The sequence below is a fragment of the Oryctolagus cuniculus genome, chromosome 2 (genome assembly GCF_051225735.1).
Source record: "Oryctolagus cuniculus isolate XC-2025 breed Fujian yellow rabbit chromosome 2, ASM5122573v1, whole genome shotgun sequence".
Classification (NCBI taxonomy): domain Eukaryota; kingdom Metazoa; phylum Chordata; class Mammalia; order Lagomorpha; family Leporidae; genus Oryctolagus; species Oryctolagus cuniculus.
The window spans coordinates 164568361-164690764 of record NC_142868.1 but is presented as its reverse complement, the minus strand read 5'-3'; the positions used below and the strand labels follow the sequence as shown (position 1 = coordinate 164690764).

The window sequence follows — 122404 nt, the reverse complement described above, 5'->3', positions numbered from 1 at the left end:
ACAAGAATTCCTATCTGGCAAGAGCTATTTCTAACCAGAGGAAAATAGGGCCCCCCCCGCCCGCCCTCCCCACCGCCAGAGAAAGAATGGTTTCTAAAAATGTCCCAGGCAGCCAGCAGAGCGCAGGTGTGCGGGGCAGTGAAGGTGGGGCTGGGGTCCCTGCGGGCCTGGGGCCTCTCCAGCCACCCCGCCTTCGGCTCTGACCTGGCCGCTGCCCTGCAGGAAGCGGAAGCCCAGTGGCCTCACTTCCGGGTTTTGAATGCAGTTTTTAAACTTGAAAGAGGCCTGTGTTTCCTCTTTAGACTTTGGTAACGCCCCGTCCCCCACAGAAATACCTGCACACATGCAGACCCAAACCCATAGCAATGCTCTCAGCTCCCCACACGGCCACCTGAACCGAAACCAACCCTCACACATAGGTCCACTCACAGCCCCATGGACACACCTGCCCACCACACACACACACACACACACACACACACATGGTGAGGCACAGAGCTCATGGAGAGTGCGATTTAAAGATACTTTTATTTGGTACAAAAAGTTTTGAACTTCATTTTTCCACAAACTTCTTGAGGTACCCTCCTGTACACATACACCTGCAAACACACTGAACCCCCACATCACAACACACCCCTATAGACCCCAGACACATCTCAACATCCGTATAGAGCACACACACTCACACACACACACAGTACCTGCCTACATGTATGTAACACATAGCAGGACAACGTGCACACAGACACCTGCTGCACACACACACACACACACACACACTGGTGTGCTCACACTGATGGAGAAGCACATGGGCACACCTCCATGGACCTCCCCTCCCCATCCCTGGATACGCAGACATATACTTCAAGGTCTGCCCAAGACTGCCTGGACAGGACTGTGCCCTGTTGGAGCTGTGGCTTCCAGCTGCTGGGCTCTCTCACCTCCCTCTGCAGGGCTTAGCGGGGAAGGCTGCCCCGCCACCATGCACCACGGGGCCCTGGCCCCACCCTCCCTCCTTGGCCTTCCTGGCAGCAGGGAACTGGAACTGTCCCAGATGGCCACAGCTCTGCACAGCTCCCTGGGAGTGCGAACAAGAAAACAGAAATACAGTTCAATGAGGCAGCAGTAACACAGAGGGGCCGGGGCCCTGCCGGAGGTGAGCCTGCCCGGCCTGAACCCCGCAGCCAGTCAGCCTCTCAGGGTTGTGCAACTTCCGGTTTCAAGCAAACCTGGTGACAGTCACATCTGCCCTCGCTGTCACCACAAATAAGCCGGAGTAGAGTGGGTTCCTGGGGACGGCTCCCTCCAAGGTCGGTGGCTTTCTAGCAGGCTTCCTCCCTTGCAGGCTCACCTGGGCTTTTTCTTTTCTTTTTTTAAAAACTTATTTGAAAGGCAGAGTGAGAGATCTTCCATCCACTGGTTCATTCCCCAGATGGCCAGGCCAGGGCTGGACCAGGCTGAAGCCAAGAGCTTCTTCCGGGTCTCCCACGTGGGCGCAGGGGGCCAGACACTTGGGCCATTCTCTGCTGCTTTCCCAGGCGCATTAGCAGGGAGCTGGATTGGAAGTGGAGCAGCCAGAACCGGTGCTCTGAAATGGGAAGCGAGACTTTTTCTGAGGGACGCTTCCGTGTCCAGGCAAGTTTTAACATGGAGCGTCAGACTTCTCCCGCATCACGGCCACCAAGCCTGGCCCTGCAATCGGGGCTCCTGAGCTGTCCCAGGGCTCACAGCCCTCCATCTCCTCCCATGGCTGGAGCCGCTGTGTGTGTGTGTGTGTGTGTCCCTCTCACACAATCAGCAGTGGATTCAGACAGCATGAGCGGTGGGAGCTGCGCACGCACAAGCATCTTTGCTCTGGAGCTCAGGTGACACACGGTCGCGGGCTGCTTGAAAACACACCTTGTTCTTTCGTCTGGGAGATGCCACACTCTCACAGTCTGCGCCTGCTGTCACAACGCAGCAGGAAAGGACTTACCTGGACTCCATCCGCTCCAGCTCTGTTCCCCAGGCCGGGATGCCCTGTTAGTCCTTGCGAGCAATTTTTTGCTTCTATTTCCTTCACTTGCAAGAAAGCTTTGCCAGGGGCAGTCAGGCCCCCATGGCATTGTGCTTTGCTGTCCACCCCAGCCGGGGCCCTTCCCCCCGCCCCCCACAGGGCTGCAGCAAGAGGAAACCGCCTGGCGACACCCTCTACCCCCACCCCAGGTTTTGAAGACATCAAACTTCAGCTGCCAGCAGTCGGTCTTTCCAACAAGCCAAGTTTGAAACAGTGCTGGTTTAGAAAAGTAAGTTTGGGAACGGAGTGGAAGCAAGGCCTTTGAAATGCAGTTTGGCCTAAACAGCACCACGCTGTAGACATTTCCTCCTTGCTGCATTTTCTTCATGATGGAGAGGCCAGGGAGCCTGCAGGGTCTTTGCACCTCCCCCTTGCCCTGAAACTCCCCCCCCCCACCAGTGGAGACTTTCAGCCATCCACCCCCGCCCCCGCCCCTGCATCTGGGAGAACTCTGATTCAGTTCCCCAGCCCCTTTGGCAGAGCGCGCCAAGCCCCAAAACGCTCCAGTTAACACCAGTGCAATCATTGTTAACGCGAACCAGCTGCCCCAGGCCTGGGGCTGCACCAGCGCGCCCCCGCCCCTCCCTCTCAGCTGTGAGTCACAGGAGACCCAGGCTGATGCAGGGCCCACGGGAGGGGTGCAGGCAGGGGTTGATAAGGCCCAGCTGTTGCAGAGAAGTGAGCAACCCGGGGCTGAATCTCTTACCTCCTTTTGCGAAGTGTTAGGCCGTGTGTGTGTGGGAAGGGGGATGGGGAAGAAAAGACATGATTTATGAACCTCATTTTTGAAGTTTTTAAAGTAGTGTTTTAAAAAGAATGGAGGAGTCATCACAGCAAGATTTTGTTCAACTGTTTGAGAATCAGCAGGCAATCAATGCAGTCTTTTCCCTTTTCCAGAGACCGGCTTTCTGGTCACTTAGACACATCCAGCCCCGACACCAACTCCTCTTGCATAAGTAACTTGTCTGTGCTCACTCCCAGAGGAAGTTGTCTGCGTAAACAAACATCACCCAGATCCAAGTTTAATCTGCTCAATCCTCCTGCCCGTCCCTCCCAGCAAGGACACTGTCAAGCCTTCCGAAGTCCAGCCAAAGCCACCCTTCTCCCACCCAGGCTGGCCTGGCTGTCCACCTCAGCTCAGGCCCCAGGCCCAGTGGGCCTGGGCTGGCAGAGCGAGCCTCTGCCCCTTCCCCACCAAGCAGTTCTGCTTCCTGGGTGTCCCAGCAGGAAAGGAAAAAAAAAAAAAAAAGGACCTTCAGCTGCCACTGCGGCCACGTGACCCGTTCAGTGACTCATGCAGACCACGCCCCCTGAGGGCTCCCGCCAGGCTCAGCCCGTTGGCCCAGGCCGGGATGCATCTTATTAGCAAAGGGGACAGTTAACCAGTGCCGCTCATAGTCCCAGTAACTACTTCCCCTCAGCTAAAGGAATTCGTCATAAAAAACACAGGTTCCTGTGGAGTTAGGCTCCACCAGCGTGCTCCCCTCCGACGCCCAACACCTGGGCCGTGCCTGACATGCCCACAGCAGAGAGAGCCAGACTTTGCTGCTTAAAAAGAGAACTGCTTCCACAGGACCAGTTTTTTTCCCAAAAATTTTATTGGGGGAAAACTACAAAACATTTACAGTACAATGTTTACAGTCACAATTTGTAGTGAACTGATTCCCCAAAATATATTACAACTCAAGTTGACTTCTCTTGTTACATTCAAACACCTACTTCCGCGAGAGCAGTCCAAGGGTGCGCGCGTGGTGCTCCAGCCACCTGTACCTACACACACTAGAGCGACCGCCCATTCCATCCACTGTCCACGAAGGCTCGGGAAACGTCCCTGCCCTTCTACACGGAAAAAAATAGAATAGTACAAGTTTTGGAATTTTCTGTAATCAAACAAGGCATATTCATGTACTAGATATCATTTCAGCGCTAAGAGGTGGCCTCTTTGTATCTCTATAAAAAAAGTGGTAAAGATCTCTTCCTTTTGTGCAGTTGAACCCATCCTACATTCAGATTCTCAAGCACTAACAAAATACTTATTTGGTTGAGGAAGATTTAAGGCAAGTTCGGGCCCTTTCGAAGGCACTGAGACTACCCCCCCCCCCATTATTGCTACATGTCTGTATACTCCAGAGTGTCACAGTAGAAGTGGTGAAACAAGCAAACAAAATACTTTTTTTTTGCTAGTTTATAAAGGTGGAATTAGAAAAAAAGCATGCCACACTTAAGCCTGATTGCAAAGCATGGTCATTTTTTTTTTCTATAAACTTGGATGGGCTACAACCATTATACATTCTAAGAAAACTCCTAAGATAGTCCTCAAACTACTTCCACAGCATCAACATAGATTTCTGTAAAGAAATCATGCAATCTTTCAAAATTTACGTAAACAAGGAAAGAAATTAATGAAATAAATATTACATACAATCTCTTAAATTAAGATTTGTTTTACTCATTTACAATAAAATAACCAAGTGAAGTTACAAAAGGCATATATTACTGTGAAAAGAACATACACTCCACGTTTTGCCGATTAATAATGGCAATCATAATTTAACATAATAAAAGAATATATATCTATTGCTTCTCATCATACTTGATAAATACAGTATGAACAAAATTTTCAATGTATACTTTTCACAAGATAATAAATAAGTTAAATAGTTTTTTTTTTCATGAGTTGTGGTGCAGTGGTGCGAATCAACTCAAAACAGCTAAAAATTCAGCAGTTATTCCCCAACGATTACAAACTAAGCTCTGCCCACGACTTCCAGAGAGCAGACAGCAATGGTTCTAAACTAAACATCCACTAAGTGGTGGCAATGAACCCAGTAACCAGTATGAAACTTTGGAATGCAAGGGTTTGTTTTCTTCCCCCAGATGTACGCCTAACTATGTTAAAAAAAAAAAACAAAGAAAGAAACGAAACGAAACTATGAGGGCTCCTATCAAGGCATATTCTTGGCAGAAATACTGGATTCTAAAAGCCCATAGGTTAGCAAGGTGGTGGCTGGCGGCCCCCGTTCCAGGCAGGGGTCTGCATCCGGACCGGACCCGCCGCATTTCAAGTGAGGACTGGAATGGTGGCTGGCAGCTGCTGTGCTGGGCGGACGTGAGTCCCAGTCTCACCGGAGACCTAAAAGAGTTTCAAAGGTTTGGCTTTTTTGTTCTATTCGCATCACAACTGCCCTGTTGCATTTTGTTCATCCATACAAAAAGTTCGTTGGCTTTTTGTTGCTCAACAAGACTTGAAAACTTGGTAATAATAATAATAAAAATAATAATTATAAAAAAAAAGAGGAAACCGAAAGGCGGGGGGAGGAGTGCGGACCCCTCCCCGCACACAGTTCGAGTCCAGGCTCTCGGGTCGGGCCTGCGGCCTTCGGCCCGCCGCCCTCCAGCTCCCCCACGGCGGCCTTCCCTTCCTCCTCCTCCTCCTCACTGGCGCCCTCTTGCCTCAGTCGTCGGAGATGGAGAGGCGGCTGAAGATGGGCAGGCGGCGGCCGGGGTCCAGGCTGGGGGACTCGGAGCCGCTGAGGCTGCCCGAGCTCAGGGAGCCGCTCAGGTAGCTGTCGCGGTCCGAGAGCGAGTCCGGGGGGCTGGGGGGCGCGTCGAACACCGGCGACTCGGACAGGCGGCGCGGCAGCTGGAAGGCGAAGGGCGGCGAGGGCGGCGCGGCGGCCGCGGCGCTGGCGGGGAGGGGCGCGCTGGGCGGCGCCGGGGGCTGCGCGGGGGGCGCCAGGCCCTGCTGCTGGCTGCGGTAGTAGGCGGCGGCCGCGGCGGCGGCGGCGAAGTTGTGGGTCTGGATGGCGAGCGGCGTGATGAGGCTGCTCAGCTCCGGGCCGAAGGCGAAGGCGTTGTTGGCGCACGAGGCGGCCGAGCAGGCGGCGCAGGGCGCGCCGGTGGCCAGCAGGTCCTCGGCGCCCCCGGAGCCGTAGAGCAGCGCGGCCGCGGCCGCCGCTGCCGCCGCCGAGGCGCAGCACGTCGGGGCGCCCGAGGGCGTGGAGGCCGCCGAGGCCGAGGAGGAGCAGGAGGAGGCCGAGGAGGAGCAGGACGAGGCCGAGGAGCAGGAGGGCGGCGGCGGCGTGCGCGACGTGGGGCTGTCCAGCAGCAGCGGCGACTCGAGGCCCCCCGGGGGCTGGTGGTGGCCCGACGGGAAGCCCGAGAAGCTGAGGCTGTGGTGCAGCTTGGGCCGCGGCTCCCGCGCGAAGCCCAGGTGCAGCGCATCGCGCGCGCTGAAGGCGCGCAGGTCCCCGGAGGCGCCCCCCGACGGCGCGGGCCGCCGCTCGTCGGCATTGTGGATGAAGTGGCAGCGCGGCCCGTAGGGGCAGAAGCCGATGGTGTGGAAGGTGCGGCACAGCTCCGTCTTGTACTTGGGGTGCCGCGTCAGGCTGCGCAGCTCGTGGAAGCCGTGCGCGAACTGGCACTTCTCGCCGTACTTGCACGTGCCGCTCTCCTCGAAGGGCCGGCACAGCTCGGTCTTGTAGCGGGTCGAGTTGATCTGGGAGCCGCCGGCTCCCTTCTGTTGTTGCTGCTGCTGCTGCTGCTGCTGCAGGTGCAGGAGGTGCTGGCTGCGCTCGCCGTTCTCGCTGAACGAGCGGTCCCGGAATTTGTTCTCCTTGTTGAGCAGGGCCGTGCCGCCGCCGCCGCCCCCCGACGGCTCCTTGAGGGTGCCATAGGAGGCCGGGCCACCGGCCGCCGCGCTGCCGCCGTTAGCGGCGCCCGGGAACTTGGGCGAGCAGCTGCCGGGACTCGGCGCGGGGTGCGCCAGGGCGTGCAGGTTGCTGGCCGAGTGCCGTCGGAGGAAGCCCGGCGCGAAGCCCGAGGTGGGGGCGGCGGCCACGGGCGTCCCCACCGCCTTCTTGTCCAGCATGTTGTTCAGATTGAGGTTGGCCAGGGATTTCTCCGTCTGCCGGGGAGGGGAGAGCGAGCGGGGAAGGGATGAAAAGACGGACGGGGAGGCTAGCTGCACAGTCAGCCCCAACCTCTGGCTTCTTCTTTCCCAGCTCCTTTTCGCCCCATTTTTTTTTTTTTTTTTTTTTGCAGGCTTCGCCTCGGCCTCCGCCCTCCTCCACCCGTACACACGCGCAAAAGAGCAGCAAGTTTGCGAGCAAGGCCGGCGAGGGCGGAGGCCGCCCAGCCTGGCCGCGCTGGGCTCCGACATGTGATCTGCAGCCCGCGGGCCGCCGGGTGGGCGGCGCAAACACCGTCCGGGAAGCCCCGGGCAGCGTGGCCGCCGCCGGCTCCTCCCCGCCCACAAGGCTCGAGCACACCCGGCTGCAAGCGGCGGGACTCTTCCCCGCCGGGAAAGTCACGGCGCGGAGGGGTCGCCCCGACGCGGGGGCGGCAGACGCGCCACGTCCGAGACGGCCCGGGGCCTCCGCTGGCCCGCGCGCCCGCCTCTCCCTCCCTGCTGCCCCGCGTACCTTGCACAAGAAGTCGATGTCGTAGAAGGCGGACAGAAGTGTGGTCGACATGTTTCTGGGTCCCGTAATGGTCGGAGCCGCAGGCGGGGAGGTCGGGAGGAGCCCTCGGGGCGGCGCGGCCGGCCTCGAGCCACGACGAATAACGGGCGAGGGGCGGGCAGGGGCCGAAAGTTTGCCGCGGGGCGAGCGGAGAAGCGGCGCGGACCGGGCAGGGGCTGCCCTGGAGTGCGGAGCGGGGCGGGGGGGAAGAGGAGAGGGAAGCAGAGCGCGCTCCTCCGCGCCCCGGGGTGCCGGCCCGCCCCCCGCGCGGAGCCGACGGCAGCTCGCGGACTGCTGGAACTCGGCGGCCCGCGAGCGCGCGCCCTATATAGAGCCCGCGCGCCCGGCCGCGGCGGGGCGGGCGCGCGGGGGGCGGGGACACCGCGCTGACCCCGCCGGGGTCTCCAGGCAACGCCGCCCGCCGGCTCGCGGACGTCAGGCGCCTTCCCGGCTTCCCATTGGCCGCCGCCAATTTTTTTCCTCCGGAGGGGGGAGGGAGCGGGGAGACTTCGGGGCGGGGCCGGCCGCCGGGGCGCCCGGGGCGGCACGGAGAGCTCGGCCGGGCTGGGTGCTGCTGGGTGGGTGGCGGCCGGCGGACGCGGCTCTCGCCCTCTGCTGGGGCTGCCGTGGTGGAAAGCCCCAGCACGTGTAACGTGATCAGGGCTCTGCAGTCCTGGACGGGTCTGTCCCCGCCCGCTCCTGCGAGGCGGATTTGCCAAGTTATTATCTGCTACTCTGGGTTTTGTGTTGGGCGCGGGAATTGCAAAATGCGCGAATCTTGCCAACCGTCCGCGAGGCCCGTCTGGTTTGCAAAGGGTGCTCAGGACGGAGGGCGGGGGCTCCGGCCGGGCTGCACGTGGAGCGACGCGTTGGGGGTGGGGGCGGCAGCGGCCACGCGGGCGGCCGGCCGCCGTCTTGCCCGGAGGCTCCCGAGCTGGTTTCTCCGCCCCTCTCCCCGCCCAGGCTCAGTAAACAGGGCTGGAGCGCCGGGGCCTGCCGGGCAGGGCTGAGTGTCTGAGGACAAGGCGCTGGCTTTGCTAATCACATCACAAGACCTTGAGCCGGGGCCAAAGGCGTGGAGTGGCGCGGGGCGTCCCGGGCGGGGGAGCGGACTCGGAGGACGCGGGGAGAAGCTGGGTGAGCCGTGCAGGCGCGGAGGTAGCTTCCCGCCGGCCTCCCGGGGCGTTGGGGGTGCCGCGGCCGCCGAGGGTCCGCGCCCAGCGCAGTCTGGGCCTGTCGCGCGCTCCAGGCCACTTCCCATCCCCGGCCGAGCCAGACCTGCGGCCCCGGTGGGGCACCCCCTTCGCTCTTCAGCTCCACGCCCCAACAGTTTGCACTGAGAAATGCGGTTTGCCGAAGGGTGCGCCGTCCCTGTTTGGGTACGGGGCAGACACCCGCCCGCAGCGCCGAGAGGCGAAAGCCACTGAAAGCACCTTCTCGCTCAGTCTGCACTGGCTGCCAAAAAGCTGGGGCCAGGCCCGCGCTGTCGTCCACCTGGCAGCCTGCACCCCAGCCGCGCTTAGCTGGAAGGTCCAGGGCGCTCAGGGAAGGAAGTTTACCTGGCCCCCACCCCTCCCCGAGTGGATCTCCCCACTTGCTGTGTCCGCACTAAGTTCGTTCCTTTTGGTGATCATTGTGTCAGTTAACCTGGAACAAAACGAGCTAGGCGGGTCGCTCAGGGCCCTGTGTGCCTTCCCCATGCTCTGCTCCCCTCCCTGCCCAGGGAGCTAGAGTCCAGGGTAGGGCTGGAGTTTAGCCCCCCCACCCCCCGGCATGTGGTCTTGAGCGAATCACATGGCGAGTTGGTGCTTGGGTTTCCTTGCTTGTAAAACTCAAGATAAAATGCATGCTTTTCTCACCTCTCACCTTTTGTCAAGGTGCAAATGAGGTATCTGCGAAGGTGTCTAAAAGATAAAACAAGTACAAGCCATCTTATGCATGAAAGTGACAAAGCATAAAGAGGAAGCCAGGCCCTGTGGGTGGGGGTCCTCAGAATAGTGAGTGTGGCGGAGCTGGGGAGCGGGGCGAGCACCCAAGTCCTGGCCCCTAGAGTTTGGAGCCAGGGGCAGGCAGAGACGTGGGAGAGGTGAGAGCTGCCCCACGTGGCTGGGCGAGGGCTGGCCCTGTTTTGAGCTTTGTCTGGTGGCCTCCAGAGCCTGTCCGCCTTCTGTTTCTCCTGGGGAATGCATCAGCAAAGTGTAAAACAGCCTTTCCCCTAACCACTGCCGTTAGGGGAGCAACAAGATTTCAGATACAAAACCAGTGGGAACATCTGTTCCTCCTGCCTTCGAGGCTGGCTGCAGCCAGCAGAGATCAAAATCGGGGGTAATTCCCAGGCCGCAGCAGCGAGAACACCCACTCTGCAGACGTGGTGGCAGGATTCTGGGGACGACATGTAAACATGGTAGGAACATGCTTTGGTACGGAGTACCTGCGTGTACAAAATACTCCCATCGTTATGTAACTGCTTTTATTTCACTTGAAATGGAGAAAACAGGAGCACTGGCCTTTTCCAGTGAGCTGGGCTTTGCTGGGCCGGGTTCGTCATTATTCTCCCGTGCTTATCACCACGTCACGCCACTAAGGCCCTGACTTCTCACCAGGCAGGTCTTAGAACAGAAAAGTGTGAGGTTGGCAACTTTCCATCAGGTGTGGGCTACACAGATGCCTAGCTAGGTAATTATTTCAGGATCACAAAAAAAACACATTTGGGGCTGCCTGGTTGCAAAACCAGCCAGGGAGTTTCCTGTTCGCTTTAGGACAGGACTCTGGCGCTGAGTTAACTTTCTTCCTGCCCTGCTGCGGAGGCCTTTGTGCTTCGGCCTTGGCTGCATGTCAGTGGCAGCGAGCTTCTTCCAGAGACAGATTACACTCGAGACATCACCTTTTCTGCCGCAGGAGACGGACATGTGAAAATCCCTCTTCTCTAACGTGCACCGTCAGACCCTCATACAAAAAGATCCTTTGAAATGACCTCCCCTCTGAGAAGTACTTAAAAATATTTACAGACCCTAAAACCTTGAACTGGTTTATAGGCTATGAGCAAAATGGCCTTTTCAGATACCTAGGCTGAAAATGAATGTGGATGAAGCTATGGCCCATCTAAGCTATGCATTTCAAGATAACAGCCTGTGGGAAACATTTACTCTGAAATTATAGATTAAGGAAAAAAGAGCAGCAGCAAAAAGTATGCAAGAGCGCCACCTGCTGGCTGTGTCAGGAAGAGTGCTTGGGCTGGACTTGGAAAAACAGAAAACCCTAAGGTTTCTCAGAACAGATCAGTGCAATGGAGAACTGTGTTTCCCCGGGTCTTAGATGGGAATCGTTCTTGTTGCCACCAAACAAATGATGGTACACAGTATAGGCATTGAGTTCTTTACTCTGGCTCTCTTTCTCCAGGTTCCTTCCAATTTGCTTTCACCGCGTGCCAAAGTCAGGTTTCCTAGCATTCGCATAGGTATGGGGTGGGGGTGGTTAGGGGAGCTCTCAATGGCTCTTTGAATAATTAGGATGGAATGTGTAGGTCACTGCAGGACTTATACATGCAGACAATAAAAACAAAATTATTTCTATGAGGTTGATCCTTACTTAATTCTCCCAGGATCCAACATGTGGAACATATTTCTACTTTGCTAAAATGGAATAAAATTTAGAAACCTGACCAATTGGGCTGTTTGCCAACGACTCCAGCGCCTACAAACAGCCAGAAGGGGCGGCGGGGCTCATGGGTGTGTTAGAACTCAGTTCTGTGTAGTCGATTCACAGAAATGCTGGGTGGCTACGCTTGGATGTTAGAGGCCCCGGGGGACGGAAGAGGCTCCCGCAGGCCTGCAGGTGGCCTGCACCTGGGAACAGAGGAAAGATTCAGCGGGGCAGCCTCACTTCCTACAGTAGCTGCAATAAACGAGGCTGCCTGGGATGAATGAACTGAGGGAACACTCCTCAGTAAGAAAGAAGCCACGGAACACTGGACCAGCCACGGAAGTGGGCCAGGCCTGGAGCGGAGAAAAACCAGCTTTCTGTTCAACACGTTTCCAACAGGCACCCCCGGCCCCCTGTCTCTTCTCTTCAACACCCTTTCTGTTCCCGGGAGGGTCCACTGACTCGCCTCTGCGGGGGCTCCCGCAGCCCCGGGAGCTGGGGGTCTCCTCCCTGCCCGGCCAGAGAGGCCAGCAGCCTCAGGCCAGCCAAAGTCCTCTCCTCCTGAACACGCAGTCTGCTGAACTCCACTGTCTTCCGAAACTCTGCAGCGGGCGGGAGCTCTCTGAAGAGCTGGGCCAGGAGCTGGCGCTGCCCCGACAGCGTCCCCCGCAGGTGACACAGCCAGTCAGGGCTGGGGGGGCGCCAGCCGGTCTTGGAGAGCAGACTGTGGAGGTGCTTGCAGAGGTGCTTCACAAACATCAGGGGCTCGGCCCAGAAGTTGACCTCCGCCTTCTCGAACAGGTGGTCGTCTTCCACCTACATCCGACGAAAACACCCGAGAGCAGTCATCCAGGGAGTGGTGACAAGCCCAGGCCGGACCAGCCAAGCTCTGCCAGATGCCCAAGAGGTATGCCCCTCCCCCAGCTGCCAGAGGGCCCACTGTGGCCCGTCCACACCCACACGTGCGCGCCACTCGCAGCCTTGAAGGCCACCTTCTATTTTCACTTGCTGTGCCACTCCGACACAGAGGAATTTCCCCCAGACTTAACATGACCTTTGATAAGGATGTGTTTGTGGTTCAAAGCCAAGGTGTTTTGGGGGCCTGATGTGGCGAGGGGGCTCTGGGCAGCTCCGGGCAGGGAGTGAGCCCTGGGCCATCCGAGAGGCAGGGAAGAGGGAAAGCCCGGCGGCAGTGTGATGAGCGCAGGATCGCCCAACACGAGAGCCCGGTCTGCACGTGGGGCCGGGTCGCTGTGAGGCCGCAGCCTTTCAAGGTGGTTTTATCACAAACGCTTTATCACGGCTGTGCATTTCCCCTAACAGGTTGCCTCTGAACTGCTGGCCTGCAGGGTGACAAGAAGGCCAGCTGAGTCGGCCACTGGTGGCCGTGGATTCTGGCTCCCGGGCTGCGTTTCCCCGGGACTGCCCCCGCGTGCCTCCAGAGAAGGGGTTCATCGTTTTCTCCAAGCAGCAAGTCCCTGGGAGGCCCCTGAGCACGCCACTCTCAGGCCTAACTGTGGGGGTGGCCCTGGTTAATTCACACCCGCTAGTAAGCCTCTGTAACTAAACTCCCATGTCCAAGGGGCTTCTTCCAGAGTTCTCTCCCCTGGCTGATCTGAACCCTCCAAGGCAGCATGGCAGCGTGCCCAGCACCCACAGCAGCGCCCGGCAGGTGACGTCCCCGCTGGTGCTAAGTGTCCCGAAGCACACTTTCACAAGCTCACTGGGCCAGCCCTGCCACCCCGCCCCGAGACCCCGGGCTTACCTGATCTGTGCTCTCCACACAGACCACGGGCTCGTCACCCTCTCCCAAAAGCCACCCCAGCAGGATGGGCAGTCCAGGAGCCAGCTGGTCCCACTGCTGGAGCAGGTCACACAGGACAGCCAGGGCCAGGGCCAAAGCGATGGAGGCGTCCACTTGGCAGAAGGCGAATTCTGCAGACAGGAGACAGGGGAGCAGTGGTGGTGCTGCTCAGGACCAGCCCACGGGGCCCACGGGGCTCTGGGACTCACTGCCACCAGCCAAGCAGGGAAGCTGGGGCAGGGAGTCTCAGTGCCCTGAGTCCTGCTGTCTACACAGCTAGAGGGAGTCACAGGCCTGAAGCCCACCGTCTCTGTGCCCCCCATCTCATTGTGGACAGAGCAGCCCCACCTGTGGGCCCACACAGCCCTCTCCCCGCCACCCTTCATGGGGAACCCTCCCCGCCAGCATCTCGTTGCTCTCGCCCATCCCACTGGGTGGCCCCCTCCTTGGAAAACAGACCCTGCTGGGCACATATCACGTTGAATCTCTAACATCTTAGAGCAGAGCATGCGCTTACTTCTCTTTACAGGGCCTGAGAGGACGAATCATCCCTTGCTTAACTACTGGGATACGCTCTGAGAAACACACTGTGAGGCGATTTGTCATTGTGTGAATGTCACCGAGCCCATGAACACAAACTAGACGGCCGCAGTGTCACCAGGCTGCAGACTTCGGTGGGACCGCCACTGTATACGCAGCCCGTCCTCAATCCATTTAGGACCTGGAAGGCCACGAGGTCTGAGACACCTCCACAACTCGGCCCAAAGCAGCCGCAGCCAATCCGTACAAGGACGGGTGTGGCTGGGTTCCAAGCTCACTTGATTGCCGACACTGCAATTTGAATTTCATGTGCCCCAAAATAATAATATTCTTTTGATTTTCTCAACCACTGAAGAAATGAGCTATTTGTAGCTCGCGGACTCTACAGAAGCAGCTGGGAGACTGGGTGAGGCTCGTGTTCTGCTGCCCTCTGTCCTGGCCTGAATCCACTAACAGAGTAGGAGTGGGGTGCAGAAAGAGGAAGTGGGGCGCCTTGGGGAAACCATTGCTGATTTCACCACCAGCCCTAGGCAGTCCTAAATATGGGTTTGTAGGAAGGCTTAGGGTGTTGACATTTCCGCTAACAACCCTGCCCCTGCCATCCCAACCTGGAGGAGGCCTGGAATCCCCTCACTCAGACAACGGGCTGCAACAGCTCCTCCTGCCCCAACAGCTGCCTTTCTTTTTAATTTTTATTTTTTAAAGATTTAATTTATTTGAGAGGTGGAGTTACAGAGAGAGAGAGGGAGACACAGAAAGGTCTTCCATCCGCTGGTTCACTCCCCAGATGGCCAAAACAGCTGGAGCTTTGCTGATCCGAAGCCAGGAGCCAGGAGCTTCTTCCAGGTTTCCCACACGGGTGCCGGGGCCCAAGCACTTGGGCCATCTTGCACTGCTTTCCCAGGCCATAGCAGAGAGCTGGATTGGAAGTGGAGCAGCCGGGACTCAAACTGGAGCCCAAATGGGATGCTGGCACTGCAGGCAGAGGCTTAGCCCACTACGCCACGGCGCCGGCCCCTCCAGTGCCTGCCTTTCGATCACATACTTCTGTTCAGCCCTCAGCTCTCCCGACTCCACATTTCCCACTTCAGCTCGCGGCCGCGTTCCTGACCATCTGGCCCCCAAGGAGACTGGCTCAGCATAGGCAGGGAAGGCTGAAAGTGTGCAATAGAAGGCGCAGCCCTCTAGGGTGCTGAATCAGGCTGCTGAGGGTGGCCCCGCTGAGGGCCCAGGAGGTGCTGGGTTTTGAATCACTGCTCCATCTCCAATCTTTCCAACATTCTCTGAGTGCAGAATTGCCACCCCCACTGTACAGCTAAGGAATCTGGGCTCAGAAAGGCTAACTGATTTGTGTGCAATCACAGAACTCTAAGCAGGGCAGGTGCTGTGGAGAGCTGCAGCTTGGGACACCCACATCCCATGCTGGAGTGCCTGGGATCGAGTCCCACCTCCGCTTCTGATCCAACTTCCTGCTTATGTGCTTGGGAGGCAGACAATGGCCCAAGTGCTTGGGTTTCTGCCACCCACATCGGAGACCTGGTTGGAGTTCCTGGCTCCTGGCTTCAGCCTGGCTGAGCTTCAGCTGTTGTGGGCATTGGGGGAGTGAACCAGCAGATGGAATTTCTCTCTCTGTCCCTTTGCTTTTCAAATAAAAAAAAAGTGGCTACTAAAGAAAACAGAATTGCTAATAAGCTTCGTGGTGCATGCAGAGCTCAGATTTGGAGAATGAGCATCACCACCGCAGATGCAGGTTTTCATGGTGAGATAAGCAGGGTTGGTGATCCTGCAGCGGGGCCAGGACAAGTTAGAGGCCGCAAAGCAGAACCTAGCTTCATGTAAGCAGCCAAAACGACTGATTTCATGACCGTCAGAGGCACAGATAAATCTCCTAGGATCCCTGCCCTTTAGTGTCCCTGTACTCCCTGCTACTAACTCTGCAGCCAGGAACCGGGATTTAACCCGGGGAAGAGGAAGAGGAGAAGGGTGTGGGGGGTGGAGAGGTGCAGGTGCATTTTGGCTTAGACCTGAGCTATGTGTTGGCCAGGCCTTTGCCTACAAGACAACCACCACCCGACTCATCTGTGTGGCTCTTAATTGGCTGAGAATCTGTATGGGGAGATGGGTCTAAATCCAGTGACCTCTTTCAAACCCCCAGAGAACTGAAAATAGGATTCAACAGGCAGAAGATGCTCAAAACATACTTGTTTATGGGTCTGGAGATGATGACATATTTTCTTTTATCCCACTTGATTTAATTTAGGCATTAGCATGGGGACTGGCACGGCGAACGTGCTCCGTGAATAGTGACTGGCACCACTGTTGATGATACACACACTTGACTCTCACTGGGTCCCTATCCTGTGTGGGAGGTGTCCTCGTGTAGCCAGTGTGGAAGCCGTGTTAGTGGAGACTGTCCCAGGGCCTGCCTGCCCGCCACCCCTCAGCCTGCAGCACCCTTGGAGATGAAGTCAGGATTGATTTTATCCCTTTTAGTCATTTTAGTCATGTTCTGAAAAAAGATCCAAGCTATCAGCCCTTAGATTGTGGAACCTTCAGTAGGTCAGCTGCTTTGAGACCTTACAGAAAAACCTACCCTCTGATTCACTCCCCACCGCCCACATTTTTTTTTTTAAATAAATCTTCTGAAGACAAGGGTTGAAAGCTCTGTAGGGAAGAAGAAAAGTTTCATCCACCAGCAAAATTAGTGCCTGCAGCTCAGGACATGCTGGGTGCATAAAGAACAGGGAGGGGCACCAGTGGTGCGGCGGGTTAAGCCGCCACTTGCAATGCTGGCATCCACCTTTTTTTTTGTTTTTTTAAGATTTATTTATTTACTTGAGAGGCAGAGTTACAGACAGAGAGAGGGAGAGACAGAGAGAAAGGTCTTCCATCCATTGGTTCACTCCCCAGATGGCTGCAATGACTAGAGCTAGGCTGATCCAAAGCCAAGAGCTTCTTCCAGTCTCCCACGCAGGTACAGGGGCCCAAGCATTTGGATCATCTTCTACTGCTTTCCCAGGCCATAGCAGAGAGCTGGATCAGAGTGGAGCAGCTGGGACCCTGCATCCCCTATGGGATGCTGGCGCCACAGGTGGAGGCTTGGCCTGCCATGCCACAGTGCCAGCCCCTGGCATCTGCTTCTGATCCAGTTCCCTGCTAACTGCCTGGGAAGGCAATGGATGATGGCCCAGGAACTCGGGCCGTGCCACCGTTGTGGGAGATCCGGATGGGGTTCCTGGCTCCTGGCTTCAGCTTCAGTGTGGCCCAGACCTGGCTGTTGTGGCCATTTGGAGAGTGAACCAGCGAATTAAAGTGCACTCGCGCTCCCCCTCCCCCAACTCCCTCTGATGCTCTTTCCAATCAATAAATCAATATTGAAAAAAACCACAAAACGCATACCCAGGGTCACCAGGGCTGGCGCTGGGAAGGCCCATCTGACAGGCCAGCCAGCCCCGCTCCGGCATCGTTTTGGAAGGGGCAGGAGAGCGATGGGATGAGCTGGTGCCTGGCTGCAAGCAGGGGATCTGTATGGAGTGTTCACTATTGTAAATGCTCCCGCTGCGGGCTGAGGACGAGGAGGAGGGAAAGCTGGAGTGTTCTGGGGCGGCAGGGGAAGAAGGATTAGTTGGGTGATGTACTTTTGTAGTGCAGAGAGATCTTCCATCTACAGGTTCATTCCCCAAATGCCCACAGCAGCCAGAACTAGGCAAGTCTGAAACCAGGAATCCAGACTTCAATCTAAGCCATTTGGAAGTGAGTAACAGGACCCTAGTAGTTGAGTCTGCTGCTTCCCAGGGTACATGGTAGCAGGAAGCGGGATTGGAAGTAGAGGAGCCAAGACTTGAACCAGCATTCTATCAAGGGATGCTGGCATGCCAAATACATGCCCCATGTTGATGTTTGATTTGACATTTATATACGGTGTTAGGTAGGAGTCCAATTCCCTTCTTTTGCATATCTACAACCAGTTATCCCAGCATCATTGGTTGAAAAGACTATTCTTCCCGAGCTAATTGTTTGGCATCTTTGTCAGAACTCAGTGGGGGGGTTGGCACTATGGTGTAGTGGGCCAAGCCTCTGCCTGTGGTGTCGGTATCCCATGTGGGTGCCAGTTCATGTCCTGGCTGCTCCTCTTCTGATCCAGCTCCCTGCCAATAGGAAAGCAGCAGAAGGTAGCCCAAGTGCTTGGGCCCACATAGCAGGCCTGGAAGAAGCTCCTGGCTTCAGATCAATCCAGTTCCGGCCATTGCAATCATGTGGGGAGTGAACCAGGGATGGATGACCTTTCTCTCTGTCTCCTTCTCTCTCTGTAACACTACCTCTCAAGTAAATAAGTAAAATTTTAAATCTACCTCTCAAAGTAATTAAAATTTTTTAAAAAGTCAATTGAGTGGTGCAGTGGGTTAAGCCACTGCAAGCCATGCCAGCATCCCATACAGGTACCAGTTTGAGTCCTGGCTATTCTACTTCCATTCAGCTCCCTGCTAATGTACCTGGGAAGGCAGCAAAAGATGGCCCGCGGCTCAATAGGCTAATCCTCCGCCTTGTGGCGCCAGCACACAGGGTTCTAGTCCTGGTCGGGGCACCGGATTCTGTCCCGGTTGCCCCTCTTCCAGGCCAGCTCTCTGCTGTGGCCCAGGAGTGCAGTGGAGGATGGCTCAAGTGCTTGGTCCCTGCACCCCATGGGAGACCAGGAGAAGCACCTGGCTCCTGGCTTTGGATCAGCACAGTGCGCTAGCCGTAGCAGCCATTTGGGGAGTGAATCAATGGAAAAGGAAGACCTTTCTGTCTCTCTCTCTCACTGTCTAACTCAGCCTGTCAAAAAAAAAAAAAAAAAAAAGTATATCAAACACCTAATGTAAGAGCTAAAATTATAAAACTAATAGAATAAAACATAGGAGTAAATACATACAAACTTGCAACAGTTTCTTAGACATGACATTGAAAACACAACCACAGAAGAAAAGTCGAACTTCATCAAAATGCCTATGCTTCAAAGGGTAACATCAACAAAGTTCAAGGACAACTCACAGAAGGGAAGAAAATATTTGCAAATCATATCTGACAGGAGACTTGTGTCTAGAATACATAAACAACTTTTCAAACTCAATGCTAAAAGCCCAGTTGAATTAAAATGTGTGCAAAGGATGTAACTATCTTTTCTGGAGAAGACATACCAATGACAAGTAACCACAGGAAAAGAGGCACGGCATCATCAACTCTCAGAAAAATGCAAAGCAGAACCACAATGCAATAAAAAAGACAAGTTTTGGCAAAAGTGTGCAGACACCAGGCCCCTCACATGTATGCTGGTGGTAATAGAAAATGATGCAGCCTCTTTAGAAAACAGTCTCACAGTTCCTCAGCCTAGCATGCCCCAACAATTCCGCTCCTGGGAATGAACGTGAGAGAGAGAACAACTGTGTCCACACAAACACCTGATGTGGTACGGCAGCCCACAGTGAAGCTCCTCAAACGCCCCTCCCCCAGAGAACGGATCAGTACGATGTGGCAAGGCCACACAGCAGAACAGTGCTCAGCGGCGTAGGCAACGGTGAGGACATCGGGTGTTCAATGGCGTGGCCCGGATCCCAAGGGATGGGGATGATGGGCGGGAAGAGGTCAGTGTGGGAAATAAATAATTTTGGAGACTCCTCTTCCTGCTGGCTACCCAGCTACGGCAAGATGCAATGTGCCCTGGAGCCTCCTGGAGAGCTTCAAAATGGGTGGGGTTTGCTGGGACACTCCTGACTGGCCGTCTGCACAAGGTGATTAACATCCCATCACTTGGAATCATGTCGCAAACCCAACAAATCAACATTTAGAGCTGGCAACCCAGGCCTTCCAGCCTTGTGAATGGAGAACTCGAGCGACCGTGGCAGGGGGAGCCAGCCTGTGCCTCCAGGGCTGCTGCCAGCGGCAGCAAGGCTCTCCTGCGGAGAGCTCTAGTCCTGTCTGACTGTCCTGTGCTGCTTCCTTCCCACCTCCTGCAGAGGGCCCACCTCGGGGCTGGCCCCCCAGCCCACGTTCCCATTCACTTCTGGGCAGGTAGACAGGTTAAGTCACAGGCGCTGAGGTCATTCTCTAATTTTTTTAAAAAAGATTTATTTTATTTCAGAGGCAGAATGACACAGAGACAGAGACAGAGAGACACACAGAGAGATCTTCTATCCACCAGGTCAGTCCCCAAATGGTCGCTATGGCTGGGCTGTTCCAGTCCAAAGCCAGGAGCCCAGAACAATATCCAGGTCTCCCATAATACGGGTAGCAGGGACCCAAGAATGTGGGCCATTTTCTGTGGCCTTCCTAGGTACGTTAGCAGGGAGCTGGATTGTTAGCGGAGCAGCTGAGACTAGAACCAGTGCCCCAGTATAGGATGCCCACGTTGCAAGTGGCGGCTTAACCCACTGCGCCACAACGCCAGTCCCTGGGGCCATTTTCAATGGTATGATTAAAATGAAAATGCCAACTTGGATTCTTTCCAGGTGCCAACCTTGAAAGCTATTTCAGACTGTGGAATAAAGGTCCACAGTGTGATTCTGTAGGGCCACTGCCTCAAGTCTCCTCTCTGTGGAGAACAAGTCAGCACAGTATATACTGCACAAATGGCAATGGGTTGAACTCTCCCTTGTTTGCAGCACTGGAGGGTCCTGTGTCAGGCACTTGCCTGGCTCTGTCATCCAACCAGCTCTCCACCCACCCATTCAGCCGATGCTCACTCATCAACTCGAGCTTGTATCTCCCCTCAAGGGTTTATTGCCCACCTGCTGGCAGGCAGCACTGGGAGACACATGACAAACACCCCTAGTCCCTTCTCACAGAGAGTGCAGAGCTGACACGTACGTGTCAGGAGGAAGCGGGCAAGGCTGCAGAGCAGGTTAAGCCACCACTTACGATGCCCACATCCCAGATCAGAGTGCTGGCTCAAGTCACAGATACACTGCTTCTGATCCAGCTTCCTGCTAATGCATTCTGGGAAGCAGCAGATGATGGCTCAGGTGCTTGGGTCCCCGCTACCTGTGTGGAAGAACTGGATGGGGTTCCAGGCTCTTGGCTTTGCCAGGGTCCAGCCCAGGCTGTTGTGGGAAGTGAGAGGGTGGGCAAGAGTAAAGAAGCATCAGGACGCTGGCATACGAGAGATGAATGACAGCAGCACTAGCAGGAACGAAAGGCTGGAAAAGGAAAACACACACGTGGCACGAGGTGGGAGGACTTCGGCTGGGCTGAAAGGGAGGGGCCCGGAGTTGGAGTAGCAGGAAAACCAGACCTGCCTGGAAGAGGAACGTCTGTGAGGGGCTGGGCCAGGCCTGGCGAGGCCAACGCGGCGATTGATTGAATCTGAGTGTTACTCGGATTTCTTTTCTTTCTGAGTAAAAATATGTTCAAGTTTCACTAGGCTGTTTCCAGATAACCTCACTCTTTCTAGTCTTTTCTGTAGACGTCTTCACTTCCCCTCAGCAGGGCGAGAGCCTGTACTTTAATTAGTCACGAGACTCAAGTGTGGAACTGAAGCTTGGTTCAGCTGCTGGCTCTGCCGTTCACAGCTGTCGCCAGGGCTCTCCCTGGAAGCCTCTGCCCCTGCTTCCCCGACCCTCTGCCGCTGGGGCCTGGTGGGTTTCAGGCAGGCCGTTAGTGAACTTCATGACCATGCGGCCAAATGCTCTCATGTCAACCTTTGCCACCAAAAAGAGCTCCCAGATGACCCCTACTGGAGAAAAAGGGTGCACAGGAGTCAGGATCCCGAGGGACAGAGGGGGCGGTCCTTCTACCCAGCAGGACGACGTTCAGGTCAGGGAACAAGTGTGTTGTGGCATTGGTCTCTGTTCTTTATCTGAATGCTTCAAAAATGTCATCCAAGGAGAACAAATGTGGGGCTGGCGCCGTGGCGTAGTGGGTTAAGCTGGCATCCCCTATGGGTAATGGCTCGAGTCCTAGTTGCTCCACTTCCAATCCAGCTCCTTGCTAATGTGTGTGGGAAAGCAGCAGAGGATGTCCCAAGTGCTTAGGCCCTGCCACCCATGTGGGAGACCCGGGAGAAACTTCTGGCTCCTGGCTTTAGCCTGGCCCAGTCTTGGTCTTTGCTGCTGTTTGGGGTATGAACCAGATGGAAGCTACACTCTCTGTTTCTCTCTCTCTCTCTGTAATGCTGCCTTTCAAATCATAAGTTAAATCTTAAGAAAATAAAAAAAGCACAAATGTGCCAGTCAGAGCTTTCAAGAGCAGCCCAGTCCCAGCATGCACTGGGCCATGTGCCAGCGGCTGTGTAGCGCTGGGGCTCTTGCCCACGCTCTCACTTCCCATTTGTGCTCCATGACTACGGCCAGCCCTTCCCTCTACTCCCAAGCTGGCCACAGTGTTACAGCTGGAGGGAGACCCAGACCTTCCCCAGCCCAGGTGGACCCTCCTCCTCCCCCCCTTCCTTTTGTTTTTAAGCCCTGGAACCCATTGTTTAAAAGAAAGACCACCTGGGGCAGAACCCAGCCAAACACCAGGGCTCAGAGATGCACAGGTGTCATCACTTGCTGGGCCCCCATGGGCAGGTGAGTTTGTGACCTCAGTGGGGGAGAACTGAGGAATGCAGCTGACCCCACGCCAACCCTCTGCCTGGACAGGTGAGGACACGGAGACCCCCAACCGCAGTCATCCTCTCAATGGTCTCCCTTGCTGCTGTGCAGGCCCTGCCTCTCCCTCCAGCTCTCCTGGCTCTGATTACTGGCCATTCTCCCTCTGGCAGGCCCACCCGTCGCCCAGGACCCACCCAGGGCCTGTGTTCAGTGGATCTTTCTCTGTTCACATCTGTGCAGTGCTCAGGTATTCAGAGATGGTGAGGGAGGGCTGGGCCCCACGTCTTTTCTCTCCCAGGACTGTCCATCAAAACAGCACTGGGCTTTCAGCAGATCCCAGCCAGGCAATGGATTGCACTTAGCACTGGACTGAAGTGACTTGTGTTTCCCCAGTGGGAAAACAGCAAGATTGTAAGAGTGAGGTCCTATAAGAAGATAGAACTGGTTACCATTTTACAGCCAAGGTTTTGAGGATTAGAGAAGTAACTTGTTCAACATCACACAAGTATTAAGTGGTAGGGCTAGACACAAACCCAAGCCTGTCTGAGCCCAGAGCCTATATTTTTGTTTTTAAGATTTATTTATTTATTTGAAAGAGTTACAGAGAAAAAGGGAGACACAGAGGGAGAGATCTTCCATCCACTGGTTCACTCCTCAGATGGATGCAACAGCCAGGGTTGGGCCAGACCGAAGCCAGGAGCCAGGAACTGCATCTGGGTTTCCCATGTGAGTGACAGGAGACCTCCACTGCTTTTCCCAGGCCATTAGCAGAGAGCTGGATCGGAGGTGGAGCAGCTGGGACATGAACCGGTGGATGTGGGCATCACAGGTGGCGGCTTTACCCACTACCCCACAATGCCGGCCCCCCGAGAGCCTACATTCTTGACCATTTTGCTAGGCTGCCAAAAAGTCCAGGATGAACGGAAGAACAGACTGATTATTTTCCATTTGCCTCCAGATCCATCCCCCTCCCCTGTCCACCCTGTCTGGTGCCCCACGACGCTGACCCTACGGACCGCAAGGCCCATTTTTTCTAGCCACCTCACTTCGAGGTGGACTCCTCAGGTGGCACGGGGACACTGATACACGGGACAGCAGGAAGACAGAGCAGTTTGGGGTGTTTCTTTCCTGCAGTCTCCCAGATTCTGGCTTCCTCTCCTGTGACAGCCAGAGCCTCTTCTGGGCAGCCCCTCCTCATTCAGCCATCCCAGGTTCTTGGCACCATTCCCTCTCCTTTCAGCTCTGGGGGTGGGGGAGCAATGTCCTGCTATTGCCTCTGGTACCTCAACATCACTATTGCTCCCCTTCATCTACGTCCTCAACCAGAGATGCTGCTGCCCCCCAGGGAAACATCTCTGGAGGACATATAGGGGTTAGAAGCCAGGGACACAGTTACACATCCTACAATGCCAAGACCGCATCCGCATGTCCACAGTGCGACGTTGGAGAAATCTTGCTTAGGCTTCCCGCAACCATGAACAGTCCCTTCATCAAAGCCCTTCCCAGAGGCACTCTTCTGTGCTCATCAGGAGCCAGAGGCTCCGGGCTCCACAGGGGCGGATGTGGGACAGAGGGGGCAGGAGGGGAAAGCAGCCTTCCTGGGTGAAGAGCTATCCCAACAAATCCTCTGACAGAAATGACTGAAGAAAAAACAAGCAAACAAAAAGAAAAAACCTTTGGGGCTGGTGCCATGGTGCAGTGGGTTAAGCCACCATCTGTAGCACTGGCATCCCACATGGGTGCTGGTTCATGTCCCAGCTGCTCCACTTCTGATCCAGCTCCTTGCTGGTGGCCTGGGAAAGCAGAGGAAGATGGCCCACATGCTTGGGCCCCTGCACTCATGTGAGAGACCTGGAGGAAGCTCCTGGCTCCTGGCTCCAGCCTGGCCCAGCCCCAGCCCTTGTGGCCACCTGGGGAGTGAATCAGCAGAAGGAAGATTCTCTCTCTCCCTCCCCCTTCTCCCATCTCTCTGCCTTTCAAATAAATATTAAAAAGAAAAAAAAAAACTTTAAAGTTAAAATAACTAATTTTTAAGATGTGTGCCCACCTCAAGTCTCTGGGTTAACACAGTTTCCCTGAACTGATTTTACAAATGGAGACAGCCAATGTGAATGAAAAGAAAGAAGCATTTTCTAAGAGTTAAAGTACGCCCTTCTTACTCAGTGGGATCCTATTTCCCTGAAAAGGGCTGGATAAACTGCAGCAGGTTAGTGATACACTCAGCTCCAAGCTTAGAGAAGTCCCTGCAGGGGTTCACTTTGAATCACCAAGGAAGGAGGCATGGATTGGAACAAACATCAACCACAAGCAACAAGGCCTGTGCAGCCTGGTGCTCTGAGACGACAGCCCGGGGAGGAGGGCTGGCAGCCCAGCAGCCTCTAAACCTTTCGGGCTACGCAAGTCTGCAGTGCTGCTTCTGGTGCCTTCTCCTGAGCGCAGGAGGGGAGGGGAAGGCATGTGTGATGAATCTGGAGCAGGATAACAAAGGCCTGAGCACAGAGCCCCGGTGTTTTGTAAAAGCGCTGGAGAGCAAGGAAGGGACCCAGCCCAGCCCACTTCGGCCTGCGCTAGGCAAGGGTTCCTTTGGCCTGACTCGTGTCAGGTCCCTCCTGGGCACGGTGCAGTCAGCCTCGTCCTGCTCTCTTCAGCCCCTTCCCCTTCACTGTACCTGCTCCTGGCTGGTTTCACCCTGCTGAGCCTCTCACGGGCTTTGGTCAGTTCCAACACCAGATGGATGGTGTCTTGTGCCTTCTTCCTCTCTCCTGTGGCTACTTACCCAAAGCACTTTTGGAAGGGGCCGATCAGATCCCCTCCCTTCTCTTCGCTGACCCTGAGTCTTGAGCCAGTGAGGGCAGGCCGATGCCACAGAGTGGGAAGTCCTCTAGGGGTGAGATCCCCTTCTATCGGCCTCCTCTTCCTCAGCCTGCCTGGGGCTCAATGGCTCTGCAGGCACAGATCTCGAAATCTCCTTTTCCTTCCTGGGACATCACTTGAGTTTTGCTTACTTTATTTTCCTCCTGTTACTTTTTATTCTTACAAGGAATTTTTTTAAAAAGATTTATTTATTTATTTGAAAGGATTACACAGAGGAGAGGCAGAGAGAGAGAGAGAGAGAGAGAGGTCCTCCATCCGATGGTTCACTCACAGGGAATTTCTTATCAGCCTGAGCTCTGTAAACACTTTTGAATTCTTTGCGAAGCTTCTTTGGCCCTCACTGTCAGCTGCCTGGTTCCCTTCTTCCCCAGGGTTCAAGGTGGACCCAGAAAGAAACCATTAAATGACTGATATCTGCTTGCACTTCAGCAAAGCTGTCAGGAGCACAGGGCACTGGGCCATCTAGCACCCCTCAACACACTGGGAGAGTACGGCGGGCAGTGGGTGTGCACGGTCCCAAAGTCTAACTGCAGACTCCACATTTGAGATCAGAGAAATTCAGGGAGCAAGCTTTTGTCTTTAGGATTGTAACATTATCATCTCCCAGCTGTGTACCATAGCTAGAAAGCTCCTTATAGGCATTGCCACCTGGCCCCAGTCTTCCATAGCCCTAATAGAATACAATAGGGTAATGGGGCAAACCAATCAAGATACAGTCACATATCGCTTAAGGATGGGGACATGTTCTGAGAAATGCTCAGCAGGAGATTTTTTTTTTTTTTTCAAGATTTAGTTACTTATTTGAAAGTCAGAGTTACACACAGAAAGAAAGAGAGAGGGAGGGAGGGAGGGAGAGAGAGAGAGAGAGAAAATGTCTTCCATCGGCTGGTTCACTCCCCAATTGGCTGCAATGGCCGGAGCTGTGCTGATCCGAAGCCAGGAGCCAGGAGCTTCTTCCGGGTCTCCCACGCGGGTGCAGGGGCCCAAGGACTTGGGCCATCCTCTACTCAGCAGGGGATTCCATCACTGTGCTAACATTCTAGAGCATATTTTACACGAAATAGGATGGTTATGTTGGGGCTAGCATTGTGCCAAAACGAGTAAAGCCACTGCCTATGACATCAGCATCCCATGTGGACGCCACTTTGTGTCCTGGCTGCTCCACTTCCCATCCAGCCCCCTGCCAATAGCCTGGAGAAAGCAGCAGAGGATGGCCCTAGTGGTTGGGCCCCTGCCACCCACATGGGGGACCTAGAAGAAGCTCCTGGCTCCAGGCTTCAGCCTGGCCCAACCCCAGCTGTTGTGGCCATTTGGAAAGTGAACCAGTGGATGGAAGATCTCCCCCTCTACTCCCTTCTTTATAACCCTTTCAAACAAATGCATAATTTTTTTTTAATGGCTATATATGTAATGGGGACAGCGTAGTGGCCCAGTCCATTATGCCACATCCCACACTGGAGTGCCAGTTTGAGTCCTGGCTGCTCTGTTTCCAGTGCAGCTCCTTGCTAATATGCCTGGGAAAGCAGCAGAAGATGGTTCAAGTATTTGTGCTCCTGCCACTCACACAGGAGACCCGGATGGTCTCTTGGCTCCTGATTTCGGCCTGTCCTAGCCCAATTGTTGCGGCCATTTGGGGAATGAAAGTAGATTAAAGATTTCTCTCTTTCCCTCCTTCCCTCTTTCTCTGTCACTCTGCCTTTCAAATAAATAAATAAATAAATAAGCAAACAAATAGCATATGACTGTATAAACAACTTTTAAACTCATAAAGTGATTTTAAGAGTTACAAACAGTGCTCAAAACATGAAGTGCTTATGATTTCAGTTTCTGGGAATTTTCTATCTTGAGACTGAGTTTACTCCCAGGCCTCTCAAGGACTTTCCTATCTGCCCCCTCTGACCACATACCCCCAGCAGCCTCCCTGGAGCGACCATCCACCCCTCCCAGAGGCCTGGGAAACAGCTGCTGACAGGGCCCAGGCTCACAGGAGTGCGGTGGCTGAGCTCACAGAAGCCTGGGCGAGAGGGAAGGGAAGGGGGTGGCCTGCAAGAGATCACCCTGTCGAGAACAGGCCAAGGAGCGGACTTGGAGAATGGAGGGCAGCCAGGCTCTAGCCTCCCGGAGACCCAACTGTTGCAGGCGGGATTTTAATTAGCTGCTAGGAAGCTCATCCTGGCTAAGACCACACAGTCCACCGCCCAGAAAAGCCCCCTTCGTTCCCACCAGTCCTCGGTGCGGAGGGCGGGGCCGGGACTGTGGGGAGGGGTGGATTGTTTCTGACCTTGCTGTGAACGTTGCCAGAAAAAATAATCAGCCAAAAACTTAACAGAAAAAGTCATTTTGTTAGCAATACAGAAAACTTCAAATAAAGATGACAACAACTACCAGGGAATTACAACTTGGTGGAAATAAAACTAAAACATATCACTGACAAAGTCTAAAACAGGGCATGGTAAATAAAATGCTCACTGACTCAAATTTTGGTGCAAAAATTAAAATTTCTTTACCAAATTTACACAGAAAAGAGCTGATACTTAAGAAAAATAAGGGAGGAGTGGGTGTTGTGGCACAGTGGGTTAAGTCGCTCCATGGGACGCCTGCATCAGAGACCCAGCTACTCTGCTTCGGATCCAGCTTTCTGCCTTGGAAACAACGGAAGATGGCCCAAGTACTTGGGTTCCCACATGGGAGACCTGGATGGAGTTCCCAGCTCCTGGCTTTGAGGGGTATTTATGGAGTGAATCAGCAGGTGGATGATGGCTTTCTCTCTGTTATTCTTTCAAATAAAATAAATAGATATGAAAAAAAAAAAAAAGACGGGGCAATGTTAAAGATGTTTTCTGTTTAGAGAATTGATCAAAGAGTTAAATCGATCTGATGGAGTTAAAATGGAAAATAATTTCTGGATGACGGTGAACCAGTATTGGTATAATCCAGATGCAAGTTTGTATTCACGGAGTCACAATGTCCTCCAAGTCCAAGTGGCGAGGGCAAAGCACACAGCATCCATAGTGAACTCTCCTTTGGCCTGAAGGGAGAGAAAGGCGGCGGCCTCGGCCCTCAGTTCTGTCTCAGGCGGCCCAGCCCTCCAGCCCCTGGCCGTGGCGCAGTCTCTGCAGCTCTCGCCTCGATGCTTCCTGGTTGTCTTTCTTCTCCGCCCTCGCCTCGGCACCCACAGCCCCCATCCTGATGACTGTACCCCCGGAAATGCCTCCCAGACTTGCTCCATCCCACTGCCACTTCCTTTAGGAACAGCAGTGGCCATCTAAGCAGGCTGCTGGCTTCCGGTGTGGCCGGCCACTCTGCCTGAGGCTATCCTGCCTGCTCAGGCCTCCATTTCAGAGCCTCAAGCGGCTCCACAAAGCCCAAATGTCCCACCTCTGTCCGTGAAAGACCCCTCTGCTGGGCCCCTGTAACCGCACAGCTGCAGGGATAAGGAGGTGTACAGCTTTCTCCTGTCACCCCCGTCCCCCTGGCAAACAGCAGGCCCGCCGCACCGTCCGTCACGCTAAGGGCTTCCCTTGCTGTGCTCAGATCTTTTCTAGAATCTTCTCGATGCCCTTTACGCTCCCCACCCTGCCCCACGGCTCCTTCTTGGGATGACCAGCATCTCACTTGTGACCTTATTTCCACAGACTCCTGCTCTCTGAAGTCTTTTCGGACCTGGCAGCCCAAGGACAGTGTGCCAATCCTCAGTGACGCAGGAGGCGGGGACAGGGTGCTGCAGGCCTGCTATGCCTGTCAGAGCGGACCTTGGGGGAACATTCAGCAAGAAAGCACCGCCAGGTACTCACAGAGCGAAACGGGGGCTTAGCATCCGGCTCCCACTCCCGCCTCTAGGAATACACGCCATGGAGTCGAAACAATGAAATTTTACTCAGCAATAAGGAGAAATAAAGTGCTGATTCATGCAACAGCACGCGGGAACCTTGTAAACATTCTGCCTGATGAAGGAAGACAAGACGGAGGGGGCGGATGGGATTCCACTTAGTTCACAGAGACCCGTGGAGACAGAAAGACTGGTGGCTTCCAGGGGCTGGGGGACAGGGAGGGAACACTGAATGCAACTAGGGTTCTTCTGTGGAGTGATGAAAATGTGTGGACCTGGACAGTGCCGCGGGCTACGCCATATTGTGAATGCACTGAATGCCGCTGAAATGCTTTGAAGTGGTGAGCCATATAATTTCACCTTAATAAAAAACAGAAAGCTGAAAAAAAGGGGAGGGGCTGGAGCCGTGGCATAGTGGGTAAAGCCGCCGCCTGCAGTGCTGGCATCCCATATAGGTGGTGGTTCGAGTCCTGGCTGCTCCACTTCTGATCCAGCTCTCTGCTATGGCCTGGGAAAGCAGTGGAAGATGGACCAAATCCTTGGGCCCCTGCACCTGCGTGGGAGACCCTGAAAGAAGCTCCTGGCTCCTGGCTTTGGATCAGCACAGCTCTGGCCATTGCAGCCAGCTGGGGAGTGAACCAGCAGATGGAAGACCTCTCTCTCTCTCCCTCTCTGCCTCTGCCTCTCTGTGACTCTGCCTTTCAAATAAAATAAACAAATCTTAAAAAAAAAAAAAAAAAAAAAAGAAGGGGAAAGGACTCCATGGGGAGGAGTAAGGGAGGGCAATGGGTAATGGGATCCTTTCCCCCCTGAAGAGGGAGTAGGTAAGACAGCGCCTCTGCCAGGCCCACAGCTCCCGGGACGCATGCCAAGTAGGCGTGGGACAGTGCACAGAAGAAGGTGTTCAGAGAGTTACAAAGAAAGTGGAAAGGGGCTCCTGCTCCTCCGCCGTGAGCTGGGACTGGGCTCACGCAGGACAAGAAGGGCTAGAAGGGTGGCAAGCCTGGAGGGTGGCCTGCATCACCACGGAGGAGTGGTTTCCTGCCCCTCGTCACGCTGGGTAACAAAGCCAGACACGTGAAGTCACCTGTGACTCCCATGTAAGTGGATCCCATGAAACAGTTTTATGCCAAGCGCAGAGATCAGATCGCAGGGCAGCAAAGGGAAAATCTCTTTACCCACTCGTCTGGTTTCCATTTCCCTGCCGAGTCTGTTTCACAGTCACGCTTTTTCATGAATGCTTTTAAGGGAGGCTGTTCCCTGACATCATGTGAAAAAAATGTCTGCGTACAATTACATTACAGAGCGGCACTCCTGGAGGAGCAGGCGGCCACAGCTTGCTGGTGTCCTGTTTCCGCTCCCTTTGCTGCTCTTGGCTCTCTGAGAGAGAAGCCCCCAGTCCCAGCTTGCTGGGCCTCTGTCTGTCAGAGCTGGGAACTGCAGCAGAGTGGGAGCTGTGGTGAGGCCTGCAAGGCACTGTGTCCAGCCTGCGCAGGCCCAGCGCCCGCCCACAGTCCTGAGCCAGCTTGTCTGATGCCACACGCCTTACACTCAAGGTGAGGGGACGCAGCCTCCCCCGACTGACTTTCTCAGGAATCTGTTCCCTCCCCTCTTGCCTGATGAAGGCTTGTCCCAGGTGCAGGGAGTAGTTTTCCCTAAGTTACCATGAAAAACAGCTCCCTCAATCCAAATCTGTTCTGTTGCGAGCAAATCCTCTGCATTTTCCATCCTTTCCACGTTTCTCCTTCCTGCTGCCAGATGCCACTGGGCTCCCAGCTCTCCTATCAAGGCTGATCCATCTACCCCGGTCTTGGACGTGGACAGACCAGCACACTCCTGCCACTCCTAACCAGCCCCTCCCCATCACTCAACACTCTCCTTCAAGTCCACCCCAACCTCAGCTAGCATCCCACGCAGTCAATGACTTCAACGGCCATCAAGTTGTCCCTGCCAATATCTGGTTTTACCACACTTCAACCTCTTCAATGCCAATTCTCCATCTCCAGTTTCACTCGGCTGCCAACATCATGTACATCTGGGGACTTGTCACTATTTACTGTTATTTCAACTCAGGATCTCAAGGTCTAGGCTTTATCATCATCACTTTGAAATGAACACTCTCAGCGTCACTGCCGATGTTCTCTGAGCACTTTGACATGAGGCATTACCCTAAGTGTTTTTAGGTACTCATTACAATGACCTTTTAAAGAAGGTTTTATGAGCTCCATCTTATAAATGAACCATAATAAAGACCCAGGTTAGGATCTGGAATTTAAACCACATAGTCTATATGCTATGACTCCCATTCCACATGGCCTCTCTAACATTTTTCTTTCTTTCTTCCTTCCTTTCTTTCTTTCTTTCTTTAAGATTTATTTATTTATTTATTTTATTTGAAAGGCAGAGTTACAGAGAGAATGGAAGAGACACAGAGAGAGGTTCCATCTACTGGTTCACTCCCTAAATGAGCACAACAGCCAAAGCCATGCCAGACCTAAACCAGGAGCCAGGAGCTTCTTCTAGTCTCCCGTGTGGGTGCAGGGGCCCATGCACATGAGCCATTTCCCTAAGTTACCATGACAAACAGCTCTCTCAGTCTGAATCTGTTCTGTTGTGAGCAAATCCTCTGCATTTTCCAACCTTTAAGATGCTACAGCTTTCCTAGGCTGTAGCAGAGCTGGATCAGAAGTGGAGGAGCTGGGACTTGAACAGACGCCCTTATGGGATGCTGGTGCTGCAGGCAGCAGCTTAGCCCACTGTGCCACAACGCCAGCCCCATCATTCCTAACACAACTGTTTCACCTTCTACCTCTTCCACTGAACCCGTCCCTTACCCTAACCCTGACCGCGTTCCTGACTCTGCCCATTCTCGCAGGCCATTTCTTGCTTCTCTCTGCATCCCAGGGCTCCCTGGCTCTGTGATACTCTTTGTGGTTTCCAGCTGCCTTGTCAGGTGGACCACTCCATAACCACCCCTCCCCGGACCCACCCTACGGTTCTCCTTGGAGCTACTCAGTCCAGCAGAACAGAGGCAGTCTGCATGACAGTTTCTCTATAACTCATGCTGCTCCATCTCAGCTGGGCTCTCGCTGCCCTTGGCCATTCTTTCAGTCACTGGTGACTCCTAACTGAACCTCTACATAAACTGTTCTCCCCGTCCCTCCATCCCACCCCTTAACCAACTGCTCATTCTCAACAGATAATCGTGAATTCTACAAAGGATTTCCAACGTAAGCCCAAACTTCCGTCCTCCCCAGCCTCAAAGTTTCTCTAATCATTCTTTTGAAATATTAGCTTGAAGGCAGAGCAGAGTCTAGGAAATGTGGTTTTAGGGCAGAGGAGTAATGTAAACATTTATGTGAGAGCGAGCCACTGGAGGCAGCGCAAGAGAGCATGAAGACCCGAGGGAGAAGGGGGAATTGTGGCTGGACAATGGTCACAGAGGCGGCATAAGGTGCAGCCTGGAGGCTATGTGGAGGGGAGGGAGGCTCCTGCTTGCTGAACTTGAGGGGAAGAGGATGAGGAGGCAGACGGTGACACACAGTAGCCCACACCTGGGCCCTTTGGTTTTATTTGCCTACCTCCTATTTACTTCTAAACTCCTGGGAGTTGACATCGGCACCCACCCCCCCAATTGCATTTTCTCTCTCAGTTCTCACTCCTGATATTTTCTCAATCTCATCCTCCTTCACCTGACCATTTGAATGTCTGGCACAGCTGACCAACCCTATCTTCTTGATGGTTTCTTCTTATGTGTGTTTCATGACATTGAAACTTCTTAATTTTGATGGTTTTCTTGCTAATTCTCATTCCAAACTATTACAATGGACTTCTAAGAATGCCCCCATCTGTAATTTCTCTCCCCTCCTCCTAATCACCCATTTGTCCTTTTTTTATTCACTCATTCAATGTATACTTATTAAGCCCTTACCACGTGCCAAGCACATGGCTGCTATTAAACTGTAGCCAAATTAATGTAAATTCATAGCTCTGATCATATTACTTAATTGTTCAAAAATCTCTATTGTAAATGATATCCAGATTCTTTGGCCTGGCATTCCAGGTTTTAAATGCCCAGCTTCTATTCCACCCTCTTTTAGAGAGCTGTGCCTCAGTCTCTCCCTGGAGAGCTGGTTCTTCCTCACCACCTTTCAGGCCATGGGATTTGAATGAGGCTAACCACCTCACTCCAGGCCTGGACACCTGCCCCAGGTCTGAGCCAATTAGGACACTGTTTTCCCTGCTCTCAAGATTGGCTCAGGGACGGGCCTAGAACTCAATGAGAGCCAATAAAATGCAGTGGAACTTTACTGACACAGGATTTGAATAAGTGAAGTTGTAAAGGCTAGAGCTGCTACAGTCACTATGAACTCCAATCTGAAAACGGAAACACCCAGAAGCAGAGGGAGCTATGGCAAGCAACCAGGTCAGGGGGACACTGTTTGAGCCCTTGAATTATGCCACATCTGAAGCCAGTCTTAGCCCTGGAATTCAGTGACAGGTCCCAGGACGGGCCTCTGTGCTGACGTGGGCTGGGTTAGACTGACCATCACGTGAGAGACAGGAGAGAACACCTGAAAGCCCTGCCTGATCCAAAGGTCCTTCTCTTCCCAGCTTCACCTCACCCTACGCTACTCATGCGTGTGATGACCTGCGCCATGCTGGCTTCCTCCTTCTGGAACAGGCCTCACACTTTGCCACTCTTTCTGGAATGCTCTCCATCTTTCCCTTAACTGCCCCTTGCAACTGTGCCGATCCAATGCACTTTCCCTTAGGCAGCCATTCATCTCGCATCTCCCGCAGTGACATTTGTTGGCTGGACAAACTGAACACACACAGACCCAGAGAAGCAGAAACCTGGGCCTCTAGCAAGCATGCTCCTCAGCCCTCAGGGCTCTGCGCTTGTTCCGTCCGCTCTCCCCCAGTCTAAATCCTTACTTCCTGCCCCTACTGGCCATCATGTCCCAAAAGATTTCCTTGGGAAACTTTTTTTTTAAAGAATGTTAGCAGATATTTAAAACCACAAACTTAAAAGTTAACAACAACAACAACAACAAAAGGTTTTAGAAATTCTGTGTTAAACAAAGACTTCTTTCGAACCCAGGGAGGTGGGGATGGAGGTGGGCAGAGTACATAGCCTTTCTCCAACCTTCTCATACAGTAGGTACCAGTGTAGCAGATGTGCCACATTTTTCCCTGAAAGCATCTTTAGGTGCAGGTAGGTGCAGGTTATTTTATGTACACATATAAATATCCTACCTCTTCTTCAAGGTGCCTATTTGCTCTGCACAGGGACCATTGTGAACACAGAGAGCACTCATTGCTGAATGTGGCATGCCAAGTGGTTTTGCTTTCTGGCAAATCTCCAAACCATAATTATGAAGGGACTGGAGCTGCTGAGGAATTCTTGGGTTGTGAGAGGCTTTGATCCTGCGCCTGCCTCCCTTCCCAGACACAGGGACCTGCACCTACGCGGGTGTGGCCGCGTCCATTGTTTCCCACTGCAGGGCTGCGGCTGGGAAGGTGACGGACTTGGGAGGGTGAGGGGGGATTTCAAGGTGGTGAGGGGATGGGAGAAGGTTCTGGCTAAATGGCTAAATCGCTCGGCCTTTCTGAGCCCCTGATGGCTGTAACCAAGGGAATGCACCAGCTCCGTCCAAGTATCGGGGTTGGAATGCTGTGGCTGCTGCTGCTCGCTTTCCCACACGCTCTGGGCACTGGGGCTCCCGGGCCTCACCCATCATGGCTTTCCAGCAGGGTCAGGCCTCCGCACTCGATGGCTGACAGGGTTCTGCTCCAGGTGGGTGAGCCTTTGTTACTCCATTCCCTTCAAAGGTACGAGAGCTGATGCCAAACAATTCTGAGCTATAGCCATTTGGCACACTCATGCGGCTGCCTCCCTTACAAGGTCAAGAAGATATCTCAACCCGGACACAAACCACTCGGTCAGACTTTTCAAAGCGCCCCACTCCTTTCCACTGCAGTCGATGATGAAATGTCAAGGACTCCTTCAGTCTCCGATGTCTTCTCCCCCGCCTGAAAAAACGCCCAGGTGCTCGCAAATCCAAGGCAGAAGGAACAAAAAGCTCCAAAAATAAAGTGGGAAGGGTCTTTAACGTGGCAAATGAAACACCAGCTTACAACAAACAGCAAGTTTTGGGGCTGGCACTGGGGCACAATGGGTGCAGCTGTTACTTGTGCTGACATCCTATACTGGAGCATCAGTTCGAGTCCTGACTGCTCTGCTTCTGATCCAGCTCCCTGCTCATGTGCCTGGAAGGCAGCAGGTGATGATGACCTGCCACCCAGGCGGGAGACCAAGATGGAGTTCCTGGCTCTTGGCTTTGGCTTGCTCCACCCCCGGCCCTCGCAGCCCTTTGTGGGAAAGAACCAGCAGATGAAAGATCTCTCTCTCTCTAACCCCCTCTACCCACTCTGCCTTTCAAATAAATCTTTTTTTTTTTTTTTTTTTTTTTTTTTTTTAAGTAGCAGGTTTCTTGTTTTCCAGTACTAAATCAATACCATTTAGCATTTGGACTGGGGATGGAACCTGGTTCACCTTTTCCCATTTGTTTTCCTTCCTATGTTAATACAGAAACTCTGTGAGATATGTAATCACTTCCATTTTACAGATGACAAAACTGAGACCAAAAGTAGAACCACCTGGGTCAGAACAGAGGTGACTCTGATTCCCAGATCAGCATTCTCTCTCCAAATGGCCCTGTGCTTCAAAGCGGGGAGACACCTCCCTGGTGTGGGTAGAGGCTCCTCTGCTGGTGGAAGAGAGTTGGAGGGGAAACAGAGGCAGAGAACATAGACATCGAACCCTCCAAGGCAGCGATTAGAAACCAGACGGTTCTAATGTAGGTAGAGGTCAGAGAATGATCCAGACTCTACCTGCTTCCTTCAGGTGTTAGCTCCTACTACGCAAGGCAGAGGGTGAAAGCAGAAGACCGCGTGGGTCTCGTTACTGGCCCCAAACTGTGCTCCTCCCTAGCAGACGCTGCTACTGGCGGGCAGCCAGGTGACGCACCGTGAAGAGAAGTGCGCGGCCCTGGTCAGCGGTGCTGAATCCCACCAGGCTAGCTTTTGGGGCAGTAAGGAGGCTTCGGAACCTCCTTCTCCCTGAATGGGCCAGTTCAGTGGGGTCCCCCAATCCCCCCCGCCTCAATAATCCCACTGCACACCCTCCCCACTGGTGTCTGTTCTAGGAAGAATGAGTTCATTCTGGACATGAGAGCCCTTTCCTCCCGCTCAGGATGAAGGTCAATGATTCACATGGCTAAAAGTGAACTTAAGGCCACCTATCAATAAAAGCAAAATGAAGCACATAAAAAAGTTAAATTCTCCAGCTATTTAAATGACAGCAAGGAACACTGAGCCTTATTTAGTAATTATAACCAACACTCAGATATGTGAACTTTAATGACATGTTGTGGACCACTGGGAGCAAGATGAGGACAGGTGCAGAGGTGAGGGTAGGGGAGAGCCACAGAAAGCAAGTCCAGAGGCAGCAGGCTAGGCCAGCTCAGAAGCAGGGAAGCAAGTGAGAGCTGGGGAGGAGGCTTGGAGGCAGGAGTGGGGGCCAGTGGGCTCCAGGGGCGAGAACTTGCTGAAGTACGGACAGTGCTCGCTGGCAAGCCAATTACCTCTTGTGACTGCTACTTGTCTTTATCCTTGACCTCTAAGATGGCGCCTGGAGAGCGAGAGCCAGGACAGCCCCTGGAGAAAGGCTGCTGGATTAAACACAGGGCACAAGCTGGGTGTGAATTTTAGATAAACAAAGAATAACTTTTTATATAAGTACTCCTATATACTGCATGGGCAGACTTACACTAGAAAATTATTCATTGTTTATATGAGGTTCAAATTTAACTGGGTATCCTGTATTTTTGTTTGCTAAAACTAGCAACCCTATACTGAAGACCAAACCATTCTTTGGACTGCAGCCTCAATGACCAGGCCAGTATTTACAAAGAAGGTCAAGGGGGACAATCAAGTTGAAGGTCACTTTTAGAAATGGGGAGTGAAGCAGCACAGAGTGTTTGCTAAACAGGAGAAATCAACAGCGGGGAGGCAGGTATCAGCCCTTGAGTTTTGTCCTCTGCTGGTTGTTTATTTCCAGCCTCTCTTCCCTGAGAGTGCCGAGTGCTGGGGCCCCTCTCCCTGCCAAGGGTCACAGAGACTCTCAAAAGAGGCCCTCTACACTGGGCTCTTGTTGGGACTGTGGGTAAGCTGTTCTGTGTGGGCCTCTAGAAGATCTGGAGGTCCCAGATAGACAACAAACTTGCAGGAACACTAAGGAACCAGCAATCCCAGAACACAACACAGGCCCTAAATTCCAGGGTGTTGAGAAAAATCTTAAACTCATGACAGAGCCTTCTGCCCCACGCCAAGGGGAGTGGGGCAATGAGGCTGCCTTCTACTAAAAGGCTCCAGGCTCCTCCGGAGAGAGCCCGTGGTGATGTCAGCGGTGGGATTGCTGCTGCCTCTGCCACAGGGCCCTAAAGAGGCTGTCGTGGGGCTGACACAGGGTTGCTGCTTCCGAGGCCTGAGCCGTGGGCCCTGGCTGGGGAATGCTGGCAAGGTGATGCATCCTGACAACTGGCGACAACTGAGAGAGCAGGTGATTTGCTGCTTGCTGCCAGTCCCTACTGCTGAGTCTAAATGCACCTCATGCATTTATGCTCCTTGCCAGGCCTCACAGGCAGCAGAGTCTGGAATGTGTAACATATAGCCTTTGAGACTCTAAAAATATTACATATTTACATATAATAATAATTATTATTATAAAGTGGAATCATTCCAGAAATTCTGTTTTGTTCCTTGCTTTTTTCAGGTAACAGTATGACAATTCACATAAATTTATTCTTTTTAACTACTACATGGTTTGTGGAGATATCTAAGTTATTTTTTAATCCTTTCATGGACATTTAGATTGCTCGTTTTTTTCCCAGCTATAAACAAGGTTGAAAAGAATCAGATTAAACACAGCTCTGCACAATTGTGCAAATATTTCTATGGGGTAAATTCCTAGTTTTGGCATGACTGACTCAACCAGTGTGTGCAATAACATTTCTATAGATATGGTTAAGCTTCCCTAAAAATGTGCCAACTGACAGTGCTGCCTGAGTGAGAGTGTGGCAGCCCTACCAAGGGACAGTGATCTTTCCATTCTGCACCAGTGACATGTGGGGAAAATGACAGGGTGTTTTTTTTTTTTTTTAAAGATTATTTATTTATTTAAAAGAGTTACACAGAGAGAGGAAGACACACAAACACACACACACACAAAGCGAGAGCGAGAGCGAGATCGAGATCTCCCACTGGTTCACTTCCCAAATGGCCGCAATGGCTGGGCCTGGGCCAGGCTGGAGCCAGGAGCCAGGAGCTTCATCCGGGTGTCCCGCAGGGTGCAGGGCCCTACTCTCCCAGGAGCATTAACAGGGAGCTAGACTGGAAGTGGAGCAGCCGGGCCTCCAACTGGCAACCAAATGGGATGCCAGCATCAATCACAGTTGGAGGCTTTACACCATAACACCGGACCTCACTTTTTTTTTTTTTAAAGATTTATTTACTTATTTGAAAGGCAGAGTGACACAAACACAGACATACACAAACACACAGAAAGAGAGAGAGAGAGAGAGAGAGAAATCTGTCCTCTGGTTTACTCCCCAAATGGCTGCAATGGCCAGGCTGAAACCAGGAAGCCATTTGGGGAGTGAACCAGCAGACGGAAGAGCTTCACTGTTGCTCTGCCTTTCAAGTAAATAAATACATAAATAAATGCTTAAAAAATTTCCTGTTTTATGAAATTTAAATTTTCTTGGTGACATAAAGTGCCAATTTTTGTAAATATTACATAGTAATTTGACATGGATGTTTATTTTCTCTTGGTAGAGAACAGGGTTTATACCTGAATTTTTAAATATAGTATTCAAATCCTTTATAATCTTATGTTTGGTCTAGTTGACCTTTTAAATTCAGAGAAAGGAAGTCAAAATATCCTGCTATGATCATAATTTTAATAGTTTTTTCCTAAAAGTTTTTGTTGTGTTTCTTGTTGGATTTTGATGCCACTTGGCCTGTTCAAAGATTTGTGCCTGTTACACTTTCTTTGGGATCCCATCCTTTATTATCATCCAAAGCTTCCTGCCTTGCTCATCACCACACATTTCCCTGCCAAATATTATTACTGCCACCTGCTATGTAACTTTGAAATGACCACACATACTTTAATGGAGTCTGCACCTGCTGTTTCCGACTGTGAGTGTGTTCTCTGCCTTGGACAGAGCCACGTGAGACATGCCCCCGTACTCAACAACTTGGTGTGAGCTCTCCTCCCATCGGGAGTCTCATCAGACCTTATCAGACAGACCCCCGTAAGTGTTTTACTGACTGCAACCACGGGGCTTGGAAATACACATACGCTTGGAGAGAGCTTCACAGACAGGCTGCTGCTTCTCCAAAGCCCAGAGCTCAGGCAGTACTAGTGCAAGACCCGTTAGCCGTGGAGCTCTGATGTCTCACTCACCAATACTGGCACCCAGCACCACCCTCTGCATAATGGACCTCACCTTTCATTGCACATCTCTGCTGTGGTGGTCAACCCAGCTCCTCTGGAGAAATGCTCACATAAAGGTACAGCCCTGACTTTAATTAGAACCCACTCTCCTTCCACCTGCATCCACTCTGAGTACATTGCCATCATTTTGGAACTCACTCCCTGTGTGGCAAGCGTACCGTGGCTACCCAGTGTTTTCCCTATGAGGTTTGCTTACATTACTCCCCCTTCTTTTAAGCACTCGAACCTAAGAAACATTTTCTGAGTCTGGCAGGACACGGTGTGACTCATGCAATCAGACGCCGATCATCTCCTCATTGCCACCACAGGCACTGCCACCCCTTCTTCCTTTTTGCTGCCATACGCCTGGAATAGCTTTATGCATCGTTTTATTTCCAACCAAGGCATGTTATTGCAGGTGCATCTCCTGTATCAAACTGACAGGTAGCTGGATGTGTTCCCTCCTTCCTTGGTAAGAGAGCTCGGGCTAAATGCGCCCAGCCCAAAAGAACCACATTTCTTTGCACATCTTGCAGCTAAATATGGCTATGTTATGAGTTGTGGCCAATAAGAGTAAACAAAAGAGTTTTATGGGACTTTGGGAGGGCTCTTGAAAAGGGGGATGGTTCCACTCTGTGCCGTCTCCTTTCTTCCCCTTTTCCTAATCTGCCGTGAGGACAGGATGGCTAATGCTTCTGGCCGCCTCCAAGGACCAAGAGGTGACCTTCAGGATGGAAGCCAGGTGCAGAGAGACAGAGAAGCCTGGGCCTAGGTCTCTCACGACGGAGAGCTGCCACTCAGCCTGGACTCCTCTTGCAGACTGCTTTTACCCCACAGAGAAACTTCCACTGTGTTTAAATCACTCTTTGGCTTTTTTGTTACATGCAGACACCAGGATTCCCAAAAGATGTATTTTGCCTTTGATTTTTTCTTAAAAAAAAAATCTAAGAGTTATCTTTTTCCTTTTAATGATTTGAAAGTCTTCATTCTTATTCTGATTATACTAGTAATTATTTTTAAAAGCTTAACAGACACATTTGCACACTGATTGCAAGAGCATCCTTTGGGGTCTTGCAATCACCCTGGTACAGTCCATTGATCATAATTACAAATAAGTAATGGGTTAAATAAATTGTTACACTTCAACATATAAAGAAGCCTTTAAATTATGTTTAAATAAATTTCCTGGTACAGTCCATTGATCAGTTACGTCCGCCTCACCTGGGATTCTGTAAGAACTACAGACTCTCCTGCCCTGCCTAGACCCATGGAACCACAACCTCGCGCTGAGCAGATTCCTGGCAGTCTGTGTACACAGCACAGTGGGAAGCCCTGTGTGCCAGGGCACTGCGGCTGCCCTGCTTCTCCTGATGTGCTCTCATCTCCACATTCTCCTGCTAGAAGTGGGCAAGACTCCCAGAGAGCTCATCCACAGCATCTTTGGCCTTTGAGGCTCTGGCCCTTCCCTTGTCCCAGTTCCAGCTTCTCCAGCCCTCCTGATGGTCACCTCACAGCCCCTTATACCTGTCATGGCACTTCCTGCTCTCCCCTTGGGGCCTGCTCAGCAGCAATCCCCCTTCCTCCGTGCTAACAAGTCCCAAGGTGACCATGGACACAGACCCGGCCCAGGAGGCATGCAGAGATACAGGCTGGGGGCTCTGGGAACATTTCTTTTGTCCTGGATAAAAGGAACCTTGAAGGGCTGGTGCTGTGGCATAACAGTAAAGCTGCTGGCATCCCATATGGGCGCTAGTTCGAATCCCAGCTGCTCTACTTCCGATCCAGCTCCCTGGTAATGGCCTGGGAAAGCAGTAGAAGACGGCCCAAGTCCTTGGGCCCCTGCACCCATGTGGGAGACCCAGAGGACACTCCTGGTTTCTGGCTTCCAGCAGGCCCAGCTCTGGCTGTTGCGGCCACCTGGGGAGTGAACCAGCAGATGGAAGATCTCTCTCTCTCTCTCTCTCTCTCTGTCTCTTCCTCTCTCTCTGTAACTCTGCCTTTCAAATAAATAAAATAAACAAATCTTTACTTAAAAAAAAGGACTCGGGATATGAACAACGGATGTTCCTGCCCCTCCTTCCTCCCAGAAGGTGCAGTGATAGCTAAGGTTCAACAGCCACCTTGGGAATGTGAGAACAAGCACGCAGGCAAACAGGCAAACAGGCTGCGGACGAGAAGCAGAGACAGAAAGAGCCAGGCCCTGGCTGAGAGCCCGTTTCTCTTTCCCTGATTCCTTCTTTCTTTTCCATATGCTCCATATCCACCTTCCCTTCTCTCTGTATGGTATAACGACACTGAGATATGTTCTAGACCGTTAGCTACATTATACCATATTCTTTAACTTATAGTACCAGCTAAGTTAAGCCTTTTGTTATAAACATCTCCTCTGTTTCCCCAGATCTCCCCACCTACCAAGTCTACCAGTCTAAAATAAGAACAGTGGGAATTTTAGTTATTTGAAAGGCAGAGTGATAGAGAGAGGGGGAGACAGAGAGAAAGAGATCTTCCATCTGCTGGTTCTTTCAAAAGGGCTCCATGACTGGGGCTGAACCAGGTGGAAGACAGGAGCCAGGAGCGTCATCCAGCTTTCCCTTGTGGGTGGCAGGGGCCCAAGTACTTGGGCCATCTTCACTGCCTCCCAGGTGTGTTGGCAGTGAGCTGGCTTGGAAGGGAGCAGCCAGGACTTGAACTGGCACTCCAGCAGGGGAAGCCGGCATTGCAGGTGGTGGTTTAACCCACTGACCACATTGCCAGTCCCATTTTATTTACTTATTTTTTTAAAGAAGCTCCAACCTTTTAAAAAAATGTTATTTATTTTCATCACCTTAAAAGGCAGAGTGAGAGTGAGAGTGAGAGAAAGAGAGAGAGAGACATACAGAGAGAGAGAGAGATCATTCGCTGGTTTACTCCCTAAATGCACACAACAGCCAGCGCTGGGCCAGGCTAAAACCAAGAGTCCAGAACTCCATCCTGTCTCTTAGGTGGGTGGCAGGGCCCCGAGCACTTGAGCCATCATGCACTGCCTCTCAGAATGCAGTAACAGGAAGCTGGATGGGAAGCAGCGTAGCTGGGACTTGAACCAGCACCGGGATATGTAGGAGATACTGACAACTCAAGCAGAGGCTTAATCTGCTGCGCCCAAACACCCCGAACAGTGGTGTTCAGTCTTCTGGAATTTCTGAAATTCCTTTCCCCTAAAGATTGGAGCCAGCCAGCTCCAATCTAGGCAAACCCACCCTCACTCTCCCCTTCTCCCCCCACTAGGCGGCTGGCCCTGGTTCTAGTAGGCTACTTTATGGGGCACCTTGTCTACGGGGAGCTAATTTTTATAAACATTTCTGTGGTTTCTGGGGAGTGGATGTTGTGCAACAGAGTAAAAAGAAATTGAAGTCTGAATTGGGTGAACTCTTCCCTACCCCTCACATGTGAATAATGACTTGCTGATAGAAGCGGCTTCTTCAAAGGTGGAAAACAATCTAAGATTTACGGTCAAGCCTGTTCAAGAAGACCCAGTGCAGCCGTGGCCAAGGTGGACACAATGTCAGGAGATTCCTAGATCTACTGTGGGCTGGGAGAAGGGGAAGGGCGGGGCCCGGGGAGAAAGAAGGCCAGAGGCTGGCGGGAAGGTCAGGCCCCTGCAGGCTGCTTAGGCCGTTCTCCGGTTCTGCAGTCCTGGGGACGCGTGCCACTCTCGGCTGTGGGGGTGAGCGAGGGAGGCGAGCCTCTGCTCACAGCGTCTGCCTAAGCACTGCAGGGCTGGCGGGGGAAAGCAGGGGGCCTGGGAACCGGCCGCGCGGCAGGGGATCCACCCTGGATCTAAAGCTGGAGCTCAGGGTGCTCACCCCTCGGTGTGTGCTTGCAGGACTCCTGCCCACTTCTCAGAGTCAAGTCTGAAATACGTGGCTGGAAGCCTGCCTGCTGCCCAGTCTCCACTCCTCCCCTCTCTGGACGGCAAGGAGTGGGAGGGGGCTGACCCGGCCCCCACGCTGCCTCTGGATGACTCCCGGCCTTGTGGGTGCAGAGCCAGCGTTTCTGGGGGTACGTTTTATAGCCACAGCTTCAAAGTATAAAAACAGAGTGTAAAAACAAGAACGGGATGCACAATCAGAGCCACGGTCCTCTTGCTGCCTAGGGAAGTTAGAGAAGCGGTGAGAGTCCCCAGGCTGAAAACGCTGAGCACCCACTTGCTCTGGCGAGGAGAAGGTGCACGGGGCCCTTCCCTGGGTGCCCGAGGCAGCTGGGCTCCCTCTGGAAACCTCTGCTCTCACTCCGGTCTCTCTGTGGAGTTACCACCGACTCTGCCCAGGCAGGAGATGCTGAGCAGGACGCCCCCAGAGGCTGCGGGTCACGCAGCCGCTCCATTGTGCTGCTCTGAACACATCCAAGCTGTAACTCAAACCTGAAAACAACCTGAATCCTTTTCCAAACACAAACCGAATCTTTTATGTCAGCTTCCTAACGCCACTCCCCACCCCACCCACCCCACAGCAGAAACCAATTTTCTTAACAGAGTAGGTTCCTGCCAGTTTTTCTCCTAAGTGGTCTCACTTGGAAAACACACACACACACACACACACACACACACACGGAGAGGGGGATGGGGGGAGGGGAGGGAGATTGTGTGTGGTGGTGGTGGGATGAGAATCTAATTTGCCTTTCTTTTACTTTTGAAAACAATGAACACCCTTGACTTTGAAGCAGGACCACTATGTTCCAGGACTGGCTTTTAAGAGAACAGGGAACTTTCCATTTCCTCGTACAATGGGACTGGATGGCTTGGGGAGAGCCCTTGTCGACCAGCCATAACCTAATGGGCTCACGGCTGGCATCACCGGGGCTCCTGGGGCATGCAGCCAGGCTGTGAGGGTGACTGTGCCCCAAGGAGAAACACCCTCCTCAAACCCCAGGGCCACCTTAACCCCAAAACCAAGCTACGCCACAGAAGCAGTATGTCAGCCTGACGTGAGCTGCTCTAGAACTGAACACGCCAGCTCTGCTGCGATGGAGACCTCTGCCCTTACAGCAGATGGGTGGCAGCAGATGTCTAGCCCAGCAATTAAGACACCAGTTAAGATGCTTGCATCCAACTGTGGTATAGCGGGTAAAGCCGCATCCTGCAGTGCTGGCATCCCATATGGGTGCTAGTTTGAGTCCCGGCTGCTCCACTTCTGATCCAGCTCTCTGCTGTGGCCTGGGAAAGCAGTGGAAGATGGCCCAAGTCCTTGGGCCCCTGCACCCATGTAGGAGACTTGGAAGAAGCTCCTGGCTCCTTGTGGCCATCTGGGGAGTGAATCAGTGGATGGAAGACTCTCTCTGCCTCTCTGTAACTCTGCCTTTCAAATAAATAAATAAATAAATAAATAAATCTTTAAAATAAAATGTGTGCATCCCATGTTGAAGTACCTGGGTTTGATACTATGCTAAGGCTCCTGACGTCAGCTTCCTGCTAATGTAGACCCTGACCCTAGAAGGCAGCAGTGATACCTCAAGTAGTTGGGTTCTACCATCCATGTGGGAGACCTTGGTTGAGTTTCTGGCTCTCAGCTTTGGCGTGGCCCAGTCCTGGCCACTGGGGGCATTTGGAGAGTAAACCACTAGATGGGAGATCTCTCTCTTTCCATCTGTCTGACTCCCAAAATAAATGTAAACATTAAAAAGATAAAAAGCTGATGTATACCCAAGAAATAACATAAGAGCTAAGTAGTGCGGATCTGACAAAAGGGAAGAGAACACCAGGCCTGAAAGGCTTTGTGGAAAGGGAGGGCCTATGGCTGGGCCTCGAACGATGGGCACTACTTAGAGAAGCTGATCAGCACAGCGAGCGTGCGCCAGGCTGAAGAACAAGGCCCAGAGGTGGGAGCGGGCAGGGCACATGTAAAGAGATAACATCTGTGCACGTGGCACAGAGGTCAGGGTGCTTCTTGGTATACGGCACCCCATATCAGAGTGCCTGGTTTAGTACTGGATGCTCTGCTTCAGATCCAGCTTCCTGCTAACGCGTACCCTGGGAGGCAGCAGGTGACGGCTCGAGTACCTGGGTCTCTGACACTCACATTGACTGAGGTCTAGACTCCCGGCTTTGACCTGTTTCAGCCTTGACTGTTTCGTGCATTTGGAGAATGAACCAGCAGATGGAATAAAATCTCTGTCTCTTTGCCATTCAAATACAATGCAAATAAACAAAGAATTTTTTTAAAAACAGAGATGACCACTCAACTCTCCATTTCCTCCTTCTTGGGTCTCTTTTAGATACACCCCCTCCCAATTAAAGAGTTATCTTTCTAGAAGATTCTAGCTATAGGTAATGTGACCACAAGGCTCATGAGGAGTCTGTGTGTGTGTATATGTGTTGGGGGGGGGGGGGACTGCTGGTCAGCAGCCTCTTTAGTCATCTTAAACCAGAGCTGAATGAGAATGGGGGTGCATTTGATCAGCTCACCCTCAACTCCTGACCCTGGCTCAGGTTCAAAAAGGAAGACTGCCTGCTGTGTGCAAAGAGAATACACCCTGCCCTGGCCTAGCTAAGGAAAGGAAAAGAAAGCGCAGAGGAGGAAGGCTGAGGCCACGAGCAGGACGGACAGCACCAGCTACAGAGCTTGCCCCAACTAATGAGGAAGACAGAGCCAGCACCAGATGGCCCTGGCCTCCACTGTGGCTTATCGCCTCCCACAGAGGCTGGTCACCTTGGGCCAGGGGGCTTGGTTTTCAGGAGCAGCAAGATGATGCAAAAGTGACCCTCATTTCCTCGAAAGGAGCCTGGTGTTGTCCCTCTGGGGCTTAGTCACTGGGAGGCCACGGAAACAAGCCCATTATCCCAGCAACCAGGCCTGGCCAGGGTGCTCACTTGGCACCCGCAAGCTGCTTCCGGATTGGAGGCAGGAGCGTTCGTTAGCATCTGCTTCGGCACATCATGGGAGCCAGCTGCCAGTGACGCACTCACCGAGACACAGGTGAACGTCAGGGGCCCCAGGTTCCCGGGCAACAGCAACGGATGGGAAATGCAATTTGGGATGCAGCCCTGGGCTCACTGTGACAGCCTGAGGTTGAAGGCCTGCCTGAATCAAGCATCTCTGTTTTGAAGGAGTAAATGGGAAAACACAACTAGTTCCTGCTCACCGACTCTCCTCCTGCAGCTGCTTCCCTCATGCTCCACCTGGTGATGCCACAGGTTTGCCTGGGGCTAGGACTGTCCTCCCTAGCTTTGCACTGCTGCCCGGAGCCCCAGCAATGCTACGGAGGAACATCCTATGCAGCCAGGGCAGGGAGGCCCAGAGAGACCGGGGCAGCAGAATTTCAAGGCCGGATTCAGGGTGTGGTTTTATTGCTGGGAGATGCCTGCTTCCCCAGAACACTCTGTTCTTCTCACCCCCGTGTTGCCGAGTGCTCCCACACCCTCCGTCCAAAGCAGCGCAGCGGCCGTCTCCCGTGCCCCTACCCGCAGCATCGTCTCATCCCGACCGCTGCACTCCACCCCAGGAGTCCAGACCTTTCTCAGCGAGCACCCCTATATCTCTGTCACTTCCTTTATAGAAATCAAGACCTGGGGCTGGGGGGCGAGGGCAGCAGAGAGAAGAGCCGTACGGGCTCTCAGGAAATCTAGGTCTCATTTTTCTGCTAATTACATGACCCCGTGGAAACCACTGCTTTCCCGGGCTTGTTTCCACATCTGAAAATCAGGGGCTCTGAACTCCTGGAGTCTCCTGCGCGTCCCTCCTTCAGGGAGGGAAACTGGACAAGAAGCAGCCATGAAGCCTTGCTGTGGGCCCACCTGCGGCCTTGTTGCGCCCACCTTCCCTGCGACAAACTCAGTTTATTTCTGCTCTGGGTTCCCCCCATCTATTCTCTTAGGCCATGATTCAGACACAACAGTGAGTTTAGAAAACCCCAGTGTTGGGGCCAGCACTGTACTGCAGTGGGTTAAAACCCCAGCCCACAGCACCAGCATCCCCTGTGGGCACTGGTTTGAGTCCTGGCTGCTCCACTTCTGATCCAGCTCCCTGCTAATGTGCCTGGGAAAGCAGCAGAGGATGGCCCAAGTACTTGGACCCCTGAACCCATGTGGGAGACCCGGATGGAGCTCCTGGTTTCAGCCTGGCCCAGCTCCGACCATTGTGGCCATTTGGGGAGTGAACCAGCAGATGGAAGATCTCTCTCTCTGTAATTCGATGTGTGTGTGTGTGTGTGTATATATATATATATATGCACATACATTTATGTATACACACACACACACACACACACACACAGAATTAAATGGAGAAAACAGGAAAGCCTCTTGTAGAGTGCTAGGAGGAATGAATGAGGCCTGCTCACATGGTGAGGACAGTCAGGGGCCCCAGAGGACAGGGCCGCCATTCTCAGAGCTGCTGCCTCCCCCAGGCCCTCCAGGTTCATTCCTCTGCACTGGCCCTAGTTCCCCACGCAGGGCCTGATGATCTGCTATCAATTCTGCCCCTGGGGAGCAATTCCCAAAGCCAGCCCTATGCTTGGTGTGTGGGTCTGAGGGCTGAAATTCTTGCCCAAGAAATTCCATCCCACACAAGACAGAAGGGAATATCAAGGAGAGAGGGAGCTGCTCCAAGTTCTGCCATTGTACCCAGTCTCAGTAGATGCTCAGTCGGTCCCTTGTTCAACTGATGTCTTAGGGAAGAGGTGGGGCCTACAGTAGCTGACTTCATCTGCAAAAGACCCAGCACTCAGCATAATTTTACCACAACACAGAATCCACATAGCTCCGCTCCTGTCCCCCAGCCAGGTCTAAAAATGCTAATATCTTTACAGTGCAACTGCTTTTTAAAAACAAATTATTTGAAAGGCAGAGTGACAGAGATCTTCCATCTGCTGGTTCACTTCCCAAACGGCCCCAACAGCTGGGGCTAGGTCAAGCTGAAGCCAGGCACCAGGAACTCTGTCTAGATCTCCCACACGGATGGCAGGAACTCAAGTACTTGAGCCACCACCTACAGCTTCCCAGAGACATTAGCAGGAAGCTGGATTGGAAGCAGAGTAGCTGGGACTTGAACCGGCACTCTCCTATGGGAGCAGTGGCTTAATTCACTGTGCCACCCACCCCTTTGTAACTGTCTTGACTGACACATTCCTCCATTCACACAATCAATTATCCAATAGTAATTTTATTGACCATTTAGTATGTGCCACGTTCTGGGAATACGGCAGTGAATAAACAGACTAAAATCTACTCTCTTGAGACTTTTATTCTGATGAGACAAGATGAAAATTAAAAACGACTGCAGAGAGTGACATCAGCAGAATGAAGTGATAGCACATTAACTGGATGGTTACTGTAGATTGAGTGGTCAAGGCAGGCTCTTTATGGAGAGGACACTGAAGTGGAGATTGGAATGGAATGATGGGGGCAGTCATGTGGACTATGGAAGACATTCCATGTGGAGGGAGCAGCTAGCGCAAAGGGCCTGAAGCTGAAATGAGCTTGGTGAACTTCAGAATTCCAAACAAGGCTGGAGTCAGGGGTGGGGGAGGTAAGGCTTTATATGCTACTGTAGGAGTCTGGGTTTTGTTCATGGTAAGATGGGAACCTGGTGCCAATGTTGCAGAGCGGGTAAAGCTGCCACCTGTAATGCTGACATCCCATAGGGATGCTGGTTCTTATCCTGGTGGCTCTACTGCCAATCAGTTCCCTGCTAATGTGCCTAGGAAAGCAGCAGCAGATGGTCCAAGTCCTTGGGCCTCTGCCATCCATGTGGGAGACACAGAGGATGCTCCTGGCTTCCGGCTCTGGCTTGGCCCAGAGCTGAGTGTTGCAGCCATCTGGGGAAGTGAACCGGCGGACAGAAGATCCCTTTCTTTCTCTCTCTCTGTCTCTCTCTCTCTGTAACTCTGCCTTTCGAATAAATGAATAAATCTTTCTTTCTTTCTTTCTTTCTTTCTTTCTTTCTTTCTTTCTTTCTTTCTTTCTTTCTTTCTTTCTTTCTTTCTTTCTTTCTTTCTTTCTTTCTTTCTTTCTTTCTTTCTTTCTTTCTTTCTTTCTTTCTCTCTTTTTTTTTTTTTTTTTTTTTGAAGATGGGAACCCAAGGGAGGGTTCTGAGCAGGAGACCAGCATCATGATTTATCCCTTAAGGAGAACCCTCCAATCATTAGCCACATGGAGAGCAGACTACAAACAGTAAAGGCAGGAAAGCCAGGTTGGTGGTTTTATTATTTTAAATTTTTATTTGCTTCTTTAAAACACACACACACACATGCATGCATACACACACACTCACAAACACACACAGAGAAATCTCCCTTACTTCCCAGATGCCCCCAAAGGCCGGGGTGGGGTGAGGGTGGGTGGGGCTGAAGCCAGCTGAGAGCAGGAACTCAATCACTTGGGCCATCAGTGCTGCTTCCCAGAGGCCATGTTAGTAGGAAGCTGGAGTCAGGAGCCAGAGCTGGGACTCAAACCCAGGCACTCTGATGTGGGGCACAATTACCCTAACCAGCATCTGAATCCCCAGGCCCAGACCCCGGGCCCAGCAGACACGACTGTGCTTTCAAAGTCTTTGCTGACTGACTGACTGACTGACTGCATCACTGCTGGAGGTGACCCTCTTGCCTCCTACTTAAACAGTGAAAGAAATACCTGTAGACCATATGGGGAGGAATGAGAGGTGGGTCGGAAAACAGTGCATCATTTTTAAATGGGCACAAAGAAGCCTGGACATAACGTGAGCTGCAGTCTGGAGCCGTACTCCGGCCACTCTGGAGGCAGCGCCCCCGGGCGGACTGTGAGAGAAGCCAGTGGAGGGCTGAGGCAGGAAGCAGCGATGCCTTTGGAAGCCCTGTCAGGGTCTGAGCTGAAAAACGCATGAGGCCTCTGCTGGGCCGGGGCTGGTGGACAGCCTTATAGGTTCTGGGGGTGAAGCATCGAGACTCAGCGCGAATCTCTACAGGCCCCACAGGCCCCACGGGTCCCACAGGCTCCACAGGCCCCATGGGTCCCACGGGTCCCACAGGTCCCACAGGCCCCACAAGCCCCACAGGTCCCACAGGTCCCACAGGCCCTGGTGTGCTGACTGAGCTGCCATCTGGGCCACTGGAAGTGTCACAGAAACCTGGGACTCCCCGCCCCGCCTGACTGGTCAAGGGCTGCGGCGTGTGAGGGGTGCTCACACTTTCACACCAGCTCTCGAGCCCTGGGGGGCATGAGGGCACACGTGTGTGCACGTGTGCATGGGAGTAGGCTGGGCAACTCTTGCCTCGTCCCGGGCTATGTGGCCATCTGGATTCAGCCTCGCCATGCTATCTGCCCACGCCTCTGCTCTGTACGTCTCACTTGGGTTTGTGCTTTCCCGCCTCCAGAGCTGTGAGCTCTGCCATTGCTTCCACATCTCCACAGGTCACAGTGCCCAGCACCGGAGGCTTCTTTGGTGTCTCCCAATTCACCCAGGGCCATGGTCCCTGGAGCGCTGGGTTGCCTCCCTGGTGCTGCAGTCTGCGCCCCAGACAGAAGAGTGAGGAAAGGCCACATCCTACAGGACTACGAGCCCCAGACAGTGCTCCAGGAAGACTGCTGCTTCGCTGCGTCTCAGTCAGCGGCCACCACTGCCCTTCTGCAGGGCCAGCGGGGGAGGTCCCTCTGTGGGCCCCCAGCTCTTCCTTGTCCCAAAGGGCACGTTCAGTCTCCTCACAGAACTCAGGACTGACGGTGGTGAAAGATCAAGCCAGTGACACTAACTGAGCGCCCATGGTAGACCTCATGGAAGACAGTCTCTAATCTCCGTATTCGTGGGCTCGATGGAGAGATAACACTGAAGCACATGAAAGAGAAAACAATAAAAGAGCAGAAAGGCAGGATGACACACGGCCAGGTGCCATGGCTGTTCAGAGAAAGGGCAACTGCTGGAGGGCGGCGGTGTTGGAAGGAGGCAGGATTTACTGCATGGCCACTGAACGTTCCTACTCAGCAGGGCGAGCAGAAATTACACGACATTTTGTGGGTGAGGGGCTTGGTGGGGGCAGGGATTGGATCAACTCATGCAGCCTGCTGGTCCCTTATCATCTTTCTCTGAGTCTCACACATGGAAACAGGGATGGAGGAGGCCATCTGGATCAGGTGGCAAAGACTGGTAGAAGCTACAAATCCTCTTGCAGAGGGAGCCAGTCTGGGGAGCACAGGAGGGCAGGCTCTTGCCCACTTGCACCCCTGGCCCGTCCAGTGCCCAGGGGCTGGTTTCTGCTCAGTGGGACACGTGGGTTCTGCCTGGGTGGTGGGGGTAGGTCTCCTGATCTAGCCACCCATGCTCACATTCCCCAGTCTCTGCAGCAGTGTAAGCTGAACTCCACCAGCCACCCTCGTCAGCGTCAAAGGGCCCTCGCACGGAAGGAAGGGCCATGCGGGAGCCCCAGCCACGGTCCTGACCACTCAGCCCTGTAGGGAGTGCCCCTCCCACAGCCCAGCCACGTGTCTGTTATGCCCTCTTCCTCCACAGGTGCCTTGATGCGTATGTACCTCCCCTGTCATTCTCATCCAGACTCTGCCCAACCTGAGAACCACACAAATTTAAAGAAAGTTCAATGCTGCCCAGGTTGTTTTCTCCCCACAGGGAAGCCCTGGCGCCAATAAAATCTGACAATAAATCCCAACGGCATAGGAAACAGAGCTGCCTGGTGGAGACGCTCTCGGGGTTTCTTGTCCTTGAACTGGAACTCTTTCCTGAGCACGCAAAAGGCTGGGGTCAAGTCAAAGCAGGGCAGGGAGTAAGGTCAGGCCTTAGTGCAGTCCTGCTCATGTACTTCTCCTAGGGCACATTTCAACCCCTGCTCCTAAGCCCTACAAACACCACTCCTCTGTGCCCCTCTGCAGGTTCTGTGACTGGTCAGGGAGAGCCTCGTGGGATCCCTCAGATCATACGTGTAAACTGCTCCACCGAGAGTTGTTCAGAGGCTGTGACTCGTGGTGTGTGAAGCACATGCAGGACAGCCAGGGTCCAGCTCTAGGGGGGGTGATCAAAACACTGAGCTACCCTTCTGGCCTCCTAGAATCATTAACCAGCAGTTCACGCCACACACTTGTACCCAAAGCCAACCTTGTGCAAAACGACATGCTAGGGAGACACACTCGGGACCAGGGGAACGCGCCTTTGCCTCTTCTCCAACAGGTCCAGGCCAGTGCCCACTGGGACCAAACTTGTCAACAAGTCTTGGGGCTCCCAGGATAGCTGGGCTGTGCTCTATAGAGGGCAGAGCCAGGACAGTTCACTCTGTTCCCACCACAGATAAAGTTTCCCTTTGGCCCTCTCAATATCCATTGCCAGTCTCTCCAAGGCCTAAAGAATACTTTGTCCCAGATCACAATGACTTGCAGCCTGAATGCCCTTCCCGGTTCCTGGTAGTTTTACTTCCTGGAATGCCGTAGCCCAACTTCTACAGCTGCGCTGTTGTTAAGGGGCTTCCCCTGGATACCTCACAGGTTTGAAATCCTCAAGCCAGCTCATACACCCTTCTCTCAGTGTTGAGCTGACACCAGCACTGTGCCTTTGAAACCTCCAAAACCATGAGCCAGACAGAGCTCCTCTTCCCGAGCAGTCTGACCAGTACAGAGACCCACAAGTCTAACCACAAACTTCCCCAAGTGCATCTTCTTCTGCTCTCCAATTCCTCACTCCTGAGGACCGCCACTACCTGCTCCCAGTGGGTCTCTGCACTGGTCAGCTTCCGGCAACTCGAGTGAAATGCTGACGCAGGGCACTCGGGAAGAGGAGCTCTGTCCAGCTCATGGTTTTGGAGGTCCAAAGGCACAGTGCTGGTGTCAGCTCAACACTGGTGGGCGCCCTCTCTCCCCTCTGCGGGACCTCACAGAGGAATGCATGGTGGAAGTGTGCCAGGTAGGCCAAGCAGTGGTAGCCTGACCAGAGGCAGAGAAAGAGGATTGGGGAGGGGGCAGGTTTGCTCCTTTAATAACAACCCTCTCTTGAGAACTCAAGGGTAGCACAAGAACTACCTGCCAAGAGCACGCCCCAGTGACCTAAGGACCTTCAATCAGGCTCCACCTCCCCATGCCTCTACCCTGGGACCAAACCTCCAATCACAATGGACTCTGGGAACCCTCTCCAGCCTCCCATCATCCACTGAGGCAGGCCACTGGCTTGGCCTTCAAGGCCATCCCAAGTGTGGGTGACCCAGCCTTTTTTAGGTTCATCTCCTGTTCCTCTCCCTTGCCTATGTTCCCTTTTCTTTCTTTCTTTCTTTCTTTCTTTCTTTCTTTCTTTCTTTCTTTCTTTCTTTCTTTCTTTCTTTCTTTCTTTCTTTTTTTTTAAAGATTGCACTTATTTATTTATGTGGCAGAGTTACAGACAGAAAGATCTCTGATCTGCTGGTTCACTCCCCAAATGGTTGCAATGGCTGGAGTTGAGCCAATCCATAACCAGGAGCCAGGACCTTCTTCCAGGTCCCCCATGTGGGTGCAGGGGCCCAAGCACTTGGGCCATCTCCTACTGCTTTCCCAGGCCATAAGCAGAGAGCTGATTGGAAGAGGAGCAGCTGGGACATGAACCAGTGCCCATATGGGATGCTGGCACTGCAGGTGGAGGCTTAACCTACTGTGCCACAGCACCAGCCCCTGGCCTGTGTTCTGATCACACAAGTGCAGTCACTGCTAACCAGTCAGCCCCCACGTTCTCACAAATCCATGCTTTGGTCTGGCTTTTTCTTCTGTGTTTTTGTGTGCCACTTATCCCTTCTTCTGGGCCTGCTCCCGGTTCTAGACCCTTCCAAGACCTCACAGGCAGCGTGCACCTCAGCTGCCACCGTGTTTCCCCAGCAGGAATTACTGGAGTCCGGGAGCAGAGCTCTGTCTGCATGAGCCCTCATTTACCACGTGAGGTCTCAGACACGTGGCCGTCTTGGATTCTTCTTTCTTTATTTGGAGGAAAAGTGGGAATGAAGTCTAATTTTTTCATTGTAATTTTGACTTCTCAAAGAAGATACAAAGTGTTAACATGATGCGATGATATGATATTATTTTACTGTTGCATTTAGTAAATCACTGATTTGGGAACAAAATAAACAACATATATTTTTAAGGTAGTCAAGATGCAATAGTGATAACTAACAAGGAACACCAGAGAAAACGCCCTGGGCAGTCTGTTCCACAGAGTCCTTGCGTGCTGAAGGAATGCGAAGAGTTAGCACCAGCGAGATATCCGTAGGAGATGCTGAAGCCAGACCCCGCACTTGTGATGAGCCAGTCAGCTCAGCCGACTCAAGAGAAAAGTCAGGGGCAGTTCCCACTCCTCGGCGTCTCTGCGGTCTGAAGCAGAGACCCGTATTGTGTGCTTGAAAACCCAGGCTGTGCCACGGAGGCTGCGAGCACCCCTCATCAGGCAGCTCAGAGCGCACCCAGGCAAGTGCCACCTGGACTGAGGGCGGGCCACGGCATGGTGCCGTTAGGTTCTGGGATCTTTACACTTGGAGAATCTGCCTTGAATTTGATTTTTCTGGATACAAAAATTCATTCAAAATGGATTTAAAAAGTAGAGGCAAGATGTTTTAATATAATTTTGGGGAAAGAAGTCACTCTGAGGGCTGAATTATTAATTGTTTAAATCAATCAAATGGTCTGCCAATATTTACTGTGTTGACCTTTTCTATTTGTAAAACTTGATTTTTAATAAAACCATTTTATTTTGAAAGAATTTCAAGCATGCAAAAAGATGTGAGTGTAGCAAATCTATAGCTCTGGTTAACATTCACATGTGTAAATCAGTTTCTTTTCCTCTCAACCATTTTAGAGTAAGTTACAGGTGTCACGTCTTGTCAGTCCTTCATATTCTAGCACATACTTCCAAAGAGCAAAAATCTCCTCTTGCAAAGTCACAATCTAGTTATCAAACTCAGGAAACCTATAATAGTGATTTTAATCCACAGACAGGATCCAATGTGTCAGTTGTTCTGATAAGTTCCTAATAGGGGTTTTCCCCCTCCAGTACAGGATCTGGAACAACTAAACTGCATTTCGCTGTTGAGGATTCTTATCTTTTCCACACCTAATATCCCCCCTTTTTAGATCCAGAGGAAAAATACAAATACTGATAAATAGCTACATTTTTATTCCTCCAGAGACCTCCTCACACCAGGAGTTTCACATGCATAAGACACTAAACATAAAATTACTTATTTCTACTTCTTGAGAAAAAACTCAGATTGGAAGGAGGAAGAACACGATTGTATATCTTTACCATAAATGAACTTGAAAAGATTCTGAAACAAAAAAAAGTAGTAGAGCAAAGACTACAGATTAAGAGGCAAGAGTCCCACCTATAAATCCACTACGAAGTCATCTTGCCCATGTTTAGTGGAGAGGGCCCGAGAGAAATCTCCCGAGCATTATATTCCACCAAATACAAACAGAGCACCTGCTGGGCACTGAGTATCCTCCCCAGACAAGCCGCCACTGGATTAAGGACGGACTCAGTACTGGGACACTTCAGACTCCCAGGACGTCTGGCAGCTTGCGGCTGGGGAGGTGCTTGTACGACACCGGGACTGCGAAGCTGCTCCTGGCTAACCTGCTCTGTATCCCTGGGAGATGACTAAAAACCAGGTGCTCCCAGGTATGCAGAGACATACACACTCCGAAACCAGAAAGTTCACACACTCTGGGAAGCTTCCAGGAAGCACTGTGCACTGCCTCAGGGACCAGCACCGGCCACGGCACGTGGGCCCCTGGCTCAGTAACAAACACTGACGGCCTCCCTCTCCCATTCTGCTGTGCACTTCTTGGCTCAGCTTTGTGACTCCCTGCCTCCAATGGTCTCACTTTCCACTGGGAGGGCTGGCTGGCCCACAGACCTTTCCTGACACGTGTCCTAAGCACAGGGAGCCTAGGTCCACCCGAGCAGTCACATTGCCAGCTGGCCACTTGTCCAGAGGCACGACCTTGCTTCTACTCCACCTGCCCCTGCCCCTGCCCCGCTGCAGCCCGTCTTCTACCCACTGCCAGAGTTCCTTTTTGCTCCCATCCCATAGCATTTGCCCTCACGCGCAGACACCCCCAGGCCAGGGCTGGCCCAGACCACACTGCGGATGTGAGCGCGGAACTGCTGTTCTTCTTGCTCTCCTCCTGTCTGCTGAGTTAATGTCACCAGCAGATGAGGAGCCAAGCCACGAAGAGGAGAAATTTAACTTACAAGTAATCATCTGTTTGTGTTGCATGTGAAAACTCACGTAGGAGCAAAAGGATGGATCTGTGATTCCTGGGTTATGTAACACAGATAATCAAGATGGCCTTATTTAAAACAGATGACAATGTAACTAGCAAAAAACCAAACAGCATTGCTTATTAAATTTCTACCTTCAAAACAACTTTTCTCTAGGATGTCCTAGAGAAGGGGTCAGCAAATTATGGATGGCAGATCAAATCTGGGGAAGCTGCCTGTTTTTGTAAATAAAGTTTTACTGGAACACAGGTATGCCCATTTACTTACCTACTGTTTACGGCTGCTTTCCCACTAAAATCATAGAATGGAGACCAGACCAAACGGTCAACAAAGCTGCCACTCTCTGGCTCTATACATAAGAGTGTACCTACTCTGTTTTCAAGCAACAGGCAAGACAAAAGGATCAGAACAAGGTACCTGTTGACTGGCAGGTATTTTCTTGTGACATGGCAGTCGTCACGGTTTCCGTGGCTGCATCTCTGACGACTTGCTCCTCGCTCTGCAGGAGGTTGAGAACACACCTCCAGAGAGCAAGTGTGTCTTGCAACTCTAGAAGACCAAAAGGAATTTGGATTACCCAGGATGCAACTGACAAGCAGGTACAAACGCTACCTCAAACCCACTGTGGGAGGGAGCAGCGCTGAATGGAAACAACAGCTGTTCCTTTTCTCCTGGTGTTGCAAGATATGAAGACTTGAGAGAGAGAGAGAAAGCGAGCGAACGAGCTCTAGGTGGGCAGGTTAGGAAGTATCTTCTTTGGGCATGGGAGAGAGGACAGGTCTTCTTGGGGCAACCAGCCCCAGGAAGGCCCCCAGAAGGTGCTGCCTGGGTACAAAAGCTTTAGGCCTAACTGTTTCCAGGTGTCATGATTCTCAAAACTTAAATTTTATGCATTAAGAGTGCTTTGAGGAAACCAGCCCCGTGTTAACCTGAGTGACTGACTCAGAAATTCTTTATTTCTGTAATTATGGAAAGTTGAAAATTTTTAAAATATTTATTTATTTACTAAAGTGGGAGAGAGAGAGAGAGAGAGAGAGAGAGAGAGAGAGAGAGAATGAATCACCCATCCACTGGTTCACACCTCAAAAGCCTACAATCGCTGGGGCTGGCCCAAACCAAGCCAGGAGCTGGGATCTATCCAGATCTCCCATGTGGGTGGCAAGAACTCAATTACTGCTGCTTCCCAGGGCCTGCATTAGCAGGAAGCTGGATCAGAAGAGGAATCAAGACTTGAACCCTGGCCCTCTGATATGGGGTGTGGGTGTCTTAACCAAGAAGCTAAAGCTCACTTGTGAGCTTACACATTCTGACAACAAATTATCATTCCAGATTATGTTTTGGGGGTAAGAATCACAAAAGGATCAGGGCCCAGGATAAGGGCAGCAGCCCGTGTCACTGTCTGTGGGGTCCACTACCTGAGTGCCATTGCTCCTGGGCACCGTCTGACGGCCTGTGCCAAGTACCGTCATGGATGACAAACAAGAAAGCAGAGCCCAGACACGGCGGTGAGTAGTCCAGAATGAAATCCTGCAGCTGTGACTCACAGCGGACTGCTGAACTGAGACAAACTTCCTGAGGGCGGGTGGAGGAGGGCGAGGTGCTGAGAGGACACCTGTGGTACAGGTGGGGTGGGGCTGGCTTGGAGCGGGTCTCCATGCAGGGCCACAGAAGACCACCACACAGCATGGCTATCCTTTCAGCAGGAGGCAGGCCTGTCCTCGGAACCCTCCCCTCCTTCCCCGATGTGTCCATGGGGAATCCGACACCAGAGTCAGAAACACTGCAGTCAAACCAAGAACAGCAACGGCTCCACATCGGGTTTCGTTTTCGTCTTTCAGTTACAAGCCTGGCTTTACATTTTGCTCAGTCTTTCAGAATCTGCCCTTTCTAATTGTTCTCTGGGGTTTAACACTTCCTTTCCTGAACATTTCCTCCTTTAATACAGGAGTTGTACCTGAGATCCTTCCCTGCTTAGTCGGTTTCCTTTTTATTAATGACTTTGCACTGCCCTTGGTTTATCCTCATGCACGCTTATGTCTTTTTTCAAAAGATTTATTTTATTTATTTGAAAGTCAGAGCTATGGGGGACTTGGGGGTCAGAGAGAGAGAGAGAGAGGTCTTCCATCCACTGGTTCACTCCCCAGATGGCTGCAATGGCCAGAGCTGGGCCAGGCCAAGCCAGGAGTCAGGAGGTCCATCCAGGTCTCCCACATTGATGCAGGGGCCCAAGGACTTGGGCCATTTTCTGTTGCTTTCCCTAGTGCATTAGCAGAGAGCTGGATCAGAAGTGGAGCAGCTGGGACTCAAACTGACGCCCATATAGGATTCTGGCAATGCAGGTGTTGTTTAACCTGATATGCCACAACGCTGACCTCTGCTTATGTCCTTTGTCTCTCAATTCTTTTTTTTGTTTTAAGATTTATTTATTTATTTGAAAGGCATGGGGCCAGCACTGTGGCGTAGGGGGTAAAGCTGCCACCTGCAGTGCTGGCATTCCACATGGGTGCTGGTTTAAGATCCGGCTGCTCTACTTCCAACCCACCTCTCTGCTATGGCCTGGGAAAGCAGTAGAAGATGGCCCAGGTCTTTGGGCCCCTGTACCTACATGGGAGTCCCAGAGGAAGCTCCTGGCTTGTGGCTTTGGATCGGCACAGCTCTGGCCATTGGGGCCATCTGGGGAGTGAACTAGCAGATGGAAGACCTCTCTCTGCCTCTCTGTAACTCTGCCTTTCAATAATAAATAAATAAATAAATGTTAAAAAAGGAGATTATATATGGAAAATTGTTTTTTAAAAAAAAGGCAGTTATGGAGAGATAGAGAGGGGAGGGAGATATCTTCCATCTGCTGGTTCACTCCTCAAATACCTTCAACAGCTGAGGCTGGGCCAGGCCAAAGCCAGGAACCAGGAGCTTCTTCTGGGACTGCCACATGGGTGCAGGGGCCAAAACACTTGGGCCATCTTCCACTGCTTTCCCAGGCATATTAGCAGGGAGCTATATGGGAAGTACAGCAGCTGGGACTTGAACCAGTGCCATATGGGATGCTGGCACTGCAGGTGGCAGCTTAACCCACTGTGCCATAGCACCAGCCCCTGTCTCAGTTCTTGCAGGCCATTAGCCACCATGGATCACCCTCCTCACTTCTGTAATGTTCTACTGGATCAGCAATTCAGTACAAACCAATGGCCTTTGCCCAGGACTCAATCACACCCAGCAATGCTAGGTTGTTCCACACACATTTTGCTGGTTCTGAGCCATGATCAGAGTTGTTGAAGTCACCAAGAAAAGGTGCTACAAAATGCTATGCATGTCATGGAGGAGCATGACCAAAGTCTGTAAACTTTGTTCTTCTGCCTCTGCATCTAATCACACACCACACGCATGGAAGTCCCCTGTTAGTCCTCCCTCACAGGGTAAGAAAATTGGCTGGAAGTCACTGAGAAGAAAAAGGGTATCAAAGAAAAGTTTATGAACAGAAGAAATCCAGGAAAGTGAGACATTTCTTTGGTCTGAATTCTTAGAACACATAAAATCTGAATCTCAAACTCTGAAAAACAATCCTTCCCTTTCGTCTTTAATACCAAAAGCTTCTTGGAGGCAGGTGCCGTGTCTTATTCCTGAAGGCTGGCCGTGGAAGAGGTAAACAAAAATGGGATTCCACTGACGGAGGGGAAGACAATCACGGCACAACAGCAGGGATTCAATATGGCAGGAGAGGGCCGCACCATGATTGAAGCCCAGTTTTAGGTCCTGAATTTTACTTTTTATTAAAACCTATGATTTAAAACAAAACAAAAAGCTTTGCTGCCTGCAACACTGGCATCCCATATGGGTGCAGGCTTGAGTTCCAGCTGCTGCACTTCCTATGCAGCTCCCTCCTAACGTACCTGGGAAAGCAGCAGAAGATGGCCCAAGTACTGGGGCCCTCCCACCCACGTGTGAGACCTGAAAGAAGCTCCTGGCTCCCAGCTTCAGCCTGGCCCAACACTGGCTGTTGCAGCCATTTGGGGAGTGAACCAGCGGATGGAAGATCCCTCCCTCCATCCCTCTCTCTCTCTGTAATTCTGCCTTTCAAATAGATAAATAAGAGATAAAAAGAAAACAAAACAAAAATCCAAACAATAGAATTTTGAAAATTAAAACAAACAAGCTCCTATGTTTTTCAGTTCCTGAGGATTTCTTCAACCCTAGTTTTTTTTGTTTTTGTTTTTGTTTTTTTTAATTAGCAGTTTAGGGGTGGTGGGAAGAGATACCAAGAAAGATCTTCTGTCCACCGGTTTATTCCCCAAATGCTCACAGCAGCTGAGGTGGAACCAGGCTGAAGCCAGGAGCTGGGAACTCCATCTGGGTCTCTGATGTGGGTGGCAAGGACCTGACCCCTTGAGCCATTGCCACTGCCTCTCAGGGTCAGCAGTCTGCTGGCATCAGGAGCCGGGACTGGGTGTCAGACTCAGGCCCTCCAATGTGGGTCCAGACTAAACGCCTGTTTCCCAAGCTCGGCTTTCTTAAACATGCCTGATGCAATCAATGCCTTTCCTAATTATTACTCTTGAAACAGACAGTGGTCGTAAGAAAAGAGACATGGAAGGGAAGAACAAGACTGGAAAACGGCTGAGACCTGTACAGCCATCTGATCTAAAACCTGTCCCTAAGATGCCCTCAACTTAACACCAGATTCAGGGAAAGGAAGCAACGGCCTAACCAGCCACTTAAGCTGGAAGCCTGGATTCACCCTGGAGTCCTCCTTTTGTCTCGACTTCAACACTGAGTCCTGGTGACTCTCCTTCTGAAATAATGTGGAAGCCGTCCTCTCTTCTTCCTCACTGCCACGGCTCCACCCTGACCCCGGCACTTCTCACTCTTACTGAGACAGGCTTCCTGGAAGAGGGCACAGTTCGGCGCAGCCTTGCAAGCTAAACAGAAGGCAGTCAAGCAGTGGTTTGTTTATGGAGCACTGCTCCCTGCTGATGACGCATGGGGCCATGGTGGGGAGAGGTACATGGTGAAGTGGGAGGGGTGGGCCAGGGACACACCAGGAAGGGCCCTATGAACCATGTTAAAGGGTGCTTAGGTTTTATCCTGAAGGCAATGGGAACCCACTCAAAGGTTTAAGCAGTAGATGAAATGATTCGATTTGCATTTCAGAAAGACCACAGCAGCTCTTTGGAAGCTTTGTGGAGAATGGCTTGGGGGATAAGACCGAGAGAACAGAGGCGAGTTAAGAGGCTGTTGGTGGAAGTGATTAGAGTGTGAACTGAGACAGTGGGAATGCACTGAAACCTGGGCCTGCGCGGTGATTCTGCCTTTAGTCATCTTCCCTTCTTTTTCGGCTCAAAGAATCTACCTCTAGGTACAATGGTACTACAGACCCCTCCCCCAGCACCCCCACACCCAGCACACTTACCTAGAGGGGGCTGGGGGTTGGTGAGGAACAGCGGCGTGGTGCTGGTGAGGACGTGCGCAGCAGCCAGCCTGGACTCTGTGGGCAGATGGTCTCCACAGGACAGGACCACCAGCCGAACCCACCGCTTCAGCTCTGGGGCTATGGAGTGCCTGCTCTGAAAGCACACAATGTAGCCATGAGGAGCTCCCAATGCAACCTTGGGCTGACATGGGGTTAGGGTGAAGCCACACCAAACTGGCTGCAAATTAGTCTCCACTCAGTGGAAGTTAGTTCAGTTGCTTTTCTATTCCAACTAGAGAAAAAGACACAAGCCTGAGGAAGGAAATCTGATTTGTCTCTCAGTAACATGGAATCACTAGAACTTGAGAGAAAGTTCTTTTCACAACATCACTGTACTTGACAGCTTCAGTAAAGGCCAAATTTATGGGGAAGCCTTGGGTAGCAAATAACTCCTGGTCCCTAACAACCGATCTTCAGGAACAGAGCCCAAATTCTGGCACCCCTCTGAAGACCACACTTGGCAGCTTCCCTTGCAGCTGGGTTAAGTTCTACCTAATGGATGCCACTGGAGTAGAAGCTGCATCCCAGGGAAGTAACCATGATCTGCATTTCCAGGGTTTCCTTTTGCTGCTAGTTGGGTAAGGACAAGATGGGGGAGCTGGATCAACCCCTGTGACCATAAGATGGAAGCCACAGGGACCCAACACTGTCAGGCCACTATATCTACCATGGACTGCTTCTATCTGGCTTAAGCTACAATGTTTATGAATTTATGTAATATTTATACCAGGGGCTGGTATTGAGTGTAGTGGGTTAAGCTGCCACCTGTGACACTGGCATCCCACATGGGTGCTGGTTCAAGTCCCAGCTACTCTACTTCCAATCCAGCTCCCTGCTCATGTGCCTGGGAAAGCAGAGGAGGATGGCTCAGATGCAATGGGACCTGGTCACCCATATGTTAGACCCAGAAGAGGCTCCTGGATCCTAACTTTGGCCTGGCCTGGCCCCAGCCATTGTGGCCATTTGGGGAGTGAACCAGCAGATGGGGTATCTCTCTCTGTCTCTCTCTTTCTGTAACTCTGTCAAATAAATAAATCTTTTTAAAAAATTTATAGCAATATACTAAAACTGTCTAAACAAAGCCCTGTTGTTGTTTTTCACAGTAACAGCTTTATTAAGACATAATTCATATATCAGACAATTCACCCATTCAAAGCCAATGGACTTTGGGGTATTTGCAAACACACACAACCACTGCTACAGTCTATTTTAGAACCTTTTCATCTCCATAAAAAGAAACCATGTACCCTGTAGCTATCATGTCCCCACCCCCCCTTTCCCTTGGCCCTAAACAACTACTGATCTACTCTCTATCTCTATGTGTGTGCCTGATTGACTTCTTTCACTTAGCATACTGTATTCAAGATTCATCCATGATTCAGGGTATATAAATAATTTCTTTTAATGGTCAAATAATATTCCATTGTAGAATATACCACATTTGGTTTACTCACCCATCCATTGACAGGTATTTGCATTGTTGTCATCTTTTAAATTTTATTTTTTTTTCCTTTTTCTAAAAATAGGATTGTTATTCCACATGTACTTTGGTTCCTGCTATGGTTTGACTGTCCCCTCCCAAACTCCTGTTGAAATTTCATTGCTTCTGTGGTAGTACTGGGAGATGAACACTGGAGAGGCCATGAGGTCATGAGGCTGGGGTCCTCATGCAGGGATAAGCGCCATTACTACAGGAGCAAGCTGCTTATCATGGGAGTGGCCTTGCTATGAAAAAAAGAGCTCTCTTGCATTGGCCCTCCCCCTCCCCCTCCCTCTCCCCCTCTCCCACTCTCTCTCACAGTGTGATGCCTTCTCCTGCTCTCTCCCGCGGTGTGATGCCCTCTGACATGTTATGACATGGCAAGAAGGTCCCTGCCACATGCTGCTATCACGGTCTTGGACGTCCCAGCCCCCTGGACTGCGAGAAGTAAAGTTCTTTCCTTTAGAAATCACCCAGTTCCTGGGATTCTGTTATAGCAGCAGAAAACGGATGAAGACACGTCCTCTATCAACCAAGGCGCTTTCAGTATTACATATGAAAGACATTAAATAATAAATATAAAAGATATGAAAGATCTGATTTGTCAGATCACCTCCGGCACTCAGCTGATGGCACCTCAGGCCTTGAGGAAGGTGCTAACTCCCAATGCACAAAGGAGCCTAGGTTCCTCCAGGAACTTCTTTATGTGTTTCTCCACAATTCTGTTTGGTTTCCTCTTCCTAGAAAGCTCCCAATTTTCACTGAGTATCACTTCATTCAAGTATCAAGCGGTGACTTCAGTTGCCCATGACAACTAAAAGTAGCATTAGATCAGAATGATGTCTTTGACGGACTTACTAGGCTGTCTTGGCCTACTTTCTTCCAAACTCCTCCACCCTCACCTCCTGCATGTCTCCTAGGTTTAGCTCCTCCCCTGCCTTTGAATAACAGAGTCAAGGAAATTGTTTCCCTGTTGCTATTTCTCATTCTCTGGTTTTATCTCCACCAAGCCCCAAGCTCTCTGAATTTAACAGTCTCCTCTATGATGTCTTCCTCTGCCCCCCAGGACCCCTCCCTCCTCTGGTTCCCAGAGCCCTTGCCTGCCTCCCTAAGAGGGCATCAGATGCTCTACTCTCTTGCTCATTAGATGCATACCTCCAGTCTCCGCTCAGCTTTGTGCCTCAGTGCTGGGCTTACTGCTGGAACTCAGAATCTACAATGTTATGCCCCCGCTATCACAGGATGGTAGTCGTAATCCATATCTTTTATTGTGGGACTGTCTGCCTCCCACTGGTAATTCTGCGATGGTGGGATCTTTCTTGTCTACTAAGTATGCAAATATCTGTCTTGAGGCATCTTCCCAGGAATTACGTGCTTGCTTTAGTTCCAGTTCCTCCCCAGAGGACATCCAAAACAGGTGGCACACACATGAGCCTGATGCAGAGTCAGTTGGATTCAGGAGCCTGCAGCTTCTTCCTGCGTCGCCCAGGTGGGTGCAGGGGCCCAAGCACTTGATCTATATTCCACTGCTTTCCCAAGTACATTAGTAGGGACTTGGATCAGAAGCAGAACAGCTGGTCTTGAACCAGCACCCATATGGAATGCCGGTACCAAAGATAGAGGCTTAACCAGCCAGCTTCTGGCAACAGATTTTCATACTTAGATCAGTAGGTTGCAATCCTAAATATCCTTGGAACTGACTTGTTTATTCTTCTTTAATAAAGAGTTAAGTTAGAAAAATGAAGGAAAACAAGGGGTTTGAACATATGTGGACTGTGGGGAGGCTGTGTTACTAGCCTCACAGATTAATGAAAAATGCCCAAGACCAGAGCAAAGAAAGGCAGGGCACAAAGACTCCACAAATCATACCTGAAGTGGAAAACCCACGTGTCACAGTGATTCCGACTGCCTGAGATGGTTTGCTTCTATGGACACCCTTGAGAGCACAAAACCCAGCCCCAGGATGCAATCAGTCTTACCTCTTCATGTGCCTGCAGGTGGTGGGCAATCACTTTGGAGGCAAGTCTCAGAGCTACACTCTGAATTTCAAATCTTGAAAAAAGGAAGCAAAAACACATACACACATACACAAAATGAAAATCAAATATTTTATATGCAGATGGATTTTGTAGATAATCTGTAATTCAGACATATGTGAACACTGGAAATCTCTACCTCCTGGCTACACAAATGCTTCCAGAAGCAATTAATATTTTGTTATTAATGTGAAACTCTGATATCATTCTATTGCTTGAGTTTAGAACATGGCTCCCCGGCTGACACTAGAAAGAAATACAGTACGTAAGCCCTTAGGCTAGAACTGTGTGCAAGCTCATGCCATAATGACAGATGGGCTCACACATCCCACCTAGGCTGCACAGGGAACGCTGGGCGCAAACCTTTCATTGGAAGCAATATCCATGGTCCAGCTCAGGAACTCCCTTGGGGTTAGATGTTCTGTCTGGGGAAGCCACTCAACAGGGTCCAAGCAATGGAGAATTTTCAGTATCTGTGAGAGTCAAATCCATGAAAAAAAGAAGGGAAGAAAGACTCAGAGGCAAAGTCTCCAGATGTCAAATAATAATCACTTACACTGATGAGAGGGTCTATCTTTCCAAAGGCTTCAGGGACTGCCCATTTTCCTGGTAAGACTCTTGGCAGACTGGGATAGGGTACAGCAATGGCAAACCTAATGGTCCCTCTTGACTTGGGATCACAGGCGGACACCCAGATTCCCAAGCCAGTACTCTTTACTGCTGATGGTGCTTTCCAGACAGCCGTCTGCATCCAAACAGGCATGTCGGCAGAGACTTCCTCGAACACCTGCTATGGTTAGTTTCTAATGATTTGCTTCCTAGACATCCCAGAGTGGCCTGAGAGTGGCAGAGAGTTAATGTCCACCATCAACACCACTGTTGTTGACAGCTTTCTTAGCACTGTTCAGACTGAAGCTATGACAAGTACTGAACAAAGAGAGCCCTTACCTTCTGGAGGCTGACTGCCCCTAGAGAGCCCCAGCCCATGCTAACCTTCATGGTGCTTCACCAAAGAATGGAGGGCGTGGAAGGGGTTGGCCAGCACACCAGGCGCTTTACCTTGCAGAAGCATTCTGGGCAATTTTCCTTCATTGCCAACAGCAGGAACTTCTCGCCCATATTGCACAGCAAGGGTTGCAGTTCTTTCTCTTCTGAGCCACAGGCTACTGAAGACAACCTTTCCAACAGGGCCTCCAGGGTCAGCAGGCGCACTTCAGGAAAGGACGACTCCAACAGCTGAGAGAGGGAGATCGGAACATCCCTTGGATGCTCTCCAGCCTTGGCCTCTGCTGCCCACACTGCAGCAATGGCTAGTTTGGTGAGGCTCTGGAGGTACTGGGACAGGCCTGGCACCTTGGAGGTACAAGGGAATCCTGTTATCAGCTCTGATCCTGAAATGATTCCTCTGACTTCTTCCCAGAAGCCGAGACTCTCCAGAACTAGAAAGCAAAGAAAAAAAGCAAGGGAAATAGACAATCACGTTACTCAACTTTCCACAAAAGCACGTAGGACAATGGAAGGCTCTGAATACACTAGATGGGGCCGTTAGATGTTATTCTTGAGGAGATTTCAAACAAGGTGGTGAGGGACTAGCCCCCTAAGGTTCAGGCTCCAGGCTCAGAAGCAATTCCTATCCCAGCAAGTGGCAGGCATTACCATCAGATGTGCTCATGGCACCACCCTCGACATTCCACTAAACATGGACCCAGTGACTCAAGAGCCTCAGTGGTGACCAGGAGAAAAGGGCATCTAGTCCTGACTTCCTTCAGGGCTCAAGTCTCCTCTACAGCACCCACTTCCCAGAGGCTCTAGGTTGAGTCCTACGGTGACTTAGAGCTCATGAGTCATCATTAGCTGATCTAACTGTCACAACGTTCTTAGAGACCCACTCGAGCCTCCCCGAGGAATAGCTCCTTAGGCATTTGATTACAATCATTGTGCCCGACTTCTCCAAATGGAACATCTCACTCCCTTCCCCATGGGGGCAGGGAGGGGGGGCTTCACCTCCTCTCACTATTGCAGCTGCCCTCCTTGGACAGCCCTGGCCCATGGAATGGATCATGGCTCTCTGGCAGGACCACTGCTTTCTGTGTTCAGCACACTAGGTTACTCGTGTTACTAGGTGCCTCGTGTTGTTGACTCATATGGAGCGCAAAGTCAACTGAAACCACAGCCCTTCTTCTTTCACATGGTCTACTCGATGGTGGTGAGTCATTCTCCCACCTTACACTCCGGTACTAAGGTCAAGACCCGCTTTCTTTGTTTGTTTTAAACCCAAGTATATCCCTGTTAAATTTTATCTCTCTGTTAAGTTTTCTGGTCTGCCTTTTAGTTGCTGAGATCTTTTCATAGTCTTAGTTTTGATTAAAAAACAAAAAAGCAACCTATTGCCTGTGTACTAGGTGCTAAGTAAAATAAGGTCACTGCCTTTAACGAGTTGATAGTTTAGTTTCAGAAAGAGAATTTACGAACAAATAATTCCACTAAGTAGTATACACGATAATTTGAATCTCAAAGGAAAACAGAGGGAAAATACATTAGAACCAAAAGGTAGAGGAATCACATGAGCAAAGGTTCAACAGCATGAAACAGAATGGACCACACCGGGAAGTACGTGCTGACACCACACAGCATAAACTGTGACGTGGGGGAGAGCAGGAGACACGGCTGGGTAAGAAATACGATCAAGACACACCGAGCTTCCTGGACCACGAGGAGGAACTTGGTCATTCTTCTACAGGCCAGGGAATGCGGTCCTGGGGTTACTGTAAACAAAACCAGGTGAACAATGTCCTGGTGGTGTTCTTATGCCTGAGTGTCAGTACAAAGCAGGGAAAGCAGCTAAAGGCCCACTGCAGTGGTCTCAGAGAGCCATGACAATGGCCGCAGCAAGGGAGGGACCACGGTTTGATGTCCTCTCCAAAACTCATGTTGAACCTAGGCTGCCACTGTAACAGAATCAAGAGGGGATCATCAAGAGGTGATTAGACCATGAGGGCTCCACCCTCTTGAAGAGGTCAGTGCTGTCACTGTGAAGCTGAGTTGGCAGTGACCGTGACAGTGTGTCTGGGAGGCGTTCGAACCTCTCTTGCCTTCTTGCTTGCACGTCCTCCAAGTTATATTCAGCGTGAAGGCCTCACCAGATACAGCTTGTGATCTTGGACTTCCCAGTCTTCAGAACCATGAGCAAATAAACTTTATTTTTCTGTATTTATTTTTTAAAAAGATTTTATTTATTTGAAGGAAGAGAGAGGGCGGCAGGAACCCGAGTACCTGGACCATCCTCTGCTGTCTTCCAGGCACATTAGCAGAAAGCTGAGAAACTGTAACTTGAATGAGTACTTTGATATGGGACGAGGGTATCCCCAAACAGCAGCTTAACACACTGCACCACAATGCTCACCCCAACTTCTGTTGTTTGTAATGTGCCCGGGCCGTGATCCTCTGTTGTAGCAGCAGAAAATGGGCTGACACAGAAGAGATGGGGAGAAGGCGGGTGTAGCAGTCACTGAAGTGATAAAACTGGCAGGACTCAACAGGGCAGGAAGACTTGAGGGAGAGCTGTGGGTACCTCTCAGGACCCAATTCCTCAGGTAACACATTTGTCATCCAACAGCAACTGGATAAATCTCAGTTTCACAGAATAAAAGCCACATCACCCCATTACTAAAAATGTTCACTGTGCCAGGACGGGGAAAGAGCCCGTTAGGGGTGTTAAAGCATGCCCCTGCCTGTGCCAGCCTCTGACCCCACTCTGAACTCTCACCAACTTGTTAACTAGCCCTCTTTGGTTCCAGTTATTTCTCAGTTTTGAATTTTCCTAACTGTACCACTTTACCCACAGTGTTTTATCTACAAGAATATGAGGGCTGACTTCATCAATTGCCTGGCTGAAATTTGGACATGGGATTGGTAGTGTTCTCTGACTGATAATTCCATCCTTTAGAAAACTACCATAACATAATAGAGATCACAAAAACATCTGGAAAAACTTACCTGAAATGAAAAGTAGCATAGGCTGGGGCTAGTGTTGTGGTACAGAGGGTTAAGCCACCTCCTAAGACACCAGGATCCTATTATCAGAGTGCCAGTTCAAGTCCTGATTGCTCCAATTCTGATCCAGGTCCCTGCTAATGCACCTGGGAAAGCAGTGGATGCTGGCCCAAATCCTAGTGTCCCTGCCACCCATATGGGAGACCCAGATGGGGTTCTAGGCTCCTGGCTTTGGACTGGCCCCACTTCAGCCACTGTGGCCATTTTGGGAGTGAACCAGCAGATCGAAGGTCTGTCTCTCTGACTCTTCCTCTCTCTGCCTTTCAAATAAATTAATCTCTTTTAAAAGTAGCACAGACTAGCAATAATCCAGAAATTAAAAATATAAAATATAGAATATTCATGTAACACACAAAATTGTTTCAAGAAGTCTGCCCCAGGAGACAAACTGGGGACTGGTCTCAAGCTCCCACATGGGAGTATCCCATGGAGGCCACCATCCACCACCTGCAGTTGCAGACACACCTTTGCTCTTAACCCAGACTCTGCAGAAGTCCCAGCTGAAGCTAGAAGCAGTCTTCTTTATAAAGCATCAGCTAGGATCCTCAGCCTTGTGTCATCTCTGTGTCCAATGCCTATAAACCTAATCCCACTATGATTCGATAATGAGAAGATCTCACCACCGTGGTCTGCAGGTACCTCACCCCTCCCTCTCCCACCTACTGCTGCCGGAGGACAACACTGCATTTAAAAGGAATTTCATGGTGCTGGCGTTGTGGCATGGTGGGTAAAGCCACCGCCAACATCTCACATGGGTGGCAGTTCGTATCGCAGCTGCTCCACTTCCAATTGAAGTCCCTGCTAATGTGCCTGGGAAAGCAGTGGAGAATGGCCAGCTGCCACCCATGTGGGAGACCCAGCTCAGCTCAAACCACTGCTGCCATTTGGGGAGTGAACCAATGGATGGAAATCTCTCTCTCTTTCTCCCACCTCTCTCTGTAACCCACCTTCCTTCCTTCCTCCCTCCCTCCATCCCTCCCTCCCTCCCTCCTTCCTTCCTTCCTTCAATGGACAGATCTCTCTCTTTCTCCCCACCTCTCTCTGTAACTCTGCTTCCTTCCTTCCTTCCTTCCTTCCTTCCTTCCTTCCTTCCTTCCTTCCTTCCTTCCTTCCTTCCGATTTATTTATTTGAAAGGCAGAGTTACAGAGAAGCAGAGGCAGAGAGAGAGAGAGAGAGAGAGAGAGAGAAAGAGGTCTTCCATCTACTGGTTCACTCCCCAAATGGCCGCCATGGCTGGAGCTGAGCTGATCCGAGGCCAGGAGCCAGGAGCTTCTTCCGGGTCTCCCACTAGGGTGCAGGGGCCCAAGCACTTGGACCATTTTCTACTGCTTTCCCAGGCCATAGCAGAGAGCTGGTTCAGAAGTAGAGCAGCCAGGACTTGAATTGGCACCCATATGGGATGCTGGTACTACAGGTGGTGGCTTTACCCACTATGCCACAGTGTAGCCCCTGTGCCTTTCAAATAAAAATGTTAAAAAAAAAAAAAAGGAATTTCATTTGTTGGCAAACATGGCTGAGAGATCTGTTCTTAAAAATGTAGTAAAAAATAAGACAAAGAGTAGGGCCATTCTGGATAATTTCAGAGGAACCTATTATCTGAAAGAGAGTTTTCCAGGTAGGGGATGCAGTCTGTTGGGCCCCAGAGGCCCGCCTGCTTCCTCTGGGGCTTCAAAGAGGGATGATGTCCCCCAAACCAGGGATGAGGGTGCCACCCTAAAGAAGGAGGCACGGACTATGCTCAGGGAGGGCTCCATTGTAGGATAATTTGATTAATGTTTCCTGAGCATGTATTAGGTACTCGAGATTCAGAGACTCAGAGTTGAGAAGGAAAATGATCTGTTGTTAAGGAGATTTAAGACTAATGGGAGGATAAATGACAAGTTCAGAACAATAATAATTGTAAGACAAAAACAACAATTACAAAATGCTTAGTGCTCTCCAATTTTTAGGGGTAAAAGCTGACTTGTGTGGAGTGCAGTTGGCCCATGGTATCTGGGAGATTGGTTCCAGGATCCCAATGCTCAGCCCCTTATATAAAACGGCACAGTGGGCAGGCGCCGCGGCTCACTAGGCTAATCCTCCGCCTTGTGGCGCCGGCACACCGGGTTCTAGTCCTGGTTGGGGCGCCGGATTCTGTCCCGGTTGCCCCTCTTCCAGGCCAGCTCTCTGCTGTGGCCCGGGAGTGCAGTGGAGGATGGCCTAAGCGCTTGGGCCCTGCACCCCATGGGAGACCAGGAGAAGTACCTGGCTCCTGCCTTCGGAAGCGCGGTGTACCAGCTGCGGCGGCCATTGGAGGGTGAACCAACGGCAATGGAAGACCTTTCTCTCTGTCTCTCTCACTGTCCACTCTGCCTGTCAAAAACAAACAAACAAACAAACAAACAACCCGGCATAATGGTTGCAAATAACCTAAGCATATGCTCTTGCATACTTTAAACCACATCTAGATTACTTATACCTAATACAATGTAAACGTTAAGTCAACAGGGTTCTGCTGCATGGCTTAAGGAGTCAGGACAAGAAGAAAGGTCTGCACATGTTCAGTACAGATGCAATCTTTGTCTATCCACAGCTGGTTGAGTAAGTTGATGTGGAACTCATGGACAGGGAAGACTGACTGCATATCTGACCATGTGCTATTCTGTTATTATAGAACATTACATACCCATTATTTAATGCTATGAATAAAAACTACCTTCATAATTGACACTTGTATATTACTCTAAGCACTTGAATAAGTATTAACTCGTTAATGAAGCAGGTTCTATTATTACCATCCCCACATTTTCAGATGAGGAAACAGAAAGACTAAGTTACTTGTCCAAGGTCACAAAGGAAAAGGTAGGTAAAGAGAATACAAATGCTCTAAGAAATGCCAAAAATCAATGCAATAGGTACTTATTTTCCCTTGGAAGTGGTTAAAAAGGGAACAAATTTTCAGAAGAGCCCCAAAGGCTGCCTGGTGCCCCTCCGGGGAGAGTTAGGAGCAGACACTGGGAGACCTTCCAATGGTTTCCTTGAATTAAGGTTCAACCGAGGAGCAGCAAGAGGGGTTAGGTCTAATTGATAAAGTAGAAAATCATCAAATGATACTCAGGCACTTTCTCCAAACTCTAGCTTGGGAAAAATATTCTGTGTTGTGCAGCAATTATGGCCCCAAGTGTTACTCCTGAACACAGCTTGTCCAACTGACGGCTGTGGTTAGCACACAGGCTGCTGCCCGCACCTCGCCCTAGAGCTTCTGAGGGCCAAGGCCTGGGACGGGGCTGTGAATCTACATTTCTAATAAGCTCTCAGGTTCTGTTGCAGCTGCAGCTGCTGCTGCTGCTACTGCACTGTATTTCGAAAACCACTGCCCTCAAGTGAAGGTTATTAAAGAGAGGTTATTGAAAACCACATATGTCTGAATCCCACTCTTGTAGGTTCTGATTCAGTTGGTGTGGCTTTGGACACAGATGACTGTACTCTCGAGAAGGCTGCAAGCCATTCTGCTGCAACCAGCTGAGAAGCACACCCCACAGGACAACGTCCCAGGGCTGTGGGTGAGTGCAGAGCCGGCTCCAGTTCCAAGGATGGCCCAGCTGATTCCAGCCCAGTGCTTCACAGTGGTAAAGAGCTAGAAAATTCACCACACCCCATTATCTCTTTCAGATAAAAACATCCATTGAGGGAAAATCACTAGCAATTACAAAGAAGGAATGTCCGTTATAAAGGTCCCTAGCAGGCAGGCAGGCTGGCTCACTCTGTACAGGGCCTGTTCTAGGCCCCTTCTAGGTCTTGGTGTAACAATGAATTAGAAAGACCAGGCTCTGCAATTGTGCAGCTTCCAATTGGGTGGGGTGCTCAGGGAGCCCCTGGAATGAGAGTGAGGGCTCATCTTGGTGGAACAGGAGGTTGGGGGACAGAAATGCCCACTATGTCAACAGAAGAAGCTACAGGGACTACAAAGGTGTTGCTTTCCTCTTGCACAGTGGTTCTCAGCTCAGTAATCCTCTGAGAACTTTAGAAAAACACTGGGTGAATCCTGGATCCACAGCTACAGCTGCTGTTACAGGGCATCAAACACGCAGCAGTGTGAGTTCAGCAAATGGTTTCCACCACCAGCATTTCTCCCTGCAGAAGCACTGAATGTGTTTTTCCACATGTATCTCACATTCAACATGTGGTACTTATTTTTCATTTCTATGAGAGAGCTTTTTGTTTGCAAGACACAAAGGAATGAAGTTCAGCTCCCCAGTCTCAAGTTTAGCAGCACTTTTCTGTCAGAAAGTAGTTTTTAAATTTTCTGCTGGTTTTCTCAATCTTGATTGCTTTGGGCTTCATCTTTCTCGGGGAGCAAAGTGTTCCCATGAAAATTTAGTCAGCCCAAAAAAAGGAAGAAGACATTAGAAAACTAAAAAATAGTGTTGGAGAGTTATGGGATATTATCAAATGACCCAACATATGGGTCTTAGGAGTTCCTGAAGGTACGGGAAGAGAGAATGGATTAGGCCTTTTTAGTGAGATAATAACAAAAAATTTCCTTAATTTGGAGAAAGGGACATCCAAGTACAGGAAGCACATGGAACTCCTTATAGACATGATCAGAAAAGATCCTCACCACGACACATTTTAGTAAAACTCTGTACAGTAACACATAAAGAAAAGATTCTAAAATGTGCATGAGAAAACGCCAGATTACTTTCAGAGGATCTCCAATTAGACTCACAGCTGACTTCTCATCAGAAACCTTACAGGCTAGGAGAGAATGGCAAGATATATTCCAAGTCTTAAGAGAAAAAAACTGTTACCCTCAGAACACTGTATCCTTCAAAGCTCTGATTTACGAATGAAGGTGAAATAAAGACCTTCCATAACAAATAGAAATTTCAAGAATTTGTCACCACTTGTCCAGCCTTACAAAAGATGATTAAGGATGCCTGCTAGGGACACACAGAAGCATGATCATCACTAGGAAAGAAGGTGAGGGCAGAAAAATCTCCCAGTAAAGGTATAAAGAAAATCCAAAGTAAACAATGGGAATATTTATGGGAAAATGGCAGGGCAAAGTTGTTACTTATCAATAGTTACCTTGAATGTAAATGGCCTCAGTTCTCCAGTTAAAAGATAGACTGGGGCTGGCGCCGCGGCTCAGTAGGCTAATCCTCTGCCTTGCGGCGCCGGCACACCGGGTTCTAGTCCCGGTCGGGGCGCCGGATTTTGTCCCAGTTGCCCCTCTTCCAGGCCAGCTCTCTGCTGTGGCCAGGGAGTGCAGTGGAGGATGGCCCAAGTCCTTGGGCCCTGCACCCCATGGGAGACCAGGAGAAGCACCTGCCTTTGGATAGGTGCGGTGCGCTGGCTGCAGCGGCCATTGGAGGGTGAACCAATGGCAAAAGGAAGCCCTTTCTGTCTGTCTGTCTCTCTCACTGTCCACTCTGCCTGTCAAAAATAAATAAATAAATAAATAAAGATAGACTGGAAGAATGGATTAAAAAACAAAACTCGGGGCTGGTGCTGTGGCGTGGTAGGTTAATCCTCCACCTGCAGCGCCAGCATCCCATATGGGCACTGGTTCTAGTCCTCACTGTTCCTCTTGTATGTTCTCTGCTATGACCTGGGAAACCAGTGGAAGATGGCCCAAGTCCTTGGGCCCCTACACCCGTGTGGGAGACCGGGAAGAAGCTCCCAGCTCCTGGCTTCGGATCGGCACAACTCCAGCCATTGCAGCCATTTGGGGAGTGAACCAACGGAAGGAAGACCTTTCTCTCTGTCTCTTCCTCTCACTGTCTATAACTCTACCTCTCAAATAAATAAATAAAATCTTTTTTTTTTTTAAATCTATTTGCTGACTACAAGAAACACATCTCACAAACAAAGATACACACATACTGAAAGTGAAAGGCTGGAAAAAGATATTCCATGCTAACAAAAACCAAGAGCCGGTGTAGCCAACCTAATATCAGAGAAAATAGATTTTAACACAAAAACTGTTAAAAGAGACAAAGGAGGGCACTAGGTAATGATTAAGGGATCTATTCAACAGGTAGATGTGACTCTAATAAATTTATATGCACCTAATTATAGGGCACCTGGCTATTTAAAAGAAATGCTAAGGGATCTAAAGGGAGACAAAAACTCCAATACAATAGTAATGGGGGACTTCAATATCCCACTTTCAGCAATGGACAGATCAACCAGATAGCAAATCAGTAAGGAAACAACAGAGTTAATTGACACTGTAGACCAAATGGACCTAACATATCTACAGAACTCCTCATCTTACAGTTGCAGAATACGCATTCTTCCAACCAGCACATGGAACTTTCTCTATGATAGACCACATACTAGCCCATAAAGCAAGTGTCAGCAAATTCAAAAAAATCAAAATAATACCATGCATCTTCTCTGACCACAATGGAATGAAGCTGGAAATTAACAACTCAAGAATCTCTAGAACATATGCAAACACATGGAGACTGAACAATATGCTCTTGAATGAATAGTGGGTCACTGAAGAAATCAAGAGAAATCAAAAATCTCTGGAAATGAATGAAGATGACAATACAACATATCAAAACTTATGGGATACAGTAAAAGTAGTGTTAAGAGAAAAGTTTATAGCAATTGGTGCCTACATCAAGAAATTGGAAAAGCACCAAATAAATGAGCTATCAATGCATCTCAAGACCTAGAAAAACAACAGCAAAAACCCCACTCAAAACTAGTAGGAGAAAAGAAATAATTAAAATTAGAGACAAAATAAAACAAAATCAAAACAAAAAATATAAAAGATCAGAGAAACAAAAAACTGGGTTTTTGAAAAAATAAACAAAATTGATAAACCATAGGCCCAATTAACCGAAAACATTATAGATGAAAAAGGAAATGTAACAACAGACCACAGAAATAAAAAGAATCATCAGAAATTACTACAAAAAGCTGTATGCTGACATGGAATGGATAGATTCCTGGATATATACAACCTACCTAAATTGAGCCATGAAGGCATAGAAAACCTAAACAGACCAATAACCAAGATAGAAATTGAATAAGTAATAAAGACTCTCCCAACAAAGAAATGCCCAGGACTGGATGGCTTCACTGCTGAATTCTTCCAGGCGTTTAAAGAAGAACTAACTCCAATTCTTCTCATTCTTCTCAAGCTATTTGAAACAATTTAAAGGGAGAGAATCCTCCCAAACTTCTTCTATGAACCCAGCATCACCTTAATTTCTAAACCTGAAATAGATGCAGCAAAGAAAGAGAACTACAGACCAATCTCCCTGATGAACATAGACACAAAAATCCTCGACAAAATACTAGCCAATCAAATCCAGCAACACATAAGAAAGATCATTCATCTGGACCAAATGGGATTTATTCCTGGTATGCAGGAATGGTTCAACATGTGCAAATCAATCACTGTAATACATAACATTAACAAACTGAAGAACAAAAACCATATGAGTATCTCAATAGATGCAGAGAAAGCATTTGATAAAATACAACACCTTTTATAGAAGGAACATTCCTCAATACAGTCAAGGCAATTTATGACAAACCAACACCCAGTGTCCCACTGAATGGGGAAAAGTTGGAAATATTTCCACTGAAATCCGGAACCAGGCAAGGATGCCCACTTTCACCACTGCTACTCGATATAGTTCTGGAAGTTTTAGCCAGTGCCATTAGGAAAGAAAAAAAAATCAAAAGGATAAAAATTAGGAAGGAGGAAGTCAAATTATCCCTATTTGCAGATGACATGATTCTATATATAGGGGATGCAAAAGACTCCACACTAAGAGACTACTGGAACTCATAGAAGAGTTTGGTAAAGTGGCAGGATATAAAATCAAAACACAAAAATCAATAGCCTTTGTATACACAGACAATGCCACAGCTGAGAAAGAACTTCTAAGATCAATCCTATTCACAATAGCTACAAAAAAGAGAGAAAGAGAGAGAGAGAGAGAGAGAGAGAGAGAGAGAGAGAAAGAAAAGAAAGAAAGAAATCGGGCCGGCGCCGCGGCTCACTAGGCTAATCCTCCGCCTAGCGGCGCCGGCACACCAGGTTCTAGTCCCGGTTGGGGCGCCGGATTCTGTCCCGGTTGCCCCTCTTCCAGGCCAGCTCTCTGCTGTGGCCAGGGAGTGCAGTGGAGGATGGCCCAGGTGCTTGGGCCCTGCACCCCATGGGAGACCAGGAAAAGCACCTGGCTCCTGGCTCCTGGCTCCTGCCATCGGATCAGCGTGGTGCGCCGGCCGCAGCGCGCTGGCCACGGCGGCCATTGGAGGGTGAACCAACGGCAAAAGGAAGACCTTTCTCTCTGTCTCTCTCTCTCTCACTGTCCACTCTGCCTGTCAAGAAAGAAAGAAAGAAAGAAAGAAAGAAAGAAAGAAATCAAATACCATGGAATAAATTTAACCAAGATTATCAAAGATTTCTATAATGAGAATTACAAAACATTAAAGAAAAAATAGGAGAACACACACACACAAGGAAAATTCTTCCATGTTCATGGATTGGAAGAATCAGTATCATCAAAATATCCATTTACTGAAAGCAATTTACAGATTCAATGCAATACCAATCAAAATATCAAGGACATTCTTCTCAGATATAGAAAAAATGATGCTGACATTCATATGCAAACACAGGAGACTCCAAATAGCTCAAGCAATCTTATACAACAAAAACAAAGCTGGAAGCATCACAATATCAGATTTCAAGACATACTACAGGGCAGTTATAATAAAAACAGATGAATAGGCTGGCGCTGCGGCTCACTAGGCTAATCCTCTGCCTGCACTCCAGGTTCTAGTTCCAGTTGGGATGCTGGTTCTGTCCCAGTTGCTCCTCTTCTAGTCCAGCTCTCCACTGTGGCCCAGGAAGGCAGTAGAGGATAGCCCAAGTGCTTGGGCCCTGCACCCGCATGGGAGACCAGGAGGAAGCACCTGGTTCCTGCCTTCAGATTGGCGCAAAGCGCCGGCTGTGGCAGCCATTTGGGGGGTAAACCAACGGAAGGAAGACCTTTGTCTCTGTCTCTCTCTCTCACTGTCTAACTCTGCCTGTCAAAACAAACAAACAAAAAACAGATGGATAGACCAATGGAACAGAATAAAAGTCCAGAAATCAACGCATACATCTATACCAACTTATCTTTGACAAAGGAGCTAAAATCAATCCCCGGAGCAAGAACAGTCTCTTCAACAAATGGTGCCGGGAAAACTGGATCTCCACATACAAAGTATGAAGCAAGATCCCTACAAAATCCACTCAAAATGGATTAAAGACCTAAATCTATGACCCAATATTATCAAATTATTAGAGAACATTGGGGAAACCCGGCAAGATATTGGCATAGGCAAAAAGTTCTTGGAAAAGACCCCAGAGGCACAGGCAGTCAAAGCCAAGATTGACAAATGGGATTATATAAAATTGAGAAGCTTCTGCACAGCAAAAGAAACAATCAGCAAAGTAAAGAGTCAACCGACAGAATGGGAGAAATTATTTGCAAAGTACGCAACTGATAAAGGATTAATAAACATAATATATAAAGAGATCAAGAAACAACAACAACAACAAAAACAACCCAGTTAAGAAATGGGCAAAGGAGGGGCCAGTGCTGTGGCATAGCAGGTAATGCTGCCACCTGCAGTGCTGGCATCCCATATGGGTGCCGGTTTGAGTCCTCGCTGCTCCTCTTCCTATCCAGCTCTCTGCTGTGGGCTGGGAAAGCAGTAGAAGATGGCCCAAGTTCTTTGGGCTCCTGCACCCACATGGGAGATCTGGAGGAGGCTCCTGAGCTTGGCTTTGGATTGATCTAGCTCTGACCATTGTGGGCATTTGGGGAGTGAACCACTGGATGGAAGACACTTCTCTCCTCCTACCCTGCCTGTGCCTCTCTGTAATTCTAGCTTTCAAATAAATAAATAAATAAACCTTTTTTTTTTAAAAAAAAAAAAACCTTTAAAAAGGTTTATTTATTTATTTGAAAGTCAGAGTTACACAGAGAGAGGAGAGGCAGAGAGGGAGAGAGAGGTCTTCCATCTGATGGTTCACTCCCCAGATGGCCACAACAGCCGGAGCTGCGCTGATCCGAAGCCAGGAGCCAGGAGCTTCTTCCAGGTCTCCCATGCGGGTGCAGGGGCCCAAGGACTTGGGCCATCTTCTACTGCTATCCCAGGCCAGAGCAAAGAGCTGGATCAGAAGTGGAGCAGCTGGGGCTCGAACCAGCGCCCATATGGGATGCCAGCGCTTCAGGCCAGGGCATTAACCTGCTGTGCCTCAGCACCCGGCCCCAAACCTTTTTTTTTTTTTAAATGAAATGGGCAAAGGACTTAAATAGGCATTTTTCAAGAGAGGAAATCCAAATGGCCAAGACACCTGAAAAATGCTCAGTATCACTAGCCATCAGGAAAATGCAAATCAAAATGGCTTTCATACAGAAATCAACAAACAACAAATGCTGATGAGGATGTGGGGAAAAAGGTACCCTAATCCACTGCTGGTAGAAATATAAACTGATACAACCACTGTGGAAGACAGTGAATATAAACCTATCATATGACCCAGCCATCCCACTTCTGGGAATTTACCCAAGGGAAATGAAATCAGCATATGAAAGAGTTATCTGTACCCCATGTTTATTGTGGCTCAAATCACAATAGCTAAGAAATGGAATCAACCAAAATGTCCGTCAAATGAAGACTGGATAAAGAAATATGGGATACATACACCATGGAATACTACTAGTTACTAGTTACTACTAATAGTTACTAATTAGTTACTACTAATAGTTACTAGTGGGTAACAAAAAATAAACCGAAATCCTATCATTTTTAATAAATCCTGTCATTTTTAATAAAATGGATGAAACTGGAAAACAGCATACTTAGTGAAATAAGACAGTCCCAAAAGGACAAATACCATATTACATCTGATCTGTGATAACTAATAGAGCACCTAAAAGATAATCTATAGACGTGAAATTGACACTTAAAGATGCAATGACTTTGAACAGCCCTTGTCTTGACTGTTTAGGAACAGTTTTTTCTTCCCCATACTATTTGTTGAACTCTTTACTTAGTATGGAGTTAATCATATGTGTATAGGGCTGGCACTGTGGCATAGCAGGTTAACACCCTGGCCTGAAGCGCTGGCATCCCATATGGGCGCTGGTTCTAGTCCCAGCTGCTCCTCTCCCAATCCAGCTCTCTGCTATGGCCTTGGAAACCAGTGGAAGATGGCCCAAGTCCTTGGGCCCCTGCACCCACGTGGGAGACCTGGAAGAAGCTCCTGGCTCCTGGCTTCGGATCAGCGCAGCTCCAGCCGTTGTGGCCAATTGGGGAATGAACCATCAGATGGAAGACCTCTCTCTCTCTCTCTCTCTCTCTCTCTGCCTCTCTTTTCTCTGTGTAACTCTCTGACTTTTGAATAAATAAAAAAGAATCATATCTGTATAAAGTTAATTGAAAATAGATCTTAGTAAAAAATAAGAATGAGAATAGGAGAGGGAGGAGGAAGAGGAGTAGGAGAGGGGGTGGGAGGGTGGTGGGAAGAATCACTATGTTCCTAAAGTTGTACTTACGAAATGCATGAAGTTCGAATTCCTTAAATAAAAGGTTCCTTAGTGGTGGTGGTCGGGGGGGGGGGGGGGGAGATTTAGGGAAGTCTTTCTCCTGCCTGCAGGAGGAGCATAAGCTCAAAGGACAGGCTGTCAGTCACTCACCTTTGATTTTCTGAGCCACTCACACTGGTTAAGTCTCTTAAAAAAATCAGTATAGGGTAGGTGTTTGGTGTGGTGGTTAAGACTCAGCTTGGGATGCCCACATCCATAGTGGAGGCCTGAGTTTGAGTCTCAGCTCCATTTCCATTCTGACTTCCTGCTAATGCACACCCTGGAGGCAGCAGGTGATGACCCAAGTATTTGAGTCCCTGCCACCCACATGGGACACTTGGAGAGAATTCCAGGTTACTGGTTTTGGCCTGGCACCGTCCCGCTGTTGTGGGCATTTAGGGAGTGAACCAGTAGATGTAAAGTCTATGTCCCTCTGCTTTTTTTTAATCAACACAATCTTAAAATCATGCATGTTAATCTAACTAGCTTTAATGAGAGTATTCTGAAAAATTGGGGGGGATGACATCATTACCACATAATTATGGGTACAGTGGAGTTACACTGTAAGAGAATTTATTTAACTCAGGTGAATTTAAGCACTTAGCAGAGGGGGTAGGGGAGACGGCGAGGGAGGAGGAGCAGAGGATGGGGACAGGAAGGGGGCAGTTGTGCTGTGGCCTCAGACCAGGGGTTCTCAAACTTGAGCAGCTCACCCCCAGAGTTTCTGATTCAGCGACTCTGGGAGAGGACCCCTGCTGCCCCAAGCCTGTGTTCTAAGGAAGTCTCTGCTGTGGCCAGTGCAGGGAACCTGTGCCTCAGACTGCCTGGGATCATTTGTGCCTCTCCCAGTGTAAGCACCTGGCCACGCTGCATGTGCATAATTCCGGGGTCTACTGGTATTTGGTTTTGTGCACCGTGGCCCTAATCTTAAGTCAACCCCTTCCCCTAGTGCTCAGCTAAAGACTGCTCCACAGCACGTGGCCTTCGCTGTTATGTCATATGCTGAACTGGCCAAACAGAAAAGAGTAGGCAGGGAAAATAGAAGACTCTGAGGGGCAGAGATGGCTACGGGCCCCAGTAATCACTGCAAACTTGCTCTCTTTATAAGCAGCCATCAGGACTGAAAAGGCCAAACAAACAAAAACGGTCTCACTCTACAAGGTTAAGTCACCAGGGGGACACTGTGTGCATGGCAAGGTTGCTGACAGTGCCACCATGGAGGGGCGGCTGCACCGAGTCTCAGCAGGCTCTTCCTTCTGCTGGACCATGCACACGCCTTTCCTCCCATGCTTCAAATGTATGAATGAATCTCTCTCCCATATATGGTGCAGGCTCTGGGTTCTCTGAAGTCATTAGGTTGAGAAAAATTTGCAGATCTCCTTGTTACAAAGTTTTCTCTATCCTCCCCCTCTCTCCTAGCTCCTCCACCCACTTTAAAAAAATTGGAGGCAGGAAAACACAAAGCAGATTCCACTTTCAGTGTGCAGGGAGATGGCCTCTGCTTTTCCCATTTCAAAGAACTGTAGCTCTGGTCAGAGATGGGCAGAGATCCAACAAATGTTTTTATCTGAAATGGTTGATAAACTGGTTCTAAAAATAATCACAGATGATAATTTGTACACTCTGTGAATGTTAATGTCCTGTTACGCAATTTCTCTGTTAAAAAATATATTTGTAGAGAAAAGGAAACCATAGGAACTATAACAACAACAACAACAACAAAAATCAACTGATTTAATAAATCTTGGCTTCGCCTTATCGAAGGGAAATTCCATTCTTCTATTTAATCCTCTGCCCCTCCCAGTAAACTGTAATCCTGACCCCAAGGGCCCTTCCAATTACAAATACGCAGAAGGAGCCGTGGAAGGGTCTGGAGACTAACCTTGGTCTCACTCTCAACTGGGACTGGGTGTTTATTTCTTGTCCACTTCTGATTCCAGTTCTCAGAGCCCCTTCATCCCTGCTTACACAGGTGTGGCCCCCATTCCGCCCCCGGCTTTGAAAACTCCCCTCTTCCCTTGCCCCCAGCAAAAGCTCCAAGACATGCAGGCTTCAAGCACTGCAGCCCTCAGAGGAAGGAGAACGTGTTGTAGAGAATACGACATACGACTTGGAGGCGACCTGTCAAGTCAAAACATAAAAACAAGCAAGGCTGGCTTGGGAGACAGCAAGTGGGAAGAGTTCTCAAGGGACGTGGGATGGCTCAAGATGAGCTCACCAGACGCTGGGCGGGACCACCATCTCCCACTTCTTCCCTCCACCCACTATGCTATCCCAGCCTTTGCCCAACACAGGGAGGAAGTCAGGAAATAACAGGACAAACACATGGCAAGCCAAAGACACAAAGTTACTTCTAAGCATATGCTGCTTTTGGATCTTTAGTGAATTTGTCTGAAGGACAAGGCTGGGGATCAGAAATCTCCCCACCCTGGCTGGTACGCTAGGCAGCTCCCCCCTGCATTTAACCTCTTAGCCACAAAGGACCTGGCGCTTTTCTGCCCCCCTCAGGCAATGGGATCCAGAGTAATAGTCATCTAAGCCTCAGCAGGTGGCTGGGAAGACTCCTTTACGTAACTGGGGCTTATCTCTTCTGCCTCATCTGCTATAGGAGAGAGGCTAGAACCACTCAGCCCAATCCCTTTCCAGTGCCACGATGTAGAGCTCTGGAAATGTGCCTGACTTGGGGGCCACTCTGTAAGAAACAGAATATAAGGCTGAAGACATTCCTTGCACCCAGTGGACTTTGGGCCAGCACCACCAAGAGTACCGCTGCAAGGTACAGTACAGCTGGCAAAGACCAACAAAATCTAGCTGGACTACCAGGGACTGCTGAATGGAAACAAAATGTGATCTCTATACAATGGAATATAATTCAGTCATATAAAGGGAAAAAGTGCTGATTCATGCTACACCATGGAGGAACCCTCAGAACATGTCAAGTGAAAGATCCAGACATGAAAGGCTACAAAAGGGTGTTTCCACCTACAGGAAGTATCTAGAATAGGCTTTCAAAATCTACCTGCATAACAATGTAATTGACATGGGCAACTGGTTTCAGATGATTTGTGATGAGGGGCAGGGGGTGGAGAAAGGCAGCAGTACACAAAATTGGTGAAGTACCTTCTTCACTCATTTGAATGGCATTTTACTCCTGGATGGAATGTGGGTGAGAAGGATTCATGACATGGTCTGTCACAGATGTAGACACTCAGTCCAACTGTCACGCTATTACGAGGCCCTTGACTTTGTCACAGAGAGGGGCTAGTGGGCCAGAGGCCAGGAAACCTTGAGCTTGTCACCGACCAACTGTATGACCTTGGGCAAGTCACTTAATTGCTAGTTTCCATTCTACCTACAGATCAAATGATCTCAAACTCTGAAATTCTAAGAATTGTGGGCCTATGTAGTCAGCACTAGGCTTAAAATTAACAAGGAGTAAACACCATGTTAACCCAGCAATCTAATAACACACCCTGCATTCTTCTGCCTTCCGAAAGCCAGCTAGGAATCATCTGCTTATTTTAGGAGCTCACTGCTCCCTGGGAAAGATACTTTTGGCAAAAGCCAAGAGTTCAGATGACAGTCCCAATATTTTGGAGAAAACCAACTAATTTATTGACAACAAAGCTTGTATTTTTTTTTCCTCCTGAAATTTTATAGCTGCAAGCTCAGAAATACAAAGTCGCCAGAAGACTCTAAAAATACGCTATCAGTTCTCTTTTATCTCCCACCCAGAGCTGAGAGAATAGCAGCAACTGTGTCATATTAAACACATCTGCATCCAACGCCGATAAAAGTGCATGACCGAGGAACAGATAAGAATTGTTTTCAATTTGTTCAGATGGATTTGGTTAAATTTAACCCAATTAGACCACATAATCAAAGCAGGTGTTTGTAAGTTGCCAGTGTTTTTATTCTTTGTAATTGTTTGGCTGGATTTCCCAGGAACTAGGTAAAGGAAGTTAATATGTCATAAAAGTCACTGACCTTTTATTTATTCATGTCACACATATATCATTCATGTTAGGCCATACAAATACAAGGCATTGTTGAATACCTCTCACAGGTTTTACCATTTAACCATTATCGACATCTAAGCTGGCCAGTGGGAGGGCTTGTATTAGCTCACGTCTGTGACATAAATACAGCAGTACTAAATGACTGCCTGTCTTCTAATCCCCTGCACATCCATACACAGCACACTGACTCGGCCTTCAGACTGTTTAGGGATTCTAATTCATTCTGAAAAGCTGGTCACTTTTAAGGCATTTAGAAGAAAAATAATAACAATAATAAAAGTTGCATTCCAGTTAAAACAAAATGTTTATTGCACTTGGCAGAGTGATGAGCTCTGAACTATAAATCCCAACTCACAAAAAAACCACAAAACGCAGTCACCGGCAGCCTGGTACTGGGAAGTGTTTTGTGCAGCGGCCATAGGTCCCCTTGCAAAGGGGAAAAGGGCAGATGGCCACTCTCTCTTTCTAGTAACATGCTCCAGTCCCGGGCGGGCTCCTGCATTATCCTACATACCCTTGGATGAGAGACAACCGCGGGTAGGAAAGGGCCATAGATGCCTGGAGAGGATCCCTCTCTGGCAGCCCTGGGTGTCTGCAGTGGGGCAGAAGCCTGCGAAGCTGAGTCCCCGGAGGGTCTGGGGCTCTCCTCAGAGAAGGTGGCTGGTCTTTCCTGACTCCAGTCCTGCTGGTGCATGGCTGAAGAGCTCAGGCCCTGCTCCTCAGTCCACAGGAGACACTGGCCAGTCCTCTGTGCCCTGGCTGTCTCATGTCTCGAGGGCCTCCTTCGTTAGCACAGTACTTGGCAGAGTTGAATGCTCAGTAAATGTGCGTCATTAGTATTCATCCTCTACAGGGAAGATGATGGCAGAAATAAGGCTTCCTACAAATGGGGGCGTACTGGGCGGCCTATGGACATTTCAGGGGCAGGGAAGCAGCTGTCCTCGAGGGAGCCAGACAACTCCTTTTCCACTGAAAGCATTTCTATGCAACTGTCACTGTGTCATTTCTTTATTTCTTTTGGGTTACCTAATACTCTTCAAGATTCATATTTCAATAGATTATAATACATATAATTATAAAAGAATCAGGCTGCATGAAATTTGTAAAATGCCGACTAGGAAAGGAAAAACTCACTCACAAACCCACCAGGACGGCTTAAAATGAGCCTTAAAGTGCTAGTGGGTAGGGTATTTATTTCAATACGTAGAGAAAGAAAATGGTCAGTTCAATAGCTGTGAAGAACACGAGAGCCGAGGGGTGTGGGCGCAGGGAGACACAGGAAGTCCGCCTCTCAGAGGGAAAGGGCTAAGTACTTAGGTCTCCTTCAGTAAGGAGATATTTCAACGGAAAAAATTTCCCATCTGAGAGCACATCACTGAAGATGGTTTAAAATTAGAATTGAAGCTCATGGCTGGCGTGGCCCCGCCTGGGCCCGTGATACAGCTCCGAGTCCTTGGGGCAGCACCCGCCTGCTTCCTCATCCCCCCAACCCCAACTGGAGGCTGTAATTTTCCTTCCAGCAGGAAACTGAGATATACTAATGATGACAGCTGGATTCTGAAGAGGAAAAAGAATACAGGGACAGAGAGTCCTTGTGGGCTTAAATCACTTTAAAACTCCAAACAAAACCTCCAGATTTGGAATTTTTAAAACCTAGTTAATGGCTGAGGAAACCTCAAATGATTGGGAAGTCCTGAGATAAAAGTTTGAATTACACAAAACACATCATTATCTTAAGCTTTTCTAATCATCTTCTCTGCCTTTCTCCTTCACTGTCTCTCGGCTTGTTTATGCCCCCAGCCCAGCAGTGTGGCTCTAAGACATTTCAGAGGTAGGAAGCGCCTGCCAAGGTCACTTACAGAATAGCATTCCAAGAGGCCGGGGGCAGATCCTCCTCCACCTAAAAAAGCTGCCCTGAAATTGCTATTTCATTGCTTTTAAAATAATCCCTTTCAAGATTCATAACTGCATTGAATATTCAAATAGATGCAAATACACATATGAATGGAACAGAGTTACACTGCATAAAGTTAATAAAATGGAAAGCAAGAGAAGGAAACCTCTCCATCGCCTGACCATTCTAAACGACTATTTTTAGCATCGTGCTGCTTTTAATTCAAGTCTGGTCCTCCACTCTCCACCCCCGACCCACCTCCTGAACTCCTAGTGTCAGTTCATCACAGTACCAGGGAAAATCTCTCTGATACTCAGTGAATGAAATTTCAGCTCATTCTTTCCCAGCAACAACAGGAACTTGGCTCCACAAGGGTCCTAGGCATCCTACGAGGATGAGGGCAGAGAAAGGAATGTCACCTTGTTTTAAAAATGATATGATCCTGGGGCCCATGTGTGGCCCGGCAATGAAGATGCCAGTTAAGATGCCCGGAGTCCTGTATCAGAATGCCTGGTTCGGCCTCACTTCTCATCACACTTGCCTGGCCTTGGACCCAGCACTCCCTTCAGCCTGGTGCAGTTCCCTGAAGGCTGTGTGATGTGTGCCCCTACGGCCTTGGCAGTGTTCTTCCCTCTGTCTGTACCACAGACTTCCTCCTTGCCCACCTGGTGGATCCCCCTTGTCCATCGTCCAAATCTGCTCAACACCTCCTCCTGCATGAAGCCCTCCCTATCCCTCAAGTAGAAATGCCCGTTCTTTTTCTTTAGTGCCTCAAGTGTGTCTCAGACCTGCTTCCTTCTAGTATCTGTAGCCCCTTACTGAATTAATTCTAAGTCCAAGACACATTCATCTCTACCGCTGGACACAGGCATGCAACATATATCTGATGCTAGCATGGCTAATGAAGGGAGCAATAAATGAAAAAGATGATCTTTTTCCAGATCGGAGAGGCAGAAGCATCCCTAACCCCGCGGACTCCTGACCACCTATGCACAGCAGGTAATTCCTTCTGCCTAAGGACGCTGAAGAACATGAGGGCAACTGTAAAGGGAAGGGATTGAGACCCATTCTGCCAGGCTGCAGGTGATGGGATTAGAAGTGTGCTTTCTAACTAATGATGGTGACAACAGTAATCATTATTATACTGATAGTATAAATAGTAGTTAATATTTATTGAGCACTACCTCTGTACCACGTGAAGCACATATAGGGCTTTACGTGTACAAAGGGACAACAGCTCTCACACACAGATTCTACTATTATCCCTGTTAACATTTGAGAAGAAAGTGTCTCAACGAGGTTAAGTGACTTGCCCAACATCACAAAGTAAATGGCAGATCTAGCATTCAAACCCAGGGATCTAGCTGCACTCTCTATGAGGCATTCTAAAATGTCTGCACTGTCTAAAAGGCATTGACTATGGCCTTTGTGAGCCAATAATGGGGGCTATTATATACATATTTACAATATATGCATGATATAAACATGTCATTTGAATTCAGAAAATGAATCCCCATCTGATTGATATGTGAGTGGAAATAAGACTTGTATCTTGATAACAACTGCTACTGTTCTAAAAACAGGCAAACTGTGCATTTCAATCAATCAGCTAATAACTAACCTGTATTTATAAAAGATTTAATTTAGGGGCCAGTGCTGTGGCATGGTGGGTAAAGCCGCCACCTGCAGTACCAGCATCCCATATGGGTGCCAGTTTGAGTCCTGGCTGCTCCACTTCCTATTCAGCTCTCTGCTATGGCCTGGGAAAGCAGCAAAAGGTGACCCAATGCTAAGGAACCTATACACATGTGGGAGACCCAGAAGAAGCTCCTGGCTCCTGATTTTGGATCAGTGCAGCTCTGGCCGTTGTGGCCAATTAGGGGAAGACCTCTCTCTCTCTCTCTCTTTCTCTCTCTCTCTGCCCCTCCTTCTCTCTGTGTAACTCTTTCAAATAAAATAAATAAATCTTTTAAAAAAAGATTTAATTTATTTGAAAGCCAAAGTGACAGAGAGAGGGTAAGACAGAGATCATCCTTCTGCTGATTCACTCCCTAAATGCCTACAATAGCTTGGGGCTCAGCCAGGCTGAAGCCAGGAGCCCAGAGCGCCATTCTGGTCTCCCATGTGTGTTGCAGAGATATCATGTTCTGCCTTCCCAGGTGTGTTAGCAGGGGGCTCCATTGGAAGTGGAGTAACTGTGACCCGAATTGGTGCTTGGCCATAGCAGCAGCTTAACCTGCTGCAGCACAATGCCCCCATAACCAACCCACTCAACAAGGGCCTGCTGTGTGCTTAGTTGCAAACAAGGAATTTAAGACATGGCCTATTCTTTCAATGAGCTTACAAGGTAAAACTGTAATATCATGACATTATTTTAAAAAATAATTCTATTTATTTGAAAGGAAAGGCAGAGAGAGAGAGAGAGAGAGAGAGAGAGAGAGAGAGAGAGAGAATGCAATCCAGGTCCTCAACCTGCTGCCTCCCGGGATGCGCATAAGCAAGAGGCTGGAATTGAGAATGGAGTCGGCACTGAACTCAGGCACTCCAATACAGGAAGTGGTGTCCCGAGCAGATTCTTAACCACTAGGGCAAATGTCTGCCCCACAACATTACTTTGAAAGTATACTGAGAACTATCTATCTAGGTAAGTCATCCACTTCTCAAACTGACTTTGGAAATGATTTATGACACACCAAGAATAGATTTCACTACTTTAAGCTCACAGTTTATTTTTTATCCCAAACAGTGTTATCCATCCTAATTAACCTTTTATTTGACACTTGGTTAGTTCTACAAATCTACTCTGTCCTCAAAGGAGGAGACTTTGCTACCACTGTGTGTAGATGTTGTCTATGAATGTGAACACTCACGTAGACAGATGCACAGACACACACCCACGGAGCCTGTGGTTTACCAGGGCAATACCCAAAGGACTGGACAAAATCAGTGCTCCCAAAAGGAATATAATAGGAGCCAGATATGTAAAGACAATTTTCTAGTGGCCACATTTTTTTCATTATCACTAACATTACTTGAAGGTAACTTTTTGGGTTTTGTGACAAGTCATGAAAAATTTTTCAAATCTCTCCATTTGTCAAAATTAAATTCATATATTTCAAGACAATTTTATGTTTTTCTTTCCATTCTAGTAGCTACATTTTCAAAAGTGAAACAGGTAAATTTTTAATAATATATTCTTAAGCTTAATCTAATGTCAGGGGTTGGTGCCGTGGCTCACTTGGTTAATCTTCCGCCTGTGGCACCGGCATCCATGTGGGCGCCGGGTTCTAGTCCCTGTTGCTCCTCTTCCAGTCCAGCTCTCTGCTGTGGCCCTGGAGGGCAGTGGAGGATGGCCCAAGTACTTGGGTTCCTGTACCCGCATGGGAGACCAGGAAGAGGCACCAGTCTCCTGGCTTTGGATCAACACAGCGCCGGCCGTAGCGGCCATTTGGGGAGTGAACCAGTGGAAGGAAGACCTTTCTCTCTATCTCTCTCCCTCACTGCCTATATTTAATAAAAGAAAAAAAAATCTAATGTCAAAATATTAACATTCCATTATATAATCAGTATAAAAGTTTCAAGAACTTTTACTTTTTTCATATTAAGTCTTTGAAATCCGGTGCATATGTGTACACATACATACTTTAAGATTTATTAATTTATTTGAAAGGCAGAGTTACACATAGAGGGACAGAAAGAGCATGAGATTTTCCATCTGCTGGTTCACTCCTCAAATGGCTGTAATGGGTCTCCCACATGGGTGGTGGGGGCCCAAGGACTGGGCTATCCTTTGCTGCTTTCCCAGGCACATAAGCAGGGAGCTGGATTGAAGTAGAGCAGCTGGGACTCAAAAGAGTGAGTGCCCATATGGCTTAACCCACTGTACTACAACACTGGCCCCAATCTAGTGCACATTTTCTACTTACAGCACATCTCAATTTGGACCAGTCACATGCTAAGATCCATGGATGGCAACTGGCTGCCATACTAGACAGAGCAGGACAAAACAGCTATGGCAGTCCTACTAGAAGAAGGGGCTTTGTGCCCCATTCCCCTCATGCCTTACTCTGCAAAGCAAAGAGGAGCAATACACTGATAAAGTTCAGTTTGGAAGAAAGGATGTTTCAAAAAAGCCAAAGCCATCCTCATGGAGCCCAGCTCATCAACAGAGGATAGACGTTGTGGGAGAGAGAAGGTACTTTACATTTAAGGATAACCCAGAATGGTAGTACTAAATAAGCTAGGAACTCCATTCCAACAGACTAATGATTACAGTCAACCACAGAACTCTGAGGAGCCCAGCGAATTCTGTCACGGCCAAGGCCCTTTTAGGTATGGATGCAGGGAATAATACTAAACCACGTGGAATGTTGCAGCTGAAATACAGAAACGGTGAAAGTCTAAGACAACCTATGCAGCAGTGTCTACTTTATCATCTCTAGACCCCAGGCACTCCACTGCAAAGTGGCTACAGCTCAGGCCCCTGATAGCCAGGGGAACCTGCAATTTATGGTGCAAACTTGGATACTCTCCAGAGTAAAAGGGGGCACCATTAATAATGACGCTGGGATAAAAGGCATAAACTGGGACTGTTTATAGCTATAAAGTTATACGATCCTATTCTACCAAACGGATGCAACAGCTCTGCCTCTCCAGGGACCCGGAGCTGGTGAAAGTCTAGCATATTCTTATTATCCCTGCATGGCCACAGGGGCTTTGTGGGCTAACACACAACGATCTGGGTGAGATGGTTTCGCACCCCTGCCCCCCGCCCCCTGCAAAGCAGTTCAAATTGGTTTGAATTTGGGAACGGGGTTCCATATGGACAGAGCTGGACGTTGACAGCCTGAACGTATTTACTGAAGACAACAAATCACTGACAGACTAAATGTAACAGAGGAATGGCCTGGCCTGCTTGTACTCAGAATCCGACTTTGTAATTGTAGCCTCCTTTAGACAGGCCTAATCAATTAGAAGAGGCTGATTTTAACCAGTTGCAGGCTCATTACCCTGCATTCCAGTTTGTGTTGATGAAAATCAGTTTCAGTCTGTGGCCTGGAACTCATGTACAGCACTTCCTGCGGCCTCTTATATAAACACATCAAAAAAATTTTTATTTGGAGTTGCCCTTCTACCTTAAAACGAAAACAAAAAAACACCCACTTTGTGACTCATGATCAAAATAGAGCAGTTGTAAGGGGAGCTGGGGCCCATCTTCAGAAACATACACGACCAGGACCCACGTATGAAGCTGCAGCTGGAGGTGGATCTGAAGAGCGCCTCCAGCACCGAATCCATACAACAGAGCAGTACGGATCCTCAGTTACCGAGTGAGGAGCTTTCCAAGGAAATGCATAAGAGGAACAAGTCAAGGTCTCAGAAACGCAGAGGATGTCCGATTACAGCTCCGTCTCTTCCCTGGATGACCAACAGAATCAAACGGGAGAGCGCCAAGTACACAGGGACACGTTTCCTTGAGAAGCTTCTCTGAGGACCCACGTGACAGTCGGTCTAATTCGGATGTGAGGCTGTTCTTATAAAAGAAGTCGGGGGAGCCTGTGGTGGGGTTGTGCAAAGCCCCACCTCCATTTCCAAGACCTGCAACCACTCCAGAATAGCACTGTGAATCATACCTGGCTGCTGGCCCTGTGTGGGTTTGTCGAGGCAGCAAGTCAACAGGAAGAGAATATCAATATACACGGCTCTGGTCACCAAACATGGGTTTTGCCTAGAAAGGTAAGGAACAGAAAATCAATCCACAGGAAGGAGAAAATAGGCATTTTCCAGGCAGGCAAAGTATGAGCCTTTGGCAGTTACGACCAATACTAAAAAAGATGGATGGTCATGGATGGCAGGAAAGCCAGCAACTCGAGAGAGACAGAAACCTCACTGTGCATGGTGGAGGCCAGGGGCCACGTGTGGACAAAGCAGACACAACTCTGCTCCAGCTCTGAATGGGAGACATGGGAACGGAGATCCTCCCCGGTTAGTTGAAAACAAGGTGGGGTGGGGGAGCCCATATTTTAATGTTCCCTTCTTATGTGATGAAAATCTGGGGAAGAAACATTGGTCATGAACATTGTTAGCATTTTGGAGAAAGAAAATGCATCCATATATGGAAAACTGCATCTGCAGACTTAACCAGCGGAACAACAAACACACACAGAGTAAGAAACACTGGGGCTCACATCCTCTTCCCAGTAAGCGATATGTTTTCTTCATTCAGTGAACCAAGCAGCTTATTCTACTCTTTGAATCACGTGGCGGAAAGAGTGAGTGGGCTGGAATCTGGGGGTCTGCACACAAAAGGAAGAACTCAAGGCCTTTCATACAAGGACACAGCTGAAGGGGCCTGGCCCTGAGTCTCAGTTCATATCGACCATGAAAGGGGCTAATCTTGCTGGCGGGTTAGTAACCCAGCAGGGCAGGAAAACCAGAGGGACAGGCCCGGGTCTGAGTGCTGGCTTTGTCACCTGTTACCTCTGTGTCCCGAACCAGATTCCTGACTTGTAACGTGGGACCTACCCGGTCACCCTGCTGTGAATCGCTATGCGAGTTCAGAGAGGCATAGCCCACTGGAAAGGCACCTCTGGGGGCCTGCCCAGGGCAGAGGCTGTAGAAGCGCTCCTCCCGGGCCTCCTCGACTTCCCCCATCAGACCGGGTGTGGCACTGAAACCAGCGCGAGTGTTCTGGCTGTGGCTGTTCACATGGCTCCATCCGTAAACCCACCCTTCTCATTCCCCGAACACCAACAGTTTCATCATTCTCCAAAGCTCAGTCCCACCTCTGTCCTGGACTGCCCATTTCCTAGAACTGAGGCCCCAACAAGAAAAGTGTGGATTCTTTTGATCTGAAGCAAAACTCTCTAGTGTCAAGATCTCTGTGTAGCTGACCTGTCCCACATCAGCCCCTTAGACTTGCTTCGCCTACGGGATATGCTCACTCTGACTACCGAGTGAACTGCGTCTTCATGAGTATACCTTGGGTCTGGCCCAACTTCGTACCTATGCCTAGCTATTTTTTTTTTAAAGATTTATTTTAAAGATTTTATTTTTTTAAAGATTTACTTGAAAGTCAGAGTTACACAGAGAGAAAAGGAGAGCAGAGGGAGAGAGAGAAGGGTCTTCTGTCTGCTGGTTCACTCCCCAGTTGGCCGCAATGGCTGGAGCTGTGCTGATCCGAAGCCAGGAGCCAGGAGCTTCCTCCAGGTCTCCCACATGGACGCAGGGGCCCAAGGACTTGGGCCATCTTCTACTGCTTTCCCAGGCCATAGCACCATAGCAGAGAGCTGGATTGAAAATGGAGCAGCCAGGGCTCAAACTGGCATCTACATGGGATGCCAGCACTGCAGGTGGCAGCTTTACCCAGTCTGCCACAGCGCCAGCCCCTATGCCTAGCTACTTTTAAAAATAATTTTAGGGGCTGGTGCTGTGGTGTCGCGAGTAAAGCTGCCACCTACAGTACCAGCATCCCACATGGGCACTGGTTTGTGTCCTGGCTGCTCCACTTCCGATTCAGCTCTCTGCTAAGGCCTAGGAAAGCAGAAGATGGCCCAAGTCCTTTGGCCCCTGCACCCGTGTGAGAGACCCTGAAGAGGCTCCTGGTACCTGGCTTTGGATCGGTGCAGCTCCAGCTATTGTGGCAATCTGGGGAGTGAACCAGTAGATGGAAGACCTCTTTCTCTCTCCCTCTCTCTCTGCCTCTGCGTCTCTGTAACTCTGCCTTTCAAATAAATAATAACTTAAAATAAAAATAAAAATATTTTTAAAAAGGTAACATACATGGTACAAAAATAATCCAAGCAGTACAAAAGGGCATGCAGTGACAATGAAGTCTCTTTCCTGCCCAGTCCGTTTCTCCAGGGCTGCCATCACTACAAGAACTGCTTTCTACTATACCCTTCTGGGTACAATCTTTTCATCTAGTAGCATCTACCTCTGGCTACCCAGTTGCATAAATGGTGGTTTACTATGTACTGCATTCTGAGCATGACACTTTCCCATCGATAGATTCTGGATACCACTGAGTCCAGTACATAGCGTTTTACTGCATTTTCTTAACAGGTATTAACTGTTCCATTTCATAGTTGTACCCGTCCCCAATTGACAAAATTCAGATTGTTTAAGACACTTTTGCTTTCAAAAACAGTGCTGTAAGAAACATAGTTCTCATCAGTTTTGTGCATATTGATGTGTACTCAGGTAAAATTCCAAGAAGCTCAATCGCTGAATCATGGTATTTGCACTTTTCAATTTTTCATTGACTTTGACAAGATGTACTCCAGAGGTTGTACCAGTTTATATCTCCACCAAAAGTGTCTAAGAATTCCAGTTTCCCTGAGACCTGAAACTGACACAAATGTCAAACTTTCTGACCTTCACCAAGATGGTAAGTACAAAATAGTATCTTGGGGCTGGCAACAGGTTAAACTGCTGCTTGCCATACCCTAGCAATGGTTCAAATTCTGGCTACTCTGCTTCCAACCTAGCTCCCTGCTGCCTGGGAAAGCAGAAGATGGCTCTGGCATTTGGGCACCCGTCACTCACATGGGAAACTGGGATGGAATTCCTGGCTCCTGGTTTCAGCTTGGCCCAGTTCCAGCCATTGAGGTCATTTTGGGTAGTAAACCAGAGAATAGAAGATCTCTCTTTTCTCTCTGTCACTCTGCCTTTCAAATAAATCTTTAAAAAAAAAAACCTTATCATTTAAAATTGCAATTATATTAACAGTGAGGCATGCTTTTTAAAAAAGTTTATTTTGGCATGGGAGTTGCGGCACAGCAGTTCAGGCCGCCACCTAGGACACCTGCATCCTATATCAGAGTGCCTGGAATGCAGTCCCATCTCCACTTCCAATCCATCTTCCTGCTAATGCACCTGGGAGGCAGCAGACGATGGTTCAAGTACTTGGGTTCCTGCCACCCACATGGGAAATGCAGATGGAGTTACTGGCTCCTGACTTTTGGTCTGGCCCAGCCTTAGCTTTGTAGGCATTTGGGGAGTGAATCAGCAGACGGAAGATTTTCCTTCTTTCTCTGTCTCTCCAAATCTGTCACTCTGCTTTTTTAAATCAATAAAAAAAAAAAAAAAGATATTTCAATTTTCTATTCTGTGAACTGTGTTCAAATCTGTTGTTGGTCTTTTCCATACCAATTTGTAGTCTCTCCTTTTTTTTTTTTTTAAAGTTTATTTATTTGAAAGGCAGAGTAACAGAAAGAGAAAGAGAGAGAGAGAGAGAGAGATCTGCCATTTGCCGCTTCACTCCCCAAATGCCTGCAACAGCCAGAGTTTGGTCAGGCTGACGTCAGGAACTAGAAACTCCATTTGGGTCTCCTATAAGGGTAGCAGGAATGCTAGTAGTTGAGCCATCATCCACTGCTTTCCAGGTACATTAGAAGGGAGCTGGATTGGAAGCAGAGCTGCTGGGACTTGAACTGGACCCAATATGAGATGAAGGCATCCCATGCAATGGCTTAAAATACTATGGTACGATGCCTTCCCCCATATATCTTTTGAATAATATTTTTTGCAATTTAGAAATGTTTAGTTCTATATAAATACTTTAATATTTTTATGTCTTCTGGGTTTTATGTCATACTTACAAAGTCCAACTCCCCTCTAAGATTTTATTTCTCATATTTTCTTCCTGTTTTTTTTTTTTTTAAAGATCTATTTATTTATTTGAGAGGCAGAGTTGCAGATAGAGAGAGGGAAATACTGAGAGAGTAAACCATCCCCTGGTTCACTCCCCAAATGGCTGCAACAGCTGGAGCTGTGCTGATCTGAAGCCAGAAGCCAGGCGCTTCCTCCAGGTCTCCCATTTGGGTACAGGGGCCCAAGCACTTGGGCCATCTTCTCCTGCCTTGCCAGGCCATAGCAGAGAGTTGGAGGAGCAGCTGGGACATGAACCGGCGCCTGTAAGGGATGCCAGCACCGCAGGCAGCATGCCACAGTGCTGGCCCCTCATATTTTGTTTCTTCAAAATTCCATTTCATGTTTAAACTTTTATCTATTTGATATATGTTTTGCTTTTTAATTTATTATTTTTAACATAACTTCCTGTTGTGACTCTTCCATCCACAATGGAAAGCCCCACAGTCTACAAAAACTTCTATAATGATATCATTCCCCATTCCAGGACTTCCACTGTTTAACAAAATTGAGAGCTCCCCTTGCCAAAGAAAGGGCCATTCATGGAAGGCTGAGGGCTGGCCCTGGGGCAGAGACATCACTGTGTGGCAGGCCATCCAGCACAGGGCTGGGCACATGGCCCAGGACAGCAGACCAAGTGCCTCCTGTGCATCCAGCTTTAACCTAGGTGTGGGGAGGAGATGATGACATACTTCCAAGAATTCTGTCTAGGTACAAAGGAAAAAACAAAAGTCAAGCTTTGGAACAGGATGTAGGAGTTAAGAAAAAAACCATTAGGGTAGACTGGAGAAATGGAGATGTAATTCCACTGGGCAATGTCAGATGGGAGAGTCTAACGCACAAAGCCCATCAGGGAAGGTATCTTGAGAGGGTCACAGATGTGGGTAGAAATTCACTTGGGCTTGCCTAGGGATCTGGGGAGCCCTGCTTGGGACAATTAGAGAATGCACTGAGAGTAGGGACAAATGAAGGCTCTCAAGAGATGGGCTGCTTTGTGCTCACTGGGTGCTCCTTAGGGTACCACTCACTGAACTCTGACAGGACTTCTTTGCCCCACTGTTCCTCTGTAGAGCCATCAAGAACGCCATGGGGAAGTTTTTGGGGAAACTGGCTTGCCTTTCAAGTCTGATGAGCAGCCTCATCTCCACAACATTTTTAGCCATGTTAACATCTTTTTAAAAATTTTCTTATTTTTTTAAAGATTTGAGTTTTTTTATTTATTTGAAGGCAGAGAGACAGAGAAAGGGAGACATAGAGTAAAATTTGATCTGCTGGTTTACTCCCAGATAGCCTCAACAGCCAGGGCTGGGCCAGGCCAAATCAACGAGTGCAGAACTCCATCCTGGGCAGCAGAAGCCTAAGCACTTGGCCTGTCTTCTGCTGCCTTCCCACGCACATTCACAGGAAGCAGGACTGGAAGCACTGCAGCCCACATCTGAACTGGTGCTCTTGATAAGCGATGCTGATATTCCAAGTGGTAGTTGAACCTGCTGCGCCACACCACCAGCCCCTTTATAAAAAGTGTTTAAATGAACAGAGGGCAGCCTGGCAATCTTCAGAGCCCCTGGTCCTGCATCTTCCCTAGAGCTGCGAAGATTGATGGCCTTCCTGGCCTCCTGGGACACTTCGGGGACCACTCTGACTATTCCTGTGTCCATGAGGCTTGGGGCCAAGTCTGAAGTTGTCAAGGAGATCATGGGAGATCGATTCCAGGAGACAGGATTTGATGCTGCAAAGGAGTCTACCCATGGCTTCTTCAAGACACCTCAGAGAGAAAATTGGGCCTGGAGCCTACCGGTCACGGCTCTGCCCTGAGGACAGCCACACAGCAGCCCTGTCTGGAGTCCCAGAGTTGGGCTTTACTCTGGACTGGCTTCTGAGTCAGGAAAATAATTTTTTTTCTTCCTTTTTCTCTTGCAATTACTTTGGTGTTTGTTCTGACTTGGAAACGGTACACTGTGAGTTCAGGGTGAGCCAGAGGTTTGTTCTTGGTCCGTCAAGCTACTTTGATGATGGGAATAAAATCCCAAGAAACAGCAAGCCAGCTGGACAGGAAACCAAGCCACAGGGTTTTGGTGGGCTTGGGGATTTTTCTTCCACCCCCAAATGGAAAAATCCTGGCATGGGGCATGGTAATGAAGATTTATAGTGCTCAAAAAAAAAAAAAAAAAAAAAAATCCCAAGTGGTCAGGGTCTAACAGATGGACTGAAAAACAGCATAACAGTGGTTTCTAGAAGGAGTCTCAGGTACTGTGAAGGCTATGGTTATACATAGAAAGTGAAATGAAGCACTTATTAAGAATCTTGCTTTTTTCCACTCTTTGTACCCTTTGTCCATTGACGAATACCCACCTGAGAACCTGATTAATATGTTTGTGCCTTGGGAAATCTCTGAACTTCATTAAACCTCCTGCCCTCTCTCCTGGAAGCTGGGGGGAAGCAGAAGCAGGGCAGAAAGAGCAGCGCTTCCCAGACATGTCCACAAAGGCCCTAGTGTCTAGAGGACAGCGGGAGCTCCTGGGAAGTCTGTGATAAATTATTCACTTCTCCTGTCCCTTCCGGAATCCCAGTGGCTGCAGATCTTTTTAACTGAAGCCTATTCATTCAGAAAACACTGATTAAGAAGTTACTGAAAGCCAGGAATAGTGGCAGGGTTTGGAAATATGAAGATGAAATGATTTAGTGACATGGTCACTGCCCTCAAGGAACTTAGAGTCTTGAATAGTGTTGTTCAAACCGCAGGTTATGATCTGTTGAGTTGGTTATGAAATCAGCTAGTGGGTGGCAACCAGCAAAAAAGGGAGCAAGGAAAGATGAGAGGGACGGAGGGAAAAAAAGCGAAAAGAGGAATGGAGACAGGAAAAATACATAACCAGAGTATAACACAGTGGTAAGGATAAGCACTGTTTCATTAACGTGTTTATTATATAGAGAGTTTCAATAAAGTCCTTGCCCAAAATGAATTGTTAATGTTATCACTGATATGACATAAAAAATTAATGAAATGAAACAATTTTAAGTAAAACTGGTTTGTTCCTTTTTCCTTTTCCTTTCCAAGTAATAAGCCATTCTATAAGGTTATGCTTGGTATCAGAAATGTTGGTGAATATGCTGAAAGCTAACGTTCCCGACGTTAGGCACACTAAATCTTGAGTAAATTCCCTCTCTGCTGCATTTTCCCCCCAGACAGTTCACATCTTACATAGATATCACCAATATTTCAAATGGGGCAAGATTCCATGTATATGTGTATACACAGATAGACACATCTACATTAGCCCACATGTCAAAGGGATTCCTTATGAGTGGCTACCAAAAACAAAAACAACCAAAATCCTTGAAAGCTGGGCAGGCCATTGCCTTAGCTATTAAGATGCTGCTTGGGACGCCTGCATCCCATGTTGGGGTGCCTGGGTTTGATTCCCAGCTCTGCTCCTGATTCCAGCTCCCTGCTCATGTGTACCTTGGGAGGCATTAGGCGATGGTTCAAGTAGCTGGGTCCCTGTCATCCATGTGGGAGACTTGGAATGAGTCCTGGGTTCCAGATTTGGCCTGGCCCAACCCTGGCCAGGCAACTGGGATCTTGGTCTACCTTCACATTAAAAAAATAAGCAAAATAAACTTGAAAGCTATTAGTTTAGCAGAAGAAAAACACAGCTAGTTATACTGAAGTATGCTGGGTGTCTCAAAGGAGAGGTCGAGAGAGTAACAGGAAGGAGAGTGGGAGAGAGGACTACAGCTGAGGGGCTGGGGAGCCTGGGAGGCAGCACACGGGCACAGACACCTCGGCCCAGGAAGCAGCACCTCCAAAGACTTGGGCACGTGGTACGTTTCGAGAATAAAAAGTGCCAAGGTGATGTGGTTGAGGGGGAAGTAGCAAGAAATGATAGAGGGTAGGAGAACATGGGGCCCTGGGGGGGCACCTTAGGAGAGAACTTTAAAAGCTCCAAAAGCTTCAAAGGATGGAAAGCTCCAGTGGGACCCCATCAGCTCAAGTCACACTGGAGAGTTTGAGTCCCCACTCGATACTACAAAACCTTGGTGGGTTGCCTGGAAGAAGACAGACGACTCACTTTGGATAAACTAAGCCCTGCCATCTTCAGATGCTGGAAACAGTTATTCTGGCCTTTTTTTTTTTTTTTTTTTTAAGTTTTATGTATTTATTTGAAAGGTAAAGCCAGAGAGAGAGAGAGAGGGAGGGAGGGAGAGAGAGAGAGGAGGAGGAATCTTTCTTCCACTGATTCACTACCCAAATGCTTGCAAAAGTCAAGGCTGGGCCAGGCCAAAGTCAGGAGTAAGGAACTGCGTCTGGGTCTCCCATGCAGGTAGCAGGGACCCAAGCACTTAAGCCATCATCCACTGTATTCCCAGGCATATTAGTAGGAAGCTGGATTGGAAGCAGAGGAGACAAGACTGGAACTAATACCCCAATATGATAGACAAGTATCCCATTGGGCTGCTTAACCTGTTGTACTATAATACTCGCCCCAGCTGTTCTGGCTTTAGGCCGTCAGTGTCAGTTAAGGACTCTAAATCAAGAAACCTGGTCTGGACTTCAACAGTGATGGTTCCCAGGGAACTACTTCCAAAGCACCCTGATTAGAACCATGGCTTATCTCCATTCATCTAGAAGTGCTGACTGACCACCATGGGGGGCACCCTTCCCTAGGAAGGAGGAGACAAAGGTTTGGCCTTGCCAAGCTTGCTGTCTTGGGGGCAGGGGTGGCGGGCTGTATGTGAAGAGCAACAAAACACACAGCAAACAATCAAAGGCAATGTCACCGAAGTGGGGTCTGGAGACAAGAAAGGATTTGGCCTGGTGAAAAGAAAGAGAAGGAATTCCAGAAAATCAAACAGGTGCAGCTGACAGCTCTGAGGTCCATCACAGCCCACCTGGCGGGGCTCTTTCTCTCGTCCTGGGCCATACACAGCAGCTCAGCTCATTTTTGTTATCAGACATAAGGAGTAAGAGGCTCCAGCAGCTTCCTGCCCCAGGCCTGGCAGCGACATTTATGAAGCAACATCCTAGAGACCCCCCAGAGGCAGGCCCACCACAGGCTGGTGAGAAGAAAACCAGACAAAGAGGCTGAGAAGTCAGGAGAGGGCAGGCAGGCGAGGAGTGGGCGTGAGCCAAAGGCAGGAGGAAGGAGAGTCGAAGACTAGGAGAGAGAAAATGGTAAAAGGAGAGGGAGAAGAGTCCTGCTAAGATCCCTCCACGTGACACATGTCCAGCCACACCAGGCCCTTCCTTTGAAACTCACTTCAAAGCCTGTCTCTAGGAAACACTCCTTGACCATCCAACTTGATGCTGCATTTGACCTTCCTCTGCTCTCCCGGAGACCCCGCTGGCGCTCTCTGTAGTCCTGGCAGCGCCCGTCTGCAAGGCAGCAGTGGCTGTCCGCAGAGCAGACGCCGCCTCTCCTTGCATTTGTCTAGAAAAGGAAGAGCTGCTGTGCTTAGGAAGTGCTCCTTTGATGCAGACCACACCAAGCCGTAGAAATGTGGAAGTGTAAATTAAATAAAAAGAATCCCCCCCCCCTTCTGATTTCCCCCCGCCTCCAGCCAAGCAACCATCACACGGCATTCCTGGAGAAACAATAGGGGATTTGTTTAAACTAAAATGCCAAATGGCTGTGAACTGCAGAATATGTATTTTTAAACAAGTTATTTCCCCCACTGGAACAGGGAGAATTCAGATGTGCATACGGGGTCAGCCGCCAGCAGCACACAGGGCCTGGCTGCTCTCCAGGCCTGTGGCTTACCTGGCCCCGGCTGGGCAGGTGTGATGCGGAGCTGGTTTTCGATGGCATGCTGCAGCACCCAGCCAGCCTTTGCTGGTACGGAGCTTTGCAAGTGCTAGTGCTCACCTGCAAGTATCCACTGCCCTGTAGCCCTCTACTTGGATTTGCCTGTTAAAGTGAAGCTGTCCTCAGGACCCTGCTCTGGAGGTTGACCAATTCCTAGGGAATTCTTGCTGCACTGCCATGCACACAGTGAGCGACCATGAGCTGTGACTCTACCCAGAAAAGGAGCGGAGGCCTCAGCCATGCACTACCACAGCACAATGGGCTTCCCTTAGGCAGGGATCTGTAAAAGCAGAGGGCCTCTGCCACTTTCCCAGCGTCCCAGGGAGGCAACTGGTAGCCTGCACAGAGCACTGGGGTCCCCTTCTCAAGTGGAGGCCGAAGCCACAGTCTCCCCTGGGAATGCTGGCGCTCGAGAGGAAGCCGGCAACCCCAACCCCGTGGCTTCGCCTTTCCCTCCAGCCAGGCTCACCTGCCCTTCCAGAGAACCCCCAGGGCGTCCCCACACTCCAGAGGCCCTCGTATTTTTCCATCGCTCTATTAGGCATCTTTTTCTCATTAATGTACTAACACTCCAGCTATGTGCAGGGAATGATGAAAAAGAGACCTTGTGTGGGGCTTGGGATTTGTTCAAAGCCTGGGGAAACTGTGTTAGAGGCTGTATGTTTTTTATTCCTTTTATGAGAGATGCATGTTTCCCTCCCTCTGTGACTTGTTTAAAAGTAAAGTTTAATATGCTGCCAGAGAAATTGCTGGTTAATAACTTAATAAGCTATGTGCTAGGAATTATGGGAGAAAAGTAGTATCCAAGAAAACTTTTATTGTACAGTTTGGAGTTTGGAGCTTGGAGGATCTATAGCTTCAATTATGATACAGAGTACCAACAGAAGCCCCCTTTCTTTTCAAACTGTGCTTCTCTCTAGAAGCATAAAGAAGGAAAAATAAGTGAGGTGAACGAAAACTTCTGGATATTGCATGAAAAGTCTGTATACAGTATAAGGTGAGACTTTTTTTTTTTTAAGATTTATTGTATTTATTTGCAAGGCAGAGTTGAGAGAGAGAGAGAGAGACAGAGAGAGAGAGAGAGAGAGAGAGAGAGATCTTCCATTCACCGATTCACTCTCTAAATGGGCATAACAGCCAGGACTGGGCCAGGCTGAAGCTAGGAACCAGAACCTTCATCCAGGTCTCTCACGTGAGTGCAGGGGCGCAGAGACTTGGGACATTCTCAGCTACTTTCCCAGGCACATTAGCAGGGAGGTGGATTGGAAGTGGAGCAGCTGGGACTCAAACCAGTGCCCATATGGGATACCGGTGCTGCAGGCTGTGGCTTTACCCATTACGCCACAGTGCCGGTCCCCAAGGTGAGAATTTCTAGCAGCACAGTCAACAGACCCGTGACCTTGTGAACAGGGCAGAGCACACACTTGAAAATTAGCCTTGGCAAGGGTAATAACAATATCAACTGAATTGCATTAAAAGTTTTATCTTCAAAAATATTCCCATTTCTTTTTATCTTAACAAAATTCTTCAGAAGGAAGAAAAATAGGCATTATTATTCTCACTTTTACAAATCAACAAAGTTGCTCATATAGCTCAAGTGACCCACCCAAGATTAGGGCAAGAACCAAGAATAGAATCAAGGTTTTGTAGAGAAACAAATTGTATCTATGTGTCCCAAACACAATCAGATGAAAAATGAGACACTCTGCCAAGCAATTGGAGTATTTTGGTTTGCAACCACATGTGCTGGTGCTATGTCCTAGTTGCCTGTCTGGGGAGAAGCAGGGCTCCAGGCACAGCTGTTTCTGTGAGGTCCAACAAGAGGCATTATTTCTAGCATGCCCAGCTATGTTGAGCAGGACTTAATTACTGGCCATCGGTACATTTCCTGTATCTCTTTAGCTCTTCTCATGCCCTCCTCACTCTCATCTCTCTCACACTCCCATTACAGATCAAAACTGAGGCCTACAGGAATTACAGGCCGCGCCAGGCTGGCCAGTGGCTGAGCGGGGGGGACCAGACCAAGCCTGCCAACCTTGAGTAGGTGCTGCCTCGCCTCAGCTTCTGGGCAGTGTGCTTTTAGGCTGGGGGCTTTCTGTTCACCAAGCAGTTCTGGAAGTGACACTCCCTGTGGTCACTCAGGAACACAAGGGCTGACGCAGGCCCCTCTGGTTCTGGGAGTACTGGCGTGAGCCCGTTCGTTCCCTTGAGCGGGAAGGTGTTCTGCCCAGAGGCCTGCAGGCCATTCCAATCAGCGAGGAGAGAACAGAGAGCCTTTTGGGCCCCTCCCAGAGCTGCTCCCTTGGCCACTTCACTAAAGCCAGGCTGCGCTCCCCACAAGCCCTCTTGGAGGCAGCCTAAAGCCTGGCTAGAGAGGACAGAGTAGGCCTGAATCTGCTCAGTAGGGCAGAGCAGTGCTTGCGCCAGGTCTGCGTGTTGCCAGAGGCCTGTGGTCACAGCTACTGACTTCAGTTAAAGGTACTGTCTCCAGGGGCCAGTGCTGTGGCGCAGCGGGTAAAGCCACCACCTGTAGTGCCGGCATCTCATACAGGTGCCAGTTCGAGTCCTGGCTGCTCCACTTCCTCTTCAGCTCTCTACTATGACCTGGGAAAGCAGTAGAAGATGGCCCAAGTCCTTGGGCCCCTGCACCCACATGGGAAACCCGGAAGAAGCTCCTGGCTCCCAGCTTTGGATGTGCGCAACTCCGGCCACTGTGGACAGTTGTGGAATGAACCAGTGGATAGAAGACCTCTTTCTCTCACTCTCTCTGCCTCTCCTCTCTCTGTGTAATTCTGACTTTCAAGTAAATAAATCAATCTTAAAAAAAAAAAAAAAAGGTACTGTCGCCAAAAGATCACTACTGAAAAATAGTTTTCTGACCAGGAGAATAAGCTAATTTACATATTAGAATGTAGGCCATGTTAGCATGACTTGTTGGGTAGGGTTGGGTGGCAGCCAGCCAACTGAGAATGGATTTCGGAGGAAAGGAGACCTAGAACAGCTGTTTTGGTGGCAAGAAGGTCTGCAGCTTGGGGCCCCTTCCAGAGAGAGCAGCTTCTGAGAGGTCTCCGGGCTGCCCGTGCATGGGGTTATAGGATTTTCTACGATGATCAAACAGCAAGAGGGAAGGAGAGGAAAATCAAACTTGCTCTTTATGTCCCTACCTTCAAGCACCTTCTGAGTCAGCTCTATCTGTCAAGTAGAGAAGCTGTCTGCCCGCTTGTGTGTGACTTCTTCCAAAATGTCAGTTTGGATTAGATCTCTCTTTTGAAACAGGCAGTCAGGGTGCTTCTCTTATTCCCTTCTGGGGCTCCCAATAGGAGGAAAGCCACGCAGGTGAACTCCAGGCCCCATTCCAGTTTGAACCATTTTTGCCACCCCTACAATCTTCAACCTCTCAAATTTCTATGCGCGCTCCTGTTCGAAGAAAGAATTACACTGGACTAGACGATCTCTCAATTCCTTTTCCTGGTATAAATTTTGTGATTCTTTAGCCCTGTTAGCAGCGTTAGAAAGACAAAAGCCATGTGGTCTCAAGGGCACACAAGTATTTCTGTTCTCATTACTAGCAGCCCAGGCAGGCCATGGGGCTTCCAGGTGACGGGCACAGGTAGCTGGAGGATTACTACTAAGGATGCTTTTTGTACCACCAGGAGAGACTGGGAATTTTGTTGACCACTGCAAGAGCCTGGAAAGATTCAAAACATTCCTCACTGTATTTCAAGTGCATACCGACAGCAGCCAACTTACCAGTGTTGGTCTGAGCTTACCAACTTCCTCTTAATTCTTGGATCAAGTGCATATTTCTCTGGCTGACATTTACGGGTTTCCAAAACTGGTCTCTTATCAAATCTTGTACTTCTCAAAACACAGCCTCTCTTCTTCATTCTATCTCTCTGCTAGCCCACATACACCACATGCATGCCTGGCAACTGCCATTGCACATGTGTCCACCCTCCTGGCATGCTTTTTTCCCATCACTGCTGGAGTCCCCAAATCATACCCCGGCTCTAAGGTTCATCTCAGATACTTCTGCAAAGCTTTCTCTGACTATCCCAGTCCACATTCTTCTTTGAATTCTCGGACTTATTATATGTACTTCTACATGTGCTTCATGGTTGGCCATTTCATATGCCTAAGTTCTCTCTTTTCAGTTAGAATGGACCATAACTAAACTCTGAGAACTGAGGCCCTTTTCTGTATATCCAAGACACTTGCCACCATGCTGAGCAATGTACTGATTCTTTCTTTGTACTTGGCCAATGAGACTATCACAACTCACTTAGCAACAAAGGCTCCACACCAGCATCAACTCGCTCATTCTCCAACCTAAGAAGTAATTAAACCTCACTCAGCCTTTAACTATTCCTCCCTCCTTCTTCCCTGATACCCCAACAAGGTACCCCTACAAGCTGGCATTTCTTTCTCTCTTCTCAGCTCCTGTTACACACTTTGATTAATTCCAGAATTTACCAAACTCTTCGTTATAGTAAATTAAATCCATACCTGTGTCTTTCTCAAATGGTTTTTGAAACAGAGACATCATTAATTTTTATATTTCCCATTGTGCCTACTACATTGCCTTGCAGTGTTTGTGAATCTGAAGTTACTTTAATTAACTGGGAATGGCTCAGTGAAGGAAATGAAGCTGTTGATTCATCCAAAACATGGAACATGTTACATGCTAAAAGGAAAAAACAACCCCCGACGTTAGGGCTTCTCATAATATTATGGGAACGTGCTGAGCAGACGGAAGCCTGCGTTCCTTTGCAAGCGAGGCAATGGCAGTGTCGCCCAGTCTTCCAACAGCAACACACCAGTGCGCCATCAGCCGCAAGGAAAGCAAAACAGGCGTTTCTGAGCCCTCTATTGAGCTAATTACCGTCTCCAGGTCAGTTTTGAAAATTTCCATATTGAAAAAGTAGAAGGCACCAGCAGTTTGGGGTTAAATTCTTGGTGTGCAAGTTGGGTAAAAGGACTATTTTTATTTCTTGCTGCAACATGAAGAAGCTTTGATCTTGGGCACCTTGTTCAAAGGCTCAGCCTAATATATTGATCACTTCTGACTGCTTTTACACAGGCTAGTTTCCCTAAGCTCAGCCTGTCAACAAGCAATACATATATTTTCAAACTTCACTTCAATCTCAAATAGCTTATTCCTTTAAAACTTGAGGCTGTATTTTTAAAAGGAATATTTGATGAAGAAAATGTTTTGCACCTTGTTTGATTGGTTTGGGTTGAAATGTGATAACTTAATTTTTTTTCTGTTTTTAAAAAAACATAAACAGGATCTCATCCTGAGATATCATGACCTTAAACATTCCTGAGAAGTCTGAAAGAGAAGCAAGTAAGTGTCAACAAACTTGGGTCTAAAATACTCCAACTTCATTTCTCTCATCTTTTGAATCTGCTTGAGGCTCAAAGTGACTTGAACAGGCTGAGCTGGAGGACAAAAGGGAGGGTCCTAATGAGAACCCCCCTCTCCCCCTTGCCCCCTCAAAATTAAAAGAGACAGAGAGAGAGGCAAAGAAGAAACAAACAAAAATGCAAAACACAACACCCAGCGAGGTCTGGAAACCTGCTATGTGACTAACCAGCCCTGTTAAGACTTGCCTCCTGTACAGTTTTGGCAGGGACCACAAATGATACCCTTGAAATGCCACATGATCATTTGAATATTTTAACAATCCTTCTGGACTGGATTCATTTCAGAGGCATGGAAGTGAGACAGCAACCTGCAGCTGTGGCAGAGAGCTGAGGTCTCTTATTATTTCAAGTCATTGCGAAAGAATGGCCTCTTTCTTGGGGAAGGGGTCCATCCGGAAGGCACAAGGGATTTGAGAGGGGGCTAAGGGACAGTGGGAAAACAGAATCAGACCTAAACCCCAGCATTTCTGCCTGGGAAGTAGAGTCTCTTGTGTGAATAAATCTGGTGGTTAGAAAATAAATGCTGCCTTCAGCCGTTGTAAAGCAAAACAGAATTCTAAACCAGAACTCCTGCAGCAGGCCACAGATCCCGCCCCCAGGGAAGAACTGGGATTGCCACACAAAAGTAAGGCTCAGCTTTGTCTCTATAAGCACATTTTCCTTGCACATTTAAGTCCATAGACCCTCAAGGAGCACACCACTCAGCCTAGTGGGGACCAGTAAGCAAGAGAAAAGGGAGAAGTGACAAGAGTGCGGATAACAGGGTGGCTGGGGAGGAGACAGGGACATGGTTGGAAGTAAACACACCAGGGAGGCAGAGGAGGAGTGAAAGCACACAAGGGGTGGAAGGGGTGCGAGGGGAGGGAAGGGGAAATGGTACAGGCAAGTGGATGGCTCACACAGTTACTTTTTTGCAAATTAAAATCAACTTGAGGAAGCAAATCACTGGATGTTATACATGATACTCAGAGTAGGTCTTCAACAAACATCAGCATTGGTCACCATCTCTCTCATTAGCACTATTTTACTCAAAAGTTTATGCCCAAGGTTGCTTTCCTAGTAACCTTAGGACCTATTCCTGTATTCTTGAGAGCCTGTTTTTCTCACCAGAATATCAGACTGCTGTTTTTCAAAATGATAAATACCCGATGCATGCCAATAAACCAGACACTGACGCCACCAGGCTGGCTGCCTGGGCAAGGGAGTGAAGACTTCCCCTAGTGAGCCTCGTGGCCACCAGCGCTTCACACAGGTCATCCAGGGTAGATGGGGAGAGGATTCTGGGTTGAACCCTTCGGTAGTCTCAGCCCTACTGTATAGCTCTAAGCTTTGGCCAGAAGTCCTTAAGTATGAAGGTGTGAGAGTGGCAGTTCTTCTAACTGGGCTGGATGGACACAGGGGCTGACTCTCTGGCCCTTGCTCCTCAAAATGTGTCTTCTGTTTCAGGCCCAGTAGGATCTCAGCTCTACCCCAGGCCCAGAGAACCAGAGTCTTCATCTTCGGGCGGCACACTTTCTATCTTAGAAGCACTGTTCCAGAGATTGCTTAAGTTACCACCTTTCAAAACTCTGACATAAAAACCTTGGACAGATGGAGGCAGTGTGGTCCAGTAGAAAGTGCCTGACAAGAAGCTGGGAGCTAGGTCCTCAAGAAACGCTAGTAACTGTCAGCTGGGATCTTACTTCTGCCCAGCTGTAGCTATGTAGAATGGACAAATCCTCTAGCCTCTCTGAACTGAAGCTTCCCCTGTGTGTGGGAGTGAGACTGGGAGTGGACAATAAAACTTCATCGTTCTTTCCAATTCTAAATCCTACGTCTATGATTCTATTTGATAAGACTGCTTTGTTGTCCCCTTGACACTGAAATTGTGGTTTGAACAAATAGTTACTACTCTGGCATATGTAGTGCCCAATAAATATTTGCTGGATGAAATGATGAAGGTATAATCTGTTCTAAGCCTCTTCTCAAGAAATGAAACTGTGTCATGAGCTTCCAGGATAAGCAACCAGAGCCTAAAGGGCACTTGTGAGGGGACTGATAGAATTTAAAATATCTAAATTAGACATTCTGGGGTGAGGCTTTAAAACCCGAGGATTCTGCTTTGTAGTAATGAGCACGAACTATTCCCTCCTGGAGTGAAACCTCCCATCCATCAGTACGGTACTTAACAAGTGCTAATACCAAGAGCCACTAACTCCTGCTTCCCTGGCGATGGGCAGGTAACCTCATGAGAGACGCACTGGGTGGGGACAGTGGTGAACCCCAGTGAACACCCTCCATCAAGACAGAACAGCCACTTCGGGCACTGGTCCACTGCAGCCATGTGGCAATTTGGGCCTGGTGCTACCAGGTTTTCTAAAAAGGAGCTCAAAATCTTGGCTTACTATAATTTTTTCAAAAAACTTTAAAACTTGCAGAATTCCAACAAGTCAGGTCTGTGGCCAAATTGATGGGAATGCACTGTCAGTCTGAGCCCTGTGGTTGAGGGTGCACAGTAAGCCAGGGCCTCAGCGGCAGCCAGAGCAATACCCAGAGGATACTCCTTATTAAACAGCCGAGATGACCCAGTGCTGAGGGATGGCATTTCTGTGCTGTAGGCACAACTAGCTGAGACACACTACACTGGCATGACTTGTTTGTTAATTCATGCGAGCTGAAATGATAACTAAACCAGGTGTCTTATATACTGGGTGTCTCCCTGTTGTTTGCACTGTAGAAAACCACATTTCCTTACACGACAGGAGATTTGAGAAGAGCTCATGAAAGAACATTCATAAATCTCTCCCATACAGAACTTGGTACAGAGCAGGCATTCAAAAAGTAAGTTTCCTTAATCTAATTTTTAAAATCTCAGTTAAAATTTTGGAGGTAGTTTCCTGTGCACTGCTGTTGGGAAGATGAACTGACAGGCCCCTTTTGGAAAACAATCTGGGGTCTATCAAAACCTTTAAACATCGTTATATCCTCTTGATCAATTTAGTCGACTCCTGGCAATCAAAGCTAAGGTAATAACCCACAATCACACACACTGATATGAGAGTACTTCAAAAAGTCTGTGGAGGGGCCAGTGCTGTGGGTAAAAGCTGCTGCCTGCAGTACTGGCATCCATATGGGTGCTGGTTCGAGTCCTGGCTGCTCCACTTCTGATCCAGTTCTCTGCTATGACCTGGGAAAGCAGTGGAAGATGGCCCAAGTCCTTGGGCCCCTGTATCTGCATGGAAGATATGTAGGAGGCTCCTGGTTTTGGGCTGGCTTAGTTCTGACTGTTATGGCCATTTGGGGAATGAACCAGCAAATGGAAAACCTTTCTCTCTCTCTCTCTCTCTGCCTCTGCTTTTCAAATAAGTAAATAAATCTTTTTAAAAAAAGTCTGTGAAACATGAAACTAAAGATAAGTTTGCCCATGAACATAAGTGGATCTTCAAAGAGTTCACAGAAAATGCATACCATCAAAAAACTATGCACAGATTTTAAAATTTTTGGTACCAAAATAAACTTATCTTTTTCTTAAAAAAAGAGATTTGTTTATTTATTTATTTGAAAGTCAGAAATACAGAGAGAGAGAGAGACACAGACAGACAGACAGATAGATCTTCTACCTGCTGGTTCATTCCCCAAATGGCTGTAACAGCTGCGGCTGGGTCAGGTGGAAGCCAGGAGCCAGGAGGTTCTTCTGGGTCTCCCACCTGGGTGCAGGGGCCATCTTTTGCTGCTTTCCCAGGTGCATTAGCAGGGTGTTGGATTGGAAGTGGAGCAGCTGTGACTTGAACTGGCATCCTTATGGGATGCTGGCACTGCAGACAGTGGCCTAATACACTGAGCCATAGTGCTGGCCCCTAAACTTGTATATAATTCCATTTTCCTTGAACTTTCTGAAGTATCCTTGTGTATACACACACATACACTCACACACACACACAAACATACACACAATTGCACAGAAAGATTTTTACTGGAACATTATTCAGGACACTAAAAATGAGGAAAAACCTGAATGATGAACAATAGATCAGTAACTAGGTAAAAAAAAAATGACGATTATTCAGATGTCAAAAATATACTACCTTCAAGAAACGATATTCTCAAAGTTTATGTGTAATTCAGAAACAGGCAGGGGTATTTTTGGTTTAGAGATGCACGGGTGGTAAAACTAGGAAGAAAACAAAGAATTGTCATAAAAAAGACAATAATCTCAAAGGAGTGATAGTGTACAAAGTTTTCTGTTTTAAATATTTGTCATTAATCTTTTTAAAAAATTGGGCTATATATATATATAAGTTACTGTCTTAACCATTTTAAAGTGTGCAGTTTAGTTATGTTAAGCACATGTTCAGAGTTGTGCAATCAATCTTGAGAACTTTTTCATTTTACAATACTGAAACTCCATACTTGCCCCCTACAACCGCCCTGTCCTGGCAACCGACAGTCTACTCTGACTAAGAATCTGAAAGCTCTGGGTACCTTCTGCAGAAAACATGAACCCGCACTTGTTCTTCCGTGATTGTTTCATCTCACTTAGCACAACTGTCCTCAGGATTCCTCCACGTCGTAGCCTGTGTCGGAACTTCCTTGTCCACTCATCATCCACTCACTTGGTGTTTCCACGTGTGAGCCATTGTGAATAATGCAGCTATGAATATGGTCATACAAATAGCCCTTTGAGGCTGCGCTAATTCTTTTGAGCATGTACCCAGAAATGGAGCTACTAGATTCTATAGTAATTTTATTCTCATATTTTTGAGGAAACACCATACTGTTTTCAACAGCAGCCATGTCACAGCTTTTAATGTAATAGGTAATGCTTTTTTGACTGCCATGTGAAAGAAGGAAACTCTAACACATACACAGAATTATTCTATGTAAAAAAACACTCATAGGAAAAAGATGAAGTAACTACATGAAACCATTAAACAATAGTGGTTTCCAAAACAAAAAGTGGTTTCCACTAGATTGTGGGAAGAGTAGACTTTTATTCTCTTCTTTCTCAAGTTTTGTAGTTTATTTACTTTTTTTAAAAGATTTATTTGAAAGGCAGAGTTACAGAGAGGCAGAGAGAGAGAGAGAGAGAGAGAGAGAGAGAGAGAAGTGTTCTATCCACTGGTTCACTCCCCAGATGGCCTAAATCGCTAGAGCTGCGCCAATCTGAAGCCAGGAACCAGGAGCTTCCTCTGGGTCCCCCACAAGGCTGCAGGGGCCCAAGGACCTGGGCCATCTTCCACTGCTTTCATAGGCCACAGCAGAGAGCTGGATTGGAAGTGGAGCAGCCAGGTCTGGAACTGGTGCCCATATGGGATGTCAGCACTGCAGGCGGCAGCCTTACCCACTACGCCACAGCGTGAGTTCCAATTTGATCATTTTCTATTATAAGCATACATTTCAGTGACAATAAGTGAAGAAAACTTCAGAAGGACACATTTTTCTTTCTGGTCATCATTTCTCTGTTATATTCAGTCCAAATAATACACTGAACTCATTGTGCTTATTAAAAGGACTACACATGTAGCACACACATGCACACATACACGGGTACATACGCTTATTTTTCTTCCTCTTATAATAAAAGGACATACCAATAAACAAATTAATTTCTGAAAAAATTTAGGATTCTAATAGTAATTGCAACTCTCAACCAAAGGTACATCTTTTCTCCTCTTAGTCCTACTTGCCAGGCTTCTAAAAGCCCTTCCTGTTCAGGCAGGGCCTGTGCCCACTGTCCCAGCTGGGATCTGCAAACAGCAAGAACAATGGCGGGCATGCAATCCCAGCCTGAGGCTGCTCCTCCTTCACGGTGCCCACAGGCAGCCTGTCCAGGCCAGCGGCTGATCCCCATCCTAGGTGGGTTCCTGGCCTGGGTCAGCAGCTTAGCTTCCCTTCAGTAGTTGGTAAACTGCCTTAGCACCATGAGAGACAGCGACCTGCACTGAGGAGGGAGGGTGGAGGAAAAAGGGGAAGGAAGGGACTTGAAGGATTAATGAGCTGATTTCCATAAAGGCTCTGACATCTTGGAATGAAAAGCAGCCTGCAAGAGCAGAGAGCCCAGTCCTTTACTCAGGCCATGTTGCCAGCTGGCTGTTCATCACCAAAATTCCCCAGGAACTCCATGGCTATTGCTAAACCACCTCGTATAAATCCTTATTAATCTTGCAAAGTCAAAACACAAATATAGGACAAAAGTCTTTATTTTATGTGCCCTCAATTTTAGGGTCAAAATTTAAAAACTGAATTGGTTATCCAATGACTTCCAATGAATTTTTTTTTTTTAATTTGGAACAAAAGGACAAATAAATGACACATTCACTAACTTTTTTGTACTTATTCGACTCAGCTCAGGCTATTGATCAAATAAATTATAGAAGAAAAAAGGCATTGGTTCTAAAATTTAAACCGACTTTTTTTTGCAAGAGCATTCATTTTTCATAGCTTATACTCAAAAGATACAGAAAATCCTTAGTAAGCTCAAAGGAATATTTATTCCTCTTTCATGTGTAAATTATGAGGGATATAAAGGAGCCTCTTCAGCAGTTGAATTTGGAATACTCTGCATCCTAACATCTCTTGGAGAGCCAGGTGAGAAAGTGAAGGCAGGGTCTGCTTTGAGAAGGGACCACAAGGATTCATCTGAGCACGGAATGACCCAGTGTAGACAAACACCTCTCAGCAGGAGGATCTCAGGGGCAGGGCAGGGCGGTTCTGCAATTTCCTATTCAGGAACTGAAGGCTACCCTGTCGATGATGTGGATAATATAGAAAACCTGACACAAAGCTTTGGAATGCACTGTGCTCTGGCAGCATGTTTTCCTTCCAAACTCTATTCCAGGCTCAGAACACATCCTGATTAATACTTGTAAAAGTGTTTTGGGGAGCAAGAGGAAACCTGGTGTTAGGAACCATCCATCCACAGACCACCCATGAAGCGGAACATTCACACTTGGATAATAGAGAGTTGACTGTACTGGAAACAGAGAAGTGGTTTTCTTGGACTCCGGGCTAGGAAGACAGAAACCCAGTGAATTGCAATGATTCATGCCTTTGTTTTCTAGGGCTGAAAAATCATGGAGAAAACTCAGAGAAGGGCAGTGAGGAGGGGGGGCGGGGAAGACTGATGATGAAAAGCAACAGGAACCACAGGGGAAGGCTTAAAAAGGCCAAGAGGACTTCTCCAGCTGAGGAGGACACCATCGCCAGGCGGCGTACAACACGGAGGTCCACTCGACAGCTGGCCTGTCACTCCCACCCAAGAGGAATGAATGGATCGGGAAGCCGGTGGTAATGCTTTCCACGAGACCCATGAAGGAGCAGCAAGCTAAAGGGCAGCCACTTCCTCCTTGTGGCAGTGTAGGATTCCCGGGGCAGGGTCAACAGGGTGATTTCTGGACAGTCCCAACTTCTGGTCCCCAGAAACAATAGCTAGACCTGACTATTGGCAGATAAACTGGTAAATGTACAAATGTGGCCACAAGTCCTCCCTGTTCATCCAGGACACATGTCCCAGGGTGGCTGTCTAAGCACCCAGCAGAAGGCAAAAGGTTTGAGGGTTAGGGAAATGGTTTATGGTCAAGCAACTTCTATTTTCAAATAAAATGGAGAAAACAAAAAGTGGATTAAAAATGAGAAGTACATGAGCTTTTTCAGCATTTTAGACACTACAGAATTTTCCCATCGGGGAGTTGTCCAAAGCTACTGGTACTGAGACAATCATTGAGACACCCATACCCACCAGTGGGAACTTGCACTGGCTGCATTTCAGCACAGGCTTCCTTTGGGAGCTTTTACTATGTGGCCTCCACATATTTCCTCAGACTCACTCTCTGCCACACGTGTCCAAAGTCATCATAGTTCTCCCCATCCATCATGCCACTTCATCCCACCACGTCTCTGCCCATGCTAGTGCCTAAACCTGGTATTGCCCTCCCTGTGCTGGCCATTTGGCAAAATCCTATTCATCTCTTGTCAGCTTGTTCGGTGTCAGCCCTTCCCTTCTTCCTATGATCCACTCCTGTACCTATTACATACATCTGTTATTATACTTAACATATGGGACAAAAGTTATCTATTTACATATCCTCCCACCAGCTGGGAGGTAAGGCCAGGACCAGTTCCTTTATGGCTTTGCATCCTCAACATCTCCTGACACAAAGGCTGGCATGCGGCCGGTACTTGACAGTACTTTGCTGAATTCAACTGATCTGCAGGCCTCCGCCTGTCCATTACTTGTCTTGCCATCTAAGATGAGCCGTCCAACAAAAATGAATAGAAGCATATATTATTTTTAAAAATAAAAGAGAGCTGCATACATCAGACAACCGATATACTGGGTCTTAACCAGACACAGCACATGGGCCTCTCAGGGACCTACTGAGACTTAGAGAGCGTACAGGGGGCTGTGCTCTGACATCGTCCCACCAACATCAGAGGTCTGCAACATCAGTCTGGAACAGTGTGCTGCAGGCAGCACTCCCTAACTATTACTAATTGAGAAATTCTTTTTCCTTCTTCATCTTTCACATGGGAAATGTTCTCTAAGTTCCAAAATAAAAATGACCAGGAGGAAGAAAAAAATATGCTTCCACCCTTTTTCACCTTGCTTAATCCAAGCCACCCTCCTCTCCACTTAAAAACAGAACTCCCATTCTCTCCTCCCATTCATACCTAGCTGCTCAGGCCTTACCCCAGTGTCTCATTTCCAAGTTGCCATGGCCACTAAGAGTTTGTACCACATAATTTAGTCAGTTACTGCCTTTCATAGTTATAATATCAAACACAGGAATAGGCACATAGCAGATATTAATAAAAACACGCTGATTGGTAGACAGATAAAAAGCCATAGAACATGTCCCCCAGTCACTCAGCAGTTTTTGCAAAACTGTCAAGAAAATATTTTTCTTTCTTTGCCACAACCCAAAGTTCTAAAAGAATAAATACTCCAGTAAGTTTAGAAAATTCATTCCAATGACTTTTAAAACTCCCCACAACTAGAAACAGCAATTCTCCAATGCATTCCTAGCCCTGCTAACTCCTTGCCTGTGTGGGGTTTTAACATACCTCTTGGCCAGCCAGAGTTTGGCTTTTGTACAAACAGTGATGTCAGTCAGCTCCTGCTGGAACTCTGAATTCGTTCTGTGTCTGGAGTCTGAGTAGGCTTGCAACAAATGAAAAACCTAAACCAAAAAGAGAAAAGCAGTATCGGACCATGAAAATATATTTTTCCTCAATGCTCAGTTCCTCCCTCTCAGGTTTCCTCAAAATAGTCCCTTCAGAGAAAACAAACAGCTATGCAGAACGTGGCTCTGGTCTTTTTACAGAAACGCATGTTAGTTTTGGAGCACACAGCAGTGGGTGAGAAACCTAGGTCCACAGTCCGTACCTGAGCTTGGGGCTCTTTGCACAATTCCAACACTTGGTGACTGTTCTGCAACCAAGCATTTGCTACAAGGGCTTACTAACGACACACAACCTATACAATGATTTAAGCAAAGCAGTTGCAAACATCTTTATGTCAGCAGTCTCACATGAAAATAAGATGTGCCTTTTAAAGTCAAAGTAGGAAAAATCAACCATCCAAGAGTCTAAATTAGTTTATACAAGTCTGGGTTCATCGGTACGCTGTTGGCACTAATGCCTGCCTTTGCAAATACTGGGCAGTGATATTTGTAACTATTTAGAGTCTTGAGCAGATTTGTCCTTAGCTGTCAGGAGCAGAGGGGGCACACTTTCTTACTTTTCCACAGCATTGTATCCTAGAATAAGTGCAGTAGTAGAAAGAAACAGAGCAAGTAAATCCTAGCTTTCTAGCTGTGTAGATTTAGACTGAAGACCACAGATTCAACTGTCAAGTGGCACACACTGTGTGAAAGGGTGTGTGTACACATGCAGCAATGATGCCCGCCAGGCGTCTGTGAGAACGAATCTGCAGTAGAGGGTGGGCGAGCAGAGGGTAGGGAAGAGATCCTTTGACCTTAGCTGGCCCTGAGGAGAGAGATGTGTGTGAGAGAAATCCTTGTCTCCAGCCCTCTTACCTAAATGAAGAGGAAGAGGTGGGTGGAGCAAAGTGAGCACAGATAAATACAGCAAGTCTGTTTTAATGACATTTGTTTTCTTTCCCTACTGTAGTCTTCACTCAAGCAGAGGATTCTTCCTACGTAACCAGATTCGATTTTGTTCTTCTCTTTCTCTCCCATCAACAAGGGGCTGGGCTCACAGCTGACAAACAATTGAGAGATGAGGAAGGGAGTCATGAGAAGCAATAAGAGAACACGCTACAGCTGAACCTCACGGGCGAGGTGGCACGTTTTCCTGGGTGGGACACGTGCAATCATCACACCAAACACATGTCAAACACCTTCTGTTTAGAGAACCCAAATGAATTCTGACTGCTTCTGTTTTTCTAAGCAGAAGTTAGCTGCATGGGAGAATGCAGGCTGGCAATGATCTCTCTAATAATGGACGTGTTATTCCAGAGCGGAGGATCAGATGTCACTCCTTCACCACACCCCGCAGGGACCCAAACCGCCCGGCACACAGTCTGGAGAACTGGGGCTGGCTGGGGCTTCTGTTCTTATGTGGTGACTGCCAGAGGGAAAAATACCTCCCTCGGCCTCAATCCCCACTGTCCTGAAAGAACTGGCAAAGTCACTGGGCCTTGCTTTCTTTTCTCCACAGCTGCACAAAACCAACCACCAGGGCTTTTCATGGTGTCACAGGATCGTAATTAATCAGCAGACACCAGCAAAATACATGACTCTGGAATGTACTTGTAAAGAAGGCTGTGAGATTTTCAAATGCTTTTTATTTAGAAGCGATCACTTCAAAAATAACTCCAGATGGCTGTTTAAACTTAGTCCTATATTTGCTCACCTTACCTGGCAAAAACAAGACTGTTTTTGAAATGCTTGGTAGCTCTGGCTTATGAAAATCAGTCTACAGGTCCATCCATTCTGTCACCTTGGCCACACACCAGATAATAACTGTGATCCCAGTTATTCACCAGGAACGGGGGGTGATCATTTATGTGGAACAAATGGAGAGACAGGTACACTCAGAGATCTTCGGTGGAAAAAAAAAAAAAAAAACACCAAGAGGAGACAGGGATGAGGGACAGGGTCCAAGAAGTCCAGGCAGAGAATGGGGCAGGGAAGGAGAGGGAGAAGTGAAGACGGAGGGAGGGGGAAGAAAGAAAAGTTTTGTAGGCAAATGTATGAAGCAGGCTAGTGTTTTGGAGGTATTTTTCTTTAAGACAGAAAGCTAATGAAAATATTTAAGTACACAACTATCCTCACATGACATTTAGAGTGTTGGGTTCAAGAAAAACAAGGCCATCCTTTGGGGTAAGGCCAGGGCACAGGGCCAGGGCCAGGCAGTTCCCAGGAAGGGTCACTTGTCCATCAGCTCTCAAAGTGTGGCAAGAGGCAGTCAGCTTCTCCTTCTTCCCTTCTTTTCTCAAGTTCTGCTCCAGGAGAACTTCTGAGCTGAGAAAGTAGCTGGGTCCAGGCCTGGGACCATTTGGAAACAGCCATCATGCTGGACTGTAGTGAACCAAGCACAGAGAAGCCAAAGCTGCCAGGCTGAGGAGGACTAACTGAATACACTCGGGATCTCTGAGGAGTGCAGTGTCATTTTAGTGGTCCCAAACTTGCAACAGGATTTAAACACTGAGTCAACAAATAGGCATTAAGCAACTGTCATCACCAGGCCCTGTGCTAGGCACTGCAGCAGAGACAAAGCAGTCCCTGGTCTTTTGCAGATGACATTCCAGTCCTGGAAAAATGGAAAGTCAATAGCTTCCCTGACTCAGCCTGCTGGCGATTCACAACCTACACGGTAAGGTCACCGTCACTTTCCCTTTTACGCTTGACCTCACCCTCCAACAAACCCTGTGCTGAGCAGAAACCCAACAAGCATTTGCCCAGTTGAATCCATGTTGATATTTGGTGCCTCTTTCTTTATTAACTCCTTCAGGACATACACCGTGGGTTCAGGAGCTGCACTGTTAGGTACCAACTTCTGTGTCTGGAGTGGAGACACAGAGCTCTTAACTCCAGGGGATTCCTCATCTGATGCAGGAAGCAGGAACACTAGATTAATGATAAGCACCCAGCCACACAGGAGAGTGCAGCCCTCAGCTTCTGTTACCACAATAAAATTCCTGAGGCAACTGACTTTATAAAGAGAAGAGGTTTATTTTAGTATATGTGCTGCCAAAGTGGGCACAGGAGGAGAGGTTTATTGAGCTCACAGTTTTGGAGGATCAAGTCCAAGATCAGGAGGCCCTGATGAGGGTGGTAGACAGCAATGGCAGAGCTGGTGCAGGGGAGAGATCACGCAGTGAGTCAGGAAGCAGAGGGAGCAGCTGGGCCAACTCCCAGTGACCTGGGGACCCCTGTCGCTCCCCCTCTTCGTGGAGGAACGACACAGGACCCTGCGCTGTTCTTTTGTCTGCTCGGCCCTCCCCGGGTTTGCTGCTGGTTCTTCCCGGGTTGGCTACTGACCCTTCCACCTCCGTGGAAGGGCGGTTCCCCCTGTCACATTCCCCACTTCCGCGGGGGAGCGGCACACCGCCGGCCGGCTCTCTCGGGGGCTGCACAGGTGTTCCTTCAGATGTTCCCCTTAGATGTTCCTGGTGCATGCCGTCTCTCTCCTCCTTTATAGTCCTCCTCCGCCAATCCCAACTCGGCTGCCCACACGCCGAGTACGCTGCTCTCCTCCAATCAGTAGCAAGTCCTACAGTTTATTGGTTGAACTGGAGGCAGCTGTGCGGAAGCTGTTTCCTCCTCTCCCAGCGCCATATTGTGGGAGAGCAGATGCATAGAATAAGTCTTAATTCCAGTAACTCAGTCTAGTCCGAGTTGCTCCCCACAGACCCCCTGCTAGGTCCACCTCCTAAACACCATCACTGTACCCTTTTAGGACCCCTAACTTATCATCCTGGGGTTTAAATGTCTAGCTCAGGAGCCAAAATCGTATTTAAGCTGGGGGGCAGGGTGGGGGAGGCAGGAAGCACTTTGGAACTAGGTAGACATAGTGTAGGCCAATTTCTAGCTATGGGGCTTTGGGCAACTTGTTGAGCCTATTTCCCTGTGGTAAATGGCATACACAGCAGCTCCCTATCCATGAGGGTATGTTCAAGCCCTTTGCAGGGGCCTGAAACCAAAGGATAGTACTAAACCTCATAATACTGGTATTTTTCTATACAGAAATACAGACCTATGACAAAGTTTAACTTATTAATTAGCTACAGTGAGAGATCAACAACAGTACCTGAAAACAAAATAGAAGGGCTGGTGCTGTGGCGTACTGGGTTAAGCTGCCACCTGTGATGCAGGCATCCCATATGGGCACCAGTTCACGTCCCCGCTGCTCCACTTTGCATCCAGCTCCCTGCTAAAGGCCTGGGAAAGCAGCAGAAGATGGTCCAAGTGCTTGGGTCCCTGCACCCATGTGGGAGACCCAGATGAAGCACTGGCTTCTGCCTGGCTCAGACCTAACTATTGTGGCCACTTGGGGAGTGAACCAGCAGATGGAATACCTCCCTCTCTCTTTCTCTTTCAAAATAAATATATAATTTTTAAAAAGGCAAATTATAATAATATATTATAACAAAAGTTATTTAAAACTTATGAAATGTTTATTCCTGGAATTTTTAATTTAATTTTTTTGTACCATGGTGAGTTCAGTGACTAAAACTGCTCATAAGGACAGACCACTGTAATAATATCTATCCTGCAGGATTACAGAGAGATTTTAAAGAGTCTCCATACTATTTGGCACACTGATAAATGGCACCTGACAAAATGTTGGTTTGCTTCTGTGTTCTGCCTGCTCCCTCCCTTCCAGTCCCATTCCAAAAATAAACAGAGGCGGCTTTGCAGAAAGACTGATATTCATATTTGGCCTTGAAAACAAATCTTACCATGATCCAGGAAAGAATATAGAAGCAGGGGAGACAGGAAAAAAGATTCTAAAGGGAACTAAAATATTGGGATTGCCAACAAAAAGAATGAACCTAATGTGAACTATGGACTTTCAGTCATGATGTGTCAATGGTGGTTCATTAACTGTAACAAATATACCAGGTAACTGGGGCCAGTGCTGTGGCACAGTGGGTTAAAGCCTCAACCTGCAGTGCCAGCATCCCATACGGGTGCCGTTTTGAGTTCCGGCTACTCCACCTCCAATCCAGCTCTCTGCTATGGCCTGGGAAAGCAGCAGAGGATGGCCCAAGTGCTTGGGCCTCTGTACCCATGTGGGAGACCTGGAAGAAGCTCCTGGCTTCTGGCTTCGGATCGGCTCAGCCCTGGCCACTGCAGCAATTTGGGGAGTGAACCAGTGGATGGAAGATCTCTCTATGTCTACTTCTCCCTGTAACTCTTTCAAATAAATAAAGTGAATCTTAAAAAAAAAATTTAAAATAAACAAACGTACCAGGCAAATGCAAGACATTAATAGCAAAGAGGAAATTGGGAG

At 49.1% G+C, this 122404-nt stretch overlaps 2 protein-coding genes across 2 annotated transcripts; both read right to left on the bottom strand.

Annotated features, from left to right (window-relative positions):
• Positions 1-4484: 4484 nt before the first annotated feature.
• Positions 4485-7815, bottom strand: ZFP36L2 (ZFP36 like 2 zinc finger CCCH-type). Its single transcript, XM_008254731.5, has 2 exons — positions 7480-7815; positions 4485-6962 (listed from the first exon to the last, which is right to left on the bottom strand). The coding sequence occupies exons 1-2, from the start codon at positions 7528-7530 to the stop codon at positions 5511-5513; spliced, it is 1503 nt and encodes a 500-aa protein (XP_008252953.4). The 5' UTR covers positions 7531-7815; the 3' UTR covers positions 4485-5510.
• Positions 7816-9974: 2159 nt separating this feature from the next.
• Positions 9975-120462, bottom strand: LOC149128124 (tRNA (32-2'-O)-methyltransferase regulator THADA-like). Its single transcript, XM_089326479.1, is given in 11 exon segments — positions 9975-11661; positions 11664-11976; positions 12926-13095; positions 56933-57064; positions 61920-62073; positions 65439-65511; positions 65859-65968; positions 66555-66934; positions 92693-92787; positions 116987-117102; positions 120430-120462. Coding segments are annotated over 8 exon segments (1377 nt in total). The 5' UTR covers positions 66615-66934; positions 92693-92787; positions 116987-117102; positions 120430-120462; the 3' UTR covers positions 9975-11296.
• Positions 120463-122404: the final 1942 nt, after the last annotated feature.

Excerpts from the sequence above, each read along its gene's own strand:
- ZFP36L2 (XM_008254731.5), bottom strand. The coding sequence starts at position 7,530 with ATGTCGACCACACTTCTGTCCGCCTTCTACGACATCGACTTCTTGTGC. Across the intron at positions 6,963-7,479 it reads ACATCGACTTCTTGTGCAAG|ACGGAGAAATCCCTGGCCAA; the intron begins GTACGCGGGGCA and ends CCTCCCCGGCAG.